Genomic DNA, 144,179 nt, shown 5'->3' with positions numbered 1-144,179 from the left:
GGGAATGGATGGACCGGTCCCTTATCCAGCGTCTTCTCGACCTATGAGCAAAGGGAGACCACTCTTGTCGGCTTATTAGTGCGAGTTTAGTGCTTACACACAACCAAATGTTTTCCAACAGACTTCCATAATAACGTTATATTTTTAAAGAAAAATAGTTAAGCATTTAACAGCTATTACCTGTACGCATGTGCACAGTCTGGTCTTAAAGCAGCAATAAAAACAAAAAAATGACTTGCTTAGCCAGCTCCTTTTCCGAGTACAGGAAGCTAAACACACTACCCCACGTTCCGCGCCAAATGTCACCTACTTGAAAATATCTGTGGGCACATCAAACATAAGTCATCATGTTGAAAAAGTACTAATTACAGAAAAACATGGTCGGTTTTAATAACTGGATGGATGTACATTTAAAAGACAAACATCTTTCACAATATCATCCAAGCACAGCCTGCAGATATCTCTCGATCTGCATTGAAGACTCACTACGAAAACGGCACGGTCACAACTGGTTCTGATTGGCTGTAGTAGAACCTAGTAGACGAATTGCGCAGCTAGTCTTCCAGCAGCAATTAGTGCAGCTACCGGCAACCTTGAATCACGAGCTACACACCAGCAGCCATTCCCAGGTCGGATGAATTGTCTTTGCCAGCAATTAGATACGTTCCCCAGGTAGCCAGTTAATACTCACGGTCAAAACAAACACAACCTAGCCTTCATTTTATCACCGCCGGAAACCATGACAACGGCCCTCAAACCAGGATCATCTGCTTCCTTTTATTTAGTCGTTTGCTTCTGCGCCGACAGTTTAGGATTTTCTTCCAGTCTTTATCACAACAAAAGGCCCCGTCCAGAAATCTTATCCTCTATATTTCAGCATCATGTAAATACCGTTAATAACGAAGTATAATTGGCCATTGTAATCGGGACTGCAAGCGTATAGACTGCAACGTCTGCTTCTTTTATAAACATCTATGAAATAGCGAAAAAAAAGGAATCGGAAGGCACAGATCTTTCCAACTGAAAACGAATCCTAAACTTTTCTTATTGGTACAAATCTTAACACGGCTTTGTAGAGTGAATTGTATGTTTTTAACAGCTAACAGGTACGACTTGGTGGTGAACTACCATATATCCTGCGTTTGGGTATATAGGCAAAGGTTTGAAACCTAAAAGTCGCCAAGTGTTTTGCCCCATGGCATGCAGCTACACCTGGCTGTTTGACGTTGCCGGAAATGGACGATGACGCCTCGTTCTGACTTCGTCTCCATAACATAGTAACCGTTGTCGTTGCCAACGTCCCCTTCTGTTTTTAACAGATTCACTATCGCTCTTGCTTGCTATCGCTCTGCATTTCGTTGACTACAACATGGTTTCGAGGACTTCTACTAACAAGATGTTTACAAGGCTGCATATTCAAGGTATTTAATAAGACAGTTATTGTATTTTAAAGTGTTAGTATGTAGATTTACACTGAAATTGGCCGTTGTTCACCAGCAGGATCGGTGGGGATGACTCTGGCCGCCATTTGCAATTTGTGAAAATTCAGAAATCTGTATCTTGTCAATGTGTTTTCTTCGACTGAAAAGAGAGCTGTTGGTATTTACATATGACGGACGATGTTGTTAAATTACTACAGATGTTTTTTTCATATATATAAGACTTAAATTTGGTACATTTATATTTGTAAACTTCTCTTTCAAACGTGCGGCCTATTACAGAAAGATGCACTGTGTATCAACACAACGATTAAATGCCCGTTTTATTTCCTTGAACGCATTCTCGTGGCCTATACGTGTCCCCAAAAGGTCTCTATAAACCCTAGGGTCTATATTATCGGAATCTGCTTGACTCGCTATCCTTCAGACGGCCCCCAAATAGTTTTGCTTCCATTGTACACGCCATGTATGTAGAGTGCATTTAAATGTGTTGTTTTGGTGATTTTCAGCACGGGAAGATATGATCCGGTATCATGTCACTCCTGCTGCGAGTTTATGGCCGTCGCTGGATGAGGAATCCGACTGTGTATGTATCTTATCTACCTGTTCTTCAGATTCGACCGAATTGCTTGCTTCTTTTGACCTTGTATCCATGTCCTCTTACGCATACTAGTGACATTATATTATATTTCCACCGTTATGTGTGCTGAAAATGAGTCCCAGGGTACCCCTCTCCCATTTACACAATAACATTTCTTTCTAACAAACTAGCAGCATGTTTGTCGTGGGGTACTGTCTCATAGCATGTGTAACCAGGGTCATTGCACTCTGACTTTCTCTTGCAATTTGTCTTTGAAAACCTCCTTAAAACCTCGCCCAATGACCCTCCTTTCTCCCTCCCTCCCCCATCACTGATGTAGCGTCCCAAGGCTGCGTCCCCGACCCCCTCTCCCAATCCTCTGAGTGTTTTCACCCCGTTCTGGGCCCGCCCTGACCACGGCGAGACGCTCCCTGCCCCAGTCACCATCACCTACGTCGATTACTATCCTGCCCCTAGTAACGACGACAGTGACTACTGGGTCTATGAGGACGAGGACGACGACAGCTTCGTGGAGGACCGAGAGGTTCATCCTCTGAGGAAGGCACTGAGGAGAGTGGCTGCCTTCTGGAGGAGAATCTTCTCGTAGATTTCTCATCCAGTTTGCTTGTGTGTGCGTGCGTGTGTATATATATATATGTGTGTATGTGTGTGTGCGCGTGCATGCGTGCGTGTGTATATATATATGTGTGTGTGTGCGCGTGCGAGAGGGTGTGTTTTGCATGTGTGATTGGATGTAAGTGTGTATGTGTGTGAGGGTGCGTTTTGTCTGATTGGGTGTGCATGTGGGAGGAGGAGTTTTGCATGAGTGATTGGGTGGAAGTGTGTTTTAGTGAGAGGATGGATTTTGCATGTGCGATTGCATGGGTGTGCATGCGAGATGTGTTTTGCATGATTGTGTGATTGTGTGTGCATGTGAGAGGGTGTGTTTTGCATGTGTGATTGTGTGTGCATGTGAGAGGGTGTGTTTTGCATGTGTGATTGTGTGTGAGTGTGTATGGGTGATGAAGATGTGTTTTGCGTGCATGTTCGGGTGTAAGTGATTTTGTGTGAGAGGATGTGTTTTGGTGCTCGTCTAATAAACTATTCCCCCTTTTGGTCTATTTTGGCTACATCCTTTTGGCTTATTTTTGGACTCACTCTTTCGATCTAGTAGGTTTTGGCTTACCCTTTGGCTGACATTTCGAGGTTATTTGTCTTCTTATCAGAGGACTGTTCTTACTTTTTGGCCCTGATTCAGATACTTTCTTTTGGCACGTGCCATTCTATTTCTTGATTATATCTAAATAAATATTGATGAATGGTATACACACGAGTCTGTTTTCCTTCCTTCCTTCCTTGGATCTAATAACGACAAGATGACAGCAACACAGCAGGAGAGGCGGCTGAACCGAGTCTGGTCTTAAGATATCTTGAAGTTGTTATACAGAGTAAACTAATTAACACATGAAGATATTTAGGGGGTCATTTGCCCTATCCCGCTGTGTTGCTGTCTTCTAGCCGAGAGTATTCTACTAGAAGTCTGTGATGGCAAACCCGAAGTTAATAGATCAACATGGGTTGCCATAGCTACGAAGTTGATGTCGGAACGCTGGCTATTTTACGATCACTTCACTTACTATAAGTTTCATGAAAACGTGAATGCTTGAGAGTAGTCTCCCTTCGCTGTTTGTGACTGATTTCCCGTTACCGAGTCTTTAGATATTTAGATATATTTTAAGAATAAAAGGGGGCTTTTGCTCCTCGACTAGCGCTTATTTTTCAGTCCAGGTATAGACGTAGTAATTAGTGCCTTGTATGAGACTGGGACAATCAGGGTACTCATGAACTCTTAGATAGATATAGGCTACATACAATTCGATCAAGCAAACAAAGTTATGTTTGAAAAACTTGAACCAAACCGACAAGGACTGCCAATTTGACCAGGTCTAGTCTCCCCTTGAATGTTTAGACACGAAAATCCCAATATCCCCATGCATATGTACGTCCATGACTCCAAGTGAATGAGTATGGTTTTACGCCGGTTATAGCAATATTTCAACCATATCACGGCGGGGGACACCAGAAATGGGCTCCACACATTGTACCCATATAGGGAATCGAACCCGGGTCTTCGGCGTGACGAGCGAACGCTTTAAACCACTAGGCTACCCCACCGCCCCCCATGACTCCAAAGTCAATAAGTGGGTGAGTGAGTATCGTTCGCTCCTAATAGCAACACTTCCCCCATGTCGCGGCAGGGAAGCACAAATAATGGACTTCTCGCGTTTTATTCACCATGTATGTTCATCTTGAACAGTGAGTGGGAACAGAAGGGGCACGTTACTTCCATGTCGACCTGGGAGATTTACAGCGTGTAGCTGTATATTGGACGGAACAACCTAATAATGTAAACAGTAGTAGTAATAGTAATTGTGGTGGTAGTAGTAGTAGTAGTAGTAGCGGTATAAATATACGGCCTACCTATAATCATGTTTGATTTAAAAAGTAGGGAAGCTTAAAGTCAAAGTGAGGTAGATCAGATGGTAGATCAGGTTCACTGACCAAATACATCCACGGACAACCAATGCTGAATGTCAAAACATGTAAATCATTACGAGCAGGTGAACACGTACTTTGCCTTACAATTAAAGAGGCTGCCAATCCACTTTTGGTACGCGGGATTCAGGGGTCCATTTAGAGGCTATTAGCGATTCAGCAGTGTGGTACGCGGGACGCAAATTCAATCGCATTTGGTACGCAGATTTAACATTTAAATAAACATAATGGTGTACGTAAATATTTCCTTTATATTTTAAATTTTTTATAGATATTTTTTTAGCAAGTAAACCTCAAGCCACGCCCTTTTGTCAGTGCCTTTGATATTTGTGTTAAGTACTTGGTATACGGGATTCAGGGTTGAGCAATGAGACTCGGGATGGTTTTCGGGATTCAGGGGAGTGGGGCTTGGCACTCGTTAAACAGCCGAGACCCTACCTTGGCATTTGGATGAGCGGTAATACAGCTGGAAATATTATGTACAGCCGGCGTTAAATTCTTAAACGAATGATGAATACAATAAACAAAGTGATGCCACAGGCAAGTTAATTAGCCTTATATATCCTGTGTATTTGTGGGGAATGGATGGACCGGTCCCTTATCCAGCGTCTTCTCGACCTATGAGCAAAGGGAGACCACTCTTGTCGGCTTATTAGTGCGAGTTTAGTGCTTACACACAACCAAATGTTTTCCAACAGACTTCTATAATAACGTTATATTTTTAAAGAAAAATAGTTAAGCATTTAACAGCTATTACCTGTACGCATGTGCACAGTCTGGTCTTAAAGCAGCAATAATAACAAAAAAATGACTTGCTTAGCCAGCTCCTTTTCCGAGTACAGGAAGCTAAACACACTACCCCACGTTCCGCGCCAAATGTCACCTACTTGAAAATATCTGTGGGCACATCAAACATAAGTCATCATGTTGAAAAAGTACTAATTACAGAAAAACATGGTCGGTTTTAATAACTGGATGGATGTACATTTAAAAGACAAACATCTTTCACAATATCATCCAAGCACAGCCTGCAGATATCTCTCGATCTGCATTGAAGACTCACTACGAAAACGGCACGGTCACAACTGGTTCTGATTGGCTGTAGTAGAACCTAGTAGACGAATTGCGCAGCTAGTCTTCCAGCAGCAATTAGTGCAGCTACCGGCAACCTTGAATCACGAGCTACACACCAGCAGCCATTCCCAGGTCGGATGAATTGTCTTTGCCAGCAATTAGATACGTTCCCCAGGTAGCCAGTTAATACTCACGGTCAAAACAAACACAACCTAGCCTTCATTTTATCACCGCCGGAAACCATGACAACGGCCCTCAAACCAGGATCATCTGCTTCCTTTTATTTAGTCGTTTGCTTCTGCGCCGACAGTTTAGGATTTTCTTCCAGTCTTTATCACGACAAAAGGCCCCGTCCAGAAATCTTATCCTCTATATTTCAGCATCATGTAAATACCGTTAATAACGAAGTATAATTGGCCATTGTAATCGGGACTGCAAGTGTATAGACTGCAACGTCTGCTTCTTTTATAAACATCTATGAAATAGCGAAAAAAAAGGAATCGGAAGGCACAGATCTTTCCAACTGAAAACGAATCCTAAACTTTTCTTATTGGTACAAATCTTAACACGGCTTTGTAGAGTGAATTGTATGTTTTTAACAGCTAACAGGTACGACTTGGTGGTGAACTACCATATATCCTGCGTTTGAGTATATAGGCAAAGGTTTGAAACCTAAAAGTCGCCAAGTGTTTTGCCCCATGGCATGCAGCTACACCTGGCTGTTTGACGTTGCCGGAAATGGACGATGACGCCTCGTTCTGACTTCGTCTCCATAACATAGTAACCGTTGTCGTTGCCAACGTCCCCTTCTGTTTTTAACAGATTCACTATCGCTCTTGCTTGCTATCGCTCTGCATTTCGTTGACTACAACATGGTTTCGAGGACTTCTACTAACAAGATGTTTACAAGGCTGCATATTCAAGGTATTTAAGAAGACAGTTATTGTATTTTAAAGTGTTAGTATGTAGATTTACACTGAAATTGGCCGTTGTTCACCAGCAGGATCGACGGGGATGACTCTGGCCGCCATTTGCAATTTGTGAAAATTCAGAAATCTGTATCTTGTCAATGTGTTTTCTTCGACTGAAAAGAGAGCTGTTGGTATTTACATATGACGGACGATGTTGTTAAATTACTACAGATGTTTTTTTCATATATATAAGACTTAAATTTGGTACATTTATATTTGTAAACTTCTCTTTCAAACGTGCGGCCTATTACAGAAAGATGCACTGTGTATCAACACAACGATTAAATGCCCGTTTTATTTCCTTGAACGCATTCTCGTGGCCTATACGTGTCCCCAAAAGGTCTCTATAAACCGTAGGGTCTATATTATCGGAATCTGCTTGACTCGCTATCCTTCAGACGGCCCCTAAATAGTTTTGCTTCCATTGTACACGCCATGTATGTAGAGTGCATTTAAATGTGTTGTTTTGGTGATTTTCAGCACGGGAAGATATGATCCGGTATCATGTCACTCCTGCTGCGAGTTTATGGCCGTTGCTGGATGAGGAATCCGACTGTGTATGTATCTTATCTACCTGTTCTTCAGATTCGACCGAATTGCTTGCTTCTTTTGACCTTGTATCCATGTCCTCTTACGCATACTAGTGACATTATATTATATTTCCACCGTTATGTGTGCTGAAAATGAGTCCCAGGGTACCCCTCTCCCATTTACACAATAACATTTCTTTCTAACAAACTAGCAGCATGTTTGTCGTGGGGTACTGTCTCATAGCATGTGTAACCAGGGTCATTGCACTCTGACTTTCTCTTGCAATTTGTCTTTGAAAACCTCCTTAAAACCTCGCCCAATGACCCTCCTTTCTCCCTCCCTCCCCCATCACTGATGTAGCGTCCCCAGGCTGCGTCCCCGACCCCCTCTCCCAATCCTCTGAGTGTTTTCACCCCGTTCTGGGCCCGCCCTGACCACGGCGAGACGCTCCCTGCCCCAGTCACCATCACCTACGTCGATTACTATCCTGCCCCTAGTAACGACGACAGTGACTACTGGGTCTATGAGGACGAGGACGACGACAGCTTCGTGGAGGACCGAGAGGTTCATCCTCTGAGGAAGGCACTGAGGAGAGTGGCTGCCTTCTGGAGGAGAATCTTCTCGTAGATTTCTCATCCAGTTTGCTTGTGTGTGCGTGCGTGTGTATATATATATATGTGTGTATGTGTGTGTGCGCGTGCATGCGTGCGTGTGTATATATGTGTGTGTGTGTGTGTGTGTGTGTGTGTGTGTGTGTGTGTGTGTGTGTGTGTGTGTGTGTGTGTGTGTGTGTGTGTGTGTGTGTGTGTGTGTGCGTGCGCGTGCGAGAGGGTGTGTTTTGCATGTGTGATTGGATGTAAGTGTGTATGTGTGTGAGGGTGCGTTTTGTCTGATTGGGTGTGCATGTGGGAGGAGGAGTTTTGCATGAGTGATTGGGTGGAAGTGTGTTTTAGTGAGAGGATGGATTTTGCATGTGCGATTGCATGGGTGTGCATGCGAGATGTGTTTTGCTTGATTGTGTGATTGTGTGTGCATGTGAGAGGGTGTGTTTTGCATGTGTGATTGTGTGTGCATGTGAGAGGGTGTGTTTTGCATGTGTGATTGTGTGTGAGTGTGTATGGGTGATGAAGATGTGTTTTGCGTGCATGTTCGGGTGTAAGTGATTTTGTGTGAGAGGGTGTTTTGGTGCTCGTCTAATAGACTATTCCCCCTTTTGGTCTATTTTGGCTACATCCTTTTGGCTTATTTTTGGACTCACTCTTTCGATCTAGTAGGTTTTGGCTTACCCTTTGGCTGACATTTCGAGGTTATTTGTCTTCTTATCAGAGGACTGTTCTTACTTTTTGGCCCTGATTCAGATACTTTCTTTTGGCACGTGCCATTCTATTTCTTGATTATATCTAAATAAATATTGATGAATGGTATACACACGAGTCTGTTTTCCTTCCTTCCTTCCTTGGATCTAATAACGACAAGATGACAGCAACACAGCAGGAGAGGCGGCTGAACCGAGTCTGGTCTTAAGATATCTTGAAGTTGTTATACAGAGTAAACTAATTAACACATGAAGATATTTAGGGGGTCATTTGCCCTATCCCGCTGTGTTGCTGTCTTCTAGCCGAGAGTATTCTACTAGAAGTCTGTGATGGCAAACCCGAAGTTAATAGATCAACATGGGTTGCCATAGCTACGAAGTTGATGTCGGAACGCTGGCTATTTTACGATCACTTCACTTACTATAAGTTTCATGAAAACGTGAATGCTTGAGAGTAGTCTCCCTTCGCTGTTTGTGACTGATTTCCCGTTACCGAGTCTTTAGATATTTAGATATATTTTAAGAATAAAAGGGGGCTTTTGCTCCTCGACTAGCGCTTATTTTTCAGTCCAGGTATAGACGTAGTAATTAGTGCCTTGTATGAGACTGGGACAATCAGGGTACTCATGAACTCTTAGATAGATATAGGCTACATACAATTCGATCAAGCAAACAAAGTTATGTTTGAAAAACTTGAACCAAACCGACAAGGACTGCCAATTTGACCAGGTCTAGTCTCCCCTTGAATGTTTAGACACGAAAATCCCAATATCCCCATGCATATGTACGTCCATGACTCCAAGTGAATGAGTATGGTTTTACGCCGGTTATAGCAATATTTCAACCATATCACGGCGGGGGACACCAGAAATGGGCTCCACACATTGTACCCACATAGGGAATCGAACCCGGGTCTTCGGCGTGACGAGCGAACGCTTTAAACCACTAGGCTACCCCACCGCCCCCCATGACTCCAAAGTCAATAAGTGGGTGAGTGAGTATCGTTCGCTCCTAATAGCAACACTTCCCCCATGTCGCGGCAGGGAAGCACAAATAATGGACTTCTCGCGTTTTATTCACCATGTATGTTCATCTTGAACAGTGAGTGGGAACAGAAGGGACACGTTACTTCCATGTCGACCTGGGAGATTTACAGCGTGTAGCTGTATATTGGACGGAACAACCTAATAATGTAAACAGTAGTAGTAATAGTAATTGTGGTGGTAGTAGTAGTAGTAGTAGTAGCGGTATAAATATACGGCCTACCTATAATCATGTTTGATTTAAAAAGTAGGGAAGCTTAAAGTCAAAGTGAGGTAGATCAGATGGTAGATCAGGTTCACTGACCAAATACATGCACGGACAACCAATGCTGAATGTCAAAACATGTAAATCATTACGAGCAGGTGAACACGTACTTTGCCTTACAATTAAAGAGGCTGCCAATCCACTTTTGGTACGCGGGATTCAGGGGTCCATTAAAAGGCTATTAGCGATTCAGCAGTGTGGTACGCGGGACGCAAATTCAATCGCATTTGGTACGCAGATTTAACATTTAAATAAACATAATGGTGTACGTAAATATTTCCTTTATATTTTAAATTTTGTATAGATATTTTTTTAGCAAGTAAACCTCAAGCCACGCCCTTTTGTCAGTGCCTTTGATATTTGTGTTAAGTACTTGGTATACGGGATTCAGGGTTGAGCAATGAGACTCGGGATGGTTTTCGGGATTCAGGGGAGTGGGGCTTGGCACTCGTTAAACAGCCGAGACCCTGCCTTGGCATTTGGATAAGCGGTAATACAGCTGGAAATATTATGTACAGCCGGCGTTAAATTCTTAAACGAATGATGAATACAATAAACAAAGTGATGCCACAGGCAAGTTAATTAGCCTTATATATCCTGTGTATTTGTGGGGAATGGATGGACCGGTCCCTTATCCAGCGTCTTCTCGACCTATGAGCAAAGGGAGACCACTCTTGTCGGCTTATTAGTGCGAGTTTAGTGCTTACACACAACCAAATGTTTTCCAACAGACTTCTATAATAACGTTATATTTTTAAAGAAAAATAGTTAAGCATTTAACAGCTATTACCTGTACGCATGTGCACAGTCTGGTCTTAAAGCAGCAATAAAAACAAAAAAATGACTTGCTTAGCCAGCTCCTTTTCCGAGTACAGGAAGCTAAACACACTACCCCACGTTCCGCGCCAAATGTCACCTACTTGAAAATATCTGTGGGCACATCAAACATAAGTCATCATGTTGAAAAAGTACTAATTACAGAAAAACATGGTCGGTTTTAATAACTGGATGGATGTACATTTAAAAGACAAACATCTTTCACAATATCATCCAAGCACAGCCTGCAGATATCTCTCGATCTGCATTGAAGACTCACTACGAAAACGGCACAGTCACAACTGGTTCTGATTGGCTGTAGTAGAACCTAGTAGACGAATTGCGCAGCTAGTCTTCCAGCAGCAATTAGTGCAGCTACCGGCAACCTTGAATCACGAGCTACACACCAGCAGCCATTCCCAGGTCGGATGAATTGTCTTTGCCAGCAATTAGATACGTTCCCCAGGTAGCCAGTTAATACTCACGGTCAAAACAAACACAACCTAGCCTTCATTTTATCACCGCCGGAAACCATGACAACGGCCCTCAAACCAGGATCATCTGCTTCCTTTTATTTAGTCGTTTGCTTCTGCGCCGACAGTTTAGGATTTTCTTCCAGTCTTTATCACAACAAAAGGCCCCGTCCAGAAATCTTATCCTCTATATTTCAGCATCATGTAAATACCGTTAATAACGAAGTATAATTGGCCATTGTAATCGGGACTGCAAGTGTATAGACTGCAACGTCTGCTTCTTTTATAAACATCTATGAAATAGCGAAAAAAAAGGAATCGGAAGGCACAGATCTTTCCAACTGAAAACGAATCCTAAACTTTTCTTATTGGTACAAATCTTAACACGGCTTTGTAGAGTGAATTGTATGTTTTTAACAGCTAACAGGTACGACTTGGTGGTGAACTACCATATATCCTGCGTTTGAGTATATAGGCAAAGGTTTGAAACCTAAAAGTCGCCAAGTGTTTTGCCCCATGGCATGCAGCTACACCTGGCTGTTTGACGTTGCCGGAAATGGACGATGACGCCTCGTTCTGACTTCGTCTCCATAACATAGTAACCGTTGTCGTTGCCAACGTCCCCTTCTGTTTTTAACAGATTCACTATCGCTCTTGCTTGCTATCGCTCTGCATTTCGTTGACTACAACATGGTTTCGAGGACTTCTACTAACAAGATGTTTACAAGGCTGCATATTCAAGGTATTTAATAAGACAGTTATTGTATTTTAAAGTGTTAGTATGTAGATTTACACTGAAATTGGCCGTTGTTCACCAGCAGGATCGGTGGGGATGACTCTGGCCGCCATTTGCAATTTGTGAAAATTCAGAAATCTGTATCTTGTCAATGTGTTTTCTTCGACTGAAAAGAGAGCTGTTGGTATTTACATATGACGGACGATGTTGTTAAATTACTACAGATGTTTTTTTCATATATATAAGACTTAAATTTGGTACATTTATATTTGTAAACTTCTCTTTCAAACGTGCGGCCTATTACAGAAAGATGCACTGTGTATCAACACAACGATTAAATGCCCGTTTTATTTCCTTGAACGCATTCTCGTGGCCTATACGTGTCCCCAAAAGGTCTCTATAAACCCTAGGGTCTATATTATCGGAATCTGCTTGACTCGCTATCCTTCAGACGGCCCCCAAATAGTTTTGCTTCCATTGTACACGTCATGTATGTAGAGTGCATTTAAATGTGTTGTTTTGGTGATTTTCAGCACGGGAAGATATGATCCGGTATCATGTCACTCCTGCTGCGAGTTTATGGCCGTCGCTGGATGAGGAATCCGACTGTGTATGTATCTTATCTACCTGTTCTTCAGATTCGACCGAATTGCTTGCTTCTTTTGTCCTTGTATCCATGTCCTCTTACGCATACTAGTGACATTATATTATATTTCCACCGTTATGTGTGCTGAAAATGAGTCCCAGGGTACCCCTCTCCCATTTACACAATAACATTTCTTTCTAACAAACTAGCAGCATGTTTGTAGTGGGGTACTGTCTCATAGCATGTGTAACCAGGGTCATTGCACTCTGACTTTCTCTTGCAATTTGTCTTTGAAAACCTCCTTAAAACCTCGCCCAATGACCCTCCTTTCTCCCTCCCTCCCCCATCACTGATGTAGCGTCCCCAGGCTGCGTCCCCGACCCCCTCTCCCAATCCTCTGAGTGTTTTCACCCCGTTCTGGGCCCGCCCTGACCACGGCGTGACGCTCCCTGCCCCAGTCACCATCACCTACGTCGATTACTATCCTGCCCCTAGTAACGACGACAGTGACTACTGGGTCTATGAGGACGAGGACGAGGACAGCTTCGTGGAGGACCGAGAGGTTCATCCTCTGAGGAAGGCACTGAGGAGAGTGGCTGCCTTCTGGAGGAGAATCTTCTCGTAGATTTCTCATCCAGTTTGCTTGTGTGTGCGTGCGTGTGTATATATATATATGTGTGTATGTGTGTGTGCGCGTGCATGCGTGCGTGTGTATATATATATATATGTGTGTGTGTGTGTGTGTGTGTGTGTGTGTGCGCGTGCGAGAGGGTGTGTTTTGCATGTGTGATTGGATGTAAGTGTGTATGTGTGTGAGGGTGCGTTTTGTCTGATTGGGTGTGCATGTGGGAGGAGGAGTTTTGCATGAGTGATTGGGTGGAAGTGTGTTTTAGTGAGAGGATGGATTTTGCATGTGCGATTGCATGGGTGTGCATGCGAGATGTGTTTTGCTTGATTGTGTGATTGTGTGTGCATGTGAGAGGGTGTGTTTTGCATGTGTGATTGTGTGTGCATGTGAGAGGGTGTGTTTTGCATGTGTGATTGTGTGTGAGTGTGTATGGGTGATGAAGATGTGTTTTGCGTGCATGTTCGGGTGTAAGTGATTTTGTGTGAGAGGATGTGTTTTGGTGCTCGTCTAATAAACTATTCCCCCTTTTGGTCTATTTTGGCTACATCCTTTTGGCTTATTTTTGGACTCACTCTTTCGATCTAGTAGGTTTTGGCTTACCCTTTGGCTGACATTTCGAGGTTATTTGTCTTCTTATCAGAGGACTGTTCTTACTTTTTGGCCCTGATTCAGATACTTTCTTTTGGCACGTGCCATTCTATTTCTTGATTATATCTAAATAAATATTGATGAATGGTATACACACGAGTCTGTTTTCCTTCCTTCCTTCCTTGGATCTAATAACGACAAGATGACAGCAACACAGCAGGAGAGGCGGCTGAACCGAGTCTGGTCTTAAGATATCTTGAAGTTGTTATACAGAGTAAACTAATTAACACATGAAGATATTTAGGGGGTCATTTGCCCTATCCCGCTGTGTTGCTGTCTTCTAGCCGAGAGTATTCTACTAGAAGTCTGTGATGGCAAACCCGAAGTTAATAGATCAACATGGGTTGCCATAGCTACGAAGTTGATGTCGGAACGCTGGCTATTTTACGATCACTTCACTTACTATAAGTTTCATGAAAACGTGAATGCTTGAGAGTAGTCTCCCTTCGCTGTTTGTGACTGATTTCCCGTTACCGAGTCTTTAGATATTTAGATATATTTTAAGAATAAAAGGGGGCTTTTGCTCCTCGACTAGCGCTTATTTTTCAGTCCAGGTATAGACGTAGTAATTAGTGCCTTGTATGAGACTGGGACAATCAGGGTACTCATGAACTCTTAGATAGATATAGGCTACATACAATTCGATCAAGCAAACAAAGTTATGTTTGAAAAACTTGAACCAAACCGACAAGGACTGCCAATTTGACCAGGTCTAGTCTCCCCTTGAATGTTTAGACACGAAAATCCCAATATCCCCATGCATATGTACGTCCATGACTCCAAGTGAATGAGTATGGTTTTACGCCGGTTATAGCAATATTTCAACCATATCACGGCGGGGGACACCAGAAATGGGCTCCACACATTGTACCCATATAGGGAATCGAACCCGGGTCTTCGGCGTGACGAGCGAACGCTTTAAACCACTAGGCTACCCCACCGCCCCCCATGACTCCAAAGTCAATAAGTGGGTGAGTGAGTATCGTTCGCTCCTAATAGCAACACTTCCCCCATGTCGCGGCAGGGAAGCACAAATAATGGACTTCTCGCGTTTTATTCACCATGTATGTTCATCTTGAACAGTGAGTGGGAACAGAAGGGACACGTTACTTCCATGTCGACCTGGGAGATTTACAGCGTGTAGCTGTATATTGGACGGAACAACCTAATAATGTAAACAGTAGTAGTAATAGTAATTGTGGTGGTAGTAGTAGTAGTAGTAGTAGCGGTATAAATATACGGCCTACCTATAATCATGTTTGATTTAAAAAGTAGGGAAGCTTAAAGTCAAAGTGAGGTAGATCAGATGGTAGATCAGGTTCACTGACCAAATACATGCACGGACAACCAATGCTGAATGTCAAAACATGTAAATCATTACGAGCAGGTGAACACGTACTTTGCCTTACAATTAAAGAGGCTGCCAATCCACTTTTGGTACGCGGGATTCAGGGGTCCATTAAAAGGCTATTAGCGATTCAGCAGTGTGGTACGCGGGACGCAAATACAATCGCATTTGGTACGCAGATTTAACATTTAAATAAACATAATGGTGTACGTAAATATTTCCTTTATATTTTAAATTTTTTATAGATATTTTTTTAGCAAGTAAACCTCAAGCCACGCCCTTTTGTCAGTGCCTTTGATATTTGTGTTAAGTACTTGGTATACGGGATTCAGGGTTGAGCAATGAGACTCGGGATGGTTTTCGGGATTCAGGGGAGTGGGGCTTGGCACTCGTTAAACAGCCGAGACCCTGCCTTGGCATTTGGATAAGCGGTAATACAGCTGGAAATATTATGTACAGCCGGCGTTAAATTCTTAAACGAATGATGAATACAATAAACAAAGTGATGCCACAGGCAAGTTAATTAGCCTTATATATCCTGTGTATTTGTGGGGAATGGATGGACCGGTCCCTTATCCAGCGTCTTCTCGACCTATGAGCAAAGGGAGACCACTCTTGTCGGCTTATTAGTGCGAGTTTAGTGCTTACACACAACCAAATGTTTTCCAACAGACTTCTATAATAACGTTATATTTTTAAAGAAAAATAGTTAAGCATTTAACAGCTATTACCTGTACGCATGTGCACAGTCTGGTCTTAAAGCAGCAATAAAAACAAAAAAATGACTTGCTTAGCCAGCTCCTTTTCCGAGTACAGGAAGCTAAACACACTACCCCACGTTCCGCGCCAAATGTCACCTACTTGAAAATATCTGTGGGCACATCAAACATAAGTCATCATGTTGAAAAAGTACTAATTACAGAAAAACATGGTCGGTTTTAATAACTGGATGGATGTACATTTAAAAGACAAACATCTTTCACAATATCATCCAAGCACAGCCTGCAGATATCTCTCGATCTGCATTGAAGACTCACTACGAAAACGGCACAGTCACAACTGGTTCTGATTGGCTGTAGTAGAACCTAGTAAACGAATTGCGCAGCTAGTCTTCCAGCAGCAATTAGTGCAGCTACCGGCAACCTTGAATCACGAGCTACACACCAGCAGCCATTCCCAGGTCGGATGAATTGTCTTTGCCAGCAATTAGATACGTTCCCCAGGTAGCCAGTTAATACTCACGGTCAAAACAAACACAACCTAGCCTTCATTTTATCACCGCCGGAAACCATGACAACGGCCCTCAAACCAGGATCATCTGCTTCCTTTTATTTAGTCGTTTGCTTCTGCGCCGACAGTTTAGGATTTTCTTCCAGTCTTTATCACAACAAAAGGCCCCGTCCAGAAATCTTATCCTCTATATTTCAGCATCATGTAAATACCGTTAATAACGAAGTATAATTGGCCATTGTAATCGGGACTGCAAGTGTATAGACTGCAACGTCTGCTTCTTTTATAAACATCTATGAAATAGCGAAAAAAAAGGAATCGGAAGGCACAGATCTTTCCAACTGAAAACGAATCCTAAACTTTTCTTATTGGTACAAATCTTAACACGGCTTTGTAGAGTGAATTGTATGTTTTTAACAGCTAACAGGTACGACTTGGTGGTGAACTACCATATATCCTGCGTTTGAGTATATAGGCAAAGGTTTGAAACCTAAAAGTCGCCAAGTGTTTTGCCCCATGGCATGCAGCTACACCTGGCTGTTTGACGTTGCCGGAAATGGACGATGACGCCTCGTTCTGACTTCGTCTCCATAACATAGTAACCGTTGTCGTTGCCAACGTCCCCTTCTGTTTTTAACAGATTCACTATCGCTCTTGCTTGCTATCGCTCTGCATTTCGTTGACTACAACATGGTTTCGAGGACTTCTACTAACAAGATGTTTACAAGGCTGCATATTCAAGGTATTTAATAAGACAGTTATTGTATTTTAAAGTGTTAGTATGTAGATTTACACTGAAATTGGCCGTTGTTCACCAGCAGGATCGGTGGGGATGACTCTGGCCGCCATTTGCAATTTGTGAAAATTCAGAAATCTGTATCTTGTCAATGTGTTTTCTTCGACTGAAAAGAGAGCTGTTGGTATTTACATATGACGGACGATGTTTTTAAATTACTACAGATGTTTTTTTCATATATATAAGACTTAAATTTGGTACATTTATATTTGTAAACTTCTCTTTCAAACGTGCGGCCTATTACAGAAAGATGCACTGTGTATCAACACAACGATTAAATGCCCGTTTTATTTCCTTGAACGCATTCTCGTGGCCTATACGTGTCCCCAAAAGGTCTCTATAAACCGTAGGGTCTATATTATCGGAATCTGCTTGACTCGCTATCCTTCAGACGGCCCCCAAATAGTTTTGCTTCCATTGTACACGCCATGTATGTAGAGTGCATTTAAATGTGTTGTTTTGGTGATTTTCAGCACGGGAAGATATGATCCGGTATCATGTCACTCCTGCTGCGAGTTTATGGCCGTCGCTGGATGAGGAATCCGACTGTGTATGTATCTTATCTACCTGTTCTTCAGATTCGACCGAATTGCTTGCTTCTTTTGTCCTTGTATCCATGTCCTCTTACGCATACTAGTGACATTATATTATATTTCCACCGTTATGTGTGCTGAAAATGAGTCCCAGGGTACCCCTCTCCCATTTACACAATAACATTTCTTTCTAACAAACTAGCAGCATGTTTGTAGTGGGGTACTGTCTCATAGCATGTGTAACCAGGGTCATTGCACTCTGACTTTCTCTTGCAATTTGTCTTTGAAAACCTCCTTAAAACCTCGCCCAATGACCCTCCTTTCTCCCTCCCTCCCCCATCACTGATGTAGCGTCCCCAGGCTGCGTCCCCGACCCCCTCTCCCAATCCTCTGAGTGTTTTCACCCCGTTCTGGGCCCGCCCTGACCACGGCGTGACGCTCCCTGCCCCAGTCACCATCACCTACGTCGATTACTATCCTGCCCCTAGTAACGACGACAGTGACTACTGGGTCTATGAGGACGAGGACGAGGACAGCTTCGTGGAGGACCGAGAGGTTCATCCTCTGAGGAAGGCACTGAGGAGAGTGGCTGCCTTCTGGAGGAGAATCTTCTCGTAGATTTCTCATCCAGTTTGCTTGTGTGTGCGTGCGTGTGTATATATATATATGTGTGTATGTGTGTGTGCGCGTGCATGCGTGCGTGTGTATATATATATATGTTTGTGTGTGTGTGTGTGTGTGTGTGTGTGTGTGTGTGTGTGTGTGTGTGTGTGTGTGTGTGTGTGTGTGTGTGTGTGTGTGTGTGTGTGTGTGTGTGTGTGTGTGCGCGTGCGAGAGGGCGTGTTTTGCATGTGTGATTGGATGTAAGTGTGTATGTGTGTGAGGGTGCGTTTTGTCTGATTGGGTGTGCATGTGGGAGGAGGAGTTTTGCATGAGTGATTGGGTGGAAGTGTGTTTTAGTGAGAGGATGGATTTTGCATGTGCGATTGCATGGGTGTGCATGCGAGATGTGTTTTGCATGATTGTGTGATTGTGTGTGCATGTGAGAGGGTGTGTTTTGCATGTGTGATTGTGTGTGCATGTGAGAGGGTGTGTTTTGCATGTGTGATTGTGTGTGAGTGTGTATGGGTGATGAAGATGTGTTTTGCGTGCATGTTCGGGTGTAAGTGATTTTGTGTGAGAGGATGTGTTTTGGTGCTCGTCTAATAAACTATTCCCCCTTTTGGTCTATTTTGGCTACATCCTTTTGGCTTATTTTTGGACTCACTCTTTCGATCTAGTAGGTTTTGGTTTACCCTTTGGCTGACATTTCGAGGTTATTTGTCTTCTTATCAGAGGACTGTTCTTACTTTTTGGCCCTGATTCAGATACTTTCTTTTGGCACGTGCCATTCTATTTCTTGATTATATCTAAATAAATATTGATGAATGGTATACACACGAGTCTGTTTTCCTTCCTTCCTTCCTTGGATCTAATAACGACAAGATGACAGCAACACAGCAGGAGAGGCGGCTGAACCGAGTCTGGTCTTAAGATATCTTGAAGTTGTTATACAGAGTAAACTAATTAACACATGAAGATATTTAGAGGGTCATTTGCCCTATCCCGCTGTGTTGCTGTCTTCTAGCCGAGAGTATTCTACTAGAAGTCTGTGATGGCAAACCCGAAGTTAATAGATCAACATGGGTTGCCATAGCTACGAAGTTGATGTCGGAACGCTGGCTATTTTACGATCACTTCACTTACTATAAGTTTCATGAAAACGTGAATGCTTGAGAGTAGTCTCCCTTCGCTGTTTGTGACTGATTTCCCGTTACCGAGTCTTTAGATATTTAGATATATTTTAAGAATAAAAGGGGGCTTTTGCTCCTCGACTAGCGCTTATTTTTCAGTCCAGGTATAGACGTAGTAATTAGTGCCTTGTATGAGACTGGGACAATCAGGGTACTCATGAACTCTTAGATAGATATAGGCTACATACAATTCGATCAAGCAAACAAAGTTATGTTTGAAAAACTTGAACCAAACCGACAAGGTCTGCCAATTTGACCAGGTCTAGTCTCCCCTTGAATGTTTAGACACGAAAATCCCAATATCCCCATGCATATGTACGTCCATGACTCCAAGTGAATGAGTATGGTTTTACGCCGGTTATAGCAATATTTCAACCATATCACGGCGGGGGACACCAGAAATGGGCTCCACACATTGTACCCATATAGGGAATCGAACCCGGGTCTTCGGCGTGACGAGCGAACGCTTTAACCACTAGGCTACCCCACCGCCCCCCATGACTCCAAAGTCAATAAGTGGGTGAGTGAGTATCGTTCGCTCCTAATAGCAACACTTCCCCCATGTCGCGGCAGGGAAGCACAAATAATGGACTTCTCGCGTTTTATTCACCATGTATGTTCATCTTGAACAGTGAGTGGGAACAGAAGGGACACGTTACTTCCATGTCGACCTGGGAGATTTACAGCGTGTAGCTGTATATTGGACGGAACAACCTAATAATGTAAACAGTAGTAGTAATAGTAATTGTGGTGGTAGTAGTAGTAGTAGTAGTAGCGGTATAAATATACGGCCTACCTATAATCATGTTTGATTTAAAAAGTAGGGAAGCTTAAAGTCAAAGTGAGGTAGATCAGATGGTAGATCAGGTTCACTGACCAAATACATGCACGGACAACCAATGCTGAATGTCAAAACATGTAAATCATTACGAGCAGGTGAACACGTACTTTGCCTTACAATTAAAGAGGCTGCCAATCCACTTTTGGTACGCGGGATTCAGGGGTCCATTAAAAGGCTATTAGCGATTCAGCAGTGTGGTACGCGGGACGCAAATTCAATCGCATTTGGTACGCAGATTTAACATTTAAATAAACATAATGGTGTACGTAAATATTTCCTTTATATTTTAAATTTTGTATAGATATTTTTTTAGCAAGTAAACCTCAAGCCACGCCCTTTTGTCAGTGCCTTTGATATTTGTGTTAAGTACTTGGTATACGGGATTCAGGGTTGAGCAATGAGACTCGGGATGGTTTTCGGGATTCAGGGGAGTGGGGCTTGGCACTCGTTAAACAGCCGAGACCCTGCCTTGGCATTTGGATAAGCGGTAATACAGCTGGAAATATTATGTACAGCCGGCGTTAAATTCTTAAACGAATGATGAATACAATAAACAAAGTGATGCCACAGGCAAGTTAATTAGCCTTATATATCCTGTGTATTTGTGGGGAATGGATGGACCGGTCCCTTATCCAGCGTCTTCTCGACCTATGAGCAAAGGGAGACCACTCTTGTCGGCTTATTAGTGCGAGTTTAGTGCTTACACACAACCAAATGTTTTCCAACAGACTTCTATAATAACGTTATATTTTTAAAGAAAAATAGTTAAGCATTTAACTGCTATTACCTGTACGCATGTGCACAGTCTGGTCTTAAAGCAGCAATAAAAACAAAAAAATGACTTGCTTAGCCAGCTCCTTTTCCGAGTACAGGAAGCTAAACACACTACCCCACGTTCCGCGCCAAATGTCACCTACTTGAAAATATCTGTGGGCACATCAAACATAAGTCATCATGTTGAAAAAGTACTAATTACAGAAAAACATGGTCGGTTTTAATAACTGGATGGATGTACATTTAAAAGACAAACATCTTTCACAATATCATCCAAGCACAGCCTGCAGATATCTCTCGATCTGCATTGAAGACTCACTACGAAAACGGCACAGTCACAACTGGTTCTGATTGGCTGTAGTAGAACCTAGTAGACGAATTGCGCAGCTAGTCTTCCAGCAGCAATTAGTGCAGCTACCGGCAACCTTGAATCACGAGCTACACACCAGCAGCCATTCCCAGGTCGGATGAATTGTCTTTGCCAGCAATTAGATACGTTCCCCAGGTAGCCAGTTAATACTCACGGTCAAAACAAACACAACCTAGCCTTCATTTTATCACCGCCGGAAACCATGACAACGGCCCTCAAACCAGGATCATCTGCTTCCTTTTATTTAGTCGTTTGCTTCTGCGCCGACAGTTAAGGATTTTCTTCCAGTCTTTATCACAACAAAAGGCCCCGTCCAGAAATCTTATCCTCTATATTTCAGCATCATGTAAATACCGTTAATAACGAAGTATAATTGGCCATTGTAATCGGGACTGCAAGTGTATAGACTGCAACGTCTGCTTCTTTTATAAACATCTATGAAATAGCGAAAAAAAAGGAATCGGAAGGCACAGATCTTTCCAACTGAAAACGAATCCTAAACTTTTCTTATTGGTACAAATCTTAACACGGCTTTGTAGAGTGAATTGTATGTTTTTAACAGCTAACAGGTACGACTTGGTGGTGAACTACCATATATCCTGCGTTTGAGTATATAGGCAAAGGTTTGAAACCTAAAAGTCGCCAAGTGTTTTGCCCCATGGCATGCAGCTACACCTGGCTGTTTGACGTTGCCGGAAATGGACGATGACGCCTCGTTCTGACTTCGTCTCCATAACATAGTAACCGTTGTCGTTGCCAACGTCCCCTTCTGTTTTTAACAGATTCACTATCGCTCTTGCTTGCTATCGCTCTGCATTTCGTTGACTACAACATGGTTTCGAGGACTTCTACTAACAAGATGTTTACAAGGCTGCATATTCAAGGTATTTAATAAGACAGTTATTGTATTTTAAAGTGTTAGTATGTAGATTTACACTGAAATTGGCCGTTGTTCACCAGCAGGATCGGTGGGGATGACTCTGGCCGCCATTTGCAATTTGTGAAAATTCAGAAATCTGTATCTTGTCAATGTGTTTTCTTCGACTGAAAAGAGAGCTGTTGGTATTTACATATGACGGACGATGTTGTTAAATTACTACAGATGTTTTTTTCATATATATAAGACTTAAATTTGGTACATTTATATTTGTAAACTTCTCTTTCAAACGTGCGGCCTATTACAGAAAGATGCACTGTGTATCAACACAACGATTAAATGCCCGTTTTATTTCCTTGAACGCATTCTCGTGGCCTATACGTGTCCCCAAAAGGTCTCTATAAACCCTAGGGTCTATATTATCGGAATCTGCTTGACTCGCTATCCTTCAGACGGCCCCTAAATAGTTTTGCTTCCATTTTACACGCCATGTATGTAGAGTGCATTTAAATGTGTTGTTTTGGTGATTTTCAGCACGGGAAGATATGATCCGGTATCATGTCACTCCTGCTGCGAGTTTATGGCCGTCGCTGGATGAGGAATCCGACTGTGTATGTATCTTATCTACCTGTTCTTCAGATTCGACCGAATTGCTTGCTTCTTTTGTCCTTGTATCCATGTCCTCTTACGCATACTAGTGACATTATATTATATTTCCACCGTTATGTGTGCTGAAAATGAGTCCCAGGGTACCCCTCTCCCATTTACACAATAACATTTCTTTCTAACAAACTAGCAGCATGTTTGTCGTGGGGTACTGTCTCATAGCATGTGTAACCAGGGTCATTGCACTCTGACTTTCTCTTGCAATTTGTCTTTGAAAACCTCCTTAAAACCTCGCCCAATGACCCTCCTTTCTCCCTCCCTCCCCCATCACTGATGTAGCGTCCCCAGGCTGCGTCCCCGACCCCCTCTCCCAATCCTCTGAGTGTTTTCACCCCGTTCTGGGCCCGCCCTGACCACGGCGAGACGCTCCCTGCCCCAGTCACCATCACCTACGTCGATTACTATCCTGCCCCTAGTAACGACGACAGTGACTACTGGGTCTATGAGGACGAGGACGAGGACAGCTTCGTGGAGGACCGAGAGGTTCATCCTCTGAGGAAGGCACTGAGGAGAGTGGCTGCCTTCTGGAGGAGAATCTTCTCGTAGATTTCTCATCCAGTTTGCTTGTGTGTGCGTGCGTGTGTATATATATATATGTGTGTATGTGTGTGTGCGCGTGCATGCGTGCGTGTGTATATATATATATATATATGTGTGTGTGTGTGTGTGTGTGTGTGTGTGCGCGTGCGAGAGGGTGTGTTTTGCATGTGTGATTGGATGTAAGTGTGTATGTGTGTGAGGGTGCGTTTTGTCTGATTGGGTGTGCATGTGGGAGGAGGAGTTTTGCATGAGTGATTGGGTGGAAGTGTGTTTTAGTGAGAGGATGGATTTTGCATGTGCGATTGCATGGGTGTGCATGCGAGATGTGTTTTGCATGATTGTGTGATTGTGTGTGCATGTGAGAGGGTGTGTTTTGCATGTGTGATTGTGTGTGCATGTGAGAGGGTGTGTTTTGCATGTGTGATTGTGTGTGAGTGTGTATGGGTGATGAAGATGTGTTTTGCGTGCATGTTCGGGTGTAAGTGATTTTGTGTGAGAGGATGTGTTTTGGTGCTCGTCTAATAAACTATTCCCCCTTTTGGTCTATTTTGGCTACATCCTTTTGGCTTATTTTTGGACTCACTCTTTCGATCTAGTAGGTTTTGGCTTACCCTTTGGCTGACATTTCGAGGTTATTTGTCTTCTTATCAGAGGACTGTTCTTACTTTTTGGCCCTGATTCAGATACTTTCTTTTGGCACGTGCCATTCTATTTCTTGATTATATCTAAATAAATATTGATGAATGGTATACACACGAGTCTGTTTTCCTTCCTTCCTTCCTTGGATCTAATAACGACAAGATGACAGCAACACAGCAGGAGAGGCGGCTGAACCGAGTCTGGTCTTAAGATATCTTGAAGTTGTTATACAGAGTAAACTTATTAACACATGAAGATATTTAGGGGGTCATTTGCCCTATCCCGCTGTGTTGCTGTCTTCTAGCCGAGAGTATTCTACTAGAAGTCTGTGATGGCAAACCCGAAGTTAATAGATCAACATGGGTTGCCATAGCTACGAAGTTGATGTCGGAACGCTGGCTATTTTACGATCACTTCACTTACTATAAGTTTCATGAAAACGTGAATGCTTGAGAGTAGTCTCCCTTCGCTGTTTGTGACTGATTTCCCGTTACCGAGTCTTTAGATATTTAGATATATTTTAAGAATAAAAGGGGGCTTTTGCTCCTCGACTAGCGCTTATTTTTCAGTCCAGGTATAGACGTAGTAATTAGTGCCTTGTATGAGACTGGGACAATCAGGGTACTCATGAACTCTTAGATAGATATAGGCTACATACAATTCGATCAAGCAAACAAAGTTATGTTTGAAAAACTTGAACCAAACCGACAAGGACTGCCAATTTGACCAGGTCTAGTCTCCCCTTGAATGTTTAGACACGAAAATCCCAATATCCCCATGCATATGTACGTCCATGACTCCAAGTGAATGAGTATGGTTTTACGCCGGTTATAGCAATATTTCAACCATATCACGGCGGGGGACACCAGAAATGGGCTCCACACATTGTACCCATATAGGGAATCGAACCCGGGTCTTCGGCGTGACGAGCGAACGCTTTAAACCACTAGGCTACCCCACCGCCCCCCATGACTCCAAAGTCAATAAGTGGGTGAGTGAGTATCGTTCGCTCCTAATAGCAACACTTCCCCCATGTCGCGGCAGGGAAGCACAAATAATGGACTTCTCGCGTTTTATTCACCATGTATGTTCATCTTGAACAGTGAGTGGGAACAGAAGGGACACGTTACTTCCATGTCGACCTGGGAGATTTACAGCGTGTAGCTGTATATTGGACGGAACAACCTAATAATGTAAACAGTAGTAGTAATAGTAATTGTGGTGGTAGTAGTAGTAGTAGTAGTAGCGGTATAAATATACGGCCTACCTATAATCATGTTTGATTTAAAAAGTAGGGAAGCTTAAAGTCAAAGTGAGGTAGATCAGATGGTAGATCAGGTTCACTGACCAAATACATGCACGGACAACCAATGCTGAATGTCAAAACATGTAAATCATTACGAGCAGGTGAACACGTACTTTGCCTTACAATTAAAGAGGCTGCCAATCCACTTTTGGTACGCGGGATTCAGGGGTCCATTTAGAGGCTATTAGCGATTCAGCAGTGTGGTACGCGGGACGCAAATTCAATCGCATTTGGTACGCAGATTTAACATTTAAATAAACATAATGGTGTACGTAAATATTTCCTTTATATTTTAAATTTTTTATAGATATTTCTTTAGCAAGTAAACCTCAAGCCACGCCCTTTTGTCAGTGCCTTTGATATTTGTGTTAAGTACTTGGTATACGGGATTCAGGGTTGAGCAATGAGACTCGGGATGGTTTTCGGGATTCAGGGGAGTGGGGCTTGGCACTCGTTAAACAGCCGAGACTCTACCTTGGCATTTGGATAAGCGGTAATACAGCTGGAAATATTATGTACAGCCGGCGTTAAATTCTTAAACGAATGATAAATACAATAAACAAAGTGATGCCACAGGCAAGTTAATTAGCCTTATATATCCTGTGTATTTGTGGGGAATGGATGGACCGGTCCCTTATCCAGCGTCTTCTCGACCTATGAGCAAAGGGAGACCACTCTTGTCGGCTTATTAGTGCGAGTTTAGTGCTTACACACAACCAAATGTTTTCCAACAGACTTCTATAATAACGTTATATTTTTAAAGAAAAATAGTTAAGCATTTAACAGCTATTACCTGTACGCATGTGCACAGTCTGGTCTTAAAGCAGCAATAAAAACAAAAAAATGACTTGCTTAGCCAGCTCCTTTTCCGAGTACAGGAAGCTAAACACACTACCCCACGTTCCGCGCCAAATGTCACCTACTTGAAAATATCTGTGGGCACATCAAACATAAGTCATCATGTTGAAAAAGTACTAATTACAGAAAAACATGGTCGGTTTTAATAACTGGATGGATGTACATTTAAAAGACAAACATCTTTCACAATATCATCCAAGCACAGCCTGCAGATATCTCTCGATCTGCATTGAAGACTCACTACGAAAACGGCACGGTCACAACTGGTTCTGATTGGCTGTAGTAGAACCTAGTAGACGAATTGCGCAGCTAGTCTTCCAGCAGCAATTAGTGCAGCTACCGGCAACCTTGAATCACGAGCTACACACCAGCAGCCATTCCCAGGTCGGATGAATTGTCTTTGCCAGCAATTAGATACGTTCCCCAGGTAGCCAGTTAATACTCACGGTCAAAACAAACACAACCTAGCCTTCATTTTATCACCGCCGGAAACCATGACAACGGCCCTCAAACCAGGATCATCTGCTTCCTTTTATTTAGTCGTTTGCTTCTGCGCCGACAGTTTAGGATTTTCTTCCAGTCTTTATCACAACAAAAGGCCCCGTCCAGAAATCTTATCCTCTATATTTCAGCATCATGTAAATACCGTTAATAACGAAGTATAATTGGCCATTGTAATCGGGACTGCAAGTGTATAGACTGCAACGTCTGCTTCTTTTATAAACATCTATGAAATAGCGAAAAAAAAGGAATCGGAAGGCACAGATCTTTCCAACTGAAAACGAATCCTAAACTTTTCTTATTGGTACAAATCTTAACACGGCTTTGTAGAGTGAATTGTATGTTTTTAACAGCTAACAGGTACGACTTGGTGGTGAACTACCATATATCCTGCGTTTGAGTATATAGGCAAAGGTTTGAAACCTAAAAGTCGCCAAGTGTTTTGCCCCATGGCATGCAGCTACACCTGGCTGTTTGACGTTGCCGGAAATGGACGATGACGCCTCGTTCTGACTTCGTCTCCATAACATAGTAACCGTTGTCGTTGCCAACGTCCCCTTCTGTTTTTAACAGATTCACTATCGCTCTTGCTTGCTATCGCTCTGCATTTCGTTGACTACAACATGGTTTCGAGGACTTCTACTAACAAGATGTTTACAAGGCTGCATATTCAAGGTATTTAATAAGACAGTTATTGTATTTTAAAGTGTTAGTATGTAGATTTACACTGAAATTGGCCGTTGTTCACCAGCAGGATCGGTGGGGATGACTCTGGCCGCCATTTGCAATTTGTGAAAATTCAGAAATCTGTATCTTGTCAATGTGTTTTCTTCGACTGAAAAGAGAGCTGTTGGTATTTACATATCACGGACGATGTTGTTAAATTACTACAGATGTTTTTTTCATATATATAAGACTTAAATTTGGTACATTTATATTTGTAAACTTCTCTTTCAAACGTGCGGCCTATTACAGAAAGATGCACTGTGTATCAACACAACGATTAAATGCCCGTTTTATTTCCTTGAACGCATTCTCGTGGCCTATACGTGTCCCCAAAAGGTCTCTATAAACCCTAGGGTCTATATTATCGGAATCTGCTTGACTCGCTATCCTTCAGACGGCCCCTAAATAGTTTTGCTTCCATTGTACACGCCATGTATGTAGAGTGCATTTAAATGTGTTGTTTTGGTGATTTTCAGCACGGGAAGATATGATCCGGTATCATGTCACTCCTGCTGCGAGTTTATGGCCGTCGCTGGATGAGGAATCCGACTGTGTATGTATCTTATCTACCTGTTCTTCAGATTCGACCGAATTGCTTGCTTCTTTTGTCCTTGTATCCATGTCCTCTTACGCATACTAGTGACATTATATTATAGTTCCACCGTTATGTGTGCTGAAAATGAGTCCCAGGGTACCCCTCTCCCATTTACACAATAACATTTCTTTCTAACAAACTAGCAGCATGTTTGTCGTGGGGTACTGTCTCATAGCATGTGTAACCAGGGTCATTGCACTCTGACTTTCTCTTGCAATTTGTCTTTGAAAACCTCCTTAAAACCTCGCCCAATGACCCTCCTTTCTCCCTCCCTCCCCCATCACTGATGTAGCGTCCCCAGGCTGCGTCCCCGACCCCCTCTCCCAATCCTCTGAGTGTTTTCACCCCGTTCTGGGCCCGCCCTGACCACGGCGAGACGCTCCCTGCCCCAGTCACCATCACCTACGTCGATTACTATCCTGCCCCTAGTAACGACGACAGTGACTACTGGGTCTATGAGGACGAGGACGAGGACAGCTTCGTGGAGGACCGAGAGGTTCATCCTCTGAGGAAGGCACTGAGGAGAGTGGCTGCCTTCTGGAGGAGAATCTTCTCGTAGATTTCTCATCCAGTTTGCTTGTGTGTGCGTGCGTGTGTATATATATATATGTGTGTATGTGTGTGTGCGCGTGCATGCGTGCGTGTGTATATATATATATATGTGTGTGTGTGTGTGTGTGTGCGCGTGCGAGAGGGTGTGTTTTGCATGTGTGATTGGATGTAAGTGTGTATGTGTGTGAGGGTGCGTTTTGTCTGATTGGGTGTGCATGTGGGAGGAGGAGTTTTGCATGAGTGATTGGGTGGAAGTGTGTTTTAGTGAGAGGATGGATTTTGCATGTGCGATTGCATGGGTGTGCATGCGAGATGTGTTTTGCTTGATTGTGTGATTGTGTGTGCATGTGAGAGGGTGTGTTTTGCATGTGTGATTGTGTGTGCATGTGAGAGGGTGTGTTTTGCATGTGTGATTGTGTGTGAGTGTGTATGGGTGATGAAGATGTGTTTTGCGTGCATGTTCGGGTGTAAGTGATTTTGTGTGAGAGGATGTGTTTTGGTGCTCGTCTAATAAACTATTCCCCCTTTTGGTCTATTTTGGCTACATCCTTTTGGCTTATTTTTGGACTCACTCTTTCGATCTAGTAGGTTTTGGCTTACCCTTTGGCTGACATTTCGAGGTTATTTGTCTTCTTATCAGAGGACTGTTCTTACTTTTTGGCCCTGATTCAGATACTTTCTTTTGGCACGTGCCATTCTATTTCTTGATTATATCTAAATAAATATTGATGAATGGTATACACACGAGTCTGTTTTCCTTCCTTCCTTCCTTGGATCTAATAACGACAAGATGACAGCAACACAGCAGGAGAGGCGGCTGAACCGAGTCTGGTCTTAAGATATCTTGAAGTTGTTATACAGAGTAAACTAATTAACACATGAAGATATTTAGGGGGTCATTTGCCCTATCCCGCTGTGTTGCTGTCTTCTAGCCGAGAGTATTCTACTAGAAGTCTGTGATGGCAAACCCGAAGTTAATAGATCAACATGGGTTGCCATAGCTACGAAGTTGATGTCGGAACGCTGGCTATTTTACGATCACTTCACTTACTATAAGTTTCATGAAAACGTGAATGCTTGAGAGTAGTCTCCCTTCGCTGTTTGTGACTGATTTCCCGTTACCGAGTCTTTAGATATTTAGATATATTTTAAGAATAAAAGGGGGCTTTTGCTCCTCGACTAGCGCTTATTTTTCAGTCCAGGTATAGACGTAGTAATTAGTGCCTTGTATGAGACTGGGACAATCAGGGTACTCATGAACTCTTAGATAGATATAGGCTACATACAATTCGATCAAGCAAACAAAGTTATGTTTGAAAAACTTGAACCAAACCGACAAGGACTGCCAATTTGACCAGGTCTAGTCTCCCCTTGAATGTTTAGACACGAAAATCCCAATATCCCCATGCATATGTACGTCCATGACTCCAAGTGAATGAGTATGGTTTTACGCCGGTTATAGCAATATTTCAACCATATCACGGCGGGGGACACCAGAAATGGGCTCCACACATTGTACCCATATAGGGAATCGAACCCGGGTCTTCGGCGTGACGAGCGAACGCTTTAAACCACTAGGCTACCCCACCGCCCCCCATGACTCCAAAGTCAATAAGTGGGTGAGTGAGTATCGTTCGCTCCTAATAGCAACACTTCCCCCATGTCGCGGCAGGGAAGCACAAATAATGGACTTCTCGCGTTTTATTCACCATGTATGTTCATCTTGAACAGTGAGTGGGAACAGAAGGGACACGTTACTTCCATGTCGACCTGGGAGATTTACAGCGTGTAGCTGTATATTGGACGGAACAACCTAATAATGTAAACAGTAGTAGTAATAGTAATTGTGGTGGTAGTAGTAGTAGTAGTAGTAGTAGCGGTATAAATATACGGCCTACCTATAATCATGTTTGATTTAAAAAGTAGGGAAGCTTAAAGTCAAAGTGAGGTAGATCAGATGGTAGATCAGGTTCACTGACCAAATACATGCACGGACAACCAATGCTGAATGTCAAAACATGTAAATCATTACGAGCAGGTGAACACGTACTTTGCCTTACAATTAAAGAGGCTGCCAATCCACTTTTGGTACGCGGGATTCAGGGGTCCATTTAGAGGCTATTAGCGATTCAGCAGTGTGGTACGCGGGACGCAAATTCAATCGCATTTGGTACGCAGATTTAACATTTAAATAAACATAATGGTGTACGTAAATATTTCCTTTATATTTTAAATTTTGTATAGATATTTTTTTAGCAAGTAAACCTCAAGCCACGCCCTTTTGTCAGTGCCTTTGATATTTGTGTTAAGTACTTGGTATACGGGATTCAGGGTTGAGCAATGAGACTCGGGATGGTTTTCGGGATTCAGGGGAGTGGGGCTTGGCACTCGTTAAACAGCCGAGACTCTACCTTGGCATTTGGATAAGCGGTAATACAGCTGGAAATATTATGTACAGCCGGCGTTAAATTCTTAAACGAATCATGAATACAATAAACAAAGTGATGCCACAGGCAAGTTAATTAGCCTTATATATCCTGTGTATTTGTGGGGAATGGATGGACCGGTCCCTTATCCAGCGTCTTCTCGACCTATGAGCAAAGGGAGACCACTCTTGTCGGCTTATTAGTGCGAGTTTAGTGCTTACACACAACCAAATGTTTTCCAACAGACTTCTATAATAACGTTATATTTTTAAAGAAAAATAGTTAAGCATTTAACAGCTATTACCTGTACGCATGTGCACAGTCTGGTCTTAAAGCAGCAATAAAAACAAAAAAATGACTTGCTTAGCCAGCTCCTTTTCCGAGTACAGGAAGCTAAACACACTACCCCACGTTCCGCGCCAAATGTCACCTACTTGAAAATATCTGTGGGCACATCAAACATAAGTCATCATGTTGAAAAAGTACTAATTACAGAAAAACATGGTCGGTTTTAATAACTGGATGGATGTACATTTAAAAGACAAACATCTTTCACAATATCATCCAAGCACAGCCTGCAGATATCTCTCGATCTGCATTGAAGACTCACTACGAAAACGGCACAGTCACAACTGGTTCTGATTGGCTGTAGTAGAACCTAGTAGACGAATTGCGCAGCTAGTCTTCCAGCAGCAATTAGTGCAGCTACCGGCAACCTTGAATCACGAGCTACACACCAGCAGCCATTCCCAGGTCGGATGAATTGTCTTTGCCAGCAATTAGATACGTTCCCCAGGTAGCCAGTTAATACTCACGGTCAAAACAAACACAACCTAGCCTTCATTTTATCACCGCCGGAAACCATGACAACGGCCCTCAAACCAGGATCATCTGCTTCCTTTTATTTAGTCGTTTGCTTCTGCGCCGACAGTTTAGGATTTTCTTCCAGTCTTTATCACAACAAAAGGCCCCGTCCAGAAATCTTATCCTCTATATTTCAGCATCATGTAAATACCGTTAATAACGAAGTATAATTGGCCATTGTAATCGGGACTGCAAGTGTATAGACTGCAACGTCTGCTTCTTTTCTAAACATCTATGAAATAGCGAAAAAAAAGGAATCGGAAGGCACAGATCTTTCCAACTGAAAACGAATCCTAAACTTTTCTTATTGGTACAAATCTTAACACGGCTTTGTAGAGTGAATTGTATGTTTTTAACAGCTAACAGGTACGACTTGGTGGTGAACTACCATATATCCTGCGTTTGAGTATATAGGCAAAGGTTTGAAACCTAAAAGTCGCCAAGTGTTTTGCCCCATGGCATGCAGCTACACCTGGCTGTTTGACGTTGCCGGAAATGGACGATGACGCCTCGTTCTGACTTCGTCTCCATAACATAGTAACCGTTGTCGTTGCCAACGTCCCCTTCTGTTTTTAACAGATTCACTATCGCTCTTGCTTGCTATCGCTCTGCATTTCGTTTACTACAACATGGTTTCGAGGACTTCTACTAACAAGATGTTTACAAGGCTGCATATTCAAGGTATTTAATAAGACAGTTATTGTATTTTAAAGTGTTAGTATGTAGATTTACACTGAAATTGGCCGTTGTTCACCAGCAGGATCGGTGGGGATGACTCTGGCCGCCATTTGCAATTTGTGAAAATTCAGAAATCTGTATCTTGTCAATGTGTTTTCTTCGACTGAAAAGAGAGCTGTTGGTATTTACATATGACGGACGATGTTGTTAAATTACTACAGATGTTTTTTTCATATATATAAGACTTAAATTTGGTACATTTATATTTGTAAACTTCTCTTTCAAACGTGCGGCCTATTACAGAAAGATGCACTGTGTATCAACACAACGATTAAATGCCCGTTTTATTTCCTTGAACGCATTCTCGTGGCCTATACGTGTCCCCAAAAGGTCTCTATAAACCCTAGGGTCTATATTATCGGAATCTGCTTGACTTGCTATCCTTCAGACGGCCCCTAAATAGTTTTGCTTCCATTGTACACGCCATGTATGTAGAGTGCATTTAAATGTGTTGTTTTGGTGATTTTCAGCACGGGAAGATATGATCCGGTATCATGTCACTCCTGCTGCGAGTTTATGGCCGTCGCTGGATGAGGAATCCGACTGTGTATGTATCTTATCTACCTGTTCTTCAGATTCGACCGAATTGCTTGCTTCTTTTGACCTTGTATCCATGTCCTCTTACGCATACTAGTGACATTATATTATATTTCCACCGTTATGTGTGCTGAAAATGAGTCCCAGGGTACCCCTCTCCCATTTACACAATAACATTTCTTTCTAACAAACTAGCAGCATGTTTGTCGTGGGGTACTGTCTCATAGCATGTGTAACCAGGGTCATTGCACTCTGACTTTCTCTTGCAATTTGTCTTTGAAAACCTCCTTAAAACCTCGCCCAATGACCCTCCTTTCTCCCTCCCTCCCCCATCACTGATGTAGCGTCCCCAGGCTGCGTCCCCGACCCCCTCTCCCAATCCTCTGAGTGTTTTCACCCCGTTCTGGGCCCGCCCTGACCACGGCGAGACGCTCCCTGCCCCAGTCACCATCACCTACGTCGATTACTATCCTGCCCCTAGTAACGACGACAGTGACTACTGGGTCTATGAGGACGAGGACGAGGACAGCTTCGTGGAGGACCGAGAGGTTCATCCTCTGAGGAAGGCACTGAGGAGAGTGGCTGCCTTCTGGAGGAGAATCTTCTCGTAGATTTCTCATCCAGTTTGCTTGTGTGTGCGTGCGTGTGTATATATATATATGTGTGTATGTGTGTGTGCGCGTGCATGCGTGCGTGTGTATATATATATATATGTGTGTGTGTGTGTGTGTGTGTGTGTGTGTGCGCGTGCGAGAGGGTGTGTTTTGCATGTGTGATTGGATGTAAGTGTGTATGTGTGTGAGGGTGCGTTTTGTCTGATTGGGTGTGCATGTGGGAGGAGGAGTTTTGCATGAGTGATTGGGTGGAAGTGTGTTTTAGTGAGAGGATGGATTTTGCATGTGCGATTGCATGGGTGTGCATGCGAGATGTGTTTTGCATGATTGTGTGATTGTGTGTGCATGTGAGAGGGTGTGTTTTGCATGTGTGATTGTGTGTGCATGTGAGAGGGTGTGTTTTGCATGTGTGATTGTGTGTGAGTGTGTATGGGTGATGAAGATGTGTTTTGCGTGCATGTTCGGGTGTAAGTGATTTTGTGTGAGAGGATGTGTTTTGGTGCTCGTCTAATAAACTATTCCCCCTTTTGGTCTATTTTGGCTACATCCTTTTGGCTTATTTTTGGACTCACTCTTTCGATCTAGTAGGTTTTGGCTTACCCTTTGGCTGACATTTCGAGGTTATTTGTCTTCTTATCAGAGGACTGTTCTTACTTTTTGGCCCTGATTCAGATACTTTCTTTTGGCACGTGCCATTCTATTTCTTGATTATATCTAAATAAATATTGATGAATGGTATACACACGAGTCTGTTTTCCTTCCTTCCTTCCTTGGATCTAATAACGACAAGATGACAGCAACACAGCAGGAGAGGCGGCTGAACCGAGTCTGGTCTTAAGATATCTTGAAGTTGTTATACAGAGTAAACTAATTAACACATGAAGATATTTAGGGGGTCATTTGCCCTATCCCGCTGTGTTGCTGTCTTCTAGCCGAGAGTATTCTACTAGAAGTCTGTGATGGCAAACCCGAAGTTAATAGATCAACATGGGTTGCCATAGCTACGAAGTTGATGTCGGAACGCTGGCTATTTTACGATCACTTCACTTACTATAAGTTTCATGAAAACGTGAATGCTTGAGAGTAGTCTCCCTTCGCTGTTTGTGACTGATTTCCCGTTACCGAGTCTTTAGATATTTAGATATATTTTAAGAATAAAAGGGGGCTTTTGCTCCTCGACTAGCGCTTATTTTTCAGTCCAGGTATAGACGTAGTAATTAGTGCCTTGTATGAGACTGGGACAATCAGGGTACTCATGAACTCTTAGATAGATATAGGCTACATACAATTCGATCAAGCAAACAAAGTTATGTTTGAAAAACTTGAACCAAACCGACAAGGACTGCCAATTTGACCAGGTCTAGTCTCCCCTTGAATGTTTAGACACGAAAATCCCAATATCCCCATGCATATGTACGTCCATGACTCCAAGTGAATGAGTATGGTTTTACGCCGGTTATAGCAATATTTCAACCATATCACGGCGAGGGACACCAGAAATGGGCTCCACACATTGTACCCGTATAGGGAATCGAACCCGGGTCTTCGGCGTGACGAGCGAACGCTTTAAACCACTAGGCTACCCCACCGCCCCCCATGACTCCAAAGTCAATAAGTGGGTGAGTGAGTATCGTTCGCTCCTAATAGCAACACTTCCCCCATGTCGCGGCAGGGAAGCACAAATAATGGACTTCTCGCGTTTTATTCACCATGTATGTTCATCTTGAACAGTGAGTGGGAACAGAAGGGACACGTTACTTCCATGTCGACCTGGGAGATTTACAGCGTGTAGCTGTATATTGGACGGAACAACCTAATAATGTAAACAGTAGTAGTAATAGTTATTGTGGTGGTAGTAGTAGTAGTAGTAGTAGCGGTATAAATATACGGCCTACCTATAATCATGTTTGATTTAAAAAGTAGGGAAGCTTAAAGTCAAAGTGAGGTAGATCAGATGGTAGATCAGGTTCACTGACCAAATACATGCACGGACAACCAATGCTGAATGTCAAAACATGTAAATCATTACGAGCAGGTGAACACGTACTTTGCCTTACAATTAAAGAGGCTGCCAATCCACTTTTGGTACGCGGGATTCAGGGGTCCATTTAGAGGCTATTAGCGATTCAGCAGTGTGGTACGCGGGACGCAAATTCAATCGCATTTGGTACGCAGATTTAACATTTAAATAAACATAATGGTGTACGTAAATATTTCCTTTATATTTTAAATTTTGTATAGATATTTTTTTAGCAAGTAAACCTCAAGCCACGCCCTTTTGTCAGTGCCTTTGATATTTGTGTTAAGTACTTGGTATACGGGATTCAGGGTTGAGCAATGAGACTCGGGATGGTTTTCGGGATTCAGGGGAGTGGGGCTTGGCACTCGTTAAACAGCCGAGACTCTACCTTGGCATTTGGATAAGCGGTAATACAGCTGGAAATATTATGTACAGCCGGCGTTAAATTCTTAAACGAATCATGAATACAATAAACAAAGTGATGCCACAGGCAAGTTAATTAGCCTTATATATCCTGTGTATTTGTGGGGAATGGATGGACCGGTCCCTTATCCAGCGTCTTCTCGACCTATGAGCAAAGGGAGACCACTCTTGTCGGCTTATTAGTGCGAGTTTAGTGCTTACACACAACCAAATGTTTTCCAACAGACTTCTATAATAACGTTATATTTTTAAAGAAAAATAGTTAAGCATTTAACAGCTATTACCTGTACGCATGTGCACAGTCTGGTCTTAAAGCAGCAATAAAAACAAAAAAATGACTTGCTTAGCCAGCTCCTTTTCCGAGTACAGGAAGCTAAACACACTACCCCACGTTCCGCGCCAAATGTCACCTACTTGAAAATATCTGTGGGCACATCAAACATAAGTCATCATGTTGAAAAAGTACTAATTACAGAAAAACATGGTCGGTTTTAATAACTGGATGGATGTACATTTAAAAGACAAACATCTTTCACAATATCATCCAAGCACAGCCTGCAGATATCTCTCGATCTGCATTGAAGACTCACTACGAAAACGGCACAGTCACAACTGGTTCTGATTGGCTGTAGTAGAACCTAGTAGACGAATTGCGCAGCTAGTCTTCCAGCAGCAATTAGTGCAGCTACCGGCAACCTTGAATCACGAGCTACACACCAGCAGCCATTCCCAGGTCGGATGAATTGTCTTTGCCAGCAATTAGATACGTTCCCCAGGTAGCCAGTTAATACTCACGGTCAAAACAAACACAACCTAGCCTTCATTTTATCACCGCCGGAAACCATGACAACGGCCCTCAAACCAGGATCATCTGCTTCCTTTTATTTAGTCGTTTGCTTCTGCGCCGACAGTTTAGGATTTTCTTCCAGTCTTTATCACATCAAAAGGCCCCGTCCAGAAATCTTATCCTCTATATTTCAGCATCATGTAAATACCGTTAATAACGAAGTATAATTGGCCATTGTAATCGGGACTGCAAGTGTATAGACTGCAACGTCTGCTTCTTTTATAAACATCTATGAAATAGCGAAAAAAAAGGAATCGGAAGGCACAGATCTTTCCAACTGAAAACGAATCCTAAACTTTTCTTATTGGTACAAATCTTAACACGGCTTTGTAGAGTGAATTGTATGTTTTTAACAGCTAACAGGTACGACTTGGTGGTGAACTACCATATATCCTGCGTTTGAGTATATAGGCAAAGGTTTGAAACCTAAAAGTCGCCAAGTGTTTTGCCCCATGGCATGCAGCTACACCTGGCTGTTTGACGTTGCCGGAAATGGACGATGACGCCTCGTTCTGACTTCGTCTCCATAACATAGTAACCGTTGTCGTTGCCAACGTCCCCTTCTGTTTTTAACAGATTCACTATCGCTCTTGCTTGCTATCGCTCTGCATTTCGTTGACTACAACATGGTTTCGAGGACTTCTACTAACAAGATGTTTACAAGGCTGCATATTCAAGGTATTTAATAAGACAGTTATTGTATTTTAAAGTGTTAGTATGTAGATTTACACTGAAATTGGCCGTTGTTCACCAGCAGGATCGGTGGGGATGACTCTGGCCGCCATTTGCAATTTGTGAAAATTCAGAAATCTGTATCTTGTCAATGTGTTTTCTTCGACTGAAAAGAGAGCTGTTGGTATTTACATATGACGGACGATGTTGTTAAATTACTACAGATGTTTTTTTCATATATATAAGACTTAAATTTGGTACATTTATATTTGTAAACTTCTCTTTCAAACGTGCGGCCTATTACAGAAAGATGCACTGTGTATCAACACAACGATTAAATGCCCGTTTTATTTCCTTGAACGCATTCTCGTGGCCTATACGTGTCCCCAAAAGGTCTCTATAAACCCTAGGGTCTATATTATCGGAATCTGCTTGACTCGCTATCCTTCAGACGGCCCCTAAATAGTTTTGCTTCCATTGTACACGCCATGTATGTAGAGTGCATTTAAATGTGTTGTTTTGGTGATTTTCAGCACGGGAAGATATGATCCGGTATCATGTCACTCCTGCTGCGAGTTTATGGCCGTCGCTGGATGAGGAATCCGACTGTGTATGTATCTTATCTACCTGTTCTTCAGATTCGACCGAATTGCTTGCTTCTTTTGTCCTTGTATCCATGTCCTCTTACGCATACTAGTGACATTATATTATATTTCCACCGTTATGTGTGCTGAAAATGAGTCCCAGGGTACCCCTCTCCCATTTACACAATAACATTTCTTTCTAACAGTCTATCAGCATGTTTGTCGTGGGGTACTGTCTCATAGCATGTGTAACCAGGGGCATTGCACTCTGACTTTCTCTTGCAATTTGTCTTTGAAAACCTCCTTAAAACCTCGCCCAATGACCCTCCTTTCTCCCTCCCTCCCCCATCACTGATGCAGCGTCCCCAGGCTGCGTCCCCGACCCCCTCTCCCAATCCTCTGAGTGTTTTCACCCCGTTCTGGGCCCGCCCTGACCACGGCGAGACGCTCCCTGCCCCAGTCACCATCACCTACGTCGATTACTATCCTGCCCCTAGTAACGACGACAGTGACTACTGGGTCTATGAGGACGAGGACGAGGACAGCTTCGTGGAGGACCGAGAGGTTCATCCTCTTAGGAAGGCACTGAGGAGAGTGGCTGCCTTCTGGAGGAGAATCTTCTCGTAGATTTCTCATCCAGTTTGCTTGTGTGTGCGTGCGTGTGTGTGTATATATATATATGTGTATGTGTGTGCGCGTGCATGTGTGTATATATATATATATATATATATATATATGTGTGTGTGTGTGTGTGTGTGCGTGCGCTTGCGAGAGGGTGTGTTTTGCATGTGTGATTGGATGTAAGTGTGTATGTGTGTGAGGGTGCGTTTTGTCTGATTGGGTGTGCATGTGGGAGGAGGAGTTTTGCATGAGTGATTGGGTGGAAGTGTGTTTTAGTGAGAGGATGGATTTTGCATGTGCGATTGCATGGGTGTGCATGCGAGATGTGTTTTGCATGATTGTGTGATTGTGTGTGCATGTGAGAGGGTTTGTTTTGCATTAGTGATTGTGTATGCATGTGAGAGGGTGTGTTTTGCATGTGTGATTGTGTGTGCATGTGAGAGGGTGTGTTTTGCATGTGTGATTGTGTGTGCATGTGAGAGGGTGTGTTTTGCATGTGTGATTGTGTGTGCATGTGAGAGGGTGTTTTGCATGTGTGATTGTGTGTGAGTGTGTATGGGTGATGAAGATGTGTTTTGCGTGCATGTTCGGGTGTAAGTGATTTTGTGTGAGAGGATGTGTTTTGGTGCTCGTCTAATAAACTATTCCCCCTTTTGGTCTATTTTGGCTACATCCTTTTGGCTTATTTTTGGACTCACTCTTTCGATCTAGTAGGTTTTGGCATACCCTTTGGCTGACATTTCGAGGTTATTTGTCTTCTTATCAGAGGACTGTTCTTACTTTTTGGCCCTGATTCAGATACTTTCTTTTGGTACGTGCCATTCTATTTCTTGATTATATCTAAATAAATATTGATGAATGGTATACACACGAGTCTGTTTTCCTTCCTTCCTTCCTTGGATCTAATAACGACAAGATGACAGCAACACAGCAGGAGAGGCGGCTGAACCGAGTCTGGTCTTAAGATATCTTGAAGTTGCTATACAGAGTAAACTAATTAACACATGAAGATATTTAGGGGGTCATTTGCCCTATCCCGCTGTGTTGCTGTCTTCTAGCCGAGAGTATTCTACTAGAAGTCTGTGATGGCAAACCCGAAGTTAATAGATCAACATGGGTTGCCATAACTACGAAGTTGATGTCGGAACGCTGGCTATTTTACGATCACTTCACTTACTATAAGTTTCATGAAAACGTGAATGCTTGAGAGTAGTCTCCCTTCGCTGTTTGTGACTGATTTACCGTTACCGGGTCTTTAGATATTTAGATATATTTTAAGAATAAAAGGGGGCTTTTGCTCCTCGACTAGCGCTTATTTTTCAGTCCAGGTATAGACGTAGAAAATAAGTGCCTTGTATGAGACTGGGACAATCAGGGTACTCATGAACTCTTAGATAGATATAGGCTACATACAATTCGATCAAGCAAACAAAGTTATGTTTGAAAAACTTAAACCAAACCGACAAGGACTGCCAATTTGACCAGGTCTAGTCTCCCCTTGAATGTTTAGACACGAAAATCCCAATATCCCCATGCATATGCACGTCCATGACTCCAAGTGAATGAGTATGGTTTTACGCCGGTTATAGCAATATTTCAACCATATCACGGCGGGGGACACCAGAAATGGGCTCCACACATTGTACCCATATAGGGAATCGAACCCGGGTCTTCGGCGTGACGAGCGAACGCTTTAAACCACTAGGCTACCCCACCGCCCCCCATGACTCCAAAGTCAATAAGTGGGTGAGTGAGTATCGTTCGCTCCTAATAGCAACACTTCCCCCATTTCGCGGCAGGGAAGCACAAATAATGGACTTCTCACGTTTTATTCCTCATGTATGTTCATCTTGAACAGTGAGTGGGAACAGAAGGGACACGTTACTTCCATGTCGACCTGGGAGATTAACAGCGTGTAGCTGTATATTGGACGGAACAACCTAATAATGTAAACAGTAGTAGTAATAGTAATTGTGGTGGTAGTAGTAGTAGTAGTACTAGTAGCGGTATAAATATACGGCCTACCTATAATCATGTTTGATTTAAAAAGTAGGGAAGCTTAAAGTCAAAGTGAGGTAGATCAGATGGTAGATCAGGTTCACTTACCAACTACATGCACGGACAACCAATGCTGAATGTCAAAACATGTAAATCATTACGAGCAGGTGAACACGTACTTTGCCTTACAATTAAAGAGGCTGCCAATCCCCTTTGGTACGCGGGATTCAGGGGTCCATTTAGAGGCTATTAGCGATTCAGCAGTGTGGTACGCGGGACGCAAATACAATCGCATTTGGTACGCAGATTTAACATTTAAATAAACATAATGGTGCACGTAAATATTTCCTTTATATTTTAAATTTTTTATAGATATTTTTTTAGCAAGTAAACCTCAAGCCACGCCCTTTTGTCAGTGCCTTTGATATTTGTGTTAAGTACTTGGTATACGGGATTCAGGGTTGAGCAATGAGACTCGGGATGGTTTTCGGGATTCAGGGGAGTGGGGCTTGGCACTCGTTAAACAGCCGAGACCCTACCTTGGCATTTGGATGAGCGGTAATACAGCTGGAAATATTATGTACAGCCGGCGTTAAATTCTTAAACGAATCATGAATACAATAAACAAAGTGATGCCACAGGCAAGTTAATTAGCCTTATATATCCTGTGTATTTGTGGGGAATGGATGGACCGGTCCCTTATCCAGCGTCTTCTCGACCAATGAGCAAAGGGAGACCACTCTTGTCGGCTTATTAGTGCGAGTTTAGTGCTTACACACAACCAAATGTTTTCCAACAGACTTCTATAATAACGTTATATTTTTAAAGAAAAATAGTTAAGCATTTAACAGCTATTACCTGTACGCATGTGCACAGTCTGGTCTTAAAGCAGCAATAAAAACAAAAAAATGACTTGCTTAGCCAGCTCCTTTTCCGAGTACAGGAAGCTAAACACACTACCCCCAGTTCCGCGCCAAATGTCACCTACTTGAAAATATCGGTGGGCACATCAAACATAAGTCATCATGTTGAAAAAGTACTAATTACAGAAAAACATGGTCAGTTTTAATAACTGGATGGATGTACATTTAAATGACATAAACATCTTACACAATATCATCCAAGCACAGCCTGCAGATATCTCTCGATCTGCATTGAAGACTCACTACGAAAACGGCACAGTCACAACTGGTTCTGATTGGCTGTAGTAGAACCTAGTAGACGAATTGCGCAGCTAGTCTTCCAGCAGCAATTAGTGCAGCTACCGGCAACCTTGAATCACGAGCTACACACCAGCAGCCATTCCCAGGTCGGATGAATTGTCTTTGCCAGCAATTAGATACGTTCCCCAGGTAGCCAGTTAATACTCACGGTCAAAACAAACACAACCTAGCCTTCATTTTATCACCGCCGGAAACCATGACAACGGCCCTCAAACCAGGATCATCTGCTTCCTTTTATTTAGTCGTTTGCTTCTGCGCCGACAGTTTAGGATTTTCTTCCAGTCTTTATCACATCAAAAGGCCCCGTCCAGAAATCTTATCCTCTATATTTCAGCATCATGTAAATACCGTTAATAACGAAGTATAATTGGCCATTGTAATCGGGACTGCAAGTGTATAGACTGCAACGTCTGCTTCTTTTATAAACATCTATGAAATAGCGAAAAAAAAGGAATCGGAAGGCACAGATCTTTCCAACTGAAAACGAATCCTAAACTTTTCTTATTGGTACAAATCTTAACACGGCTTTGTAGAGTGAATTGTATGTTTTTAACAGCTAACAGGTACGACTTGGTGGTGAACTACCATATATCCTGCGTTTGAGTATATAGGCAAAGGTTTGAAACCTAAAAGTCGCCAAGTGTTTTGCCCCATGGCATGCAGCTACACCTGGCTGTTTGACGTTGCCGGAAATGGACGATGACGCCTCGTTCTGACTTCGTCTCCATAACATAGTAACCGTTGTCGTTGCCAACGTCCCCTTCTGTTTTTAACAGATTCACTATCGCTCTTGCTTGCTATCGCTCTGCATTTCGTTGACTACAACATGGTTTCGAGGACTTCTACTAACAAGATGTTTACAAGGCTGCATATTCAAGGTATTTAATAAGACAGTTATTGTATTTTAAAGTGTTAGTATGTAGATTTACACTGAAATTGGCCGTTGTTCACCAGCAGGATCGGTGGGGATGACTCTGGCCGCCATTTGCAATTTGTGAAAATTCAGAAATCTGTATCTTGTCAATGTGTTTTCTTCGACTGAAAAGAGAGCTGTTGGTATTTACATATGACGGACGATGTTGTTAAATTACTACAGATGTTTTTTTCATATATATAAGACTTAAATTTGGTACATTTATATTTGTAAACTTCTCTTTCAAACGTGCGGCCTATTACAGAAAGATGCACTGTGTATCAACACAACGATTAAATGCCCGTTTTATTTCCTTGAACGCATTCTCGTGGCCTATACGTGTCCCCAAAAGGTCTCTATAAACCCTAGGGTCTATATTATCGGAATCTGCTTGACTCGCTATCCTTCAGACGGCCCCTAAATAGTTTTGCTTCCATTGTACACGCCATGTATGTAGAGTGCATTTAAATGTGTTGTTTTGGTGATTTTCAGCACGGGAAGATATGATCCGGTATCATGTCACTCCTGCTGCGAGTTTATGGCCGTCGCTGGATGAGGAATCCGACTGTGTATGTATCTTATCTACCTGTTCTTCAGATTCGACCGAATTGCTTGCTTCTTTTGTCCTTGTATCCATGTCCTCTTACGCATACTAGTGACATTATATTATATTTCCACCGTTATGTGTGCTGAAAATGAGTCCCAGGGTACCCCTCTCCCATTTACACAATAACATTTCTTTCTAACAGTCTATCAGCATGTTTGTCGTGGGGTACTGTCTCATAGCATGTGTAACCAGGGGCATTGCACTCTGACTTTCTCTTGCAATTTGTCTTTGAAAACCTCCTTAAAACCTCGCCCAATGACCCTCCTTTCTCCCTCCCTCCCCCATCACTGATGCAGCGTCCCCAGGCTGCGTCCCCGACCCCCTCTCCCAATCCTCTGAGTGTTTTCACCCCGTTCTGGGCCCGCCCTGACCACGGCGAGACGCTCCCTGCCCCAGTCACCATCACCTACGTCGATTACTATCCTGCCCCTAGTAACGACGACAGTGACTACTGGGTCTATGAGGACGAGGACGAGGACAGCTTCGTGGAGGACCGAGAGGTTCATCCTCTTAGGAAGGCACTGAGGAGAGTGGCTGCCTTCTGGAGGAGAATCTTCTCGTAGATTTCTCATCCAGTTTGCTTGTGTGTGCGTGCGTGTGTGTGTATATATATATATGTGTATGTGTGTGCGCGTGCATGTGTGTATATATATATATATATATATATATGTGTGTGTGTGTGTGTGTGTGCGTGCGCTTGCGAGAGGGTGTGTTTTGCATGTGTGATTGGATGTAAGTGTGTATGTGTGTGAGGGTGCGTTTTGTCTGATTGGGTGTGCATGTGGGAGGAGGAGTTTTGCATGAGTGATTGGGTGGAAGTGTGTTTTAGTGAGAGGATGGATTTTGCATGTGCGATTGCATGGGTGTGCATGCGAGATGTGTTTTGCATGATTGTGTGATTGTGTGTGCATGTGAGAGGGTTTGTTTTGCATTAGTGATTGTGTATGCATGTGAGAGGGTGTGTTTTGCATGTGTGATTGTGTGTGCATGTGAGAGGGTGTGTTTTGCATGTGTGATTGTGTGTGCATGTGAGAGGGTGTGTTTTGCATGTGTGATTGTGTGTGCATGTGAGAGGGTGTTTTGCATGTGTGATTGTGTGTGAGTGTGTATGGGTGATGAAGATGTGTTTTGCGTGCATGTTCGGGTGTAAGTGATTTTGTGTGAGAGGATGTGTTTTGGTGCTCGTCTAATAAACTATTCCCCCTTTTGGTCTATTTTGGCTACATCCTTTTGGCTTATTTTTGGACTCACTCTTTCGATCTAGTAGGTTTTGGCATACCCTTTGGCTGACATTTCGAGGTTATTTGTCTTCTTATCAGAGGACTGTTCTTACTTTTTGGCCCTGATTCAGATACTTTCTTTTGGTACGTGCCATTCTATTTCTTGATTATATCTAAATAAATATTGATGAATGGTATACACACGAGTCTGTTTTCCTTCCTTCCTTCCTTGGATCTAATAACGACAAGATGACAGCAACACAGCAGGAGAGGCGGCTGAACCGAGTCTGGTCTTAAGATATCTTGAAGTTGCTATACAGAGTAAACTAATTAACACATGAAGATATTTAGGGGGTCATTTGCCCTATCCCGCTGTGTTGCTGTCTTCTAGCCGAGAGTATTCTACTAGAAGTCTGTGATGGCAAACCCGAAGTTAATAGATCAACATGGGTTGCCATAACTACGAAGTTGATGTCGGAACGCTGGCTATTTTACGATCACTTCACTTACTATAAGTTTCATGAAAACGTGAATGCTTGAGAGTAGTCTCCCTTCGCTGTTTGTGACTGATTTACCGTTACCGGGTCTTTAGATATTTAGATATATTTTAAGAATAAAAGGGGGCTTTTGCTCCTCGACTAGCGCTTATTTTTCAGTCCAGGTATAGACGTAGAAAATAAGTGCCTTGTATGAGACTGGGACAATCAGGGTACTCATGAACTCTTAGATAGATATAGGCTACATACAATTCGATCAAGCAAACAAAGTTATGTTTGAAAAACTTAAACCAAACCGACAAGGACTGCCAATTTGACCAGGTCTAGTCTCCCCTTGAATGTTTAGACACGAAAATCCCAATATCCCCATGCATATGCACGTCCATGACTCCAAGTGAATGAGTATGGTTTTACGCCGGTTATAGCAATATTTCAACCATATCACGGCGGGGGACACCAGAAATGGGCTCCACACATTGTACCCATATAGGGAATCGAACCCGGGTCTTCGGCGTGACGAGCGAACGCTTTAAACCACTAGGCTACCCCACCGCCCCCCATGACTCCAAAGTCAATAAGTGGGTGAGTGAGTATCGTTCGCTCCTAATAGCAACACTTCCCCCATTTCGCGGCAGGGAAGCACAAATAATGGACTTCTCACGTTTTATTCCTCATGTATGTTCATCTTGAACAGTGAGTGGGAACAGAAGGGACACGTTACTTCCATGTCGACCTGGGAGATTAACAGCGTGTAGCTGTATATTGGACGGAACAACCTAATAATGTAAACAGTAGTAGTAATAGTAATTGTGGTGGTAGTAGTAGTAGTAGTACTAGTAGCGGTATAAATATACGGCCTACCTATAATCATGTTTGATTTAAAAAGTAGGGAAGCTTAAAGTCAAAGTGAGGTAGATCAGATGGTAGATCAGGTTCACTTACCAACTACATGCACGGACAACCAATGCTGAATGTCAAAACATGTAAATCATTACGAGCAGGTGAACACGTACTTTGCCTTACAATTAAAGAGGCTGCCAATCCCCTTTGGTACGCGGGATTCAGGGGTCCATTTAGAGGCTATTAGCGATTCAGCAGTGTGGTACGCGGGACGCAAATACAATCGCATTTGGTACGCAGATTTAACATTTAAATAAACATAATGGTGCACGTAAATATTTCCTTTATATTTTAAATTTTTTATAGATATTTTTTTAGCAAGTAAACCTCAAGCCACGCCCTTTTGTCAGTGCCTTTGATATTTGTGTTAAGTACTTGGTATACGGGATTCAGGGTTGAGCAATGAGACTCGGGATGGTTTTCGGGATTCAGGGGAGTGGGGCTTGGCACTCGTTAAACAGCCGAGACCCTACCTTGGCATTTGGATGAGCGGTAATACAGCTGGAAATATTATGTACAGCCGGCGTTAAATTCTTAAACGAATCATGAATACAATAAACAAAGTGATGCCACAGGCAAGTTAATTAGCCTTATATATCCTGTGTATTTGTGGGGAATGGATGGACCGGTCCCTTATCCAGCGTCTTCTCGACCAATGAGCAAAGGGAGACCACTCTTGTCGGCTTATTAGTGCGAGTTTAGTGCTTACACACAACCAAATGTTTTCCAACAGACTTCTATAATAACGTTATATTTTTAAAGAAAAATAGTTAAGCATTTAACAGCTATTACCTGTACGCATGTGCACAGTCTGGTCTTAAAGCAGCAATAAAAACAAAAAAATGACTTGCTTAGCCAGCTCCTTTTCCGAGTACAGGAAGCTAAACACACTACCCCCAGTTCCGCGCCAAATGTCACCTACTTGAAAATATCGGTGGGCACATCAAACATAAGTCATCATGTTGAAAAAGTACTAATTACAGAAAAACATGGTCAGTTTTAATAACTGGATGGATGTACATTTAAATGACATAAACATCTTACACAATATCATCCAAGCACAGCCTGCAGATATCTCTCGATCTGCATTGAAGACTCACTACGAAAACGGCACAGTCACAACTGGTTCTGATTGGCTGTAGTAGAACCTAGTAGACGAATTGCGCAGCTAGTCTTCCAGCAGCAATTAGTGCAGCTACCGGCAACCTTGAATCACGAGCTACACACCAGCAGCCATTCCCAGGTCGGATGAATTGTCTTTGCCAGCAATTAGATACGTTCCCCAGGTAGCCAGTTAATACTCACGGTCAAAACAAACACAACCTAGCCTTCATTTTATCACCGCCGGAAACCATGACAACGGCCCTCAAACCAGGATCATCTGCTTCCTTTTATTTAGTCGTTTGCTTCTGCGCCGACAGTTTAGGATTTTCTTCCAGTCTTTATCACATCAAAAGGCCCCGTCCAGAAATCTTATCCTCTATATTTCAGCATCATGTAAATACCGTTAATAACGAAGTATAATTGGCCATTGTAATCGGGACTGCAAGTGTATAGACTGCAACGTCTGCTTCTTTTATAAACATCTATGAAATAGCGAAAAAAAAGGAATCGGAAGGCACAGATCTTTCCAACTGAAAACGAATCCTAAACTTTTCTTATTGGTACAAATCTTAACACGGCTTTGTAGAGTGAATTGTATGTTTTTAACAGCTAACAGGTACGACTTGGTGGTGAACTACCATATATCCTGCGTTTGAGTATATAGGCAAAGGTTTGAAACCTAAAAGTCGCCAAGTGTTTTGCCCCATGGCATGCAGCTACACCTGGCTGTTTGACGTTGCCGGAAATGGACGATGACGCCTCGTTCTGACTTCGTCTCCATAACATAGTAACCGTTGTCGTTGCCAACGTCCCCTTCTGTTTTTAACAGATTCACTATCGCTCTTGCTTGCTATCGCTCTGCATTTCGTTGACTACAACATGGTTTCGAGGACTTCTACTAACAAGATGTTTACAAGGCTGCATATTCAAGGTATTTAATAAGACAGTTATTGTATTTTAAAGTGTTAGTATGTAGATTTACACTGAAATTGGCCGTTGTTCACCAGCAGGATCGGTGGGGATGACTCTGGCCGCCATTTGCAATTTGTGAAAATTCAGAAATCTGTATCTTGTCAATGTGTTTTCTTCGACTGAAAAGAGAGCTGTTGGTATTTACATATGACGGACGATGTTGTTAAATTACTACAGATGTTTTTTTCATATATATAAGACTTAAATTTGGTACATTTATATTTGTAAACTTCTCTTTCAAACGTGCGGCCTATTACAGAAAGATGCACTGTGTATCAACACAACGATTAAATGCCCGTTTTATTTCCTTGAACGCATTCTCGTGGCCTATACGTGTCCCCAAAAGGTCTCTATAAACCCTAGGGTCTATATTATCGGAATCTGCTTGACTCGCTATCCTTCAGACGGCCCCTAAATAGTTTTGCTTCCATTGTACACGCCATGTATGTAGAGTGCATTTAAATGTGTTGTTTTGGTGATTTTCAGCACGGGAAGATATGATCCGGTATCATGTCACTCCTGCTGCGAGTTTATGGCCGTCGCTGGATGAGGAATCCGACTGTGTATGTATCTTATCTACCTGTTCTTCAGATTCGACCGAATTGCTTGCTTCTTTTGTCCTTGTATCCATGTCCTCTTACGCATACTAGTGACATTATATTATATTTCCACCGTTATGTGTGCTGAAAATGAGTCCCAGGGTACCCCTCTCCCATTTACACAATAACATTTCTTTCTAACAGTCTATCAGCATGTTTGTCGTGGGGTACTGTCTCATAGCATGTGTAACCAGGGGCATTGCACTCTGACTTTCTCTTGCAATTTGTCTTTGAAAACCTCCTTAAAACCTCGCCCAATGACCCTCCTTTCTCCCTCCCTCCCCCATCACTGATGCAGCGTCCCCAGGCTGCGTCCCCGACCCCCTCTCCCAATCCTCTGAGTGTTTTCACCCCGTTCTGGGCCCGCCCTGACCACGGCGAGACGCTCCCTGCCCCAGTCACCATCACCTACGTCGATTACTATCCTGCCCCTAGTAACGACGACAGTGACTACTGGGTCTATGAGGACGAGGACGAGGACAGCTTCGTGGAGGACCGAGAGGTTCATCCTCTTAGGAAGGCACTGAGGAGAGTGGCTGCCTTCTGGAGGAGAATCTTCTCGTAGATTTCTCATCCAGTTTGCTTGTGTGTGCGTGCGTGTGTGTGTATATATATATATGTGTATGTGTGTGCGCGTGCATGTGTGTATATATATATATATATATATATATATATGTGTGTGTGTGTGTGTGTGTGCGTGCGCTTGCGAGAGGGTGTGTTTTGCATGTGTGATTGGATGTAAGTGTGTATGTGTGTGAGGGTGCGTTTTGTCTGATTGGGTGTGCATGTGGGAGGAGGAGTTTTGCATGAGTGATTGGGTGGAAGTGTGTTTTAGTGAGAGGATGGATTTTGCATGTGCGATTGCATGGGTGTGCATGCGAGATGTGTTTTGCATGATTGTGTGATTGTGTGTGCATGTGAGAGGGTTTGTTTTGCATTAGTGATTGTGTATGCATGTGAGAGGGTGTGTTTTGCATGTGTGATTGTGTGTGCATGTGAGAGGGTGTGTTTTGCATGTGTGATTGTGTGTGCATGTGAGAGGGTGTGTTTTGCATGTGTGATTGTGTGTGCATGTGAGAGGGTGTTTTGCATGTGTGATTGTGTGTGAGTGTGTATGGGTGATGAAGATGTGTTTTGCGTGCATGTTCGGGTGTAAGTGATTTTGTGTGAGAGGATGTGTTTTGGTGCTCGTCTAATAAACTATTCCCCCTTTTGGTCTATTTTGGCTACATCCTTTTGGCTTATTTTTGGACTCACTCTTTCGATCTAGTAGGTTTTGGCATACCCTTTGGCTGACATTTCGAGGTTATTTGTCTTCTTATCAGAGGACTGTTCTTACTTTTTGGCCCTGATTCAGATACTTTCTTTTGGTACGTGCCATTCTATTTCTTGATTATATCTAAAAAAATATTGATGAATGGTATACACACGAGTCTGTTTTCCTTCCTTCCTTCCTTGGATCTAATAACGACAAGATGACAGCAACACAGCAGGAGAGGCGGCTGAACCGAGTCTGGTCTTAAGATATCTTGAAGTTGCTATACAGAGTAAACTAATTAACACATGAAGATATTTAGGGGGTCATTTGCCCTATCCCGCTGTGTTGCTGTCTTCTAGCCGAGAGTATTCTACTAGAAGTCTGTGATGGCAAACCCGAAGTTAATAGATCAACATGGGTTGCCATAACTACGAAGTTGATGTCGGAACGCTGGCTATTTTACGATCACTTCACTTACTATAAGTTTCATGAAAACGTGAATGCTTGAGAGTAGTCTCCCTTCGCTGTTTGTGACTGATTTACCGTTACCGGGTCTTTAGATATTTAGATATATTTTAAGAATAAAAGGGGGCTTTTGCTCCTCGACTAGCGCTTATTTTTCAGTCCAGGTATAGACGTAGAAAATAAGTGCCTTGTATGAGACTGGGACAATCAGGGTACTCATGAACTCTTAGATAGATATAGGCTACATACAATTCGATCAAGCAAACAAAGTTATGTTTGAAAAACTTAAACCAAACCGACAAGGACTGCCAATTTGACCAGGTCTAGTCTCCCCTTGAATGTTTAGACACGAAAATCCCAATATCCCCATGCATATGCACGTCCATGACTCCAAGTGAATGAGTATGGTTTTACGCCGGTTATAGCAATATTTCAACCATATCACGGCGGGGGACACCAGAAATGGGCTCCACACATTGTACCCATATAGGGAATCGAACCCGGGTCTTCGGCGTGACGAGCGAACGCTTTAAACCACTAGGCTACCCCACCGCCCCCCATGACTCCAAAGTCAATAAGTGGGTGAGTGAGTATCGTTCGCTCCTAATAGCAACACTTCCCCCATTTCGCGGCAGGGAAGCACAAATAATGGACTTCTCACGTTTTATTCCTCATGTATGTTCATCTTGAACAGTGAGTGGGAACAGAAGGGACACGTTACTTCCATGTCGACCTGGGAGATTAACAGCGTGTAGCTGTATATTGGACGGAACAACCTAATAATGTAAACAGTAGTAGTAATAGTAATTGTGGTGGTAGTAGTAGTAGTAGTACTAGTAGCGGTATAAATATACGGCCTACCTATAATCATGTTTGATTTAAAAAGTAGGGAAGCTTAAAGTCAAAGTGAGGTAGATCAGATGGTAGATCAGGTTCACTTACCAACTACATGCACGGACAACCAATGCTGAATGTCAAAACATGTAAATCATTACGAGCAGGTGAACACGTACTTTGCCTTACAATTAAAGAGGCTGCCAATCCCCTTTGGTACGCGGGATTCAGGGGTCCATTTAGAGGCTATTAGCGATTCAGCAGTGTGGTACGCGGGACGCAAATACAATCGCATTTGGTACGCAGATTTAACATTTAAATAAACATAATGGTGCACGTAAATATTTCCTTTATATTTTAAATTTTTTATAGATATTTTTTTAGCAAGTAAACCTCAAGCCACGCCCTTTTGTCAGTGCCTTTGATATTTGTGTTAAGTACTTGGTATACGGGATTCAGGGTTGAGCAATGAGACTCGGGATGGTTTTCGGGATTCAGGGGAGTGGGGCTTGGCACTCGTTAAACAGCCGAGACCCTACCTTGGCATTTGGATGAGCGGTAATACAGCTGGAAATATTATGTACAGCCGGCGTTAAATTCTTAAACGAATCATGAATACAATAAACAAAGTGATGCCACAGGCAAGTTAATTAGCCTTATATATCCTGTGTATTTGTGGGGAATGGATGGACCGGTCCCTTATCCAGCGTCTTCTCGACCAATGAGCAAAGGGAGACCACTCTTGTCGGCTTATTAGTGCGAGTTTAGTGCTTACACACAACCAAATGTTTTCCAACAGACTTCTATAATAACGTTATATTTTTAAAGAAAAATAGTTAAGCATTTAACAGCTATTACCTGTACGCATGTGCACAGTCTGGTCTTAAAGCAGCAATAAAAACAAAAAAATGACTTGCTTAGCCAGCTCCTTTTCCGAGTACAGGAAGCTAAACACACTACCCCCAGTTCCGCGCCAAATGTCACCTACTTGAAAATATCTGTGGGCACATCAAACATAAGTCATCATGTTGAAAAAGTACTAATTACAGAAAAACATGGTCAGTTTTAATAACTGGATGGATGTACATTTAAATGACATAAACATCTTACACAATATCATCCAAGCACAGCCTGCAGATATCTCTCGATCTGCATTGAAGACTCACTACGAAAACGGCACAGTCACAACTGGTTCTGATTGGCTGTAGTCGAACCTAGTAGACGAATTGCGCAGCTTGTCTTCCAGCAGCAATTAGTGCAGCTACCGGCAACCTTGAATCACGAGCTACACACCAGCAGCCATTCCCAGGTCGGATGAATTGTCTTTGCCAGCAATTAGATACGTTCCCCAGTTAGCCAGTTAATACTTACGGTCAAAACAAACACAACCCAGCCTTCATTTTATCACCGCCGGAAACCACGACAACGGCCCTCAAACCAGGAGCATCTGCTTCCTTTTATTTAGTCGTTTGCTTCTGCGCCGACAGTTTAGGATTTTCTTCCAGTCTTTATCACATCAAAAGGCCCCGTCCAGAAATCTTATCCTCTATATTTCAGCATCATGTAAATACCGTTAATAACGAAGTATAATTGGCCATTATAATCGGGACTGCAAGTGTATAGACTGCAACGTCTGCTTCTCATATAAACATCTATGAAATAGCGAAAAAAAAAAGGAATCGGAAGGCACAGATCTTTCCAACTGAAAACGAATCCTAAACTTTTCTTATTGGTACAAATCTTAACACGGCTTTGTAGAGTGAATTGTATGTTTTTAACAGCTAACAGGTACGACTTGGTGAAGGTGAGGTGAGGTGAAATGGGGTTTAACGCCGCGTCGAATATTATTGCACTTAAAAAGCGACGTGCATGTACGTGTTTGTTTGCGTGGCTGCTTGTACTAGTCCGGACTGATGCCGATTTATAGCGCTCGCTCACTGAGATACCATGCCGCAGGTTAACATGAATACCCCACTCAGACACAGTATACCGACTCCGAGCCGACCAGCCGAGCGCCAGACAGGGTAACAAGTACCATCTTTTGACGTCTTTTGGTATACACGCGGCCGGGGATCGAACCCCGGGCCTTCCGCTCTGCCACTAGACCACGGTCACTTGGTGGTGAACTACTATATATCCGGCGTTTGAGTATATAGGCAAAGGTTTGACATTGCCATGTTTATTTGTGTTCTAATCATAGAACTGTTCTTCCTTTTTGGCCCCGATTCAGATACTTTCTTTTGGTACACGCAATTCTATTTTCCTTCCTTGGATTTAATAGCGACAAGATGACAGTAATACAGGAAGAGAGGCTGCTGAGCCGAGACTGGTTTTAAGTTTGTTTGACGCCGCATTCAGCAATATAGCAGCTGTATGAGGGCGGTTCTGTAAATAATCGTGTCTGGACCAGACAATCCAGTGATTGACATCATGAGCATCGATCTACGCAAATGGGATACGATGACATGTATCAACTAAGTCAGCGAGCCTGACCCCCCCGATGCCGTTAGTCTCCTTTTTCGCCAAGCATGGGTTACTGAAGACCTATTTTCTACCCGTGTGTGGTCTTTAGATATCCTTTAGTTGTTGTACAGAGTAAACTAATTATCAAATGAAAACATTCAGGGTATTTGCCGCCCTATCCTGTGGTCTTCTTGCTTAGCGTTCAGAAGCTGTATTTTCGATGGAAAACCCCGAGTCTACATACTTGTGTCGCCACAGTTACGAAGCACCACGTAGTCGATGTCGAAACACTGGATATTTTACGATCCATTCACTTACAATAAGTTACAGCACTTGAAAGTAATCTCTCTATTCTTTTTTTGTCTGTTTCATTTTTTTCTATCATCCTTCAGAAATACATATATCTAACACTGCAAGTGGGATTGCGCTCTTCGTCTGGTGCTCATGGTCAGTCTAGGTCTAGACGTTGTAATTAGTGCCGTGGGTGAAACTGGGGCAATTAAATGGCGATTAAAAACACGAACCAAAACGTGAACCGAACCAACTTAGAACAATTTGACGAGGTCCAATTTCCCTTGGAATGTTCAGACTCGTAGTCGGAATTGTCTCCATGTATATGTATGCCAGTGGCTCCTGTTTCAAATTGTGGGAGAATATGGTAATGCCGCTTTGATGATTTGGCCCTGGTCCGACATTACCACGGCGGGGGACAACAAGAATGGGCTTCACACATTGCATTCATGTAGGATGTGGACTTGAGTTGGCATAAAAAGTTGTTTGAATGACCTCATTCAAATATGTCATAGCTGCCCAGTGACCGGAGACCAACACCTTTTAAAATTATTACTGGCAGACATCCTAATGGTTATTTGGAAAATATCAGGTGAATATATTTTCGGATTACTTATTTCCATGAGCCATATAGACTAACGGCGGTACAACCAAGATCACTGATGGGGCCCTGGGCCTTAAAGGGCAAGTTCACACGGAAATGAACCTATTTTTCTTGTACTTTTTCCACATTAAAAGTGTTAACCTAGAAGTGTCATAGACAAAAATATAAAAATATCACAATTAATTAACATATTTTTCGCATTAAAACGATTTATACTTTTCACATTTACCAAGTGTTCTATTTCCACAACAAAAACACCATGGCTTATGCCCCTTGCAATATGACGTCATTGGTGCCAATTGATAAACATTATGACGTCATCATGCTTTGTTAGAGCCGCTTCACGTGGTGTAGGTACAGGTGTGTGATTCTAGCGTCTCAGATGCCAGCCAGCATAGTGTTATGCTGAGTCACCACTGCGCCGGAATGTGTCGTAGGCCATGTTGTTTTACCGCAAACTGGTACTTGATATCTTTTGCGTTGAGAATAGAGAGGGACCCAGTTGAATTGGCACCAATTACGTCATAATCTAAGGGGGATAACTCAGGCCTGTTTAGCTCGAAAAAGGAAGGCCTCATAACGGCATATCATTTTCACACTATTGTGAGCTTCCTACTTTCACTGTGAAAAAAATGAGTGTATATTTTCAAACACAGATACTAATTAATTCTAAAATTGCGTTTTGTTTAGAAAAAGATAAAAAGTAATTTTTGCGTGTACACTTCCCCTTTAAGAGTGGTGAGGTGAAATGGGGTTTAACGTGGCGTCCAAGATTATTGCACTTATGTAGCAACGTGTATACACGTGTGTGTGTGTGAATGCGTGCGTGTGTGTCAGCTTGTACTAGTTGGGACTGATTTATAGTGCTAGCCCACTCAGATACCATGCCCCAGTTTAACATGAATACCTCACAGTATACTGACTCCGAGGCGACCAGTCCTTGTTTCAGCCCCTTAATGCCGAGCGCCAGACAGGGTAACAACAAGTGCCATCTGTAAACGTCTTTTGGTATGACACTGCCGGGCATCAAACCCAGAAGGTTGCTAGACCATGGAGGCAGTCGGGCCTTAGAGAGGGGCAGAAAGGGGCTTCATCGTTACAAAGATGCCATGTATACCATGCATGTCATAGTGAGTGAGTGAAACTGGTTAAATTCGAAAATATTTCTGTAATCACCACTTGTCTGCCAGTAATCACCAGTTGGGTGATAATATGATGCTGACAAACCAACAATCTGGGATATAAATCCAGGATCATCCATATCTGGCACTCATAAAGGAAGCAACTCTGACCAGCCAAGTGTGGGACCTTGAGTGAGTGAGTGAGTGAGTGAGTGAGTGAGTGAGTGAGTGAGTGAGTGAGTGAGTGAGTGAGTGAGTGAGTGAGTGAGTGAGTGAGTGAGTGAGTGAGTGAGTGAGTGAGTGAGTGAGTGAGTGAGTGAGTGAGTGAGTGAGTGAGTGAGTGAGTGAGTGAGTGAGTGAGTGAGTGAGTGAGTGAGTGAGTGAGTGAGTGAGTGAGTGAGTGAGTGAGTGAGTGAGTGAGTGAGTGAGTGAGTGAGTGAGTGAGTGAGTGAGTGAGTGAGTGAGTGAGTGAGTGAGTGAGTGAGTGAGTGAGTGAGTGAGTGAGTGAGTGAGTGAGTGAGTGAGTGAGTGAGTGAGTGAGTGAGTGAGTGAGTGAGTGAGTGAGTGAGTGAGTGAGTGAGTGAGTGAGTGAGTGAGTGAGTGAGTGAGTGAGTGAGTGAGTGAGTGAGTTGGGTTTAACACCGCTTTTAACAGGGTTACAGTTATATCAGCATGTCAGCTTAACGTGGGAGGAAAGCCCGGATGCCGGTCTCAGACATTTACCACAGGTATGGTGCCGACAAACCTAGAAACATAATAGAGGCGAACCATGATTTCTTATCTGCAAATTTAATAATCTGGACATTTCTTGCTGGAAACAATCAAAATTGATAAGGTTTTACTGTACATTACGAAAGTTAGCTGTAACATTTATAATGATGACATTAATATCATTGTTTTATTTTTGCATGTTTATCATGTATTCCTGGGTATATATATATATGCTTATGAGTGGAAGCTAGCAATGGATTTTTTACCCTGAAAATTTGTTAGCCGAAAATATTCAGCGGAAGTACATGATTACAAACATAGCACCATAGATTCTGACCATTATCACAAACCATTGACAGTCAGATCCAGGATAAGTCATTGCCAATTCCCAAAGACATGACTTCAACAAGAATGCTAAATACACTGGTTACATTTGTTGTTTGTCAGTATCAATAAAATCAGATCTTTCACAAAGATATGATACCTCCTTGCATGAATCCTCCAAAGGAGGCCGCATCAGATGATTGGTTCTAATCAGCCAACCATCGTTGAGGCTTTGAAATTCGCAGTAGCATTGAGACCAGCATATTTGATTTTTTATCTTGAAAACAAATAATATCAGGGAATTCTGAATGCAAAAACATCAATCCACACTATTATTTGATTGTGGATATGGAATACATACTCTCATTTCTGAGCAACATGGCATCTACACCCCAAAGGGTTACAATAGAGGGACAAATTGTATTCTGTGGTGGTCTTCTTTTTTGGTGGAAATTTCAGAATCGTGGTTGTAAAGAAATGAAGCTTAATCGTTTCAGAAATCTGAGATTTGATTGTCTCAAAAACCCATACATCCTTTCTTTACATTGGGCAGTCAAAGATCACTCAGGTTTCACTTGATGCGACCTTATATGGAGGTGTTGTCAGATCTTCATGCAAAGAGATATCCTATAAAGTGAGAGATTGGATCTTACTGAGATTGGTTGTTTGTTATACAGTTTTTACATCATATTGCAGCGACAGAAACTAACAGTTTCAGCCGACTAGTCCTTACAATGATAACATATAGCAAAACCTTTAAAAAGGGCAAATTTCTACAAGTCCTTGTGATACCTTAACAATTGGGCAGTTGGCAAGGACTACAGGACGAGTGCCAATTTCTAAAGCTGTATTGGACAAAATCCTCCTCTTTTCTTAATAAATTGCCCTTGTCCATTCTAGTGACAATGACATTGCACAAAACCTAAACAAAGTTCAGATAACTTGATACTTTGTCTCAATGGGTGTGATGGGGACAGTTTCAGAGCCATAATGCGGTTGCATATGGGATTCGAACCCATGATCATCAATTATTGGTATGCCAAAGTGACCCAACTCTGCAAAGAGAATTTGACCACTGGGACACCCTTGTACCAGAGGGTATGCCATTACAACATTGGCCAAAATATCTGCATAAAACCCTGCTCACTCACACACATCAGAGGCAGTTTAGGGGAAGAACATTACTGAACTGAGACCTAACACAAACACTAAAGAAATCCCTGTCCTCTTTGACATAATCTGGAATAAACATGACATAGTCTGGAAAACCACAATCAATCCTGCCACTAAAATTAATGCTTCACCAACAATATCTGGATGTCCATTACATTCGTCCCAGTATGGCCAATCTTAATGTGATTGGACCCATTTCGGACTATACGAAACAGATTATAAGAGTCATTATTCTGCAAGAAATCGTCCAGCGACATTCCCTCCTCAGCCAGGATTTGGGTAAAATCCATATCAACCACCGCCCCTGCAGCATCTGTGGGTCCATCAAGTCCATCAGTGCCTGCACTCAGGAAACAGATCTGACTATATGTCTTGAACACAGAGTCTCCTTTCAGGGCGGCCAGATATGGAGCAATAGCCAGCGCCATCTCCTGGTTCCTTCCTCCAAGGCCACTGCCCTTCACCAGGGTAGTTGTCTCCCCTCCTGCTATAATACAAACCCCTTTCTGCATATTCTTACCTTTCTCCACTAAAGTGACAACCTCATTCAGTTTATCTTTGCTGATTCCTGTTCGAACCAGATCAACTTCCAGCGTTGCCAACACAGGGTTATATTCTTTAGAGTTCCGTCTGAATATCAGTAGGACATATTTGGCCAGTTTCCCAAACATGGCTGCAACTTCTCTGGTGTCCCCACTTAAATATGTTGACAAAACTAAAGGGAGGTAACCCAGGTTTCTAGCTGTGCTGCCTGCGGTAGATGTTGCTATGGTATTGTTTCCAACAATGTGGTTCTGAACCCATGCCCAATGTTCAAAATCAGGGCTGTCAACTGTTATGGGCATTTTTTTCACTTTCTTCCGTCGCTCCAAGAATTCTAAGACTGACTTGGGAACCTGGTCTGTAATGTTGAATGTTTTGAAAAGATGCATGCACTGGCTGGCATCAGTGGCACTGAAGAAAGTGGGACCGCTGGCAATGAAGTCAAGGGGGTCTCCAATAACATCGGACAGGATGAGAGATATCACCTGCAACATTCAGAACTATTAATATACCTACATCATACATTAATATTCATAAAATAGATAAAAGTAGATAGTTCTTTTGAAATTAATTCAGGATGAAGCTGGCAGTTCCAAAAGAAATTTCATGGGACGTGATGAGCGAACACATTAGCTCAACTAGGATACCCCACCACTCCCATTAGATAAGGAAGGCCATACAGGTGTAACAGCATGTTCATCAATTACACACATCTTCCCGAGGCAAGAGCGTTAACTGACTTTACAAGTCCAGTTTCCACCCTTGCAGAACTAGGCTGGAATTCCTGGGCTCGATCGTAACGCCGCCAGTGGCTATTACAAGTTATGTCCATTCTATGCCTCTCTCATATGGACCAATCAGATTCCACCTCTTGTATCACATGCATTTGCTTCAAACAAAATGGTGGTGCCCAGTCAAGACAATCTGATTGACCATCAAGATCTATTTTGTGATAAAACAGTTCTTACTTCGCTTTGCAAATCCTGCACTCGACCAAACTCTACATGACTGTTAACGAACCAGATTTCGATTTCGGTGCACGATTTTGATTGGACTATGCATAGACTCGTTAGTCCAGCCAAAATGTAACTCCATAAACCCAGCCTAGTTCGCAAGGGTGGAAGCTGGACTTTTATAGTCAGTAAACTCTCTTGCCTCAGGAAGATGAATTACACAATGATACATGCATACCTTGCAGAGGGCCATCACGACTGCAAAGGCACTATAAGTAGCCACAGCAGTATTTATAGGTCAAAGTTGAAATACCACAATACACAATAAGACATACCCGTAAGGCTGTGTTATTGCCATCTTCCCGAGGCAAGGGAGTTAACTGACTGTAAAGTCCTGTTTCCACACTTGCCGAACTAGGCTGGAATTTCATGGTTCGATTGTAGCACCAACAGTGGCTAAATCCCTCAGATTCAAACTCTCATATTACTTGCATTTGCTTCAAACAAAATGGCAGAGCTCAGTCAAGAAGATCTGATTGATTAACAAGATCTATATTGTAATATAACGATTCTTACGCGATGTGCATCAAACCATTTTTTAATCAAGAAAAGATTTGGAAAATATCTGTCGACACCCAGTTGACAGAAAACATGCTCTGCGGATACTGTAATCAACCAAAATCTTATATACAAACCGGATGTTAAATTTAATTACACAATATTGATTGGACTAAGTATAGACTCGTTAGGCCAGCCAAACGATAACTCCAGAAGTTCTAGCCTAGTTCAGCAAGGGTGGAAACTGCACTTTTATCATCAGTTAACTACCTTGCCTTAGAAACATGTGTTATTGTTGGCTGTACCATATAATTCCTTAATGTTTGAGCTATGTAATAAATGGGACATCTTCCCGAGGCAAGGGAGTTAACTGACCTTAAAAGTTCAGTTTCCACCTTAATTTTGTGGCTCAATCGTAGCGCCACTAGTGGATATTTTGACTTACGTCCAGTCTATGTCCTTCCTATTGACCAATCAGATTCTGCTTATGATATTACTTGCATTTGCTTCAAACGAATTGGATGCGCCCAGTCAAGACAATCAATAATCAAAATCTATATTGTTGCGAAGTGCATCCGATTACTCGAGCACCTTGACTTAAAACATGAAAGGATTTGGAAAACATTTTTTAAAGAAACTGAGGCAGGTCTAACTATCATGACTTTGGATCTAACCACCATCAAATAGACAACAGATGATGCCTAGAAATTGGAAAATATATGTACTTTGAAATAAACAAAGGAGAATGGAGAAGTGTGAACACCACTCACTGAGGCAGGTCTGGCTTCCAGAGCAAGTCCTCCACCTTTGAGAACCTCGATGTTGGAGCGGATGAGGTTGAGCTCCTGAATGGTCGCCCCCTTGCTGGCCAGTAGACGCGTCAGCTCCATCTCTTCCCCCAGCGATATAGGGGGACATGGGGTAGGCAGCAGAGCTGATCCGCCACCTAGGGATAGATGGAGGAAAAACGACCCACTGGGTTAAACATGGCTCATTAAAACTTGAGCCACCAAATGTATGGCCTATTAAGGCTCTTTCATGGCAATAATCACACTTTTCAAGGCTAAAAGTCATGTCCTAGTTGCCTTAAAACTGATATATTTCACTGTCATTCATCAATATTTATAGATGATTATAGTGCCTGGTGCTTCTTTAACTTAACATTCACAAACAGCAACATTTTGCTTACCAATTAATTTGATAAACGACTGGTTGGGAGCCAATCATCAATAATGGTTTTACAACCAATTCTCAACACTACTCATCTGAGTAAAAGAAGGCCTTATTTCAACAGCTTATTATTGATAGACATTACGGCAACACATATCAGGTTTATGTATTCACGAGTGATGGAGGAATGACTTGTATACAAACCTCTCAAGTATTGACAATGGTTAAACTGTAAAATCACCTGATACAAGCACAATGAGAATGTCATCTTTTCCCAATGCTGACACCAGTTTGTGGATTTCTTCAGCAGCCTTGAGAGAGTCTTCATCTGGGAGGTTATCCTTGGCTCCCTCGTACACTGTGATCTTACTGCTCGCCTCCAACAGCATGTCACTGGGCAGAGGACACAAATATCACATTTTTGAGAAGTTAAAATGGCAAACAATTAATCCCTTACTGATCTTACTGGTATCACTTATTGACAATTTTAACTTATTGTTAATACTGTATTTGACATAATAAGCGCCCAGGGCGCTTCCAAAATTAGAAATAGGGAACTCTTATTAGAATATAATTTTGGTGAAAAAATATCAGAGTTGAAAGATCGTAAATTTCGTGGTTTATGCTGACAGCCTGAAATGATACAAAAGAAAAGTTTGTGTGTATTATACACTACAGATATATTTTTCCAGAATTTAATTGTCCATAATTAAGGGTGCATATAACACACGAGTGTGTATTATACACAAATAAATAAGTCTTGTGTACATTGATCAATCATAAGGAATTTGAATTGTTCACTAGCCAATATATTAGCAAATATCGCCTTGGGCACATATTAGAGCGGGGCGCTTATTATGTCGAATACGGTAAGCATGATAAGAAAGGAATATGTATGTTGTGCATTGTAGCTACTATAAATCAGGGGTAGAAGCTAACAGTTATAGTCCACTAGTCCTTACAATGATAACATATAGAAAAACCCTTAAAATTGGCAAATATCTGCTAGTCCTTATGATAGCTTAAGTATTGGACAGTTTGGCAAGGACTATAGGACTAGTGCTAATTTCTAACGCAGTAAATATGACAGTTGGGGATTCACCTATCTAGACCAAGTTGAATGACAGTGTTACCCACCAATATGTCCTTCTATGACGTCATGTTATATTGGCATCACATGTAACAGGTACCAGGGCCCACTTGCACAAAGCGATCTTAGCACTAACTCCCATACTTTAACATAGGCTTACAATAGTCGTAGCGCTAAGATCACTTTGTGCAAGTGGGCCCAGATGATTAGTAAAGTTTCATGGCTGAGAGGTAGACCTGCTTGTGGTCATTGTCAAAGTGCGTTTAATAAAGATTATTTTGTTCTCATTAAAATCAGATCTACGACATGACATTTCTCTGTAAAGATCAGATTTTAATGAGAACAAAGCAATATTCATGAAGGGCACTTTGATTTTAATGTTCGGACACCATGTCACTAACATGAGCATGATGAGGCATTGATGTTCCAGCAGAATGTTTTGGTATCTTATATGTTTTAAAATTTGCACACATCTCTGTAAACATGAAAAATGCAAAATATATACCAGAAGTGATACTACAAAACAGTATGAATGTGTCATGATGATTACAAGTAAGGCTATAGCAGTAATACCCTGTTGGCACATGGGTTAGCGATGCTTGTTACGTTGATAATGATCGTTTGCCTATTCCTGTACACAAGGGGTCCATGAGCGACTCCCAGTAGGAAGTCATCCGTGAAGATCCGGGGTAGAATAGGTCTTCAGCAACCCATGCTTGCTGTAATAGGCAACTATGCTTGTTGTAAGAGGTGACTAACGGGGTCAGGCTTTGTGACTTGGTAGATGCATGTCATCGATCCCAATTGTGTAGATCGATGCTCATGATGTCAACCACTGGATTGTCTGGTCTGGACTTGATTATTTACAGACTGCCATCATAAAGTTGAATACTGCTGAGTGTGACATTAAACAACAAATCGTAGGAAGTGACAGCATTGAGTTGATAGCTTGCAGCATATACAAATATATACAATATACTGGTAGATATATACAAGAAGCACCATGTGCCGAGTCAGCACATAATAATAGTGATGATGTTGGTGCCTTGGAGCACATAGCTTAACCCTAGCTAGACTAAGGGTGATATCTCACTCTCTGTCTATCTGGACCAAGGCTTATATAGCCATGGTCACATGGATTAAGTCATAAACGTGACAGTTATTTATGAGAAGTGACACTGTTGCACAGCTCCTTCAAGCTGACTGACATTAAATGTACAATACAAAGGTGATGAGGATTAACGATGGCTTAATCGCTTAATATAGATTAGCATCTTTCAAGTTGAGTGGCAGTTGAGTGATTCTAGTCACATCCACAATGTATACAATGGTATCAGTTACGTTCACGTCATGACGACATGACAATTAGCCTTTGGAATTAAATGTCCATTCAGACAAAGGTTGTCCTGAATCAGTTGCTATGACAGCAGGGTCATAAATCCATATACTTTCTTTAATTCTGTCAGCAAATTTTGTCAGACACTTGAAATGGCACCTATGTCAACTTGCCGACTTTCTAATAAGGATAATATCACTTCACAACAGTATTAGTGGTCAAATTTAGAAACCTTGCATGCAAATACAAACTTTGATGTAAATAGGGTATGGTCAGATAAATTAGATGAGCAGTTTGACAACTATTAAATCAAAACAATACTGGAAACTGTAAGAAAAAGTATCAATTATTACACATACCCTCTTACAAACCATCAATCTCATTAAAATCCAATCTTAGTTCAGCAACAGTTAACATTGATGGGAGGACATCCCATTACGAGCCATGTCAGAATCTTTCATCCGGCGAATCAGAGCGTTGCTTACCAGATTGGGAAAGGGACAGTCAGAATGTGTTCTCTAATCATGCAAACTTTCAAAAGGTTAATACAGGATATTCCGAACTATAGTTACTACGACATATTCTGACTAAATAACCATCTGTCTTTCGCTTCAGTGGATATACTTTTGAAACAGAAGAGACTGTCCACAGTCAGTGGGAATTACTGCCATACAATCTCGTACAGCTATTAGACCTTGAAGAATTTTTTTCATTCAGAAGCAAATTTGAATAGATTTTTTTCAAAGCTAACTCCCTTGCATTGGGAAGATGCCTGTAAATTGTAATGGGAGGTCTTCAGATCTTTGTTTAGCGAGAAAATGCTTAAATGAGAAATGGTATGAACTGAAAAATGGGTCTGTGTCCATGGTGCCAGTGACAAGAATATTTTTGTTCAGTGAAATATTTTAACAGACTTGGCAGAAGCAAAAAAAACATTTATTGCACATACGGTAGGTGAAATTAAGGGTCAGCAGATCCAAAAACCAAGTAATAATTTCTTTTGTCAAACTTACTGTTTATTTAACTTCTTTAACTGCTCTGTTGCCCCAATGGGAATGCTAATAATGCCCTTCACAATGTGATCACCCAGCATTTCCTCCACAACTCGCGCCATACCGCTGACCGCTTTACCAAAGCCAACAACAAACACATTCTTCTGCAGCTGATACTCCTTGCCCCCCACACACAGAGTCCTCGTCTCCTTTCTGTACGTCACTTCTCTCTCCAGCATCGGTCTCGGCATCACCGACTCAACAGCAGCCTGGAATATTTGTCTCGCATCACCTTCCATTGCTTCTCCTGGATCAGCTTCCATAATTCTTGTCTGATCAAAACTTCGGACAAGCGTTGAAGATACAGTTCTAGTCCTAAGTCCGGCAATATTTGGCTTCAACACAGATCTTGTTTTTGACAGGGTGTCAATATTACGTATTTGGGACACAACGTGTTGTCTAAATGCCTTCCTAGTTAGCAACCTTGTTGAAGAAAATGCACATCCCCAACTGAAACAGAAATACTTTGGTTAACAGGTTTTAAGGAATAGGTATGCATGACAGCCTGTTGTCTAATAATTAACAGAATATGTAGACAAATATATCATCTACCCATGTGTAGCATACCTGATGACTGCTAATACACTAGACTGTTGTGTGTACAGGCCTATGTGGAGATGTGACCTAACCTAGTTTTAAAGTAAATATCTCTCCAACTGTCCCACTGTAACCTCCAAATGTTAAACCTTATCAGTCATACTTTTCACCATACAGAGAGCATTGTTTACTAAGATGTATGAATTAGGTTCAACGTTTTACAGTGCACTTCCCTATGTTAACAGCGTTAGAAATTGGCACTGGTCCTGTAGTCCTTGCCAATCTGCCCAATAGTTAAGGTATCATAAGGACGAGTAGAAATTTGCCATTTTTAGAGTGGTTTGCTATATGTTATCATTGTAAGGACTAGTAGACTAAACATGTTAGTTTCTAACCCTGATGTAGAGTTATTTTTTTCATGTTTGTGGTTTACAGATTTCTTGTGTGAAATATTCCAGCCTGTAGATGGCAGGAGAAGCAAAACCAAGAAAGACATTTCATATATCTCTGTTTTCTTTGTCAGTTCCATCTCATCAAAATCAGGTTGTATGATACCTCTATGCAAGAATGATCTGAGGACACATCCATAGAAAGTCAAGTCAGGTGAAATTACCAAGCATCACAGCTTTTAAATTCTCGGTAAGCGGGAGTGAATCGCTCAAGCTTGCATGTCTGTTGTCTGTACCCCGAAACCAAATATGAATATAAACAGCAAGTCCTGAATGCAAAAAAGTGAACCTGTGCTATTATATTGTTCAGGATATTATATACACCCTGTTGTTTCTGAGTGCAAGGGCACACACAAAAGGGTGTTCTGTTGATAGTATATTTGTGTTCTGTTTTTTTATGAATCAAGGTGGTGAAGAAATGAAGCCAAATCATTCTAAAAAGATGATATCTGATTGGCTGCAGAAGCCACGCATCCTCCTTTTATCACTGCCTTCATGTAACATTACCACAAGACAGTTTTATATAAAAAGTATAGAGCCACAAGGCTCTGTAGCTCACCTGAATTATGAAGAAATATGGTGGCCATGTTTCAAGTTGGATTTGAATTATAAACAAAATCATCATATATATTATTATATGGGGTATTGAAAACCAATTACAACATTGTACAAGAGAGAGTTAGTGAGGGAGTGTTGTTTCAGCAACAGTCAGCAATAATCCAGCAACATCGTTGGAGGGTACAAAAGTCTACTGTGACAAATGCCTACAGTGTTCAATAAACAAATTTATGCACCAGTTTTTTCCAATTACAACCTTCAACCTTGAAATGTAATCTGTATAGTCCTGCTTGGTCTGGTGGATGCATGCCTACATTAATATTCTTACACTAAAAAAGGTTAATTTTAAGGATGTTTTTTTTTATATTTCCCATTCATGTGACATTTTTAGACACACAACAACACACATTCTCAGTCATTAGGATAACTAGTCCATCTTAGTTAAATGTCAGGAAGCAGTGAGGAACTCAAGTGGAGTCTTCATCCCGCTTGGAATTGGTCTTTACGACTTGACAGCCTCTGGTGAATCTCATTGTGAGTGCAGTGCCGTAGCCAGCCTGGGGGGGGGGGGGGGGGGGGGCAGTTTCCCTCCTGGATTTTTTTTTAGAAAACAGTTTTATTTGAATCATGAAAATACAAGTTGGGGACAAGTGATCCTTGTACAAATATTTGCCCCCCCCTGTCAAACAAGAGTCATCAGAAAGATGACATATCCCCCGGCAGCTGTCTGTAAAGTAACCACTAGTAAATATGCAATTCTGTATGTAATGAGTCAACAGTTGATTGCTCTTTAAGAAGCATACATTGTTTACCCACTGAATGGTTTTCGAATTCTTGCCTGGAAACAAACCCCATCCCAAATTGAGTCTATGTCAAACTTCATTCCATAAAAATTTTAAAAAATAAAAATTAGAAAAATCCCAAAATATCAAAAGGCACCACTTCAGTATGTGCCTGATAGCTTTGCCAAGTTTCGATCAAATACACTGAATGGTTTTCAAATTCTGCCCCGGAAATAAACCCCATCCCCAATTGAGTCTATGTCCAACTTCATTCCATAAAAATTTAAAAAAATAAAAATTAGAAAAATCCCAAAATATCAAAAGGCACCACTTCAGTATGTGCCTGATAGCTTTGCCAAGTTTCGATCAAATACACTGAATGGTTTTCAAATTCTGCCCCGGAAATAAACCCCATCCCAAATTGAGTCTATGTCAAACTTCATTCCATAAAAATTTTAAAAAATAAAAATTAGAAAAATCCCAAAATATCAAAAGGCACCACTTCAGTATGTGCCTGATAGCTTTGCCAAGTTTCGATCAAATACACTGAATGGTTTTCGAATTCTGCCCCGGAAACGAACCCCATCCCCAATTGAGTCTATGTCAAACTTCATTCCATAAAAATTTAAAAAAATAAAAATTAGAAAAATCCCAAAATGTCAAAAGGCACCACTTCAGTATGTGCCTGATAGATTTGCCAAGTTTCGATCAAATACACTGAATGGTTTTCGAATTCTGCCCTGGAAAAGGAAATGATTACGGACGGACAGACAGACGGACAGACAGACTGGCTGATCGCTATATCCCCCCGCATTATATGCCAGGGGGATAAAAAAGTTAACTACGGCCCTGGAGTGTGAGTGTGAGTGCTTGTGTGTGAGTGAGTTTTGTTTTACTGTGCTTCTAGCAATATTCCAACAATATCACTGAGGGGGCCACTAGAAATGGGCTTCACACATTGTACCCATGAGGGGAATCAAACCCACTTGCAGGTCTTTGGCATGACAAGTGAATGCTCTAACCACTAGGCTTCCCCACTGCCCATTTGTGTGTGCGCATGGAAGGGTTTGAACTTGAGTTTACTTCCAACCCTGGAACTTCCTTGTGGCCAACCTCGAACCTCTTTCACATTGTCACATCTTAAACAGTTCATTCATGTGTTTTTTATCCGTTTCATTTTGGACGAGTCTACACATTTACATACACATAACTTTCATTGAGGAAATATCCTAAAACGTGAAAAACTATTTCCATTTGCACATTTATCCTCCCTGTGCAGTCACAGCCCCACAGAGACCTGTCATACACCTCACTGTCGCAGTTCTACTAGTATGTCTATATAATTATGCACAACAATATGTAAAGCACACGGAAAGGCTTGCATTAGGCCCATCTGTTCTTATTTCAGAATAAGTGTGTTTGTTTATGAACAAGAGAACAGTCTGGTCGCTTGATAAGCTTATTCCCCATGTAAGGTCACTGGAGCAGAAAATTCTCTGGTGGAATAAGGCGAGCAGAACGGAGTAAGCTTGGAAGTTGTTGGCTTTTGTTTACCACCTGTCCCTTTAAAGTAGAAGACACCACACCCAAAGATGACTACCAATATTTAAAGCATTCTGAAAGATGAACAATTATCTAGTTGCTGTCTTTTAGTTTAAAAAAAAACAAACATAAAAACTGTTGTTGGCACTTGGTAAAAATGCCATTTTGGAGTGAAATGTTTAGATCGTTTTTTATTTTCAGAGAAAACCTTGTAAACTTATTAAATAAGTGACATTCAGCCCCTCCACCACCCATCCCACACACATAGTGGCATACACACATCATAAGCACAAAGTCAATCCCAAAATACAAGAATCTTAAAAAGTGTACCCTACAGAATGTTATGGCGAGATGGGTGGCGATGGACATTCACCCATCAACGACGTTCACAATGACAATGTCAAGGTGAGGCACCTTATCTCTGAAGCACATGTCGAATGTCGACTTGGCCTATTTTAAATACCAGACAAAGACGATTTGACCAAAGATGAAACTGTTATCTTGCCTGAAACTGAAGCTAGGCCTAAATGGTTCCCATTTCCATGTCAAATTCGCAAAATTGTGGCTAGGCCATGCTGTTTTGTCTTTATAGCTTTAAAACAACAAACTCTAAACCCAAACAGCAAAATTCCAAAAACAACAATAAGTCAATGTTGACTTACATGAACATGGTCATTGTGGTCAGTAAATATCCAAACGTGAGAAGTCACATTGGTTGATCACTTCTATGGTTGTCAACATAGACATGCTCGTCGTCTGCAACTCGCTGACTTCCATATCCAGCCAATATTACTAAAACGTGAATGGATAAAGGAGTTACAACACTGTTCACTTCGGGAGTTCCCGTTTAAGCCGAGGAATCTGTTGTATTGTAGAGTGTGTGTCGATTGTAAGATTGTAAGATAATAACTCCGCAGAAAAACGAAACATTTGCTTTAGATAAAAATTCCACAATCTCGTTTGTTTTCACTAGAAAAGTATTTAAATCCTATGAAAAAAATTACGGACCCACTATATGCAGATATTCAGTTTTATGACCTATTTACGTATTGACAGGACAGGTCCGCACTTGTTAGTAGCCCGCCATGCTACCTCGGAAAAATGAAGCTCTCTGATCGTACAGTCATTGATTTCAAAGTAGCAAAGATATTCAGAGAGAATACGGATAGAATAAATAGTGTAGATTTCGCTACTAATGGCGAAACAATAATAACAAGCAGTGACGATGATTCTATTGTCATATATGATTGCTTAAACGGAACGTAAGTGAAGACTACAAATTGACACCGGCTCTCCCCGAGACAAAACAATAGTCTATTCATTGACTCCCTTATTTACATGTTATTCCCCTTCATCACACGTTAACATTAGATATTTAGTAACGCTTACTGTCCCAGCGACCATGTAATTTCGAGAAGAAAAAGGCAGGCAATATTGATGCATGCAAAAACAATATTTTAGAAGTGGTTTGGGAACTGCAAAAACGAAAGTTCACCTGACCTTATGGGCTTGTAGCCGACTTCTGATTTCAACATTCGACAGTCCACATCTGTGTATTTCACATAACAGACTCTTTTTATATCCACAATATCTTCCCCAATTGCGTTGAAATTAAATTGAGGTGGATATTTATACTGTTTGATAGTAATTTTAGGCTATAACTACGAAAATGGTGTGACCTATTTACAAAAAAAGTGTGAATTCTGCCCCTTCCTGTTTCAATAGTTTGAATTTGAGTAATTGCCTCTGCGTTATGGGCTCAAGTAATGGACATGTTTGGATAATATGTTAGACTTAACAGGTGTAAATATATATTTGTAATGAAGGTAATGAAAACAGTATACTGTTATGAATTGGTGCTGGTAAATACAACAGGTCCAACAAAACATATCCCAGTAGTCAATATCATTATTTTGGCTTGGTTACAACACATTTGAGTGAGCTAGTGTGCATAAAAGACAATCATAACACCAGCTTGAGTTATATGCACTCACACATCAGCACTACTACATATTTGGGCCCCCATATTTGGTTGAAAAATAGTCAATGAAGTATGCTTTAACAAAGATTATGAGGGAAGTGTTTCCATTTCAGACCTAAAAGGACCTTGAACAGCAAAAAATATGGAGTGGACTTGATACGCTATACCCATGCAGTCAATACAGCCTTGCACTGTTCAACCAAAATCGATGGTAAGCAATGCTGATATACTATTTGGAAAGTACTTTGATTCATTTAGTGTGGGTGAGGTGATGTGAAATTCGGTTGAATGTCCCATTAAATACAATTGCACGTTTATTGTGACGGGCATGCATGCGTGTGTGGCTGCATGTACTAGTCCAGACTAATGGCAGTTTTTTAATGCTAGCCCACTGAGATACCATGCTGCAGTTTAACATGAATATCCCACTTGGACACAGTATACTGACTCCAAGCCAACCAGTCCTTGTTTTAGCCCCTTAGTGCCGAACACAGTCAGGTTTACAAGTACTGCCTTTTAACGTCTTTTGGTATGAAACACCCTGGGTTCGAACCCTGACCTTCCATTCATTGGGCAGATGCTCTACCACGAGGCTACAGAGGCGGTCTGATTGTAGTTTCTCCTCCTTGTGCCTCCTCCTACCATAAAATACACCAGGGATTATCCAGGATTGTAAACTTAAGGGCCCCTGGCGAGCAAATTGTGAAAAACATTGTTGCTTTGTTCCAAATTTCTGAAATTTTGCGTTTTATAGCATTCTATTTGGATATTACAATCAATGCAATAATGTAAAACTAAACATTAAAACCTCTTCCTATTTATTTCTGGTGTCCCCTGCCGTGATATTGCTGGAATATTGCTAAAAGTGGCGTAAAACCATACTCACTCACTCACTTACTATATTCACATGAATTGAGAAATATTTGATTCCAATGTGGGAATTTTTAATGACATTTGCTGTATACTTGAGGCCGAATATCGGCCTCTGAGCATGTGTATATAGATCCATGTGCACATTATTAATCACGATTTGATCAAGTATCCATTTGACCTAATTATTAGTGGCTCAAAGCTGAGGTGGGGCAGTATTGGATATGTTGCAGAGATGACAGTAATAGGCATGATAGGGGTGGGTGGGCTGTTGCATTACTGGGGGAAGTGTAGGTGTTCTCTGTCAGAATAGGCCCCCACACTAACCAAAAGGATGAGGTGGTCAGGCTCAGTGACTTGGTTTTGTTGCATGTCTTCGTACCCCCATGGTGTGGGTTGTTACTCATAATATCGATTCCTGCATTGTTTGGTGCAGGCTGACATGTTTGTAGGCAGTGTTTGAAATAATTTTGGAACCCAACAGTAGGGCAGGTGGCCCATAAATGTTGCCTGCCCATCTTCAAAGTTACCTTCCAACATCATAAATTGCATGTTGATTCAGTTGAAATAATGCTGACAATTATTTGAGAATCTACGAGGAGTTATGATAAAACTGAATATGTAAGTTGGCTTAAAATTTTGTGCCAGACAGTCGGGCAGGTCGAGGATAAAATCTCCCAGCCCGACAGAAAAGTTACCAGCTAATGGCAATTTCTTTTTCAGATACCATACGGTATTTATCGTTACATGACAACAAATACATCAGGTATTTCCCAGGGCACACAAAAAAGTAAGTATACAACATTTTCTATAAAAATAACTGATATTTACAGAGAGATGTTGACTTGCAAGTGTTGCATCCTGACATGAGCCCAAGGGACTTAATTCCTTCCAACTTACTGCCATCTCTCATATTCCAGCTCGTTATCAATACTTCCCAGGTTTGTAAACACTATGTTCCCGAATCACATGAGAATACATATGCCATGTATATGCTATATTTAACCAACGAATCAAGTAAAGGCCTGCATCCAGCAAGAGGGAGACCAATAGTCTTGTGGTATCCATCTTCCCGAGGCAAGGGAGTTAACTGACTTTAAAGTCCAATTTCCACCCTTGCTGAATTAGGCTGGAATTATGTAGTCCTATTTTGGCTGGACTAACAAGTCTATGCATAGTCCAGTCAAAACCACATAACAAAATGACATCCGGTTCATAAACATGGCAACTACTATGCCATATTTGTTCGATTGGAGGATTTGCTGAGGATGTGTACTGTCAATTGGATTTTTGGATATTTTCCAAATCTTTTCATGTTTTAATCAAGATGCTCAAGTGATTTAATGCACTTCGCGAGGTAAAACCAGTTTTATAAAGAATTTGATCATTGATCAGATCGTCTTCACTGGGTGCGGTCATATTTTTTGAAGCAAATACAAGCGATTTGAGAGGTGGAATCTGATTGGTCAGTAGTGGGGAGATAGAAGGGACATAACTCGTAATAGCCACTGGTGGCGCTACGATCGAGCCCAGAAATTCCAGCGTAGTTCGGCAAGGGTGGAAACTTGACACATATTAAGTCAGTTAACACCCAACCCTGGGGAACATGTGTCATATCGGCTCTACACATTGCTTTACTGTCAGGCAATGGTAGGGTTCACACAAAGTTCATGCATGGAGCTAGGTTCATTTGACTTCCATGAGTAATAAATGGCCTCATGTCATGAGCTGACTGAAAATAGACATGTGTTACTACTAGTACTACGCTGCATAATGGCTCTGTATCGATGGGTGATGGAGGAACATAGTGTATACCTTACAACCCTGATTCCAACTCTCATTCCTCTCAGTATTGCTAATTGTTCTATAACTTAACAAATAAGCCAAGTAAATACCAACATGATGAGACCCGGGAAGACCTTAGGTGGAATAGGTCTTCAGCAACCCATGCTTTGCTGTAAAAGGCAACTGCTTGTAAGAGGCGACTAACAGGATTGGGTGGTCAGGTACACTGACTTGGTTGTTCCATGTCATTGGTCCAAATTGCGTGGATCGATGCACATGATGTCAATCACTAGATTGTCTGGTCCAGACCTGATTATTTACAGACCGCTGTCATATAGCTGGAATATTGCTGAGTGCGGCGTTAAACAACAAAGAAACAAACAAAACAAACATGATGAAGGTCGATCAGTTTTACCAGAATTTGTTAGTCAGATTTGTGAGCACCTGCTGTTATAGCACTCCAAACCGGATGACAACTGGAATGGTGGTTATGTTTGTTATCTTCTGTTTTCAGAGTCGTGACATTAAACATGTCCCCCATAGACGACACTTTTTTGTCTGGGTCCATGGACAAGACAATCCGTCTGTGGGATCTGCGATCGCAAAATTGTCAGGTAGGTGGCTGCAAATCCTGCGCAAAAGCAGGCCCGTAAGACTTGGCACATAAAAAAGTGAAAAGCAGTTTGAAAACATATTTTCTTATATACATTAAATAAAGATACAATCCAGAAACAGGGATAATTCTAGGATGAGGCCTTGTGCTTTTAGCCCCTATATTTGATTTTTTTTCACATTTTCAAATACAATGGGACATTTTAATATTGTGCTGCATGGACGTACCTCTGGAATATATGACATTTTTCACATAAAGGGCCCATGTCAGAAAATTCCTAGAGTGAACCCTGCAGAAATACCTCATGAAGAAACACCAAAATAACACATGTTATCCAAGTTATCAACATGATCAAGTTCCTTGCCTCAAAGGTTTCGCCAAGTAGTTTTGTATTCTGAAAGAACAACTTCCAATACAGGCTGCAAATATCGGGCATGTATCTTTTGTACCTATATCATTATATGCCTAGAGAAATGGCTTTGAACCACTCAACATTAGGGAAAGCAAGCACTGCCATGACAGGTTGCTGAACTAATTCTCTTGTGGGAATGTACAGCTGCAGTGATAGGCTATCTCACTACAATCTTGTCTTAGTGCTCACTTCTCCTACACAAAACATCTCAGAACATCCCCTTGCTGGTCACATCAGAATGATCTTTGATCGACCAATTAAAATGATTTAAAAGGAAGACCGCATTAAAATTGTTTGAAAATTGTTTTGACATAGTTCTTGGTTCAAAATTTGAAAACTGAACATCAGGAAATTCTGGAATGTCTATTAGATGGCCGAGATTGTATGGCAATACTTCCCATGCACTATGGTCAGTATGGAAAGTCTCTTATGTTTTAAATGTTTATCACATTGAAGCGAGAGATGGACAGTGGCTAGTAGGGCTGGGACGAATAACTCGGGTACCTAGGTCGGGTGGGTGCTGAGTAGGACCCGGGTACCCACAGGATTACCCTGACCCGTGCTTAGTCATGTGATATATTGTCTAATGACTAAAATTATCTAGAAATCTATGGTTACACTACAGGTCACTAATGTTCTCTTTTCTTTCTGACTGTGCACCCATTCCTTCTGTTTTTTCATATGGTTGAATAAAGATATAACTTAAGTCAACTTCAGTGTATGAATGACCAGATTGTTTAATACATGTATGTAAATATGTTTTGCCAGGGCTATGCTAAAAAAGTTCCCAATCGGACATTTTGAGGCATCTCCTGAGACCTACAGTGGTACCCGGGTAGTAAATTTGGACTCGTCCCAGCCTAGTGGCTAGCATTCAGTATCAGCTGTACAACCTGTTCAGACCGCACCCTTGTAAACCTGTTTGAGGTTGCATGATTAGAGAAGACATTCAGACTTTCATTTTCTCATTCTGGTAAGAGATGCTCTGGTTGGTCAGATGAAAGTCCAAATTACATCGGGGCGGTTGGTTTAATGGTTAAAGCGTTCGCTTGTCACGCCGAAGATCCGGGTTCAATTCCGGACATGGGTACGATGAGTAAAGCCCATTTCTGGTATCCCCCGCCATGATATTGCTGGAATATTGCTAAAAGCAGTGTAAAACCATACTCACTCACCAAATCACTTTGTTTCAGATGTTACGTCCAAGTGCTATACTTTGTTATCACACCTTCATAAGATCACACCTTGTTTCAGGGACTGATGCATTTATCTGGGCGACCTGTGGCAGCATTTGACCCAGAAGGATTAATTTTCGCAGCCGGAATTAATTCTGAAAGTGTGAAGTTGTATGATCTTCGCTCATTTGACAAGGTAAGAGAGAACTGAGCGGTGAAGCAATTATCATATATCTCTAGCCATCCTCTGCCTCCAGGGCCCGCATATCAGTAAACCTACACTAACCCCTGGATCCGTTCCTGTGGATCTTGCCATTGCAAATTACCTCCCTTTGATTTTCATTAACATTTTACAGACGAATCAAACGTTGACAGAAGGGAGAGGGTTAGGGAGGTAACTCATATTACCTAGAATCCAGAGCCACTGCAAGTTTTAAAGGACATGAAGACATCCTTTTATTAAAAAGATGTTTGAGGGCTTTGTGTGTGTGTGTGAGTCAGTTTTTCAATGTTCACCTTCTCGCAAACTCAATCATTACCAATGACTGGCCAACCCAACATTGAGGCTGGTTTGTAACTTGCATTGTGATTGGTACGTCAGACCTAGTAGCAGAGCCAATAAAATTAGCAAATGGAAATCAATTTCGGGTAATTAACATTGTGAGAACCACAGGAATGCATCCAGGGGCTAGTGTAGGTTTACTGAAATGCTAGCCCTGGAGATAGAGCGGATGATCTTTAGCATGTTTTGCTGATTAAACGGGATGAATTCAACTTAGAAGTAGAAAGTAACTGAAAAACGTTGGTTGCCATTTTGGTCTGAGATTAATCTCATCTTGACCATTGGGAACGTTTTGAGATGGTTTGAGAAGGTACCCGGTCAATGAAGTTGCCTTTTTGACCAGCATAGATTGCTGGGGAAACATTCTAACCCGGAATTCCCACAGGGTTAACTATCAACTGGCAACATGGGGCATGATACGAATTGTATGTGGACACTTTGTGTTTTTACAGCTGTATCATATGCAACAGTTTGTGTCCAGTAAATCTTCGCTTACCAAATTTCTTAAAACCTGTCAAAACTTCTTTTGATGTGTTTCCAATGCAAGAAATAATGTAAATATGGTCAATTTTTTACTTATCCTGCATTACTCCTTAATGCATTCACTGCTTACTTACGACAACTAGAAGAACAGCGCTGCGAAGGTCCTGGGTGAAGAAATAAAGTTGTTGTTCTCAAGTCCCAATCAGTGGCCTTCCGTCGCTGTCCTGTGACCTTGATGACACCTAAGGTCATCTTCACATCACTGCTTGTCGCAGCACAGCTAGGACGTGTCCAAGCGGAGCTCTCCTTTTGGATTAATTTTAGACCTTCAGTTTGTCTACAATCTTAAAAATTGATCTGCGATGGGTGATGTATTCTTTTCATATTACTTTCACCATGATTGTGTAGTTTTATGTGAATTAATTAGGCGTGAAAAGACTCTTGTCTTTTTTCCCGCCAAAATATTGTTGTTCGCCGCCATTTTGAATTGTGTTACAATTGTTTGCCTGCCAAGGTAGTCATATTGTTTACAATTCTCAGCTACGTATGTATAACATATTCTTATGTTTTTAAATACTACTAGCTTTGGCGTAACAGTGAGTTGCGTATACTAAAATTATTGTATACTTTTTCAACTCGTTAAAAATATGGTTGCCGATAGATTAATATCAAATCTACGGCTTTCTTCCAGTCCCGCTTCATCAACAATTCTTTTATTGCGTACCTTTGTTTATGCGATTAAATAGTTTTTTGTTGGTATTTTTGGTTTTACATTGAGTTGCGTATATGAACTTTGTATACTCTTGCAACTTGTAGTTTTTGCCGATAGATTATTGTTCAATTCTATGGCATTCTTCCAGTACCGCCTCATCAACAATGGCGTAATTGTGTAATTGTGGTACTAATTGTCATGGGAAAATCTTACAAAGATTATCATCCACGTTGTATGGTTTGCGCGCAAATGTGCTCTCCAAACCCTAAATGAAAATATAAATACCCTTGGTTTACATTGAGTTGCGCATACAAAAATATTGTATACCCTTGCAACTCATAAATTTGCCGATAGATTAGTGTTCAAATTCTTCGGCACTCTTCCAGTATTGTCTCATCAACAAGGGTTTAATTGCGTAACATACCTTTGAGCATTGTACTAATTGTCGTGGAAAAAACCTTACAAAGATTATCATCCACGTTGGTTGGTTTGCGCGCGGATGTGCTCTCCAATCTCTAAATGTAAATAGCCTTGGTTTACATTGAATTGCGTATATAAAAATATTGTATACCCTTGCAATTCGTATTTTTGCCGATAGATTACTGTTCAATTCTACGGCATTCTTTCAGTACCATTTCTTCAATGGGTTAATTGCGTAACTTATGTTTGCGTGGTGTACATATTGTCGTGGAATAATCGCCCAAACTTCTTTATCCACGGTCATAGGCATGCACGTAGATGTGCTCGCCAAAATTCAAAATGTAATTTTTGTGTAAATCTCTAATCCAACGAGTTTACTATATAAAAGCAGATTACTCACAATCATATTTTGCAGTTATGCCGTCGTGAGACGAGAGGAATGTCACTATCGCAGAATAGCGAATGACATATGGTTCTGTCATTACTACCCAACCGTTATTTACGGCAGGTATTATGACGCCTGTGATTGCAGAAGTACACCATCCACCGAAATCAACAATACCGGAGGATTTTGTGAGTATCGTAACTGCTCCTATTTTTTCAGCCGCCGGACATTTCCAGATACATGTATGATAATCTGTGACGTCGGCGACAGCACCAGCACCAGCATATCAAGATGCTATGATGGGGGTAGATTAGACGCAAGCCTTGATCCAGTCAATACTTTTGAGCTTTGTGTCTGATTTATCTGCGCCGAGCGCAGCACTTGACTACAACCCAAGCACTTCTATTACGCAAGCGGCGCACAATCAGCTTAGCGCTGTTCCAACATATCCAGCATAGACCTGCGCCGAGCGCAGCGTCTGACTGATACCCAAGCGCTTCTATTACGCAAACGTCGCACAATCAGCTTAGTGCTGTTCCAACATATCCAGCATAGACCTGTGCCGAGCGCAGCGTCTGACTGCTACCCAAAGCGCTCCTATTACGCAAACGTCGCACGATCAGCTTAGCGCTGTTCCAACATTCCAGACCTGCGCTGAGCGCAGCGTCTGCGTACCAATCAAGGTCTCTACAATGACGTTAGCCCAAGGCTTACAGTGTACTCGGTTATGTAACCGGCACATGATCAGCTTAGCACATGTACCCGATTGGGAAGCAGACCATCTCGTGTCAGTAACGCCTTCCCCTGATAACAGGGTAAAGAAGAGGGACACCACGAGGTCATTGGAGGAAGACTTCTCCAAAACTCACATTTGCTCCGTGATTTAAGCGACCAATATCGTCAATGTTTGCATTTAATCAGAATCTATTAGAGGATAACCCTATCTGATTAGATCACTTCCAAATTATGGTGTTTTTCCTACAGCGTCAGTTTGACCACAGGAAAATTCATCTTGAGACCGTTCTGACGGAGATTACCGTTACACCCAAGACTTTATAGCGTTTCCAACTGAGATGCTGGTTTCAAGGGCAGTCTATTACGTCAACCTTGATCATCTACTCCCCTGTTCAACGAACAGATCGCAGACACGCACGTCAAGTTCCCAAAAAGCTTGGAAAGTCCAAGCGGGCTGGCAAGTCAGGGAATTATAAGCCTAGACGCGAGTTTCTCAGGGAAGACCAGCATTCCCTTACTGAGAAAGGGAGTGGCAGAGACAAGTCTCAAGGACGATTTCGTACTTATCGCACTATATCATGGTGTCCGTATAAGGGTAGAGATAACCCCACCGTTGACCAGTTTGATTGGGAAAATCCAACATAGACATACTGTTGGTAAGAAGAGCTGTAGAGTGGGTTCACAACCCAGTCTTTACTCCGGGGTTTTATCCTCACACGTACCTGGTACTCATGAAGGACCCAGACAAGATGAGAATGATCCACAATCTCTGTGTTCAACGAACGTTTGATTATTCATCAGTCTCGACTATCCATCCCAACCGTAGACTTTTCAGGTCCAGTTCATTGGGGTTCACTACCAATGGTAGTATTTCCCATTTGACATGTCAGTGACACTTATGGCTATTTACAGGAGTAATGAAGCCAATAACTATCTACACGTGACGAACACTTGGTTCGAGTCGTAGATGGAGGGCGATCTACTGTATCATCAACACATGTCAATAACTGGGATAGACAATCAACGAGGCGAAGTCGGGAGTATTCTCCTTCCTATTGACTTCAGTTCATAGGAGACCTGTTTAAGACAGACCAGGATATCCTATCTGTACCGAGGGACAGATGGCACAAGTTTCTACTTCTTTTGTCATCTACTCTACACCAACCACACACACTTCGCCAGTGGCAAGTGTTGCTAGGGTTAATCACCTCGGCACAGGAGTTAACTAGCATGGGCTGCTTACAACTGCGACCAATTCAATTTTTTCCTGAACCCTTACATCAGGAGTCAGGATCCACTCAAGGCCATCACTCTACCGATTAAGCTAGAGCCTTGCCTCAATTTGTGGCGCTGAATGTCTGCGGAGTCTGTTTATTCGCGTTTACCCCGAATACACACCTGTTTGTGGACGTCCCCTTTCAGGGGTGGAGTCTTCACTTACAAGACCAGATAAGCTCAGGGCTATGGCCCGGCGCACAATGGAAGTGGCACATAAACTACTTGGAGTTGGAAGCTTTAATTCTGGCTATATCACATTGGCAGAATCAACTACAGTAAGCCCGACTCGCTATATCCACAGACAACAGCACTGCGGTGTGGTGCCTGTGCAATCGGGGAACAACACACTCCCACTCTCCACTTCTAAGGACATTCAGATTTCTTCCATCTAGTGGATCGGCTGTGACTAAGGTTCATAGTTCAGCACATCCCCGGATGTAGAAACATACTGGCCGATACTTTATCACGTCCAGACAGGGTGGCTCCCACCGAGTGGAAATTTCTCACAGAAGCATTCCAGTTACTGCTTCAGGAATTCAGGCAACCAAACATTGACTTGTTTATTACTTGCCTAGGCCACCAACTCATGACGTTGCCGGATCCGCAGACTTGGGCGGTGGACGAGTTCAGTATCACTTGGGAAGGGCAAAGAACTAGCACTCTTCTGCCACCACTTTTACTTCCCAAGGTGCTACAGGGGATCAAGGAGACAAGGTATCTCGATCTCTCCTTTGGTCGCACCCTGGTAACCGGCGAGAGGGTAGTTCGTCAAGCTCGGAAAAATCTAAAACAATTCACTTCCCCTCTCACAGTGGTCCAACCTACTCATCCACCCTCAACAGAAAATTGCCTCACCCAACGTCTGCACGCATGGTTCGTCTTTAAAAGGCGTTTAAGTGCGAAGGGTTATTTCGACACGGGCAGCAAAGCTAAAGCTTTAGTTCATCGTTACTCTCCAAGAGACGCCGATGACAAGTGGGGATCACTTGAGACTTTTTACAGGGAAGAAAAGAATCAAGACCCTACGATTGCGTCACAATTCCTAGAGGAATACCTCCTACATTGCGTACCCAAAAACACTTGGAAGGTAGCACCATTACTACGTAATTGGCTGCAATTATCTTAGTGTTGGCCGTTTCCGGAAAATCACAGTGTGATTAAGGTCACGGAACTACAGGCCATATTATGCTCATTCCGGTTTGAGGATCAGAAGGCCAAGTTCCAGCCACCTGATTGGGACTTGAACGTGGTACTTCGAGGTTTGCGAGGGCCCCCTTCGAGCCCCTCATTGCATCCTCATTTTCAAGCTCCTTCCCAGCGCGTGACACCTTCGTTACACTCTCGGTATAGTATAGAGAGCTCCGCGAACGGGCTATCGCTGTGAGGAGCTTGGACATCACCAAGGAAACAATGGTTTCTCTTGGCATTAGCAATGGCGGTACGGGTGAGCGAACTACATGTGATTGACTCAACCCGGATCCGTTTTGAGCATGGGACGCACGGAACGGGACATCTAGGGTTATGCTGGGATTTTATTGCTAAAATCTACTACCAGGCCAACCCGACCGTTCCTTCACCATCCCACCGATATCGACTATTGTGGGAATCGTACATGGTGAAGTTCTCCTGGGCTCGGTGCGAGCAGTTCGAGTTTTCATTCGACGATCCAAGACTAGGCGTGGTTCGTCCACGACATAAGTTAGTCGCATAATCGCAAACACCATATCTCTATGGTTACGCGCAGTAATCCTTCAGGCCTACGAGATCATCAAACGGAACTCGCCGAGAGCGAATTACCCTCAAGATCTCAAGGTGTCAGCCTTACCAGGGCTCAACACGGCAATTGTGGTTTGGGAATAATCACGGAAGGATATTTCTGGAGATTCGACACATATTTTCGTTAGTCATAACCTTCGCGTTGGGGCTCTCGAGGATGTCGAAGACGTTCGAAGTTTGGCCCTCTGGTTGTTATCCTGCAGATTGCCAACCCCTGACGCAAATAATGAATTCGCCCTATACAGAGCCAGTCAACTTCCATGTGCAGTCACTCAGTCGCCACCAGTGGAAGAATATTAGACAATCTTGTTTGTCAGCGACGGCTCTATGACGCAGTAAGTAAAGAATTAGCTGAAAAGCTATTATTTTCTTTATTACTAAGCGTGTATAGGGAATTTCTCTTTAATTCCTATGTTCAATCTTTTTGATTTTTGAACAACCCTACCGTAATGGCGTTTTTGTCTGAACTTTTCCGCTTCACGGTTTAACGACCAACTGGTGTCGTATTCCAGTGTGTGAATTATTGAGGTTTCTGTATTCTGAAGGTTTACCCACCTCCAAACCGTCCGATACAGATGCATTAAGGAGTAATGCAGGATAAGTAAAAAATTTAGTAAAATCTAAATATTTTTTACATTTGTATACTTATCCTGCATTACTACGCTTAAGGCCCACCCGTCGTTAGACTTGCCTCCCCACTTTGGCTTCAGAAACCTCAAAAGTATGTTTTTCTAAGAGCTTGGGCGACAGGCAGTGATGTGAAGATGACCTTAGGTGTCATCAAGGTCACAGGACAGCGACGGAAGGCCACTGATTGGGACTTGAGAACAACAACTTTATTTCTTCACCCAGGACCTTCGCAGCGCTGTTCTTCTAGTTGTCGTAAGTAAGCAGTGAATGCATTAAGGAGTAATGCAGGATAAGTATACAAATGTAAAAAATATTTAGATTTTACTAAATTTGGTTGGTAACATAGTTGATTGTGTGTTATACATGGAACTTTGTTCATTATAACAATCACTGGTTTGTCTTGTCTAGAATCTTATTTACATGCTGTATCAGACTCGCTGACTTGGTTGATGCATGTCATCTTATCCCAGTTGCATAGATAAATGCTCATGATGTCAATCACTGGGTTGTCTGGTGCAGACTCGATTGTTTACAGACTGCCATCATACACTGAAAAACTGCTGAGTGCCTCATTAAACAACAAACCAACAAAACAGGCTGTCATTATCATGGAACTGGAATATTGCCAAGTGCTCACTATATTATCGTGATCTGTGTTGATGCAGATTTGATCTATTTGCAGGGCCCATTCACAACCTTCAGGCTGCCACAAGACAAGGACTGTGATTGGACACAGCTCAAATTTAGCCCTGATGGGAAGCTTATTCTCATCTCAACGAACGGATCTGTACTCCGCTTAATTGATGCATTTCAGGGGGCACCTCTTCAAATATATGCAGTAAGTAATTGCTGTTAAATAACATGACTTCTCCAGAGGTACTTTCCTCTTCTTAAATAGTGCTATATTCTGAACTTCATAATGTTCATCTCAGTGTCATCTCAGTGGGCTTTTTGATTGGAAGCAGGGTATAAGGGATTTATTCAATGTGCTAAGAAATTTATTTCTCTCCAAGGCGTCATATTGTATTTTATCAAGATCAGGTGGACCTATCGGATTTCATCATTCTGACATGGAGGTATGATAATGTCTATGTTTAGTGAGGTAATAAATATATGATATGAAAGGGGTGAAACTATATGACAAGGTCATGATACAACATGTGTTGCAATGCACATTTTTATGCCAAATCACGTGGAAACCTCTTGACTAAATATTTCAGAGCAGGTTCCAAAGGAAAAGCTATCTGTAGACAGAAAAGTCTATGATCGTAGCGGCTATTTTTTCTAGTGAACTTGAAAAGCTGATTACAGCACATTTTGCAATATCGCACTGACAAAAACATTGGGGGTCATTAAACGAATAGTCAGTAATTTATTTTAGCAAGTCTATCGTCTTGTATTGATACAGAAAAAAATGGATCATATACTGTATCATCGCATGAAAACTCACGATGCACTTGTGCTCCAATGTATCATTTTACCCATATGATATAATATGCATTTATAAAGTGCCTGACGTACAACTTGGAAAGGTGCTCATAGTTGCTAGACAGTATTACCCATGTAAGTGGATCAGTGTGCACTCAAATTCAATTTTTTAGTCCCTGGGAGAAGCACGAGAAAGTTTAGTCACATTACCATTTCATCATACCGGTCACCCACTCACTGCTTGGTGAGCAGAGGCAGGTTTTTAAACAAAATCTCTGGAGGCACTACATGTGGTGCAGGACCGAAGCCGTAAAATGTGATTTAGCCTTGCGGTCACACATCCACCGAGCGACCAACGTTACTTAAATTTTCCTGATTGTGACTTGTGTTCTGTACACCACAAAATGAGGCTGTGTTTAATGCAATGAATTCAAATGAGTCCAAGTCTGTGTGTAACCTTTGTGCAAGCCCTACCACTAGGGATGTCACGGTACAGGCGTTACACGATACAATATATACCTCAATACCGAAGCCACGATACGGTACATATCTTGATACTGCATATATGATATTTTCAACGGAAAACCCAGTCATTAGACTGGGAATAGAGTCCATGAACTCGCTCATAAGGAACTGACTAATACATGTCTTATGAGTGAAGTTAACTATTCTGTATGAGAAAATAAGAAACAAAGTTTAGGTAGTGTATGATGACATGCAGCAAGAAAAAGCTGGTCAGTCTTATCAGGCTAGTGTCGTATCCGAAAGACGACCACAAAAGTTTTAAAAAATTCCTTGTACTTGCTTATTGATGTCGATGCGAGATAAGCGTGGACAATCTATTGGATTAAATGTAAATCGATGCCAAAGTAAGTGTATTGGGCATCATATCATGAAAAGTTTGCCGACGGTGCGTCAGTGTAGCGGTGAATTGCGACATCACTACCTACCATTGCCTGAGATTGAAGCAATGTGCAGACTGTAAAGCCCATGGCGTATGCTGCACAAAAAAGTATGTATTCACGGGGGATGGAGAAACGTATTGTCTTCAAACCTGTGAATTATTGATGATGTATGGAACTGTCAGCTAATTGCTATGTTGTTATTTTCAGGGGATCACCAACCAAAAGGGGGTGCCTTTAGAGGCCTCCTTCAGTCCAGACTCGCGCTACGTCTTCTGTGGTAGGTAGCTGTTCTCACATGTCACAGCCTCAGTCAAAAGTGGCTGCTTTCCAGGTTGAACTTGATTTGCAGATTGATTTTCAATAGGTTCCCCGTAATATATCCACTCATTTCAGCTTATTTTACAAGCATGGAGTAATTGGCCAAACCTCTGGCTTCTTGTTTGAGTGATTTAGCAAAGTAAAAGATTAATGCTAGTGGTTAGGTCTCCGTAATCCTGAACTGAATATTGCATTAGCACTGGTCCCCAGCAACCTATGCAGGTTGAAGGAGCTGAGTTAATGGATCAGGTGGTCTGGCCTGGTTGATTGCGGTGGCATGGATCGTTGCTCATTATGTCAATCACTGGATTGTTTAGTCCAGACTCAACCAATTTTCAGCAAAAACTTCCCAAAAGGGAATAAAAAGTTCCTATTTCATGTCAATACAGTCTTAACAAATATGATGGTTTGGTCGTGGTGTCCACTGATTTCAGGACCAAAAATGAGGAAGAGGCTTAAGTTTACATTATTAGATTTAATGTAGTGTTGAAATACGATCTTAAAATACCTCTGAAAATAAGAACTTTAAAAATATCCCAATTTTTAGCAAAATAACATGTTTCTCCCCAGTTTGCCTGCTCAAAGCACTTAGATATATATTCTAGATATATCACTGAGTCTTGCAGGCAGATAACTGTTCACATGCTGGTACCTGCACTCTTATCATGCTGACACTGATGTATTCCTCCACAAAAGTCTCACTGGTTTGAGAAATGAGAGATGTCTTGAATATTCTGCAATCTCATTAGAATAAGATCTTTTACTTTAACCCAACATCTCCCTGCTTGAATATATGATAAACTTCCATTGGAGGTCAGGTCAGGTGAATTCTGAGTGAACTTTGACCATCAAATCTAAATATAGGATCCCTGAGTTCATGTCAGCTTTCCAAAAAGGGGGAGGGAGTCTAGTGGTTAAAGCGTTCGCTCGTCACGCCAAAGACCCAGGTTGGATTCCCGACATGGGTACAATGTGTGAAGCCCATTTCTGGTGTCCCCCGCCGTGATATTGCTGGAATATTGCTAAAAGCGGCGTAAAACCATACTCACTCACTCATGTCAGCTTTCCAAAAAGGGGGAGGGAGTCTAGTGGTTAAAGCGTTCGCTCGTCACGCCAAAGACCCAGGTTGGATTCCCCACATGGGTACAATGTGTGAAGCCCATTTGTGGTGTCCCCGGCCGTGATATTGCTGGAATATTGCTAAAAGCGGCGTAAAACCATACTCACTCATTCCAAAAAGATTATGCTTAATTTTTGTACTGCCTCAATTCGGAAATTTTGATCTTATCCTTGTTTGTCGCCCTTTGTGTGAAGAAGCCATGATGCTCAAATGACCATAAAATATCCACATCAATATCCATTTGGAACTTCCTGTTTAAGTTCATATTTAAAACCTTGATGGTGATTGATTTGAATGTGATTTGAATGTCCTGAAACTGTTTGTGGCCAGGTTCAACGGATGGCAAGATACATTGTTGGAGCACAGAGACAGGCAAGAAGATAGCCGAGCTACTGGGGGATCATCCGGGACCCATCCAACATGTTCAGTTCAACCCCAAATACATGATGTTTGCCACAGCTTGTACAAATATGGTGAGTTCTGTGTGCCTGTCAAACTGACTTGTTGATCTCCAGGGGGCACAGTGGTCTAGGGTGTGGCTGTCTGCTACACAGAGTTGTGTCCCTTCCCTGCCTGGATCTGCTGGGCTTGGGTTTGAATCTTAGATTATCATTGGTATGTCTGCATCATTGGGTTTTACCAAAATAAAATGTCTATGACTATGTCACCTTGAGTTTCCTTGTTCGTCTGGCCCAGACCAGACAGGCTGCCGTCATTTAGGAACATCAGGAATAATGCAGAGTGTGACATTAAACAACAAACAAAACAAAATTTCTTTTTAGGTTTTTCCGCATAAAAACAGTTGAAACTGTTGAGTAAACTGAAGTAATTGAGTAGTATTCCAGTTATGTCATGGTGTGCCAGCTTAATGTTGGAGGCAAGCCCTAAGTGATGCAGGTCTCAGGCATTTACCACGAGCGCGGTTGTGGTGCTGACAAACCTGGAAACACCCGGGCCGACTGAGATGAACTTGCCACCACAGATGTCTGGTGTGCCCAAGGGACGACTTAGACGACTAGGCCCCCTGTGTCACCTGTGCCTTCTACTATTATTAGACGTGGCAGATCAGTAATTTGTTTTGATTGTTCTGATGGAGAACTACTGATAATAGCTACATCCTTCTTCACTATGAGTATGACCATGTTTTCATGCATACTGATCGCGTTAGAATAGGTCCAAAGCTTCCATTTAAACGGTTGGTCCGGCTCCGTGACAAGTTTGATTGGGTCATCGTGACCTGGTGGCATGGAATGTTGCTCATTCTATCCACCAGCCTAGGTCCCATTCCACAAAGTCATCGTACGTTTACAACTGTCGTAAGCCTATGTTCCTTATTTGATTATTTGGTAGCTGGATTATTGCTGACTTCAAACAAACAAACAAACATATATATAGCAGAGATCTATCTAGACTTACTCAGAGGCTGCTATTCTGCCCCAAGTCTTCAGCAAATGTCAACTCCCAATTTGGAACTAAACATTTCCCAATTCATGTTGCAAAGTATTGATATATATATAACTCATAGCTAATTTTATGGCTTTGTAGAAGTAACCTGTATTCACTTATTGCAAGACCAATAAATAGACCTGTGAACATCGGGGTAGAGAATAGGTCTTCAGCATCTCATGCTTGCCGTAAGAGGCGAGTAACGGAATCGGATGGTCAGGATTGCTGACTTGCTTGGTGCATGTCACCATATCCCGATTGCGTGGTTAGATGTTCTTGATGTCAATCACTGTATTGTCTGGTCCGGACTTGATTATTTAGACCGCTATCATATAGCTGGAATATTGCTGAGTTTGGTGTTAAACAACAAACAAACAAACAATAAATAGGAACTGGTTTTAATGCTTTGCTTAATATTATTGCATTAAATGCAATCTCAAAATACCTCTGATTTTACAAAAATATATAACTTTTACAAAGTCCCAGTTTTGAACAAAATAAGGATTTTTCCAATTTGCCGGCCAAGTGCGCTTAGTTAAGAATCATAGAGAAATCTCTGCATAGGAAATATACTTACAATAAATGCTTTTGAATTTCAGGCATTCTGGTTACCAGTAACTGATGACTGAGCGGTTCACCTGGAGTGTGGACATACATCCAAGTGTGTGTGATAAATGTTGTCATGAGATTTACTGTAGTGTAAAAGGCAGCTGTACTTCGGCCATAATCATCCCCAGTTGCCCGACCAATCAGAACACTAGGATTGATCCTACGCCGCGCTGGGGAACAATCGGCTCGGGCAAACAATCGGCTGTAGAACGGGAGACGCGGATGTCCGCTACACAAAGACTGCACGCCAAGCTCAGGATATGCATCATTCACCCACACAGTACATCTTACATCCATCAGAGTTCTCACCCTTTTGTTACCATGGCCGATGGCAGGACAGAATCTCAACACACCCACAGTCATAACCGTGATCACCATGTTTTAGTTACTGGATGAAAAGGGACTGATTCTTTTTCAATCGCTGCTGTTACGAACCTGCCTTTTCATTCCTCGTCTTGTTTATTAGGTTACTTTAAGTGGAATTCTTTCAAGCTGACAGGTGTATTTTTGTTATTTTAATTCTTTGTGAGGGATTTGATCAACCCTACAGCAGGTGTGGAATAGTCTGCATCTTAATCAGTCTAGTCTAGTCTAGTCTAGTGAAAATATCTTTGGGCTAGTAAGCTTTGCTATAAATGTCTGATATGAATACAATCTGTTGAAATGATGCCAGCAGACTTGTAATTGTACATGAAATGGTTTTTGATGCAGGCTGGGTATTCGTTTATTCATAGGCTGTGCAGTGGTCGAAAATAAGCATAAAGATCAAGGGGCCTCTGTCAAAGCCTAATGTTAAAAGTTAAATATTCCAGGGGTCTCTGGATTGAAATACTTAGTTTCAAACACTGCTGTGATGACCATTGGTCCGAAATGACCAACAGTGGTGGTCAGCTCTTTATGATCGAGATGCTGTGGCCGGAGTTCGGGTTTTGATCTGCCATGGTTTCTGTGTACCCAAAGTTAACTGAACATACTGAAAGATGTTTCAAATAGGTCTCTCTAGTCACATGGGGAGCAAATGACATTTGTTTGTGAACATGGAACTGCATCATTATTTCCTGGGTTTGTAAACAATGTGTTCCTCCATCACCCACGAATATGTTGAACTGATGTGCGGTGTAGTAGTGACCTGTGTCTACTTTCAGTAAGAGCTGAAATGAGGCTATTTATAATGCCCTGTTCTGTACATGAATTTTGTGTGAACCTTAACACTGTCTGACTTGCAGAGCAGGCAGACCCAAGGCTGTGAAACATGTTGCACACATCAAGGGAGATTTATTGCCATTTGTGTGATGTAAGCTAAGCCTGGCATCCCCCTTCCTTGAAACAGTCATCACGGCATCCCTCTTGCTTGAACCTGGCATCCCCCTTCCTTGAACCAGGCATCACGGCATCCCCCTTCCTTGAACCAGGCATCACGGCATCCCCCTTCCTTGAACCAGGCATCACGACATCCCTCTTGCTTGATTCGTTGGTTTGAAATAGCAGCCGTATGTGTTCATATTTATGGAGAAACATAGTGTATATCAAACCCTTGAAGTGTTGATGATGATGGAAATATGCTTCGCAGAATAGGTGTCTATTAACTCTATACATTGTAATATATCCATTTAAAGGGCTGATCATCCTTTCCAGGTAACATTTGTCCTGTAATATTGAGAGATGAGACCGTTGCAACAACTTGAATTGTTTTCTTCAGCGTTATGGCATTTTACATTTGCTAATGCAATTCATTCTTAAACATCTCTGATTGATACCATATGTTATCCATCACGTTCATACTTAAGATCAAAATTTGACTTTGACCACGTTCCTTCATCCGTTGTCACGGTTACATTTCACATTGAACAGGCATGTTAGACTATAAATGATTTAGTCATTCCCGGGAAAAGTTTTGTTTTTTTTGTATTCTTTCTAATCTGGTGAAAATGTGTAATTAGGTTAGATGTAACCATGGTGACCCTTTCTAGTTTATGTTTGCATATTTAGTTGAGTCGTGATTGAAGGGGTGGGACCACATTGGAAGTAATTAAACATAAGCATTCATTGATCATTCTGTGCAATACAGTAAATCAAGAATATTCTTCCTATCTCACTTTGGTGAGTGCTGGCTGTGATATAACTGCAAATCGTGCTGGGCAGCAGTTAACCATGCTCACTACTAAGGTAGTGCCTCCCACTCACTTTATCATAAGGAACAGATATTGTTTTGCTCGGAATATTAAAAGATAACAAAATAATGGTATGATACATAATGGTGAATGCTTATGTCTGAATGCTGATTTCCAATTAAAATTACCAAACTTTTCTCATGGTTGCTTTTATCAGTCATTTTCTGAGCAGTAATAGTGTTTGATTTTGTCCATTTAAAAATCTGGTCTTGTGTTTGTCATGGTTGTCCAGTTATGGTTATCCAAAAAGAGTTGTCTTTCTTTGCTGCGGCCATGTTGTAACGCCTAAGAAAGTCCTGGTAACCATGTCGATTTGAAAGTATGCTTCTTATGAGGAACATTTTTCCCTGACGTAGAGGCGAAGGTTACACTACATTTTCTGGTGTGTGCATCGAGGGATGTATTATAGATTGGGATAGATTGGCTCAAAGGAGTAATCTGGGTTCTGGGGCTTTGCTAGGGCTGCAGCCATACGCTTAGATGTGATGCGACATATGGAACCTCCAATCTGGTAATTCAGCTTTTCAGTCTGGTTGAAATGATTTCAGATTTGTCCTGATTTGTACTTGATATACTGAATTCTAATGGACATCTTATTTGCACTTCAGTATTTTTGTTCATTTATGATGTACAGTGAAGCCTTGTTAGTCGGTGCCCTCACTGGTTAACTCCTGTTTTTGGATCTCAATCTTCTTCTGGATCACAGGATACAGGAAGGAGGTGTGGCAGCCAGTTTTCAAGTGCCCTGACCTTGTCATGACCTTGTCATGATCTTGTCATGATCAGATGTGCAGGTGGCCCAGTTGTCTAAGGCACCAAAATTGACTGTGCAGGGTTTGAAACCTGGTTTGCCCTGGTAATGTTTCTAGGTTTGTCAGCACCATAACTGTGTTTCACCAAAGTAGTAAATGTCATAAATATGTAAAACCTGCAGCACTTCGTTCTTTCCTCCCACATCAAGCTGACATGCCGTGATATGACTGGAATATTGTTCGAAGTGGCGTTAACCCCAACTCACTCTTGTTTTTTATAGTCAGAACTTTTGTTGATCCAGATGAAAGCCTTGGAACAGTGCTGTCCAGATTAACACGGTTTCACTGTATTGGAAAATGTCCAAGTGACCTGGGAAGTAAATTCATGGCTTCGAAACATGGAGCAAAATATTTTTTGTTCAAATATCTTTACTTTTCAATATGTTCAGTGTCAACATGTAGCTCCTGAAGCTGAGATGTAAATAATTAGTTAAAACCACATACACACACACAGTCACACACCACACACTCTGGGGAATACATTTTTATTGGGCAAACAGATACCCATGCAAGAAATCTGATTGGTTCTTATAGTTCCTCCAGACAGGCAGTGAGTGGTATTCTAGTATAGTGTAATTTGACTTTTTTTTCTTTCATTGAAGATTATATTTTGTGTTCTACCTTATTATTGCAATGTAAATTCTGTAACATGTTTGATGAAATTTTTATCACAGTACTGTTGATATTTACAAATATTTTAACATGGTGACATTCTTTGCTCCGGATTTCTGAAATTTTAGAATAGGAAAGTTTGAGGATGGGTCCTTCAGCTTGGCTACGATGGCAGGTTGGAAGGATCTAGAAAATGATCTGTTCCAATACACATGTTTGAAAGTCCATGAATATTGTCATTGGTGGTATGGGTTTGAGGAAGCTTGTGGTCTTATTTGAAGCATTCGAGGAAAGCCAGAAATTAGTGTTATAGATTGTGTACATGGTGTATTGTTCAAAATAATTTAGAATTGTTTCGAGTTTATTTTTTTTTATTTACTTGTCATTTACATGCTTTCATTATTCCAAATGAGGCGTGTGAGGGACTACATGAATGTCTAATGCCCACCTATCAATTGAGAAAGACGTTCCACCATGCGTGTTTGGGGCAATGGGGCTGTGATTGCTTGGTGGACTAACTATCTGTACTACACAGTATTTCTGTAAACAGTCAATCTAGAATTCACATTGAGACTGGACACTGGCACCTGACCCCTGACCCCCCAGTTGCCATGGAAACAAGACTTTGAATAGATGCTGGCACCTAACGTTGAGTATCCAGATATCAACTAGACATTAACAAGAATTCATTTCAAGTCATGATTCTGAACAAAACTTAGTTCTAATTGTTGGATAGCAATATTGCATCAATTCCCACATGCTCCAGGTTATTTATTCAGGGGGAGTAGACTAAGATGGCAGATGAACCTTGCTGCTGTAGACTTGATTGGAGGATGCTTACGGATGATTCTCTTATTTGCAATATCCTGAGATTGTACCGGTACTTAATGAATTCATGTCAATATTAGTGGCTCACTTGTACTAATCCTTATGCATTAGCATAGACCATTTCTCAATATCACGCTTGATTATCATATCACAGATTGCTGAGGGAAAAATCTACTTAAAGTAATATCAACGATATAATCAGCAGCAGCAGCAACATCAACATAAACATCAACATCAACACTATTCTTTGTATGCTGATTCTTTTTGACATATTCTACATAGGCTAGGCAGGTCAGGTCAGGTCAGGTCAGGTCAGGTCAGGTCAGAGTTGGTTGCAGTAGGGGTCTTGTACTGGTGACTGGGGGTACTTGTGGCCCAGCAGCTCATTGAATCAGATCTGTTACTCTGATACGATACACCTCTGCTGTGGACACCCCTGTCCCAATTATGTTTCTAGGTTTGTCAGCACCATACCCATGCTCGTGGGTTTCTCCGAAGTGGTAAACGTCTGAGACCTACATCACCTCGGGCTTTCCTCGCACCTTAAGCTGACATGCCGTGATACAACTGCAATACTGTTAAGAGCGGCATTAAACCCAACTCACTCACTCAAAGGGAGGTGTCCTCATGTATTAACACAGAGATATTGTATTGGAGTAGAATATCTGACTTGAGATTGTTTATCGGCAGAGTTGGTTCAGATTCGACCTGACACTGTTCTTAGTTTGTCACCATACCCGTGTTCATTGGTATCACCGATGTGGTAGACATCTAAGACCTGTTGTCACATCGGGCATTGCGTTTATGTCCTGCAAATGTTAAACCAAATTCACTTTCTCTCACCTGGTTATTTTAATGAAATACTGTTCAAGGCAGTGATAAATGCAACTTGTCAGCTTAAACGGAACAGGCAGTTTGGTAGCTCGGATGTTCAGGTGTTTGCTTGTCAGGCCAAGGACCAAGTTTGATTCCCCACATGGGTACAGTGTGCAAACCCCTTTGTTGGTGTTCCAGGCAATATTTATTGTTTTCGGCTATTATCCTCAGCAACTTTGGGATATTTATTTTATTGGTTGAAGATCTATTTTCTTGTCAATTTACTTTGTGAATCATCTGGAATTTGTGCATTTTAAAAGAAAAATACCTAAATTTTAATTTTACATATTTTTTCTACACTATTGTTCTTGCTTCAATCATTTGTTAACAGTTTTGCTGTTGATTTGTGTGAATCAAGCTGCTGGGAACTATTGTAACCTTTCCAGGACCACTCACATAAGATGAATGTTTGTTAATATTCACATTAGTTCATATAAATTTGCTAGTTTGCCTTCAAGGAATGTAAAATACAACAAAGGCATTTTATGAAACGTTTTCCTATTTTCAAATGCCAGATTATAACATAATTGTAAGTAGTTGTATGAGATTAACAGGTAGATATGTGTCTCTTATGTGTAGCTACCCTGTTGCAAACAGTATAAAATGACACTTTCTCAGTATTTATGTAATGATACGCAATTGTTAAAACACCATCTAAAATCCGTTCATATTCTGTGAATTTCCTAACCTTAATTCATATGGTATTATTGAAAAACTCCATTTTCCTATTTGCCAGCCATTGCTGTTGATTCATTGTTCACTTCACAGCTCATTCAATTGTTCTGTTAGTTTACATAATATCATCAAGTACATGTGATGCACTTCACTCAGTTTTGTAAATATTTGACTAACGTAGTTGTAATGTGCACAGTGAGGCTGCAGGGGATGCACGTCCGGGATGCACCTCTGGGTTGCACGTCCGGGATGCACGTCGGGGATGCCACAAGTCACGATACACGTCCACAATCTGTCACTGCACACAGGGGTGAGGTTACATGTACCCTTGAACCAGGCTTGAGATGCAATGTGGGATACACCTAGCCCAGTTAGCTTAGTTAGTCATATTAAGCCCAGTTGTCCATTTATCCCGTTAAGACCTTGTTTTGATGTCCATAAGCTACCTTATGCGTAACTGGGCAAGATCTATGAAGCTCAGGAGGCAAAGTCCAATAGCCTTGTTATATCCAACTAGACAATCCCACTTTACCCTGTGGGACCAGTACATCCCACCAGCTTCACAAAGTCAAAGTCCTTTGGCCCACTAGAAAGACTATTAGCTCTGAAGAGCTCACTGGGCCTAGTCCTTCAGCTAAATGATGCCCACTGGATTATCCGTTTGTGAAGCCCAGCTGACCTAGTCCTTTAGCTTTGTAAGGCTAAGCAGACCAAGACCCGTAATATTTTAACTCACTTTACATAGTGATTGTTTATTGTGAAGCCCCCATTTCACCTGACATCACAAAATTATCAAGATATGCAGTATATGCAGAATTGTAAGGATGAATGAGTTCGTCCCAATCAGTTCGAAGTAAGTAGCCCAATCTGAGGTTAGCATCACTGGTTCCTAGGATATGAGGTTAGCGTCACCCCTGGCAAGTCTGTTTCTTCTTCCTCATCAACTTCTGTTTTCTTCATCAGCCCTTCATTGACTGCTTATAACTCTCAGCTTACAACTTTCTGCACTTTCTTCCTTTAATCTCTTTGACTTGTGGCCAGGAAGAGTTGGATGGTAGAATGTGTATCTTGACTTGTCACCTGTCGGCTTGTATGGTACTGAGTTTGTATCAAGGATGTTTGGTCCTAGAGTTTGTGACTGGGAATAGTCCAAGTGAAATCATGTTGAACTTAGGAACAGCTAGACTTGTTTAGATGTTTTCACCCAGAGTGTCCTCAGTCTGGTAATATTTGTACTACTGATTCCCAACTGAAACTGTAGTGATTGTTCATATTGACAATCTGAGTTTTTACACTTTTTCAGTTTTGTGTATAAATGTGTATGTTGTGCATTAATATGTGCTATTTGTATGTGCAAAAGTACACTAAATCCAGTTCAGTTATCTGATTGTATGGTTTTGTTGTTTTTTAATGGATGGGTTGTGGTTGTATGGAAGTGGTGTGATTTGAGCTTTCACCCAGCTGTAAATGGGTACCCGGTAGTTGGGGTAGTACAGTGATTGTGAAATCTCTGAAAGATGGATGTGCCTCACATCTAAGACCTGCATCACATGAAGCTGACATCCTGTGTTGTAATTGAAATACTGTTCAAATTACCAGTGAAGGTCTCGGGTTAGAATTGGCCTTAAGCAACCCATGCTTGTTGTAAGAGGCAGATTGGGTGGTCAGGCTTACTGACTTTGTTGATGCATGTCAATGTATACCAATTGCATAGGTCAATGCTCATAATTTCAATCACTGGATTGTCTGGTCCAGACACGATTCTTTACAGGCCACTTCATATATTGCTCGGTGCAGCCTTAAACAACACACAAACTGCTCAAAGCAGGTTACCCAAACTCACTGTTTCACCAGCAATAAATGGGTACCCGGTAGATATTTTAGTACTTGTTTACTCTCAGATTGATTTAATGAGAGGGATTGTAATGTTATCAAGGAAACTCAGCAGCTTGGTATGGATTATTCTGAATTTCCACGTTACCCATCTTGAGCATATGCTGTTCCAGATCTTGAGAATCATCTTACACCCATGAAGGGGATCATGATGAGTGAGTGAGTATGGTTTTATGCCGCTTTTAGCAATATTCCACAGTATAGCGACTTCGAGTCAACAAGTCCTTGATTTAGTCCTTTAATGTCACGCACCAGGCTTGGTAACAACAAGTACCATCTTTTAACTTCTTTTGGCATGACGCAGCCGGGGATCGCCCTTCCGCACTCCGGGCGGATGCTCTACAACTGTCGTCTGAAACTCCGCGATTGGCTGTGCAGAGTTGCGTCCCTGGATTGGAACCCCTGTTGACCCTGATAAAGTGGTAAACGTTGCGGTCGCAACCTGGCTTTCCTAAGGAAGCCTTGTAGAGCCATTTATTATTTTATTTTGATAATGATCTTGAAATTTCAAGATAATAAGTTGAAATTTTAATATTATAACTTGAAATTTCAACATATTATCTTGAAATTTCAACATATTATCTTGAAATTTTAAGTCAGTATCCTGAAATTTCAAGAAAACAACAAATAGCCTTAAAAGGCTTCCGTACTTTCCTCCCACATCAAGCTGACACGCCGTGATATGACTGGAATACTGTTCAGACCGGCGTTAAACCCATCTTCCCGAGGCAAGGGAGTTAACTGTCTACAAAAGTCCAGTTTCCACCCTTGCCGAACTAGGCTGGCATTATGGAGTTGGCTGGACTAACGAATCTATGCATAGTCCAATCACAATCGTGCATCGAAATCGAAATCCGGTTCGTAAACTGTCCTGCAGATTTCGGTGGATTGCAGGATTTGCAAAGCATGTGCACCGCCAACTCGTTGTCAACAGATATTTTCCAAATCTTTTCAATCAAGGTGCTCACGCATTGCGCGATGTAAGACTCGTTTTATCACAACATAGACCTTGATTATCGATCAGATCGTCTTGACTGGGCGCCACTGTTTTGTTTCAAGCAAATGCAATTGATACGAGAGGTGGAATCTGATTGGTCTAAAGGAGAGGCTCAGAAGGGACATAACTCGTAATAGCCACTGGTGGCGCTACGATAGAGCCCAGGAATTCCAGCCTTGTTCGGCAGGGGTGGACACTGGACTTTTAAAGTCAGTTAACTCTCTTGCCTCGGGAAGATGCGTTAAACCTAACTCACTCACTCTTCCCCAGTGCATTACTCCGAAATCGTTCAATGTCTTTGTGAATGTTTGTATTCACACCAGGCAAGTGCTGGTGCATTTTGCCACACTAGTTTCCTTATCCCAGTATGCCTGACATGTTCACACATTGAAGGGAAGGGTTAGTTTTGCGTAACAGACGTTTCGATATTTCACCTGGGAAACCTGCAAATGGCTGGCTAGGACAAGGTTCAAAAGGTGAGGTGAAATTGGGTTTAACGTCGCGTCCAAGATTATTGCACTTATATAGCGACGTGCATGCGCGTGTGTGAGTGTGTGGCTGCTTGTACTAGTCCGGACTGATGCCGATTCATAGTGCTAGCCCACTGAGATACCATGCCGCAGTTTAACATGAATACCTCACTCAGACACAGAATACTGTCTCCGAGCCGACCAGTCATTGTTTTAGCTCCTTAATGCCGAGCGCCGGACAGGGTAACAACACGTACCATCTTTTAACGTATTTTGGTATGACACGGCCGGGGATTCAACCCCTGACCTTCCGTTCTCCGGGCGGACGCCCTACCTCTAGACAACGGAGGCGGTAGGTTCAAAAGGAAGAACAGGTCTCTTCCGGAGCATAAATAAACTTTGAATCAACATAAATGTATTCGTTATGAAAATATCATACATATCGCCACTATCAACCAGTAAACGGAATAGTTTATGGTGTGTAGTCCTCGCCACTTGAAATAGAATCACGAAATATCGCGAAAGTTCGCAAAGAAAATGAACATTTCTTGAAAAGCGCACTTTGCAATTTTTTCATTCTTGTAAGTAATATTCCTTGTCGGCTGATTGGCACACATGCAGCTAGCATCGTACATACATCATCACGATATTTCGTGATTCCGTTTCAAATGGCATTAAGGACTATGTTTTTGTCCTGGGCGGCTATTTTGACCAGCCTCTGCTATGTCTGGTTCAACTCCCGACTGTTGGATATTTTTTTTGAAAAATATTATGTTACCCACAATGCTGGAATAATTCTCTAATGTTTTCACCTGGGCGGTCGAGTAGCCTTGCGGTTAAAGCGTTCGATTCCCGACATGGGTACAATGTATAAAGAGCCCATTTCTGGTGTCCCCCGCCGTGATTTTGCAGGAATATTGTTAAAGGCGGCGTAAAACCATACTCACTCATGTTTATTCCACAAAAAGAATCGTTCACTGGATACTCTGAAGCTTTGCCTCAAAAAAATATTCCCGCTCGAATATGAACTTGTTTGTCCCTTAGATATGGCACAATGTGTGATGAGCATCGATCTACGCAATTGGGATTGATGCATGTCATCGATTCAAATTGCGTAGATCGATGTTGATGATATTAATCACTGGATTGTCTGGTCCAGACTCGATTATTTACAGACCGCCGTCATACAGCTGGAATATTGCTTAGTGCGGCGTTAAACAACAAACAAACAACCATGTTTTAAAACATAACCGCAACGCGATTCGCTGTGCAGAGTTGCGTCCCTTTGGCACGCCAGAAACCTATGATTGTGGGTTCGAATCCCGGTTCGCCCCGATTATGTTTCTAGGTTTGTCAGCACCATACCCATGCTCGTGGGTTTCACCGAAGTGGTAAACGTCTGAGACTTGCATCACTTCGGGCTTCCTCCCACATTAAGCTGACACGCCGCGATATAACTGGAATACTGTTAAAACCCAACTCACTCACTCACTCACTCACTCAAACATAACCAAAAGTAACCAGGGGACATTGACCACCGTTTTGTTTAAATATTCCTCTTTCCGAACTTGCTATGATAAGGTTGGACAGTCCACGCCCTTTTCAAAGTTAATATCGAGGACTTGGTGTTGATTAAAATAAGGAATACCAATTATATTTCCTCGGTATCACATTGTAGAAACAAATATGTTCGTATTTATATTTTATTGTTTTTCATAATGTGCTTACAAATATGTGATTGAAGCATGCCTATGTATTGTTTTATAATGATATAATTATATATACATTTAATATACGGATGTAAACCTGGTGCCGGGAGAGACAATAAATAATACATGCACATGACAAAAAAATCATATTTAAAGGTAGTCATCGAACCCTGTTTTATCCCAGAACGAGACTTGTCCTTTTCGTGAACACCTGGTGTCATCACTGATTTTCAGTGATCCATTCATATATTTTTAACCACTATTTTGCCTTTTACGCCCAATGGAACCTATTTCGGTGGATGATCTCTTGGGTTGACGTTATATTATCGTGGCACTGGTGTCGTGTGCAGAAAGGGGATTAAATTGTGACATATATAAACGTCTAACTTTAGGTCTTCCAGCCTTTTGATGTCGGTCGATGACTTCCTGGAATGGAATTTCCGTCTTCATATTGAAGGTGGATTCACGACGTTGACGATTACTTCGACGTCATCCATCGTCAACGTCTAATGTCCCTCATTAAGTAACCTATGCTTGTCCCAAAGAGGATCGGGTGGTCCGGCTCTGTGTATTGTCTGGCTGCATGTCATCGTATCCCGATGGTGGATCATGCGCTGGCACTGCTTAGCCTGTGACATCGCTGGAACAGTTTGCAGGGCATCGTGACATCGCTGGAACAGTTTGCAGGGCATCGTGACATCGCTGGAACAGTTTGCAGGGCATCGCGACATCGCTGGAACGGTAAGCAGGCGACGTCAAACGTGGACGTCATCGGAGTAGGCATGTTCGGTAACAAACTGTGTGACAGGGGGCATCGCGACATCAGTTAGCAGGCGACACGGGGGGGGGGTGGGGGGGGGGGGGGGGGGTGGGGGGGGGGGTGGGGGGGTGGGGTGGGGTGTAAGTTAATGCTTTTGTCATGTTGTCGGCAATATTCCAGGTTAAACAGAGTGTGTTAGGGAACGATGACAAATCTTTCCTTTAGCATCGTGTACACAGAAAACTAAGTGACAATCACAACACAAGTGTTGACATTAAAATGGGTCACAGTAAATTGTTAAAAGCTAATGATACTGTAAGTTTAAAATTAGGGTATTCCCCTATGATTGGCCCACAAATTCTCCTTCCTGTCATCTACCAAGTGGTAGCAGTTCTCTCGACTCGAAAGTTTGGCAAGTCATATTTATTATTGCCAAATGTATTACTCCTGACGTTCATTTTATGACGTAATTTACGTGGGTATTTTTAGTTTTCAGTGCAAAATACAAAGTTTTGATCGGACGTATATACGCACAATAATCTGTTAGTTAACCAAAGTACCTCTAAGTTAAAGATCCCTAATAATGTAAGGATATTTTCATCAAAAGTTTGATACAACCGAACTTGATTGGCACATTAATTTCTTCTCCTTCTCCCCTCTTCTCTCCCCTCCTCTTTCCCCTCCTTTTCTTTTCTCCCTCTTCTTCTTTCTTTCCACCTCCTCCTTCTCTGCCCACATCCTTTCACATCCTCTATTTTTGCCTTTCTCTTCTCCCATTCCTTCCCTTTCCCTTTCCTTCCCCACCCCAACCACCACCACCACCTCGTTACTGCAGTTTTACCTAATCAATTTTCGGAGGTGAGCCAACTCCGGTCGCTTTGAACAGCAGTTTAGTCCTGTCACGATGTGTAGGGATGCCGCTAAACTCAGCACCTTTCACTCAAGTCGACTTTAATCTTGAAAACTCGCCGTGAGATTCACATTTCAAATCGTTACTGAAGTTAGTAAAATACAACACACCAATTGTCCATCATGGATTTTCATCATTCCCGTCTAACTCCCTCCAGCCAGTAACAAAGTCTTGAATCTTGACAGTATAGACATGTCCAGGGCCACAGCAATAAATACAAGGTTACACAGGTCTGTTATTGCACAGTATCAGGTCCTGTATAACACCCCCATGTGTATTCGGTAAGTAGGATATAGTGTGACAAGCACCAGAAGACAACGTTGTGGCTTGAGTCGTACAATAGATGCACACACGCTTTTGAGCTCATTTTCCAACGCTTATCTTCAATGCGAATATGAGGTATATTTGTATACACAATATTAAGTCTGAGTTATCTCAGGTATAGGTTTTTTTGTGTACCAAAATAGCACAATACCGATGTTACATCTTCAGCACCTCAATTATGCTTAAAAGCTATATGCATGCTATTGGCATTGTGGAAGGCTTTCTGTTGTTAGAAGAAGGCACGTCCATGGGCATAACGTTGTGAGACAAAAACGACCTATCGTCGTTGAACCACCACCATCACTGTTTCATGGAGGACTGGATTTCATGGCTGTAAAGCTTCGGGAACACTTTCCTGTTGACCACCTGTCCGGGAGAACTGGCATATCTTTGTAAACGTCTCTATGGCCCAGCCACTCCCATCAGAGGCGGGTACCAATCTTCTTGACCGTGTGGTGCAAGGGTATGACAAACGCGGTGATGTCGTCGAATGAGGCGTCCTCGTCGTCGTCCATACGCCAGCCCTTTTCAGTCACCATGCCCCGGGAGTGGGCTACCAGGGCTTTGGCTGCTATTGTGTACCTGGAGAGAAGGTGAGGTGAGGTGAAATGGGGTTTATCGTCGCGTTTAACGTCGCGTCCAAGATTATTGCACTTATGTAGCGACGCGCATGCACGTGTGTGTGTGTGGCTGCTTGTTCTAGTCCGGACTGATACCGATTTATAGTGCTAGCCCACTGAGATATCATGCCGCAGTTTAACATGAATACATGAGTCGCCTCTTACAAGCTTAGTCGCCTTTTACAGCAAGCATGGGTTGCAGAAGACCTATTCTACCCCGGATCTTCACGGGTTAAGGATAAGCTTTAGTTAGGGAGCAGTTAGATAGTTACAAATCTAAATTTCTTAAGTTTGGAGATGGGGGAGGTATTACCATATTACTAAGACGAGACAAAACGAACGCTTGCAAAAACTTAAAATCCTATATTCCTATCTAGAGTGAACAATATCTAGATATGAACAATATAAAACTTAGTTATGTTTAGGGAACGAAATGAGGTTTTTTAGTGATCGTACGATATGTTTTCTAGTGATTTTACTTCATATCTGTCCTAGAATCTGTATTTCCAGTTTAATACCTCAGTGGGTCTTGTGCCGTGTGCTTTTGCAGAACTGCCTTGACGATCCTGACAGCGTCTTCGTTCGACATCACATCCCACAAGCCATCGCTTCCCATGATGAGGACGTCATCCTCAGTCAGAGACATCTTGTTGAAGTTGAAAGTCTTCACCTTAAAGTGACATTTGAAAACAGCCTCTTCTTAAAGCATTATTAACTAATGTTCACACAGAGTATACGTGTCAGGATGCATTTACATCACCAACGAACATGGATAATGCGCAGTGCTGTTTCTACTCATACACGATCGTCCAAAACAGGGAGGATATACGAAAATATAACTGCTTTTAAAATATATCAGCAACTGATAGCTTCTCCAGAAGAATTGGGCATTTGACACACTGGGTTTGGTTTAACGGCGCATTGAAGAGTTTTTCAGTCACAGTGTGTCAGCTTGAAGTGGGAGTGAGTGAGTTGGTTTTAACGCCGCTTTTAACATTATTCCAGTTATATCGCGGCGTGTCTGCTTGATGTGGGAGGAAAGCCCGAAGTGATGCAGGTCTCGGACGTTTACCACTTCGGTGAAATCCACGAGCACGGATATGGTGCTGACAAACCTAGAAACATAATCGGGGCGAACCGGGATTGAACCCAAAATCATGTGGTTTCTGGGGAAGCCGAAGTGATGCAGGTCTTAGACGTTTAAAACTTGAAACCAATGAATTAGGGCATGGTACTGTCAAACCTAGAAACAAAGGTTTTCTGTAGGCTTAAGAGTGACGGTTCTGCTTAGCGAATTACAGGGCCTTAGACAACTGAGAAACCCGTGTAACAAAAGCCCAGAATTATTATCTGGGATTCGAACCCACGATTCGCGGATCCTGGCAGCTAAGGGGCGAGTTGCGTCTCCAAGCAACCTGTTGTCAAGGGCCATACCTCTGGATTTGGGATGAGGAATGGTTTGATCCTGATGTCCGTGCCAAACACGAGAAGGTCATGGTCACCTAGACAGCGCGAGACACCGATGGTGTCCATCAGGCGTGACTGTTGAAAAAAAGCAAAGGATTTGAGGTTCGACTCATTATTATTACCCTGTTTCGACACTACTGTGCGTCGCTGCACCGTTAACAATTGATTATATACATAACAGTATAGAATGGACATGTCATTCATTTTACAACCTTTTCTTGCTTGTTTTGTTTGACGTCGAAGTCAGCAATATTTCAGCAATATTTCAGCTATATTTCAGCTAAATAATCGGGGTACGAATCCACGCAATCAACCAAGTCACCGTCCTCTGTATCTCCAGGGTTCGCATTTTCGCAAACCTACACGAACCCCGGGATCCATTCCCGTGGTACTCGCGATCTCAAATTACCCGCCCGTGAGTTGCATTTCCCATTTTGATTGGCTACGCTACTAGGTCTAACGTTAGAAATGCTATCCCTAGAGATATAAAGGATGCCAAGTCCCTGATGCTGACCACCGGATCCATTAAGTCGCATCGTACGACACGCATTGGTTGCCTGAAGGTAAAACCAGTTGGATTTTAACACTGTTTCAGTTATATTAGGACGAGTCTTGAATTCGAACCCACGCTAAACGGGTTCTGTCAAATATAAAGACCCACGTAGCCCCAATGATTACAACAAAGTGTCGTCGCGGTGCATGAAATCCTGATACCTTCTTTCCTTCCCCTCGGATGAGGGGCGACCGGATGTCGTCTGACGTCACTTCCCGGTATACCCTTAACACACAAAACGGTTAATCAGTTTATCGGACATATCAATTCAGTGTGGCGTTGTATTTTTTAAATCATAGATCTAGATAATTTGAGATGTGTATATTGTTATGCAAAGTCCTTCTCTTGGACCCAGTTCAAAAGACGTTACGACATCGTAGTATATCACTCGTAAACCAGAGGTTAGTGCGGCACTCACCAGCCCTGGGACATGGGTTCCCCACAGAAGGAAGTGTGACACTCACCAGCCCTGGGACATGGGTTCCCCACAGAAGGAAGTGTGGCACTCACCAGCCCTGGGACATGGGTTCCCTACAGAAGGAAGTGTGACACTCACCAGCCCTGGGACAAGGGTTCCCCACAGAAGGAAGTGTGGCACTCACCAGCCCTGGGACATGGGTTCCCTACAGAAGGAAGTGTGACACTCACCAGCCCTGGGACATGGGTTCCCTACAGAAGGAAGTGAGACACTCACCAGCCCTGGGACATGGGTTCCCTACAGAAGGAAGTGTGACACTCACCAGCCCTGGGACATGGGTTCCCCACAGAAGGAAGTGAGACACTCACCAGCCCTGGGACATGGGTTCCCCACAGAAGGAAGTGCGGCACTCACCAGCCCTGGGACATGGGTTCCCCACAGAAGGAAGTGCGGCACTTACCGGCCCTGGGACATGGGTTCCCCACAGAAGGAAGTGCGGCACTCACCAGCCCTGGGACATGGGTTCCCCACAGAAGGAAGTGCGGCACTCACCGGCCCTGGGACATGGGTTACCCACAGAAGGAAGTGAGACACTCACCAGCCCTGGGACATGGGTTCCCTACAGAAGGAAGTGCGGCACTCACCAGCCCTGGGACATGGGTTCCCCACAGAAGGAAGTGCGGCACTTACCGGCCCTGGGACATGGGTTCCCCTCAGAAGGAAGTGCGGCACTCACCAGCCCTGGGACATGGGTTCCCTACAGAAGAAAAGTGCGGCACTCACCAGCCCTGGGACATGGGTTCCCTACAGAAGGAAGTGCGGCACTCACCAGCCCTGGGACATGGGTTCCCTACAGAAGGAAGTGCGGCACTCACCAGCCCTGGGACAAGGGTTCCCCACAGAAGGAAGTGAGACACTCACCAGCCCTGGGACAAGGGTTCCCCTCAGAAGGAAGTGCGGCACTCACCAGCCCTGGGACATGGGTTCCCGACAGAAGGAAGTGTGACACTCACCAGCCCTGGGACATGGGTTCCCAACAGAAGGAAGTGTGACACTCACCAGCCCTGGGACATGGGTTCCCTACAGAAGGAAGTGTGGCACTCACCAGCCCTGGGACATGGGTTCCCCACAGAAGGAAGTGCGGCACTTACCGGCCCTGGGACATGGGTTCCCCTCAGAAGGAAGTGCGGCACTCACCAGCCCTGGGACATGGGTTCCCGACAGAAGGAAGTGTGACACTCACCAGCCCTGGGACATGGGTTCCCTACAGAAGGAAGTGTGGCACTCACCAGCCCTGGGACATGGGTTCCCCACAGAAGGAAGTGCGGCACTTACCGGCCCTGGGACATGGGTTCCCTACAGAAGGAAGTGCGGCACTCACCAGCCCTGGGACATGGGTTCCCTACAGAAGGAAGTGCGGCACTCACCAGCCCTGGGACATGGGTTCCCGACAGAAGAAAGTGTGACACTCACCAGCCCTGGGACATGGGTTCCCGACAGAAGAAAGTGTGACACTCACCAGCCCTGGGACATGGGTTCCCTACAGAAGGAAGTGTGACACTCACCAGCCCTGGGACATGGGTTCCCTACAGAAGGAAGTGTGACACTCACCAGCCCTGGGACAAGGGTTCCCCTCAGAAGGAAGTGCGGCACTCACCAGCCCTGGGACATGGGTTCCCTACAGAAGGAAGTGAGACACTCACCAGCCCTGGGACAAGGGTTCCCTACAGAAGGAAGTGCGGCACTCACCAGCCCTGGGACATGGGTTCCCTACAGAAGGAAGTGAGACACTCACCAGCCCTGGGACAAGGGTTCCCTACAGAAGGAAGTGCGGCACCCACCAGCCCTGGGACAAGGGTTCCCTACAGAAGGAAGTGAGACACTCACCAGCCCTGGGACATGGGTTCCCTACAGAAGGAAGTGCGGCACTCACCAGCCCTGGGACATGGGTTCCCGACAGAGAACCTTCTTCCCAAGATCCTCCTTCCACACCCGGCGACTGAAGGCTCTGTTACTGAACTCGTTATGCAAAAGGCTGGGATTGGAAAATGCCTGAAAAACATATTTTAATTATTTACAAATACTTTGGAGCTGAAAAACCCAAAAGATCACACAAAAATTTGCATTAACGACACACTGTTTTGCAGTCTTCTTTATTAGGTTAGAAAAGTTAATCCTGAAATACCAAATACCGAATGAGTGAGTATGTCAGATATATCGCCGTCGCCAAATGATTTTCCCGGACATCAAATGCCAACAACATGTAAGAGATTTCAGTGTTTATCTCCTAAATACCGCTTACCATTGTCTGTAGGCGCAGCATCTCCGCACCCGGACACAGCTCTCTGGACATGGGGATGATGTCATCGTTCACGTGCAGGATGGCCCTGGGAATACACACAGAGCAGGGTGGTAACTGAATGATAAACGTGAGACGTTTCTTCAGGATTTGTAACACCTTGCATCTTTTATACTGTACATAAAATATAAATAAAAATATGTCCACGGCACTGTAGCTCACCTGGGTATGTCAACTGGTAAAATGTCCACAACAAAACGACAGTCACATAACAAAAACCCTTTTCAAGTGTCATACTTTAGGTGAGGTGAGGTGAGGTGAAATATGTTTAACGCGTCCAAGATTATTGCACTTATATAGCGACATACGTGTGTTTGTGTGGCTGCTTGTGCTAGTCCGGACTGATGCTGATTTATAGTGCTAGCTCACTGAGATACCATGACCCCGAGCCGACCAGTCCTTGTTTTAGCGCCCGTTAACGCCGAGCGCCAGACAGGGTAACAACAAGTACCATTTTTTAACGTCTTAAAATGACGCGGCCGGGAATGGAAACCAGAACCTTCCGCTCTCCGGGCGGACGCTCTACCACTAGACCACGGAGGCGGTCCATACTTTAGGTATCAATAGTGGTGGATCCAGTGATTTCTGAGAAGATGTTTATGAAGGATGGAACAAAACATTTCTTTTTTATTTCCAATATGGCTGCTGCCAGCCAGATAGCTGGCTTCAGGCTTCTGTGTTGGAGAAGAAGAGTTTTGAAGGTTTTTAAAATAGCCAAAGATGGCTATCTGTCGGCAACATTGAATTTCCAATTTGATGTAAAAAACATCCCACAAAAGCCATTCCAATAAAAAAAATTATCGACGCTATCTTACAAAAGTCATCATGATTGAGTTTTATCGCAAATATTTTATCTTATCTGATATTGCTTTGTATCCCTGATTCTAGAAAACCCCTCCTGATAACGCTCAGCAAAACGACGATCGGCACAAACGGGCGTTATAACGGGGCTATGCTGTTCTGATAACGTTAATATAATAACATAAAATATAATATCAATATAATTATGAACCTCTCCCTACACCTATTTTGGGGGCGTTTAACTGCTCCTAGGGTCAAATGCCTAACACACGGGTGTCAAAGTTATCTATGTTTCCTTCATGTGTTCGCGTGCAGCATAGTTAGTTTGATATTCCGAATGCATAAACTGGAATATAGTTACCATAGTTACCACAACCAGTGCAGCTCACATATACTACTTCCACAACAGTAAGGCTAACTGAGTATAGACAATTATTTTGTTTCCTTCCGCGTCAGTTTGAAATCCTGCTGCTTCTTGAACTCGCTAGTAGCCAACTCCGATCCACTTAGCTTATTCCGCTATCGACACAGTATACTAGTGAGCGAGCGAGTGAGTATGGTTTTACGCCGCTTTTAGCAATATTCCAGCAATATCACGGCCTTGGACACCAGAAATTGGCTTCACACATTGTACCCAAGTCGGGAATCGAACCCGGGTCTTCGGCGTGACGAGCGAACGCCTTACCCACTAGGCTACCCGACCGCCTCAACAGTATACTACCATACACAAGACAAAAGTACATCAATTGATGTGTTAAATCAGTATTAAGTCTGAAACGTACCCACATTTCAACACTTTATCATTATCAAGATTTAAAGGGTTTAATCGGTCTGAAGATTGACCATGTACGTTTTCTTACATAATACGAATTAAACCGGTTTCATTCTCGCCAGCAACGTTTCACCCTCGATTATTCAGTGTAACAATTATCCACTCATTATGATATTTCAAGAAAAGGGACAGCAAAATGGCAGTCCCCAAACCATTTTATTCGTTCAAACGCTTCTGTGTATAGTAACTCTTTTTGACGCCTTCACACATTGTACCCATGCGTACCAAGCTCTTTGGCATAAAAAGCGAACATTTGAACCTGTAAGTGACCCAGCTGTCTACTTGTCTAAGTTGTGGTTCTGGCAAATCTGTGATTCGAAGCTCCGATCGTAAATTTCTGGCAGGCCTAAGGGACGCAACTCTGCACGACTAGATCACATGTAAGACTTGCCCTTAATGTCTCCAGCACTAATTACAACTCCTAGTCTTACACACATTCTGAAAATTGGCATCAGTGGAGTCCTGTGAAAAGTAATGAAAATTCAAGATGTTAATAAATTGTTTTAGCATATGTTAACATCAAACCTATAACTGAACCCACGCACATAATATTAATTCATTACGAAGGTCACATTTGACATATGTTATATTAGATGTCTTAATATAAATCATCGTTTTATAATCAATGGACTCAATGGATCAATTTCACACTGTTTTTGTTGCACCAGTCCCGATCAATGTTTGTGTGAGTTGGGTTGTGAGTCTCCGAACAGTATTCCCGTTATATCACGGCGTGTCAGCTTGATGTGTGAGGAAAGCCGAAATGATTCAGGGGGCCCGTTCCTCAAAGCGATCTTAGCACTAAGGTGATCGTAAGTCCCATACTTTAACATAGGCTTACGATCAACGTAGCACTAAGATCGCTTTGAGGAACGGGGCCCAGGTCTGGAAACCCACGAGCACGGGTATGATGCTTACAAACCTAGAAATCAGGGCGAATCTGGGATTCGAACCCTAATCATAGGTTTCTGCCACGAACAAGGGAAGCAACTCTGCACAGCCTCGGAGAGCTGGGCCACCCGTACCCTCGTGACCAATGTGCAATTACACATGCTAGCTTCCAAGCCATCCTGTTTATACTAACCTGCAATCTCCTGCATTCGCCACGTATAAAGTATCGAGGAGAAACATGGCCACGAGAGATGTGCACCCACCGCGAATGGCGTACGTAGTTCTCTCCCTTGCCATCTGTTCATCCTGCAAGGTCAAGGACAACAGACATTGATGTCGTTACACGAAGACCCGCCAAACTAAAACTGTTTCATCCGATTTCTAATCAAAAGTCTAATTTAGTTTCGACCACTTTAAGCCATATCCTATTGTTACAATACAACAAACAGACTCTATGCAATTGTCACCCGTCCCCATCAAAGTAGTTTATGAATTGCACGTATTGACAAAATTGACGAAAATTGATGTATTTAAGTTCCTACAAGCTAAAATCCCTGAATAAATTGTATAAACCCGTTTCAAATGCTACTGTGTTGACTTGTGAAGCATGCCTATGTTCGGGCCTCACCAGCGAGCAGAACGCAGCCTCCATGGCGCCAATGATGAGACTGTCGGCAGTGATGGCTGGGTACAATGACGTCACGATCTCCCCGTCGCCAAGTTCCAGCAGACTTTCTCTCACCTCGGTCAGCTTCTCCTGGAAAACGGAATTAAGTTACCATAGTTACCACAACCAATGTAACTCACATATACTACTTCAACAACAGTCAGGCTAAAAACAATTCATTTGTTTCCTTCCGTGTCAGTTTGAAATCCTGCTTATTCTCGAAAGCGACAGAGGTAAATTTAACTAAATAAGGAAATAAAATGTCGGGTGTAACTGTCTCTTTCAGGCAAATTCTGACATCTGGTATGTTGTTTACACTTTTAGTAAACATATTAATCTGTAAAGCCACATTGTACATATCAGTATTAATTAATAATCATCACAATTATTTCCGAGTGAGTAGTGTTTTACGCCGTTTTTAGCTCGTCGGTTTGACGCTGTAACCATTAGGCTGCCTAACCGCCCCATTAATATAGAGGACCCGTGACGATCCGGGGTAGAATAGGTCTTCAGCAACCCATGCTTGCCGTAAAAGTTGACTGTGCTTGTCGCAAGAGGCGACTAACGGGATCGGGTGGTCAGGCTCGCTGACTAGGTTGATGCATGTCATCGATCCCAATTGCACGGATCGATGATCATGATGTCAATCACTGGATTGTCTGGTCTAGACTCGATTATTTACAGACCGCCGTTATAAAGCTGGAATATTGCTGAGTGCGGCGTTAAACAACAAACCAACCAACAAACATGCTTCCTTAGCTTTGTGGGATTGGCTCGAGTTGGTTTCTACGATGTCGCTGGCGATGTCTCACCTGTAGGTGTGTCTCCAGCAGATGAGATGCCGTCAGTGCCGCCCCCGTCCCCGCGTGGCCGTCAAATATACCCATGTAGGTGACCATCACCTCAGAATACTGGGGAGAAGAAGTAGGAATTTATTCACAGGAAAATAAGCAGACATTTTGTAAAACTACTGCTCCACACCGTACCCATGTAGGGAATTGTACCCAGGTAATATCTGACGGGACCGTGTGGACATGTTATTGTAAAACTCTAAATGTTGTAAATATACTGATGTAAACGAATAAGGGAACAATGAAAAATACAGGGAAATATGCTTTACTGTCGGTACATTGTCGCGCATACAAAATTCAAAGCATGTCGGAATCAAATCTTGATTTGTGTTTGTGTGCATTGTTTCCGAAACGTATTTGGTAGACAAGGCTCGGAACCCATCTAAAACTAATTTCCCTTATTCGTTTGTTTGTTTGTTGTTTAACGCCGCACTCAGCAATATTCCAGCTGTATGACGGCTGTCTGTAAATAATCGAGTCTAGACCAGACAATCCAGTGATTGATATCATGAGCATCGATCCATGCATCAATCAAGTCAGCGAGCCTGACCACCCGATCCCGTTAGTCGTCTCTTACAACAAGCATAGTCGCCTTTTACCGCAAGCATGAGTTGCTGAAGACCCATTCTACCCCGGATCTTCACGGGTCTTTCCCTTATTCAATTCCATCAGTAAACGTCAAGCTGTATTTTGCTGGCGGTGGGGTAGCCTAGTGATTCCTCACATAGGTACAATGTTTGAACGCAGTGGTGGAAACCCCTCCCCACCCCACTCCCAAACACCCCACCCCTACTTATTTGTAAACAGAAATCCTACCATGAGAAAATGGTGAATTGGTTGTTAAAGTAAAATTAATACCGGTTTCTTATCCCCCCCCCCCCCCCCCCCCCCCACACACACACACACACACTCCCACCCCCCACCCCAACTAAGGTTACAAATGGCCCAACCAGTGATATTGCTGTAAGGCTAAAAGTGGAGCAGAACCATTGTCACTCTCCCACTCAAGCTGCACTTGTGTAAAGAAAGGAATAAGTAAATTCACGGAGTTTAACTCCAGTCCTACCAATTGGCAATCCTTCTAAAACTATTTCCAGCTTTCAGACCAATATGATATCGACCTTGGCAATGCAACATCGCATATCTCACAACAACTGAACGTGCATGTACAAGCGTGTTGACATATCTAGACACTATTTTGGACATAGACGCGTTATCGACAACATACTCAGCACGCCCTGGTACGGAGATGGTCATGTTATTGGTACACGCTATTGAACCGAGATAAGTTATTGATATCGGACGTTATCATACTGGTAAAAAAAAAACGGTGGCGGAGAATACCACTACACATGTGGGAATCGAAAAAACCCACCCCATCGTCCCACTACATAATTTAAAGATGGGCCCCGTGAAGATGCGGGTTAGAATTGGTCTTCAGCAACCCAAGCTTGTCGTAAGAGGAGACTAATGGGATCGCTCGCTGACTTGGTTGATGCATGTCATCGTATCTAATTGCGGGGATCGATGCTCATGATGTCAATCATTGTCTGGTCCAGTCCAGACACTGATAGCAGTGGTAAACAAAAACAAACAAAGCCGTGCGCACATGAATCAGCTGTTCTGTCTCGTGCAGCCCGCCCAGCGAGACGTCGGCAGAAATGTTATGGCAGGTGGCAGAAAATATTAACACCCCATGTGACAACACACTTGTCGTTGTCGGGACATAAATTAGAACACAGCTATATAGACTGGGACCAGTCCCCGTTTCCAAAAATATCCCTAGGTACATAAAATCAAGATTAATTGTTATAAAAATATATCGCTGGATCCGATTGTTTTGCATCCGTGTAAAGCAACATTAAATTTTGTTTAATTCAATTTGAATGTAGCTTTGAACCGCATTTTAATTATTAATAGCATGGCGTGTTAGGTTATAATTGGAGGCGTGATAAAGTGAAATTGACCTTCACGCGTTCTGGACAATTTCATTCATGTAGCGACGTGCATGCGTGCGCGTGTGCTTGTATTAGTCCGGACTAATGCTTATTTTATAGTGCTAGTCCACTGAGATACCATGCCGCAGTTTAACATGGATACCCCACTCAGACACAGTATACTGCCTCCGAGCCGTACAGCCCTCTTTTCTTATGGCGACCAGGGGATCGAACCACCGAACTTCCTCTCTCAGGGCAGACGCTGTATCCACTACACCACGAAGGCGGATCCTTATCGTTTGGACTAATAGGCCAAGAACAACGCGTGTCTCCAAAATCAGTCCAAACAGAAATAGAGCGGTTGGTGTTTGCTTCTGTTTTCCTTTTTCTTATTTGAGCAAGTAAATGTGTTAAAACTTTGCTTTTATGCTGCTTTTAGCAATATTCCAGCAATATCACGGTGGGGACACCAGAAAGGGACTTCACACATTGTACCCATGTGGGGAATCGAACCCCGGGCCTTCGGCGTGACGAGCAAACGCTTTAACAACAAGGCGACCCTGCCGCCATTTTCTTTTTTTGACAAGCCTTGACATGATGTAATGCTGTATGTCAGCAAATACCAGATCTCTGTTGAACTTTACGCTGGTGACATGGCATACAGACAATACCGTGATGTGTTAAAAGCTATGTGAGACAAAAAAGGTTTAGTTTCCGGGGCCTGGTCGAATACAACGAATTCAGATTATATTGAGTGAGAAATGTTTTAAGCCGCTTTGAGAACAGTAGTTCAATTCCAACAATATTTTTAAGGAGTGTGTCATCCATATGAAGGCGGAAAACCCGGGGTGATGCAGTTCTTAGACGATTAATTTTATATAATGGGGCTGAGGAACAAATGATTATAATCAGGACAAATATGGGATTCGAACCTGCAGTCATCGGATCACGACAACTCTACAAGGGGAATTTCAGCGCCTTTGACGACTCGGAGAGCCGTGCCATACCTCAAATTGTCTCATAATATTTCAGAAGTTACAGCATTTCTTAAAATAAATATAACTTTATTTTAATAGTTTCGATTCTGGCGAGATGTGAGCACACACACAAACCATGTGTGCCTGGCAACAGTCTACACACCATCATGACACAGACGCGACACACGATTCGCCGCGTCATCCGTCAGACAACACCGGGGTCGACGCGCCCCGTCTCCCCCATACACCTCGACTCAGACGACGATACTCAGATACCCCTACACCCTCAGCCAGGTGTTCATGCTCTGATTGCCGACATAATTGAGTTTATCTATAGCCACGTATGTCGCTATCGGTATTCCACGATCGTTCACTTGCTCCATGACCCACCAGTTTATCTCGGTGATAAACTTGACGACCCCCATGTACACCTGAAGTTCTGCTTGTTACATTATTCTCGTGGCCGTACATTTCTCAGGAACTTATGGCAAAAGCTTTGTTTTGAATAATCGTTTTGACTTTTTTTACAACTCGAGTAAACTAGTTTCGAATTCGTATACTTCTCAGGAATTTATGGTTATATATAAGAAACTTGTTTCTGACAAAGCGTTCGGACTTTCGAAAAATAGGAATACACACGTAAACAAGTGTGGAATTCATATCATGTGATTTTAATTGTTGTGTCCATGATCCCGTTGACAAAGCCCCGGGTCTAATGTCCAGGATCCCGTCTCAAGTGATCTTTTCGTTAAACCTGTGTTACGCATGCAATGGAGTCGTGGCGCAATGATCGCTTTGTGGCGGACATATTGTACAACCATATTAGGAATATATCGCAGTTATTCAGGTCGTCGTGTGGCACTATCCCTCTTATTCCCAAATATAGACATGTTTTTGGCGGTACATATCTCCCAAAAATATTCAATGGAAGTCGGGTCAAGTCCGGAGATAAGACAATCCAACTAAGTACCTCCAAGAGGTGTGCCGCACGCCCTCATGACATGGCTTAGATCTTCCGTTAGGGCAGTCCGCAATATTCAAGCAATAGATTGTAGATGGTTATAATACATAACTAATTCTGGGTCACGCAAACTAGGGGCTAATAGCATGAGCACACACTAATAACCGGGTCACAAACTGTAACCAATCAATTCTCATCGGAATTCTCGTTTAGATTTCATGGCGCTCAGAAACGACGTGTGTAATATATCTTCAACAATATAGGCGCTGTCTTTTTAATTTTGTTTTCGAGATACATACATCAGATGGGCCACGACGCTGATTGGCTGATTTGAAAGCTCACCTGACTCCGGTGGAGGTGCCGTCAGATCTTAAGGCAAAGAGGTGAGGTGAGGTGAAATTGGGTTTAACGTCGCGTCCAAGATTATTGCACTTATATAGCGACGTCCATGTATGTGTGTGTGTTTGTGTGGCTGCTTGTACTGGTCCGGACTGATGCCGATTTATAGTGCTAGCTCACTGAGATACCATGCCGCAGTTTAACATGAATACCCCACTCAGACACAGTATACTGACTCCGAGACGACCAGTCCTTGTTTTAGCCCCTTAATGCCGAGCGCCAGACAGGGTAACAACAAGTACAATCTTTTAACGTCTTTTTGTATGACGCGGCCCGGGATCGAACCCTGGACCTTCCGCTCTCCGGGCGGACGCTCTACCACAAGACCACGGAGGCGGTCTAAGGCAAAGAAGTATCGTCGAGTAATAAATATGATTTGGACACACATACACCCGACACACAGACAGTAAACTGACATAAACCCGACATACAAACGCAACGTGAACGCGGCCCTGTACAAATCGAATCCCGAACAGACGAACCAGTGGTTGATAGTATGAGCAACAACCCGGGCAACAGAGGGACCATTACACCATCAACCAGTGGCGGTTTTAATAAACACAAGGAGTGAGTGCGTGAGTATGGTTTTACGCTGCTTTTAGCAATATTCCACCAATATCACAGCGGGGGACACCACAAATGGCCTTCATTGTACCCATGTCGGGAATCGAACCGGGGTCTTCGGCGTGACGAGCTAACGCTTTAACCACTAGGCTACCAGACCGCCCCAAACACCACAAGGAATTTACTTGAATTAAAACATAAGTTTCTTTTCCAGACTTTTTTTTCTTATTGGAATACTCACAGCACAGGATACTATTTTAGTACCAACATCACATGATACTGTATGAGTGCCCACTGTATAAATACTCACAGCACAGGATACTATAAAAATATACCCACAGCACAGGATGCTGTGTTAATACTCACAACACAGGATACTATAACAATACCCACAGCACAGGATGCTGTGTTAATACCCACAACACAGGATACTATAACAATACCCACAGCACAGGATGCTGTGTTAATACCCACAACACAGGATACTAAAACAATACCCACAGCACAGGATGCTGTGTTAATACCCACAACACAGGATACTATAACAATACCCACAGCACAGGATGCTGTGTTAATACCCACAACACAGGATACTATAACAATACCCACAGCACAGGATGCTGTGTTAATACCCACAACACAGGATACTATAACAATACCCACAGCACAGGATGCTGTGTTAATACCCACAACACAGGATACTATAACAATACCCACAACACAGGATACTATAACAATACCCACAGCACAGGATACTGTGTTAATACCCACAACACAGGATACTATAAAAATACCCACAGCACAGGATGCTGTGTTAACATCCACAACCCAGGATACACAGAGGGCGGACATATAAACGGTAGGCAAATTGAGTCCACGGGCAGATTCGTGCCCATTTCCTTAGATTCACAAGGATGCGCCAAGCATGACAACGAAAACATATAACCGAGAAACAGATAAAACCTTCCCTTTCTTCGGTTTCTTCCTTTCATCGTGCAAAGTATATTTGGTTAAATGTATACATCTGAAGTGTATTCATGTCGTGAAAGGGAATTACCCCCCGGGGCTCTTACAAAGGGGAAATGCATGGCGTGATACGTATGCAGCTCGAAAACAATTTATAAAATGTATGAGCACTTTTCTGCCTTTCCCCTCTTGTCAAGGTCAATTTAAGATTGAAAGCATGTCTTCTTCATACAATATACATTAGCATGCCTCCTTGTCAGAATGATGAGATCTGATTGGTTCACGTGATCTTGATAAAATACTATGGGGATGGAAAAAAACATTCTAGGCGGGAGAATAAATCGCCCGCTTCGAAGCAAAAGGCCGCACGCTTCCCCCACGCTTGCAGATTGAAATATGTCGTGAGATAAATTCGTTGCAGCAGTATCACTCGGGGTACGTGTGGTTTTATACGTCCCGTGGTACAAAACCTAACGCAGGACACATGAAACCACACGTACCCCGAGTGATACTGCTACAAAATATACCGTAACGCAGCAACACGCGCGTTACATGTGACATCTCTCTCCGCATGTCTCGAAGTACGGGTAACTCGAAATTCCAAGGACTTCGGGTTAACGAGGTGTCGCTGTGTGTCTATCGTACATCCTTTACGGGATTACGGAGTTATCCGTAGTTCCGTACAGATTCCAGACCCAAGATCTAAGGTTTGTGCCAGATCCATGGCAGTGGTGTGTATTCCGGGTTTGAGTGAGTGAGCTGGGTTTAACGCCGCTTTTAACATTATTCCAGTTATATCACGGCGTGTCAGCTTAATGTGGGAGGAAAAGCCCGAAGTGATGCAGGTCTCAGACGTTTACCACTTCGGTGAAACCCACGAGCACGGGTATGGTATTCCGGGTTTGAACTGACCACAACAACAGATGCTTGTCGTATAGGTGACTGTGTATACTCCTCAACATTTGATAGGAATATTCCGAGTGTCCAGATGGGGGATAAATCTGACTGGATGCTAAGAATAGGATGCGATTTGGGCGTGGACCTGACGCATGTAAACCTTCATTTAAAATAATAATAAAGAAAAGTACATATGGGAGCGTGCGTGCATGTGAAGATTTCCGAATTATCGCAATGGGTATTGCATTGCATAACAGCGGTTGTGTGTTAAGACATGCGACACTGTTTCATACCCGACATGGGCATGTTCGATTCCCGACATGGGCACAATGTGTGAAGCCCTTTTCTGGTGTCCCCCGCCGTGATATTGCTGGAATATTGCTAAAAGCGGCGTAAAACCCTACTCACTCACTCATACAGGCTTCACTTCTCTCCCATAACGACGACAAAATGAGTCCCGAGTTCACTTTAATGCGGGAGAGTGAACAATACTACGCTATACTACTCAACTCGTGATAGGAATACTGTGCTAGCTGACCCTCAGTCTGGAGACAACGACGTACATGTATATAAATATTACTTTATCTTCCAGCTTTTTCAGTTTGCACGCAGTAATAATCTGTCTAGCAAATACAGCTAACCAGGGCACAATAGAAACAACATTGCAATTTTCAACTGTTGTTTTGCGATACGTCGCAGTCCTTTTCTAATTTAGGATGCGAACAGATGCAGAAACCACATCGGGAATAGAGAACAACGTCGCATGGCTTCCGAATCACCGCAGCTGGAAAAACCTTCACTGCGCAGTGTCGCTCTGTGCTGAAGCGCGCCACGGCTCCAATCGGCAAACCCCGCCCCTTTCCGGAAGCGCCATTTTCCAATGACGCACACAGTGTTTTAATTGCGTGTAACAACTTTCGCATCTACCACAGTTTACAGTTTGTAATATTCTGAACGGCTCTCCATCAGTAAATGTACAATATCTTCCTGATTAGACCGGCTTTATACTACAAAAGTAGTATTTTTTAACAGTATTATTTTTTAGATTAAATGCTTTTGTGACTTATTCAGAATGTTACACGAAATCTAGGAACACGTACATTTATTTAAATTCAATAATTTTACAGCAACTATTCTGACAATACACATCTGATAATTATGTCAAAATATATCCTCATTGAGAATACAGCATGACTTCATCTGACCCGTACACAATTTATAATAATTTTCACAAAATACCTTATTCACATGTTTTTTTAAATTATTTCTCATATATTAAGGAGTGTTTACACTATCTGAAAACTAGATGGGGAAATTAAACAGTTTTTACCCGAGTAGGCTGGTTTTCTTGGAGGTTTCTGTTGTAATTATTTCCTTATTTTAACCTATTTCCTTGACGATAAAGTTATTCTTGCTACTGTTGACCATGGTTTGTGACAGTTATTTCCCAATCAGCAGCAATTATACAAATGTACCCAATTTCCCGTCATTTGAGTGAGTATGGTTGTACGCCGCTTTAGCAATATTCCAGCAATATCACAGCGGGGGTCACATTGTACCCATGTCGGGAATCGAACCCGGGTCATCGGCGTGACAAGCGAACGGTTTAACCACTAGGCTACCCGACCGCCCCTGCAGGTCTCAGACGTTTACCACTTTGGAAAACCCACGAGTACGGGTATGGTGCTGACAAACATAATCCGAGCGAACGGGATTCGAACCCACAAACAGGTTTCTGACATGCCCTAGGTTCGCAACTATGCCAGCGAATGACGGCTCTTTAGACAACTGGGTTAACTGTTCCCCCACAACCATAAAGGTTGTGAGTGATGTGTTTAGAGCCAATGCACAGCTACTTCATATTTCGGGGGCACGGGTGGCCCAGTCGTCTCAGGCGCCGCGATTCGCTGTGCAGAGTTGCGTCCCTTGGGCACGCCAGAAACCTATGATTGTGGGTTCGAATCCCGGTTCGCCCCGATTATGTTTCTGGGTTTTGTCAGCACCATACCCGTGCTCGTGGGTTTCACCGAAGCACTAAACGAGACCTGCATCACTTGGGGCTTTCCTCCCACATTAAGCTGACACGCCGTGATATAACTGGAATAATGGTAAAAGCGGCGTTAAACCCAACTCACTCACTCACTCACTTCACATTTCAACCCATTCCTACTTGGCACCAAACCGTTGTCGTCATCGAAATTTCATGCGAAATTTATGTGAGCCTTGCTTTCCAGGGTTCGAGATTCTTTAAATTTTAGTTTCAATGGCACGATTAAAATCATAATGAAACAATTACGATAACTTCCCCGTGTCTGATTGACACACTTAGAAAACGTATTGTTTTAATGGCACTACCTTGAGACAATGTTTATTCTATGAAACCACAAATAAATATAACAATCAAATGAAAAATGATAAACATATGAACACGATTAATGCACAGTAGGATCATTAAACTTACATTTTGGTATTCAGAATTGAATATCTAGTCTTGGTGAAATGGCATAAATTATTCATCTAGAAGCACACTTTATTTCTAAAGGGCACAACCAAACACCTTTATGTATGCCCTGGGGCACACTTGGTGTTTATTTGTTTGTTGTTTAATAATCGAGTCTGGACCAGACAATCTAGTGATTGACATTATGAGCACCGATTTACACAATTGGGATCGATGACATGACTCAACCAAGTCAGCGATCTTGACCACCCGATCCCGTTAGTCGCCTCTAACGGCAAGCATGAGACCTATTTTCTACGCTGGTACACTTCAAAAACAAATATGTTTCTATCCCTGCTTGCGTTTATGAAATCAGCGTTACACAGAAGCCTTTGATATTGATGACAATAGTACAAGTATAAAGTAAACACAGGAACTGGAAATATATCGTAGCACGAGGAAGGAAACTTATCAACAAACAAACAATGAGGTTGAAGGGTGCCCCCGACACACGCAGACTGCAGACACAAGGAATGGGGAATCGAGACTTGATTTGCATATTTGACGAGGACTCATTTTACACATTTATAACGATTTTGACCTCTATGCATTGAGGGAATATTTTGTAATGAATAATGAATGATATTTTTGGCGTTTTTATGACATGAAATGCATTATTTTCGTCAAAACAATTGGTCCGGGCTCTCGACGATTTGATGAAATGAAAATATGTTGGATAAAAAGCAATCACTCAAAATTATTAATACGTATAATAATCCATTTTTGTCGCCTCACGCAGGAGGTTTGGAGGGAGCATGCGCCCAACATAACGGCGTGAATTAATTTATTTCGTATTTAAATGTAATGTTATACGGTAAAAGTTCTGGCAGCTGGTTGCCATTTAAAGTATCGTACATGAAGACGTTCATACCGTACATACGGTACGCACGTATATCTTCGATAAGTGCGTTTTATGTACGGTTCTTTTACTGGCAATTTAACCATCTGGCAGGACTTTTACGGTATGAGAGATACCATTTTTTTACCGTACAGATCCAGTGAAAGTGGTTACAAATTTTGTTTGTTTGTTGTTTAACGCCACACTCAACAATATTCCAGCTTCGGCAAGGGTGGAAACTGGACTTTTATAGTCAGTTAATTCCCTTGCCTCGGGAAGATGCATTTCAAACAACCTAGACATGGACTGCTTTAAATCTATCCCGACGTGCACGTCCAGTGAAAAAAAGAAAGCATTTTACCAAGTATCCTCAGTAACATCGTCAAAGCATATATATTCCGGTTACTATGCAGTATCTGTCAGTACCGAGTTACGACACAACCATGTGTGCTTCGTGCGTTGTACAAAAATGGTCCAAACGAGGGTCCAGATTAAGAGGGCCGGACCAACGATGGTCCAGCCTAACGAAGGTCCGGACTAACGGGGGTCCGGATTAACGAGGGTCCGGACTAACGAAGTGCACAAGCACACATCATGAGTACACAATGCCCACATAATGGGCTGGGGTTTACCCTATGTAGCAACTATTTGTAGACATACGACTGCAATACAGTTTGGGGCAAAGGCGAATTACTCACGTGAGCATCAAACCAAGTCATACTGATCAACGCAGATGTTTTTATTTCGTTTACGTTGTGAAACTGACGGGATATTTGCGACAATCACATGACTCGAAGTGTTTTCAGACAGTAGTAGACAAATCGACTTCCTGCCCTATAAACGAGTTTAAACGCCTCAAATTCTCATCGGGCAACGCAAATTACTTATACAGGGGTATGTACATGTTATCGTAGATAATATTCCGAGCAACGAAATTTACACAGAAGGTGTATTCGTGAACGCAATATTACAAGCAAAGAGTAACTTACTTGGGGACTTGTTGCTTACTATATAGGTATACTTCCAAACAACGTACAATAATCATATATGGATCAGTGATAAGGTAAAATTCCCAACAAAGACAATTACCGGTGGGGCAGGATACGCTGACCTTTTCGTGAACACCTGTTGTCACCGCTATTTGATAGTAATTCATAAACACCTGGGCCCACTTGCACAAAGCGATCTTAGCGCTAAGATGATCGTTACTCCCATACTTTAACATAGGCTTACAATAGTTGTAGCGCTAAGATCGCGTGGTGCAAGTGGGCCCTGGTGTCATCACTATTTGATAGTGATTCATAAACGCCTGGTGTCACCGCTATTTGATAGTGATTCATAGACACCTGGTGTCATCACTATTTGATAGTGATTCATAAACACCTGGTGTCACCGCTATTTGATAGTGATTCATAAACACCTGGTGTCATCACTATTTGATAGTGATTCATAAACACCTGGTGTCACCGCTATTTGATAGTGATACATAAACACCTGGTGTCATCACCATTTGTCAGTGATTCGTGAACACCTGGTGTCATCACTATTTGATCGTGATTCATAAACACCTGGTGTCATCACTATTTGATAATGATTCATAAACACCTGGGGTCATCACTATTTGAGAAAGATTCATAAACACCTGGGGTCATCACTATTTGAGAAAGATTCATAAACGCATGACCATTATATACTCCGAAACGTACAGTCGACTTTTTGATGGTGTTTGATGAATATGGAAATGGTTTTGTCGCATTTATTTATATTAGAATATGTTATTAAGCACCAATACTCTTGTGTAACAAATGGTCATACGAGTGAGTGAGTGAGTGAGTGAGTGAGTGGGTGAGTGAGTTTGGTTTAACGCCGCTTTGAACTGGAGACTCCAGTTATATCGCGGCGTGTCAGCTTAATGTTTGAGGAAAGCCCGAAGTGATGCATGCCTCAGGTATTAACCACGAGCACGGGTATGGAGCTGACAAACCTGGAAACATAATCGGGGCGAACCGGGATTCGAACCCTGGTCGGATGAGGCTCACTCGAACCATCACCCACGACTATGGGGCAGTTGGGTAGGCGGATGGTTCAGGCGTTCGCATGGAGCTTTATGTGTGTGTGTTCACATAATGAAAAAAACCTTCTGTGGGTGTTCACATAATGAATGAAACTTTCTGTGGGTGTTCACATAATAAATGAAACTATGGGCGTTCACATAAAGAATAGGACTTCTGATGAACGGTCAGATAAGGAAAATGATTTCCACGGGGTGTTCACAAGATGTTCGTGCAGGTGTTCACATCGTGAAAGACGATGGGAACATTTGGCCACGCTATATTTAAAAAAAACTGCACTAAAATTAAACCCTAATTTGAGTGAGTGAGTGAGTGAGTTGTGTTTAACGCCGTTTTTAACAGTATTCCAGTCATATCACGGCGTGTCAGCTTAATGTGGGAGGAAAGCCCGAAGTGATGCAGGTCTCAGACGTTTACCACTTCGGTGAAACCCACGAGCACGGGTATGGTGCTGACGAACCTAGAAACATAATCGGGGCGAACCGGGATTCGAACCCACAATCATAGGTTTCTGGCGAGCCCAAACACTTCATTTGAAGACTCACTAGAAATTATTGTCCTGTACACACAGACTGGCAGCACGAGTGAGTGCGCGTGTACCGACTTTACACGGCCGACATGGATTCCTGACCATCATCCAATGCATCGCCATACCGCTAACAACAGGCACGGCCCACATTCGTTAAATACCTGTATAGCGTGTCATAATCCCTCAACTCGTCACCAACCCCAGGGACGCTATGAACCGGTTCTTATGTATCCCCCCTACCTGCGAGCTTGGAGACTTAGGCCTATTGTTGTTTGTTACGGAACCGTTTGGGGTCTGTTGCCTGCACGTTAAGTAGAACTGACTTGCAGCCGCCTGGTCCTCGTTATAGCGCGACTTGCCACCATTCACGCACCTGCAATGACAAAAGTAAAATTAACACTTCATATTGTTTGTTTGTTGTTGTTTAATGCCCGGTATATGACGGCGGTCTTTAAATAATCGAGAATCCAGTGATTGACATCATGAGCATCGATCGACGAAATCGGGATACGATGACGTGCATCAACCGCCCCGTAAACATCCGGGAAAGAAGAGGTCTTCAGCAACCCATGCTTGTCGTAAGAGGCTACTATGCTTCTCGTGAGAGGCAACCCATGCTTGTCGTAAAAGGCGACTATACTTGTGGTAAGAGGCGACAAACGGGGTCGGGTGGTCAGGCTCGCTGACTTGGGAGGGTTTTGTATGGAGACTTGATATCTTTTTCACCAGATAATTTTTAATTAAAACTATGAGCCTAAATATTTTTAAAAAGATCCAATCCAGTGATTGACATCATGAGCATCAATACGAGCAATTGGGATACGATGACATGCATCAACCAAGTCAGCGATCCTGACCACCCGAACCCGTTAGTCGCCTCTTTCGACAAGCTTAGGTGCCTTTTACGGCAAGCATGGGTTGCTGAAGACCTATTCTACCCCGGATGTTCACGGGTCCGCTTTTAACAGTGTTCCAGTTATATCGCGCCGTGTCAGCTCGAAGTGAAGCAGGTCTCAGACGTTTACCACTTTGGTGAAACCATGAGCACGGGTATGGTGCTGACAAACCTAGAAACATGATCGGGGCAAGGCGGGATTACAACCCATGATCACAGGTGGTCAGGCTCGCTGACTTGGATTGCCGGGATCGATGCTCAGGATGTCAATCACTGGATTGTCTGGTGCAGACTCGATTATTTACAGACCGCCGTCATATAGCTGGAATATTGTGCGGCGTTAAACAACGAACCAACCAACCCAGAGAGCAATTCTGAATAGTGTCATGTCATTCATAAAATGATTGTGAAGGTTGAAACCTTAACGTAGTGATAGTTGACACAATGACATTCTCCTTCATTAATCCCATGTGATTGTTTATGGGGTTTCAGCATACTGCAAACATAGCTGGATATAGTGAGATAACTGGGTAATAATAGCACATCAAACGACTTTTCTGAGAATTCTGGTATCGACTTGTAACACCGGCCTCTTAATATAATCGTCACCACTCGCCCATTTCCGTCACCTGCAAGAAGACTCGTCCCCCTATCGATGAATTTCATGTGCGAAAATACGACAAACCAATCAGAATGCGCGTATGATTTCAAGTTCTTCGTCAAAGAATCCCTTAGTAATAATGTTTGATTTTACATATGTCTTGCATCTAAAAATATACCCCGGAGATACAGTTAAATGTGCTCAATGATACTGTAAGACTCCGCATATCCCGATGTGCTTTAAATTGCATCTGAAATATATTTATATAATATATGGGGAAATATATGTGAACCATTACGCAACGAGTTGACGATTGTTTTCGGTATGCCCGTTTGCGCTAAGACGGAACCCCGTCGCCAAAATGGCAATAAGAGGGTCACGAGTCGCAAATCGGCTTGTTCCGGAATAACACGAGTTGGTCACGATTGCTCTTAATAGTCTCATGAGGAACACGTGTCCACGGGAGCGTAGTCAATTCTATCGTCATGATATGCACGTGCACAACATGCGCACAACATGCGCACAACATGCGCACATCCTCTCTTCCTGTTACACACCAAATATGTTTTCCCAAATTCTACTTGTCTCATACGCGTTTTGTAAGTGAGTGCGTGAGTTGGGTTATATCACGGCGTGTCAGCTTAATGTGGGAGGAAAGCCCCAAGTGATGCAGGTCTCAGACGTTTACCACTTAGGTGAAACCCACGAGCACGGGTATGGTGCTGACAAACCTATAAACATAATTGGGGCGAACCGGGATTTGAACCCACAATCATAGGTTTCTGGCGTGTGCAAGGGACGCAACTCTGCACATCGAATCGCGGCGCCTTAGACGACTGGGCCACCCGTGCCCCCCGTTTTGTGAGTTGTTCAGCATATCTTAGATTACCAGTAGTACGGATGAACCGTCGGTTAAGGTGAGCTTTAGTTAAAAGCTATTACGACACACATTGAATAAACATATGTTTGACTGTGGTCAGTTTGCGACATTTATCGAAAACATTCATCAATGTCACAGCGTGGGACTGTTTGACTGAAGTCAGTTTGCAAGATTTAAAAGACACATTACTAAATTTGACAGCGTGGGAACAAGACAGCACATGTTCTATAATCACATGCGATATTTTTAAACTAGAAGTGTATTTTTGTAGATCAATTGTCTCCATACAGGATACAACAGGGTGGAGACGTGTACTGGCTGGCTCATCCCGGCAATTGGCATTCAGCTCCAGTGATCAAATATTCAATTATAACCTTTATACGAATACAGCATGTTATCAGATGACTCAGCCAGGCGTGAGGCACACAGAGTGAAAATCACCAAGACGATACCCGAGGCTGATGATTTCAGTTCTCCTGTACCGACTGCCTCGGATCACCAAGTGTATATAATATATATCCGTTCTGTTGTTATAAATACCCTCGACCCATTGGCGGCAATACCTTCTTTCCGCAAGTGACGTCACCATGCCCACATTGTACTGCCTAATAGAATTTCTGATTTTTTTCGACCACGAGTCAATAATAAAAAAACAAGCTATAAAAGAACTTTTAGCTGGAAAAGATATTTTCAATTCAGGGAGGGGTGGTGTGTGTGTGTGTGTGTGTGTGTGTGTGCGTGCGTGCGTGCGTGCGTGCGTGCGTGTGTCTCTGTGTGTGTGTGTGTGTGTGTGTGTGTGTATGCGTCTCTGTGTGAGAGTATGTTAGGTTGGTGTGAGTGAGTGAGTGAGAGTGTGAGGCTGTGAGAGTGGGAGAGTGAGAGTGTGAGTGAGAATATGTAAGGTTGGTGTGTGTGGTGTGTGTGACATGTGCCTGTGCCTGTGCCTGTGCCTGTGCCTGTGTGCGTGCGACGAGCATACTGATGATATCGAAGCATTTGTGGTGCAACGGTGCAAGAATATTTATTGTAATAAAATGGAGATATATTCACTGGATGATCGAGAGTGGGTATTAGAGAGCCACCAGGAGGGTGTTGAACCCACAATCATACTTTATTTTAGGTTCCTGGCGTGCCCAAGGGACGCAACACTGCACAGCGACCATCCCTGCACCAGTACAAAAATACACAGTGACAGTTTTGTGGGATACATACTGTATTTTGATACAAATAATTCTGATAATGCACACTGGTAAATAGTACCTGAATGGTTCAAGCGGGTACCCATTTGACAACGTCGAACATGAAAAACTTGAATGGTACAAGCGGGTACCAATTTCACAACGTGGAACATGAAATACCTGAATGGTACAACCGGGTACTCATTTCACAACGTGGAACATGAAATACCTGAATGGTACAACCGGGTACTCATTTCACAACGTGGAACATGAAATACCTGAATGGGACACCCGGGTACTCATTTCACAACGTGGAACATGAAATACCTGAATGGTTCAAGCGGGTACTCATTTCACAACGTGGAACATGAAATACCTGAATGGGACACCCGGGTACTCATTTCACAACGTGGAACATGAAATACCTGAATGGTTCAAGCGGGTACTCATTTCACAACGTGGAACATGAAATACCTGAATGGTTCAACCGGGTACTCATTTCACAACGTGGAACATGAAATACCTGAATGGTTCAACCGGGTACTCATTTCACAACGTGGAACATGAAATACCTGAATGGGACACCCGGGTACTCATTTCACAACGTGGAACATGAAATACCTGAATGGGACAACCGGGTACTCATTTCACAACGTGGAACATGAAATACCTGAATGGTACAAGCGGGTACCCATTTCACAATGTGGAACATGAAATACCTGAATGGGACAACAGGGTACTCATCTCACAACGTGGAACATGAAATACCTAAATGGTACAAGCGGGTACTCATTTCACAACGTGGAACATGAAATACCTGAATGGGACACCCGGGTACTCATTTCACAACGTGGAACATGAAATACCTGAATGGGACAACAGGGTACTCATCTCACAACGTGGAACATGAAATACCTAAATGGTACAAGCGGGTACTCATTTCACAACGTGGAACATGAAATACCTGAATGGTACAACCGGGTACTCATTTCACAACGTGGAACATGAAATACCTGAATGGTACAAGCGGGTGCACATTGCACAACGTGGAACATGAAATACCTGAATGGTACAAGCGGGTACTCATTTCACAACGTGGAACATGAAATACCTGAATTGGACACCCGGGTACTCATTTCACAACGTGGAACATGAAATACCTGAATGGTACAACCGGGTGTACATTTCACAACGTGGAACATGAAATTCCTGAATTGGACACCCGTGTACTCATTTCACAACGTGGAACATGAAATACCTGAATGGTACAACCGGGTACGTATTTCACAACGTGGAACATGAAATACCTGAATAGTACAACCGGGTGCACATTTCACAACGTGGAACATGAAATACCTGAATGGTACAACCGGGTACGTATTTCACAACGTGGAACATGAAATACCTGAATAGTACATCCGGGTGTACATTTCACAACGTGGAACATTAAATTCCTGAATGGGACATCCGGGTACTCATTTCACAACGTGGAACATGAAATACCTGAATGGGACACCCGGGTACTCATTTCACAACGTGGAACATGAAATACCTGAATGGTACAAGCGGGTACCCATTTGACAACGTGGAACATGAAATACCTGAATGGGACACCCGGGTACTCATCTCACACCTTGGAACATGAAATACCTGAATGGTACAAGCGGGTACTCATTTCACAACGTGGAACATGAAATACCTGAACGGTACAAGCGGGTACCCTTTTCACAACGTGTAACATGAAATACCTGAATGGTACAAGCGGGTACCCATTGCACAACGTGGTACATGAAATACCTGAATGGTACAAGCGGGTACCCATTTGACAACGTGGAACATGAAATACCTGAATGGTACAAGCGGGTACCCTTTTCACAACGTGTAACATGAAATACCTGAATGGTACAAGCGGGTACCCATTTGACAACGTGGAACATGAAATACCTGAATGGTTCAAGCGGGTACCCTTTTCACAACGTGTAACATGAAATACCTGAATGGTACAAGCGGGTACCCATTGCACAACGTGGTACATGAAATACCTGAATGGTACAAGCGGGTACTCATTTCACAACGTGGAACATGACATACCTGAATGGTACAAGCGGGTACCCATTGCACAACGTGGAACATGAAATACCTGAATGGTACCACCAGATACCCATGTCACAGCGTGGAACACGGTTGAACCTCTTGTTACATTAAATCATACATCGAGTACACACGACAAACTGTTGCAGTGACCGCTATATGTAGTTGGTATTTGTACCTATCGTGTACAATGTCTACACAGTAATTTGATCTGTGTCTCAGTTAAACAGGGAAATCACTGGCATTTTCAAAACACGTGGCACAATACAATATTGATTAATTCTAAAATGCACACGCAGTATATCGACTCGTTCGTTTCAGAGTTGACTGTGAAACATCACAAACGTTACGAAACACGGAAGTAGTGTTCAACACTGATGGTGAATCGGAGTAAACAACCACGCCCCCTTTCCCCTGACCATATGTCACACAACACCAAAAGTATAAATAGAAAACACGATGTCTAAACCCCGCGTACTTACTCAGCATACCCACTGCTCCAGGGTAGGGCTGTCAGATCGAGGGGGGTGAGGATCGCCCTGACGGAGTGATCCGACCCCAGAGAGTCATCGTCAATGTTTAAAAAGCTAGGCCTTGAATACACAAATTTATCCGGGAGATTAGAAGTATTCAGCTTGTCATAATCTGGCCTGACAATAGTACTGCCTTTGCGGCTTTTAAACGTCGTCCTGAGCCGCGACAACATCGTCGACGCTGCGTCCTCTACGTGGGCATCTTGTGGAAATGAAAGCCGTGTTTACAGGGAAGCTGAAGCCTAGCTAGACCCACGTCATTCGAGTTTCGCGACCGCTTCACTGTAACGATCGCGGACCATGCATGACGAGGTGGTAAGTGGCGATTATTATCCACAGCAAGGCACAGACTGGGGCTGTGTCGATCCTGTGACCCGTACCACGAGAGATAGGTTCGTTCTAGATAGATATACACACTTCACCTGCCCCGTCTCACGCAGTCAAGCCCATATATTAACGATACAGCTGATTATTATTTTTTTTTGTATACAATAATTTTATAGCGGTGAAATTTGTGACGTCACAGCGCGTTGGTACACGAGCCAGGCGGGCATTACATTTAATCGTTTTGGTGAATAAATTATTTTAAATGACAAATGCGTCTACATCGTTCTGAAACGATTGTTGAGCGCTATGATGTTCGGTGTCGTTATTGTGGTTTTGGTATAACTGTGTCAAACGGTGTTATTTCTAAACGTGATTCAGCATCATGATCTAAAATGTCTCATTGACCGAGCTGTGACTGAAACACCTCGTTATAGAGCAAACTATGGTAATAAAGGTTTTGTTTGTTTGTTGTTTTGACGCCGCACTCAGCAATATTCCAGCTATATGACGCGGTCTGTAAATAATTGAGTCTGGACCAGACAGCCCAGTGATTGACATCATGAGAATCGATCGACGCGATTGGGATACGACGACATGCATCAACCCAGTCAGCGAGCCTGACCACCCGAACCCGTTACTCGCATCTTAAGGCAAGCATAGTCACCTTTTACGGTAATATAGGTGATATATGGTCTTTTGAAGATTAACGTACAGGATTGTTTCCCTTGGCCGTGGGAGGGTTCGAGGTCAAACGCGAAATTCGCCAAGGTGATGTGCCATCGTATATATGTGCACCATTACCTGCCCCTTGGCTTCACGTGTATGGTAAGCGTCTACGAACTGCGCAAATGGGCTTTCCACCTACACAATACCGACATGTGGCGTAACATGACTAATGTATGCTTTTTCAAAACTGGGCGTTGGGGTAGCTTCGTGGTGAAAGCGTTCGCTCGTTACGCCGATTCGGGTTCGATTCCCTACATTAATAGTGTGTAAAGCAATAACGACGTCAGGGTGCAATGTCACGCTATCAAATATTATCGAAAGTAAGTGAGTATGGTTTTACGCCGCTTTTAGCAATATTCCAGCAGCATCACGACGGGTGACTCCAGAAATTTTACCCATGTTGGGCAATCAAACCCGGGCCTTAGGTGTGACGAGCGAACGCTTTAACCACCAGGCTACCCCACTACACCATCAATTATAATCAGCTGTACTATGTCCCGGGGCCTGGATCAGTCTGACCACCCAGTCCACATCGCCACCTCTTACAACAAGCACAATCTTTAACAGTGGCTTACAATAGTCGTAGCACTAAGATCGCTTTGTGCACGTGGGCCCTGGTGTACCTATTCTAACCAGTTTTTTTCCCCAGCTGCTTCGCCACTTTTTTTCTACGTCCCAAAACCGTGTGAAAACATTTATCGTCATGAGGCCATGTCTGGTAGCGGCTGTTTCATGTATATAACAAAGATCCGGGTAGAGAAATGTTTTCAGCAACCCATGCTTGCCGTAAGAGGCGACTAACGGCATCTGGTGGTCAGGCTTGCTAACTTTGTTGATGCATATCATCGTATCTCAGTTACCTAGATCGATGCTCATGACGTCAATCAGTGGATTGTCAGGTCCAGACTCGATTATGGAGCACCGTTATGAAGCTGGTATATTGCTGAGTAATCCACTTCCGGCTGACGTCGCAATTCCAAACAACCAAACAACACCAAACGAAAAAGACTTGAATTTCACACGATATTAGCCTTAACTCTAAACCCACCACCTCCCCCCCTAAGCTCGAGGTGACCCTGAACTGACAAGCAGCTATCAGCGATGTGATTGTGGGCAATATCTATACCACTGTCTGTCCGCTGATAGCGCTGCGTGTCACCCTTTCCGGATGTACACTCGTGTTTGGTGCACAACTCTTGCTCCATCAACAGGATAACGTCACCAGCCACGACAGATATTTAAAACCGATAGGGTATGCCCTGAGTGAGTGAGTGAATTGGGTTTAACGCCACTTTTAACGGTATTCCAGTTATATCACGGCATGTCAGCTTAATGTGGGAGGAAAGCCCGAAGTGATGCAGGTCTCAGGCGTTTACCACTTCGATGAAACCCATGGTATGGTGCTGACAAACCTAGAAACATAATCGGGGCGAACCTGGATTCGAACCCACAATCATAGGTTTGTGGCGTGCCCAAGGGACGCAACTCTGCACAGCGAATCGCGGCGCCTTAGACGACTGGGCCATCCCTGCCCCCGGGTATGCCGTGTGGTGGGTCCAGGATGTTGAGGGGCGACTTGGCGGAGGGCGCAGTTAACATGGGCACATATACACACGATCCGCGGTCTGGAGCAAACCATGCTTGTCTTAAGAAGCGACTTTGCTTTCGGGTTTCGGGTTTGACCTCGAATCCTGCCACGGCCAAGGGGAACAATCATGTACGTAAATCCATGCTTCAAAAGACCCTATATCACCTCTATTACCGTAAAAGGCGACTATGCTTGTCGTAACAGGCGACTAACGGAATCGGGTGGTCAGATTCGCTGACCTGATTGATGCATGTCATCGTATCCTAATTGCGTAGATCGATGCTCATTATGTCAATCACTGGATTATCTCGTCCAGACTCGATTATTTACAGACTGCCGACATATAGCTGTAACATTGCCGCGTTAAACAACAAAGAAATCCACTGTTTCAACAAACAAACACAATACAATGCTAACACAAGGAAATGTGCGGTATAATCAAACAAATGTGACATCTATTTCAGCGAGATTGGGGCGGTCGGGTAGCCTAGTGGTTAAAGCGTTCGCTCGTCACGCCGAAGACCCGGGTTCGATTCCCGACATGGGTACAATGTATGAAGCCCATTTCTGGTATCCCCTGCCGTGATATTGCCGGAATATTGCTAAAAGCGGCGTCAAACCAACTCACTCACTCACTTCAGCGAGATTGAACGTGTAACGTTCGTACTTGTAGCCTGGTTTGCGAAATGAGTGAGTGGACTAGTAGGCGACAAAGGCGCTGAGAAATCACACTGCACAAGAATCTCTTTTTTCCAAGAACATGTACACCACTAAGAGATATTTTACGTCCGTTTCCTAAGGCTCTGGGAAAGAGAGTTAGAAACATAAAATTGTTTATATTATAAATGTTGTTTCAGATTTCTCTGTTGATTTACAAGACAGATGAAACACTCCCCCGCGGGTGTGGTTGAGAATGTAACCCCTCGGCCCTTCGGCAGTTGGGTTTTACTCTCCCATCGCGGTGGTGGTATCCAGTTCCACAAGGTGGCGGGTGATAAGGTGATGACGTGAAATGGGGTTTACCGTTACTCACGTATGTACATTATATATTTCACTGTACATGCACGTACGTGTGGGTGGCTGCTTTTACTAGTCCCGACTTATGCCGGTTTTAAAGCTGCTTACGGTGGCCCATAAGGGACATGGAGTCTGTTTTTCAATATTTTGATATTTCACTTTCTGTTATCGTAACCTTTTGCAAATTAACACGATTTGTCTTACAAATACATGTATGTGATAAATCATGTGTAAAGAAGATGTTGAACCGCTGAAAAGTGAAGCGAAAATGTCAAAAACTAATATGTAAATGTCAAAAACAAAAACGAAACGGTCAAAAAGTAAAATGAAAATACAGAAAACTATTTCTACCGCGGTGATAATATTTCCATCGCGGTGATAATAATTCCACCGCGGTGGGAATATTATCACCGCAGTGGAAATAGTTTTCTGTATTTTTCATTTTAGTTTTTGACAATTTCGCTTTTGTTTTTGACATTTTCGTTTTTGCTTTTGACATTTTCATTTTAGTTTTTGACCTTTTCGTTCGGCCCCATTGACTTCAGGTGGCAATACATATTCAATTTACTTTTTGCCGTTTTCTGATAACTTGTCTGTTATATACGAAAAATAATGATCTCAGTGTTATTTGTGAACGTCAATGCACATTTTGACATGTAGGTGGTATTCACATTAGAACCACTCGAATAATTTCCTTTTTAAATAACTGATCCGGACATTTTATACAATAGAACAACGGAAGAGCGCATTCAGAATGTTATGGACGGGATATCGTTTACACACAGCATGTCCAACAAACAATTACAATGTTTGGGTTTGCAATTAAATATATATTATGCAAGGTGTTTATGGACGTGAAATATATTGTGAAACTACTTTCAGTATTATGTACATGTACAAAAACCTTGGTAGTCACAGCACAAATACAGCTGACGGCAACGCTATAATCGATCTGGTATTTTTGCAGTCTTGTCAGTTTGAACAAAATTGCTTTCAACACAGGACAGCGGGAAATGAGAAAAAAAACATTCACACGACAGGATTGTCAAGTAGCGTTAGTCTATATTATTCGTTTTGAGAAGGAAAAAAGTACACGATCTGCTTATGAGTAAATCGGCAAAATCACATACCCCGCACCAGCGGGTAGTGTTGCATATGCTCTTAGTTCGGCCATTTTGAAATCACTTGGTTCACGGATATTTTCTACGAGTAGGGGGTCGAAATAAAAATAAAATTAAAATCCAAAAATACAAATTATGTTTTGCAATATGCGACTTTTTCTTGTTTGTTGTTAGGTCGGGGTGAAAAAATAATAATAAAAGGTCTGTATTCACTATACTGTAAGATAATAGACCTCTTTGTCACTCTGCCATTAAAAACACAAAGATGGTTTGCTATCAGAACTTTTATTACAAGCAAATACAATACAACTGGTGACTTCATTTAAATATGTCCATCACGTCCAGATAAACGGGTCAGATCGTAAAAGCTTGTTTGTTTGTTGTTTAACGCCGCACTCAGCAATATTCCAGCAATGTGACGGCGGTCTGTAAATAATCGAGTCTGGACCAGACAATCCAGTGATTGACATTATGAGCATCGATCGACGCGATTGGGATCGATGACATGCATCAACCAAGTCAGCGAGCCTGACCACCCGATCCCGTTAGTCGCCTGTTACGACAAGCATAGTTGCCTTTCACGGAAAGCATGGGTTGTAAAAGTTCCGTGCAGCCTTCAAATGATTTTAGCCCATTTGATAATTATATATTTTGAATTAAATCGAGCTTACGTCATGCACACTCAACAAAAAGTTCAATATGTTTAACGTTTGATGTCACTTTGGCATGATAAAGACGAGTCGAATACTGGGTACTTTTCAGCGTGAAAAGGACATTAATATTTCATACCAGTGAACCTTTGTGTTAATATAGCTTTACTGTGCTCGATGTGAAGTAGTAATATGTCCCTTTTTTCATTTTAGATATCCGTCTTTTGCTGCCTATTAAAACTTTGTTTATATTTTAACCTTGAATCCCAATTGTATTGTCCCCGAAATATGAAATTATTTGCTTCTAAGGAAGACAATCTTATGTAAGTAGTATGTAAATATTTATATATCGATATGATTAATTCTCATTCGACAATATGTTTCGCTTCCGTTGATAAATAAAGTTAGTCTCGTTTTGGAAAGGCCACAAACATTCGCCACAAGGATATATTACGAATGCTTCACTCACTTTCACACACAGGAACTTCCAGTCGGCCAACATCGCCCCTTTCCGTATCCTACAAGACGATGAACACAAATAGTGAAGGTGATTTCTCTGTAATTAACTGTTGTCGATTAAATACATAGTTGAGTGACACGTAGAATTCTCTGTGGTGTTTATCCGAACCCTGGTCGCTACACCCGTGTTGGTCCATTCGTGAACAACTCGTGTTATTCCGGGACAAGCCGAACAGCGACAGTCACTCGTGTCCCTCTCATGTCCATTTTTGTGACGGGGTTCCGTCTTAGCGCAAACGGGCATACCTAAAACAATTGTCAACTCGTTGCGTAATGGTTCACACACACATATATATATTTCAGATGCAATTTAAAGCACATCGGGACATGCGGAATCTTACAGTATGATTGAGCACATTTAACTGTATCTCCGGGGTATATTTTTAGATGCAAGACATGTAAAATCAAACATTATTCCCGAGGGATTCTTTGACGAAGAACTTGAAGTCATAAGCGCATTCTGATTGGTTTGTCGTATTTTCGCACATGACATTCATCGATAGGGGGACGAGTCTTCTTGCAGGTGACGGAAAGGGGCGAGTGGTGACGAATGGTGTTGGTCACGAATGACAAAGGCAGTGCGCAAAGGTTTAAGCGTGACCTCCCCTGAATTCTGTTGAAGGCGTGTCGTCGTGTTGTTGTGACCACCATTTGAACAGCTGTTTACATCCACCAACTTCATACTGGAGAAAGCCCAAGCTGTCGCGTCAGTGAACACCATCAAAAACCAAGAATAAAAATCAGGGAAAATTTATGATTCAAACCAACATCATAGGATACTGGCATGATAAAGGGGCACAACTCTGCAAAACGTGTTAATGCGCAGTTGGTATCTCAGTTCTTCGGTTGGTAAAGAATAACACAATAAAGGTTAGGATACTCCTGAAGGAGGATGCTGGGATATGTCACCACGAGAACAACATCACCCAAAGTCTGAAAAGAAATTGGGGGCACGGGGGGGGGGGGGGGGGCAGTCGTCTAAGGTGCTGCGATTTGCTGTGCAGAGTTGAGTCCCTTGGGCATGTCAGAAACCTATCATTGTGGGTTCGAATCCGGTTCGCCCCGATTATGTTTCTAGGTTTGTCAGCACCATACCCATGCTCGTGGGTTTCACTGAAGTGGTAAACGTCTGAGACCTGCATCACTTCGGGCTTGCCTCCCACATTAAGCTGACACGCCGTGATATAACTGGAATATTGTTAAAAGCGGCGTTAAACCCAACTCACTCACTTAAAACAAATTCTTTTCTTCAATCATGGATACTTTTCATGACAATTCAGTTAGTTTTACCCTTTCATCATATTCCTTTTCAAGTTAAAAAATATCAATATATTCCTACCTCTCGTTTAATCTTAGTCACTCGCACTTACCTTGTCAATCATTTCTCTGTTACGCAAGCAGCTGAGGTGAAATGGGGGTTAACGTCGAGTCCAAGATTTTTGCACTCACATAGCGACGCATAGTCATGTGTGTGTGTGTGTGTGTGTGTGTGTGTGTGTATTAGTGCGGACTAATGCCGATTTAATAGTGCTAACCCATTGAGAAACCATGCTGCAGTTAATGCTGACTCCGAGCCGACCAGTCCTTGTTTTTGCCCCTTAATACCGAGCGCCAGGCAGGGTAACAACAAATACGATCTTTTAACGGCTTTTAGTGTGACGCTTCCGGGGATCGAACCCCGAACCTTCCGCTCTTCGGGCGGACGCTCGACCACTAGACCAAGGAGGAGGTCTGTTACGCCAAAAATACACGTAGCAGATGCAGTGTGAAGCTCGACATGTCGGTGTCGGTGTCGGTGTCGGTGAAAGTGTCACTAGCTGATGCATCACATCATCCAGGCATCTTTGAATGTTCTGTTCAATCTCATTAAAATCAGATCCTAGTTCTCTGTTGTTTAGCTGCGGCGATAACTTAGATCTGATTTTAATGAGATTTATGTTTTGTTAAACGTATTATTTAGAAATATCAAAAGTAAAGTAATATGTTCTTTCAGACAACACACGTGCTTTGAATCAGTTGACCACGTGCTCGCGATACGCACGTGCATTTCGAGCGGAAAATTCCACTGTGTCACAGGGGTCATTGGTTGTATGTGTGAGCAGATAATGTGTTGCGAAGGAGACGTTTCAAGACAAGAGATGGTTGTCAATATTTTCAGTCCGCTTCAGCCACTTTCTGATTAAGCGGCGTACCGCTAAATGACCCTCACAAAAGTGACGCAAGCTCTGATTCTTCTGAGACTGGTTGTTGAGTTCCGTGATGTCGCAATACATTTTTGCGCATTTCAAACGTTTCGTCAATTAAATAAATGTTCATTTTTTCCCAACTGGAAACAAAAATATCCAACCCTGCCAAATAATCGCTGCACGCAATCATGGACTTAGCACCCTTAATGTCAAAATGACACTCACTGCTAAATGCCGCCATGTTCTGTAAACATACGCTGTTAATCAAACTAAACTATTTTTGCACGCGTATTGATTACAGGATTTCGTAGGAAGAAGTTAAATAAATGAGTATCTGTTTGCCTTCTAGATAAATTATATTCACGCCGCTGGAAGGAAAGTAGCATACGTGATTTGGATACTGTTGAGGAAAATCTACACGTGAATCAGACACTGATTAAAATAAGTCGTGCTTTTACATAGAAACGCCTACGACAGGATGGGTCAGAAATAAAGGCGGGTTCTTTCATGCTAAAGACGATGGCCTGCCAAATAGACTTCGGTGCTCAGACACTATTTCTTACGTGTAAAAAAACCCAAAGCTGTTTGATAAACCTCTTTATTAGTCTTTCATGTTAAACTAGATACTGTGTGTGGTTTTAGGTTGCTTTGAATCCATGTGAAGAATTGAACCTTGGACTTCGGAGCGAGCGACGCTACCCCACCGCCCCAAATGATACTGAGTAGACGTGAGAGCGAGTGAGTATTGTGTCAAAGACGCTTTTAGCAACATTCCAGCAATATCACGGCGGTGGACACATGAAACGGGTTTCACACACTCAACCCATGTGGGGAATCGAACCCGAGCCTAAGGCGTGACGAGAGAACGCTTTAACCACTACACTAAACCATGCAGAGCAACAATTCTGCTTGACCCAAAATAAGAAAGCTGGAATAATGGTTCCGATAATAATCAATATTTAAACATTGATTAATTTTACAATATTCAAATCTACACATCCATTCTTATCATTTCACCTTAAGGGAGCACGGGTGACCCAGTCGTCTAAGGCGCCGCGATTCGCTGTGCAGAGTTGCGTCCCTTTGGCGCGCCAGAAACCTATGATTGTGGGTTCGAATCCAGGTTCGCCCCGATTATGTTTCTAGGTTTGTCAGCACCATACCCATGCTCGTGGGTTTCACCGAAGTGGTAAACGTCTGGGCTTCGGGCTTTCCTCCTACATTAAGCTGACACGCCGTGATATAACTGGAATGATGTTAAAAGCGGCGTTAAACCCAACTCACTCACTCAAACGTAAGATGGAGATAATTTATCATTTAAAAATTAATAATCTCCCGACATTCAAAGAACGTCTTGTTCCGGCTACAGGAAGATGCGGTGTAGGAAAGTATACCCCGTTTTTTTATGTAATTGAAAATTGAAAGAACTGTTGTTAAATTTGATTATGTTTATTAATTCATCACTCATTCCTGCAACAGTTTGTAAAACGTAATCTGTGGCTGAGTAGCTTTGTGTAAAAATAAATTGGTTCAATAAAGAAACTGGGCTAAGAAATGAATTTGCAACCACATGACCCCTACCGTATTTGAAATGTTGTAAATTTGTTGCTTTTCAAAGATAAAATATCTAAGATACCCATCAGCAGTGCCTTTTTTCAATTTAAAAAAAGTTTTACATCAAATTATATTTTAAAACCTAAAAACCATGGAGAAGTATTCTTGGACTGCTGACTAAGCGTCAGAACAGTTAATGTCTTGGATGTAGCATCGCTATTGAAAGTAGTTTCAATTGAAAGCAAACACGTGATAAAATCAACTGAGAGGTGTAGTTTTTTTTTGTCCCACCAGATTAGTTAATAACTCCATTTGGGACATTTTTTAAAGTTGAGAAGCAGCGATGACAATCTCCCAATCAATATATTATGGTATTATCCAGTGACTTGTAAATAAAAGAATTATGGAGCAAGGCCCCGAGACAGATTTATACGTGGCTACAGCCGATCTGTATGAGATAATACTTTCTGTATTATTAAAGCACACGCAAGGCAACGGTGTACTTTATCTACGAAGCTGTGGCTTCGGGCTCTATGATACAGTGCGTACTACGCCGCGGCTGACACAAGGTGAGATGGAAACGTTGGAATTTAGGTTTAATCTAAATTTGATCAAACCGATGCAAAGCATTCTTGTCGAATTTGCCGAAAATAAGGATTGACGTTTTTGTTAATCAGTAAAAACATGACAAAGAATGCTTGGAAACACGTGACGTGTTTGATACTGGCCCTGTGACAATGAAACTCTAAAATTGGTCATTTGTCACACGACGTTACATCTGTCAAATCTTCGGCATCAGTTTGTGGAAGCCTCCGTGCGAGTGCCTTTACAGATTTATATCTTTACATGAGGTAAATGTTGTCCTCATGGGCAGCCAGTCAACCCACGAGAATGAATCTGAAAACATACACTCCAACATACGCGGTTTCAAGATGGAGGAAGCTGGATGATGAAGATGGAGATTTAACGAGCGCTTCTGGAGGAATCGATTTCGCACTCTGGGGGTGAGCACACCGTCGTGATGAAGCAAACTAAACTTTGATACATAAGGAAGTTTTATGGGTGATGATCCAGGTAAAACGTTTTAGAAACAAAAAAACCCACCCCAACCCATTAGGTGATATATTATGAACACTACTAAACGAATATTGCCAGATCACTAACCGCAACCCCCTTCCCAATAAGCTGTATGCGGGTGTGCTTTTTGATGAATAAGTTAGTAAGTTTATTTCTGTTTTGTAGGCCATCGGACCATGTACACAACTGATACAACAATATCATACATCTATTGCAATTAGGTGGTACGAGATGACACAAAATACTTACTATCAAGTGCATATTTATATTTCAGAGCTTCTTCAACGAACTTAGCACATTTGTTACGGATTGGCACATTATTAGAAGTCAGTAATTTATGGAATTTACAAATATTTGATGAAATATGCCACTTCGGTATGTACTTATTTCTCAGCAATACATATGCCTAGCAACCAAACCTGAAATGGAGTTCATCTTCAATACTATTAGTATTACACATCTTACAAATTCGGTTAACAGTTATAGCTTCTTTACATCTGATATTACAACGCAACGGCAGTTTATGCAATCTCAACAAACATATATATCTTCTTAATTCCCTAACATTGATGTTTGTAACATAATATTCAACAGTCAGCGATGACCTAATATTGTTATAATGTGCAAGTCGTTTTGAATCACTGATAATACTAAAGATATAATTTTCTTTTTTTTTCCTTTTAAGAATAAGTTGAATAACATTGAAGGCTCATAAGGCGTCATTATGGTGTGTATTAAAATTAACACTGAAAACACAGATATTGTTAATGTGTGAGTGAGTAAATCAGATTTAACGCCAGTTTGAACATTATATCAGTTATATCAGGGCGTGTGAGTTTAATGTGGGAGAAGAGCAAGTCGTAGACGTACACCACTTTGGTGACGCCCACGAGAACGGGTATGGTGCTGATTAAAACGTAATCCGTGCGATCCTGACCCAACTAAGGGAAGCAACTCTGTATAGTCTCACTTTCCTATTCTCTGCCTGTTAATCATGTCCCCATGATTCAAGTGGTCAAGTGAGTGAATGAAGGTGAACTTCCAGAGATATGAAATCTTAGCCAGGAATACCAGAGAAGAACATCACAACTAACAACCAGTACGCTAACTGGTACTTGCTCTGCCAGCTCGCACCCTGTACCGACCCGTGATGATCCGGGATAGAATAGGTCTTCAGCAACCCTTGCTTGCCGTAAAAGGCGAATAGGCTTGTCGTAAGAGCCGACTAACGGGATCGAGTGGTCAGGCTCGCTGACTTGGTTGATGCATGTCATCGTATCCCGATGGCGCGGATCGATGCTCATAATATCAATCACTGGGCTGTATGGTCTAGACACGATTATATACAGACCGCCGCCATATACTAGTAGCTAGGATATAGCTGAGCGCGGCGTTAAATAACAATCAAACAAAACCTTGAAACCACCGTCTGAATTCGGGACCCTTTCCAGTTGTTCGAGGACGTAGCGACGACATCTGGGCCCTGGAACCACGTGCACAAAGCGACATTTAGAAGACTACACGTTACGTTACGACTTGAACATAGACTTAGGTCAGTCGCAGCGCTAAGGTCGCTTTGTGCACGTGGACCCGGCAGCTGCAGAAAGAAAACAACTCATTCCTTCATTTCTAATTTTCGTTCTTTATTACAACTCTACATTTGTACAAAAATATATAAATATGACCGAAAACGCGACATGCATAAATTATGTTTCATTGTTGAAGTTTGGCGCCAGCACGATTTTACTGCATCCTGGGCTTCCGTCAGACATCAAGGGACGGGTTTACTGTAAAACAGGAGTGGGAACAGGTTAAAACTTATGTGAGTGAGTGAGTTTAGTTTTGTTTGTTTGTTTGTTGTTTAACGCCGCACTCAGCAATATTCCAGCTACTTGACGGATGTCAGTAAATAATCGAGTCTGGACCAGACAATCCAGCGATTGACATCATGAGCATCGATCCACGCAATTGGGATACGATGACATGCATCAACCGACTGAGTGAGTCTGACCACCCGATCCCGTTAGTCGCCTCTTACGACAAGCATAGTCGCCTTCTACGGCAAGCATGGGTTGCCGAGGACCGAATGAGTTGAACGGGTGAGGGGAAATGGGGTTAAACGTCGCCTTCAAGATAATTGCACTTTTACAGCGACGTACAGGCACGCGTTTGTGTGGCTTCTTGTATTGGTCCGGTTTTATAGTGCGGGACCACTGAGATACCATGCCGCAGTTTAACATGGATACAACACTGACACCAGTTTTTTTCGACTTCATGCAGAGGACCAGGTAATGTAACAAGAAGTAAAATATTATTAACGTCTTTTTGTATCATGTCCAGGGGACTGGACCACCGACCTCCCACTCTCCACTCAGACCCTCTATCCACAAGACCACAGAGGTGGTCGCTTTGAATGGTAGTTCAGTTATATCACGGCATGTCAGCTTGATGTTGGTTGGATTTTCTGTTTTATTTATTTTGCACGCCCAAGGGACGAAACTCTGCTCAGCGAATTGCGGTGCCTTTGCCGACAGTGCCACCCGGGAAACTTATGAACTTATCGTTATCAAAGTCTTGAGAGATGTTCATATGATTGAGAACTAAACTTTGTTTTCTTCAATACTTGCATGTTTAGAACTTATAACAACACAAAAAAACACACACGAAACAAGAAGAAAAAACAAGAGAGACAGGGATGAAATAGGCACACAAGGCTTGCTCAACAGTTTCGGAGTGTCTGTGGCCAGCTGATTTTTATTTTTTTGAAGACAGTCAAAAGTAGAACTCATCATTTTTGACTCAATTCAGTCATACTTGTGTACTGGAGTATTGTGAATAGTTTTAGGCTACAATTCCATTAAGACTAGCTGTGTAACATATATATGTTTACGACAGAATGGCATGTCCCAAAACAATGTTCACTCGTAAAATTACCTAGGACTTTTTTCACATCAGTTTTAATCACTTGATGTTTATTGCCACGACGGTCTTTTCGCGACAGGGTCCATCTCAAAACTTTTTATGGTTGTTCAAATCATACGAAGATTGTGTGTGTAATTGCTCTGTGATCTATAAGCATTTCGTTTTATCTTGCCTATGGGTAACCTGCACACTGTATGTGTGTACAACTACTATCAAAACTATTCCGATTTAGTTTAGATTTCTTCTCAAATTCACTTTTGCAACGACCCCTACATTGACCAACGAAACCAAATGTTGTCACGAGATGTTCAAACAATTATCAATGCCTAAGATGCTATGACACTTTATGCTGAAACTAACTGAACATATATTTAGCATTAATTATAGTTAATTGGTTACACGGATTATTTGCAAAAATAAAAGTTTGTTTCCTAATATTTATTGCCTGAGATTAATATTTGTTTTATTGCACTGACAAAACTTCACGAATTTTCCTCCTGCAAAGTGGCAGTATAAAAACACTCTCACCTAATTACTTTAAACAATATTTGTGGATATTTTTAATTCCCACCACTTTGATTTGAAACGGGAAAATATTTATTTTTTCTATTTTCGACACTACTTTTTAAATCAAGCCATAAGCCCCAACCTTGAAAGTGATGAAAACAAAAAGAGGTAGCTGTCAATCATAGGAACATGTCCAATCGCTTTCCTAACATGTTCAAGCCTTGCGTGG

The 144,179-nt window shown here is 42.5% G+C and overlaps 4 protein-coding genes across 5 annotated transcripts in view; 1 reads left to right on the top strand and 3 right to left on the bottom strand.

Moving 5' to 3' along the window:
- Positions 1 to 56,791: 56,791 nt before the first annotated feature.
- Positions 56,792 to 69,587, bottom strand: LOC124116078 (glycerate kinase-like). Of its 2 annotated transcripts, none has more exons than XM_046477289.2 (5): positions 69,462 to 69,587; positions 64,893 to 65,381; positions 61,695 to 61,846; positions 61,054 to 61,229; positions 56,792 to 59,257 (listed from the first exon to the last, which is right to left on the bottom strand). In XM_046477289.2, exons 1-5 carry the CDS (start codon positions 69,473 to 69,475, stop codon positions 58,349 to 58,351), a joined length of 1,740 nt encoding a protein of 579 aa, XP_046333245.2. In that variant the 5' UTR covers positions 69,476 to 69,587; the 3' UTR covers positions 56,792 to 58,348. The 2 variants fall into 2 exon arrangements, with proteins under 2 accessions (XP_046333245.2, XP_046333246.2); XM_046477290.2 differs by lacking the exon at positions 69,462 to 69,587 and adding an exon at positions 65,499 to 65,777.
- Positions 69,588 to 69,860: 273 nt separating this feature from the next.
- LOC124116077 (WD repeat-containing protein 82-like) lies at positions 69,861 to 95,803 on the top strand. Its single transcript, XM_046477287.2, has 9 exons — positions 69,861 to 70,061; positions 70,894 to 70,991; positions 72,374 to 72,440; positions 73,950 to 74,049; positions 75,715 to 75,831; positions 83,299 to 83,454; positions 85,157 to 85,226; positions 86,718 to 86,860; positions 88,433 to 95,803. Exons 1-9 carry the CDS (start codon positions 69,901 to 69,903, stop codon positions 88,460 to 88,462), a joined length of 942 nt encoding a protein of 313 aa, XP_046333243.1. The 5' UTR covers positions 69,861 to 69,900; the 3' UTR covers positions 88,463 to 95,803.
- A 3,662-nt stretch (positions 95,804 to 99,465) lies between these two features.
- On the bottom strand, positions 99,466 to 130,173 carry LOC124116076 (protein phosphatase 1H-like). The gene is made up of 11 exons (XM_046477286.2): positions 129,706 to 130,173; positions 123,819 to 123,951; positions 110,900 to 110,998; positions 110,049 to 110,177; positions 109,614 to 109,726; positions 106,840 to 106,924; positions 106,471 to 106,589; positions 104,281 to 104,344; positions 103,534 to 103,641; positions 102,618 to 102,769; positions 99,466 to 102,061 (listed from the first exon to the last, which is right to left on the bottom strand). Exons 1-11 carry the CDS (start codon positions 129,927 to 129,929, stop codon positions 101,902 to 101,904), a joined length of 1,386 nt encoding a protein of 461 aa, XP_046333242.2. The 5' UTR covers positions 129,930 to 130,173; the 3' UTR covers positions 99,466 to 101,901.
- Positions 130,174 to 142,143: 11,970 nt separating this feature from the next.
- The window catches only part of LOC124116075 (putative carbonic anhydrase-like protein 1), a 155,009-nt gene continuing 152,973 nt past the window's right edge, over positions 142,144 to 144,179 (bottom strand). Inside the window, exon 10 of the mRNA XM_046477285.2 lies at positions 142,144 to 142,308. Coding sequence (XP_046333241.1) covers positions 142,286 to 142,308 — 23 coding nt within the window. The 3' untranslated portion in view covers positions 142,144 to 142,285. The remainder of the gene's footprint in view (positions 142,309 to 144,179) is intronic.

The sequence above is a fragment of the Haliotis rufescens genome, unplaced genomic scaffold (genome assembly GCF_023055435.1).
Source record: "Haliotis rufescens isolate VD_foot unplaced genomic scaffold, xgHalRufe1.0.p SCAF_23, whole genome shotgun sequence".
NCBI lineage: Eukaryota > Metazoa > Mollusca > Gastropoda > Lepetellida > Haliotidae > Haliotis > Haliotis rufescens.
The sequence above is the reverse complement of the archived record's forward strand: the minus strand, read 5'-3'. Positions and strand labels throughout refer to the sequence as shown.

Bases quoted from the DNA above. Each gene is read 5' to 3' on its own strand.
- LOC124116077 (XM_046477287.2), top strand. From the start codon at position 69,901: ATGAAGCTCTCTGATCGTACAGTCATTGATTTCAAAGTAGCAAAGATA. The intron at 72,441-73,949 runs GTAAGTATACAA...TTCTGTTTTCAG, and splicing joins TTCCCAGGGCACACAAAAAA to AGTCGTGACATTAAACATGT. The intron at 74,050-75,714 runs GTAGGTGGCTGC...ACCTTGTTTCAG, and splicing joins TGCGATCGCAAAATTGTCAG to GGACTGATGCATTTATCTGG.
- LOC124116076 (XM_046477286.2), bottom strand. From the start codon at position 129,929: ATGTTGTCGCGGCTCAGGACGACGTTTAAAAGCCGCAAAGGCAGTACT. The intron at 109,727-110,048 runs GTGAGGCCCGAA...TTGACCTTGCAG, and splicing joins AGGCTGCGTTCTGCTCGCTG to GATGAACAGATGGCAAGGGA. The intron at 104,345-106,470 runs GTGAGTGCCGCA...TTGTGTGTTAAG, and splicing joins GAACCCATGTCCCAGGGCTG to GGTATACCGGGAAGTGACGT.
- LOC124116078 (XM_046477289.2), bottom strand. The intron at 61,847-64,892 runs GTAAGTTTGACA...TCCTCTGCCCAG, and splicing joins TTAAAGAAGTTAAATAAACA to TGACATGCTGTTGGAGGCGA. The intron at 61,230-61,694 runs GTGATTTTACAG...ATCTATCCCTAG, and splicing joins TCTCATTGTGCTTGTATCAG to GTGGCGGATCAGCTCTGCTG.